General features: G+C 46.7%; 2 protein-coding genes and 1 long non-coding RNA gene across 3 annotated transcripts in view; 1 reads left to right on the top strand and 2 right to left on the bottom strand.

Moving 5' to 3' along the window:
- PLP2 (proteolipid protein 2) overlaps positions 1-9853 on the bottom strand; it is a 19052-nt gene extending 9199 nt beyond the window's left edge. The window contains exons 1-2 of the mRNA XM_083158808.1: positions 9561-9853; positions 3010-3165 (exon numbers count right to left, since the gene is read on the bottom strand). Coding sequence (XP_083014934.1) covers positions 3010-3165; positions 9561-9659 — 255 coding nt within the window. The 5' untranslated portion in view covers positions 9660-9853. The remainder of the gene's footprint in view (positions 1-3009; positions 3166-9560) is intronic.
- Positions 9854-24160: 14307 nt separating this feature from the next.
- Positions 24161-59605, top strand: GPKOW (G-patch domain and KOW motifs). Its single transcript, XM_083158807.1, has 11 exons — positions 24161-24397; positions 35047-35204; positions 38978-39108; positions 40155-40261; positions 42561-42762; positions 42852-42984; positions 53518-53740; positions 54985-55057; positions 56469-56538; positions 58210-58295; positions 59375-59605. Exons 1-11 carry the CDS (start codon positions 24249-24251, stop codon positions 59501-59503), a joined length of 1461 nt encoding a protein of 486 aa, XP_083014933.1. The 5' UTR covers positions 24161-24248; the 3' UTR covers positions 59504-59605.
- A 15548-nt stretch (positions 59606-75153) lies between these two features.
- LOC146036557 (uncharacterized) lies at positions 75154-87447 on the bottom strand. The gene is made up of 4 exons (XR_014460849.1): positions 87319-87447; positions 77796-77902; positions 76401-76479; positions 75154-75257 (listed from the first exon to the last, which is right to left on the bottom strand). It is a non-coding gene; the product is annotated as an uncharacterized LOC146036557 (long non-coding RNA).
- Positions 87448-138758: the final 51311 nt, after the last annotated feature.

The raw sequence follows: 138758 nt of genomic DNA, 5'->3' as shown, positions 1-138758 counted from the left end.
GCATTCCCATGAGAACGTTAGGCTTTCACATGCAAACCACCTGGTGACGCAGGTGCAGGGGGCGGGGCAGCTGACGTAAGTGGATGATAGCTGCCCCGCCCTGTCCTCACTAGGCGTGGAGGGAGAGGAGGGAGAATAAAATAGGGCGTGGAGGGAGAATAAAATAGTGTGCCGAGCGTAGCGAGGTACCGTGCCCGAAGCATTGCGAGCGATGCGAGGGGTTTGCTCACCCAGTGGGTGGGCAGCTGACGTAAGTGGATGATAGCTGCCCCGCCCTGTCCTCACACAGGATGCCCGCAGGTCTGAGACACCTCTATGGTTGCTGACCAGCGAATGATTTCTCCCTGCACCCAAGGATGCGAATGGATGATTATGCAAATCATGCGGGGGGGTCGTTCAACCCTTGAAATTTGCAGCCTTGCAAGTCAACAAGAATAAGGGCCATAGTGCTGAGATTTCCTCCGCATATATTTACAGTCAGATCTGCAGTCATATATATCCTATATATCTTCTGTCGCTTACCTGTGTCTCAGGAGTACAACCACCTGAATATATTGTTAATTGATGGTTCAGTTCAGTAGATAAATAAACCAATGCCATTTGAAAGAGACATTTTTGCAGTGCCTCATATCCCCCCACTGTTTGTTTGTGCAGCTTTTAGTCAGCAGCGAAACCACTTCCTACACCAGGCTATTGCTCGCTGCTGGAAGATATAATCATCTGCAATCAGTCATCCTGAAGACAAAGCAATTTAGGAAGTTTTTCGAGATTGATTCGTTAGCAAAGCAAAAAATTCTGCAAATGGTAAAAAAAAACAACCATGAGCCTGATTCAGACCTGATTGCTGCTGTGTGAATTTGCACGTCGAGCGATTACTGAATGACTGTTCGCAGTACGCACACGCGAAGACTACGTGCATTGCAATCCTGCTATTTCTGTTTATTGAGGGCCGTTGATTGACAGGAAGCTGCCGTTTCTGGGAGGATGTGTGACGTCACATCTGGCCTCGATCAGGCTGATTTTATCGCAGCCGTCGAGTAATTCCAAGGCTGCTCAGAGCCTGCATGCAGTGAGGAAATCTCTCAGTGGTGAGGGAACTGCGAATGGATATGCCGCTTTTCTCTGGGGTGTGGGATTACACTCTGGCGGGTAAATATTTGCATGGTGATCGCATGGCGAAATGTGCACCGCAGGTGAGGTGGATGCAATATGTGCAGAAAGAGTTAGATTTGTGTGGGATGTGTTCAAACTGAATTCTAAATTGCAAAAATAAAGCTAACATTTGGGGGCTGCGTGCAAAAGCTGCCAGTATTTACCCTGCAGAGAAACAATAGAAATGTATTTGCTACTCTTACAAAGCAACAAGGGGCCCGATTCAGGTCCACTCGGTCTTGAGCTAATTCAGTCCAGGGACCAATGTTGTGAGTCTGCGCATGTGCAGACCTATTGTGTGATACTCGCCGAAGGCGTTCGCACAGATGGGGGTGGGAATGGGGCAGATAGTGGACTGGAGCATGGGAACACCGACCGGGAAATTTTATTGGATGAGAGATTCAGAAAGTGAGAGATTTGGTAAGAAATCTCCAGGGTTTTTTAAAGCGGCAATCATTTACACTGCAAGACCAGTTTGATTCTGAAGTGTAAATGATTGCCGCTTTAAAAAAAAACCTGGAAATTTCTTACCAAATCTCTCACTTTCTGAATCTCTCATCCTATTAAATCTCACCTGCAGTGTTACCTAGGCGTGCCCAGAAAATGGTGGCGTGTCAAAGCCTGCTTTGGGCGTGTGGCTGACATCACATGACAGCTAAGCCCGCCTTAAATTCAGCCATATCTGTGGCAGAAAAAAGACAGTCCAGTCCTTTTATTTGCAAACCGGTAAAAAAATAATTAGATTTTAGCCCACATGCACTTCGGCCGCATGCACTTGAATGTGTAAGCGTGCACATCCATTTGCCTGACAACACAGACATTCTCTCGGAGAAGGGGGTAGGGCGTTTGCTCACCCAGTGGGTGGCATTTAGCTGTTCTCTCGGCTGCAAGTGAACGCAGCCTAGCAAACAGGTATGAAGGTTTGTTCCATACAGTAAATGACATGCTTTTTTGCTTTACTGAATCTGGTCCAGTAAATCTCATGTAAGACCCATTGTATTATCTGTTCTGTAGCAATATGTATTTGTGAGACAAGGGAGGTACCACAGAATATTGCGTGACCATGCTCTGTATAGATAGAATGGGAGAAGGGAGGTGTAACAGGATATTGCATCACTTGCCTTCCGTCTACCACAGAATTGTGAATCAAAACCCGGTATACAGTTCCTAGTTCAGTTTCACATATGACAAAATTCTAACTAGTTGCCATGGTAACATGAGGTTTTCAGTCAACAAATTAATAAAGTATTATAACCTTACTATCAAATATTCCAGACATAGTAAGATAACAGTCACTTACTGACCACAACTCCCTGTCAGTAAGTTAATGCTGATCCTAATTAGGTGCCTCTTAGGCTGGGTACGCACTTCGGGGTTTATTTACTAAGATAAGGTATGTCTGCAATGCTGTCCACAGGAAACAAAGGGGATTATTCAGACCTGAGCGCTGCTCTGCAAAATTGCAGCGGCCTGCGATCAGATAGCCTACTCACCGCCAGAGTGAAATCCCGCCCTGTGCAAGGCTGCGAATGGCTTCCAAAAATCAGACCAATCGGTGAATAGCTGCAAATCTATTTGCTGCTCACTCACCATCAAATGATTTTTCCGGTGTGTGCAGTCTGTTGGTAGCGCAGTGTGCGATAGAAACAGGCCGATCAAGGCCGGAGCTGACGTCACACGACTTTCCTAAAAACGCCTACGTATGCCTATGTTTTCCCTGATACTCCCAAAACTGTCCGGCTACCACCAACAAATGTCGGCTTCCTGTCAATCAACTTGCCAATGGCTTATCGCCTTTATCACCAATTGGCCTCGCACATGCGCGCTACTATCCGTGACAGTGCAGCTAATACTCACCGTCCAGCCCCAGTGAATGAAAGCGATCTGCTGGTCGTATTTAAGGGCAAAGAGGAAAAAAAAGATGACACAAAATATGAGTTCTGTGATCGCAACTCCGAGGTATCCAGGAGTCCGAGAGGCAGCGTAACAGACCAGGATGACGATGCAGAAAGCCTGCGGGAAGACAGATACACAGGATTATGTTCTGTTCATTGTTCTGGCATCCAAATAGTTATCTAAAATGCTGATTGGCCAATCAGTGCTCTCCTAGCCTCCAACTATTAGTCTTCAGTCAGCTTATTGTATTGTTATATGCACAGACACAGAACGCATCTGTAGTTGAATTTAATATGTTGTGTGTCATTATCTCGGGTTGGTTACAGGATTTCTACAGGGAAAATACAGACATTGGCATCCCTACACATTTTGGTAAGTACTGAAACCCTTACCCTTCGCCTATCCACACTCCCGCAGCCTTGCCCTGACCCACGCCTCCCACAACCTAACCCGAACTTCCTGCAGTCTAGCCCTAACCTCCCACAGCCTAACCCTAATCTCCCCCTCCCGCAGCCTAAAGGTGCCCATACACTGCCTGCGACGTCTCGCAGCAGTGTAAGGACACCCTGCGAGCCGTCGGGACCTTCCCGGGGGCAGCGACACATGCAATCCGTTGTGATGGATCGCATGTGTCCCTGCGTACCGCCCACCTCAACGCCTGGAGGAACGGGTGGTCGGACGACCTGCCGGTCCGACCACCTGGTCGGGTCCGATGCGCACGAGAGCGTGCGTTGGACCCGACGGCATGTCAGGGAGAGGCGATTTGGTCCAATTTAACGGGCCGATTGGTCGCAATCGGCCGAAATCGCCTCGATGTATGGGGGCCTTAAACTCTAACCTCCTGTAACTAACCCTAATCTCTCCCTCCTACAGCCTAACCCTAACTTCCTGCAGCCTAACCCTAATCTCTCCCTCCCACATCCTAACCCTAACTTCCTGCAGCCTAACCCTAATCTCTCCCTCCCACATCCTAACCCTAACTTCCTGCAGCCTAACCCTAACCTCTTGAAAACTAATCCTAACTTCCTGCAGTCTAACCTCCTGCAAACTAACCCTAACACTACCCTTCCACAACCTAAACCTAATCTTCCCTTCCCGCTGCCTGACCCTAACCTCCTGCAGTCTAACCCTAATCTCCCCCTCCCGCACCTTAACCCTCCCTCCCGCACCTTAACCCTCCATTCCTGCACCATAACCTCCCCCTCACAACCTAACCCCCATATCCTTACCCTTATCTCCCCCACATCACACCATAACCCTCCCCGCAGCCTAACCCCCCCTCCCACAGCCTAAAGGTGCCCATACACTTGTCCGACTGGGCCGATTTCACCCGATCCCGATGATCCAAATCGGAGGTGTTTGATTTCCCCATCGGGTCCGGTGCGCAGCCCCATGTGCATCGCACCTGAGCCGGAGGTCGGACCTGCTGACTTGACCCCCCTCCCAGCGGCGGGGAGCATATGAAACATCAAGCATGTGGTACATCAATGCGATCCTGCCGCCTGGGAAGGTCCAGGGCAGCTAAAGGGAGTCTGGTGGCCCACACACTGTTGCGATACATCGCAGTAGTGTGTGGCCACCTTAACCTCCCCCCACAGCCTAACCCCCATACCTTAACCCTAATCTCCTCCTCCCACAGTTTAAGACTGCAGTAAGGGGGGGGGGGGGGGGGGGCAGGGGGACAGTAAATATACTTATCGGACCCCTTTTGGGATTCCCTCCGTTAGGATGCCGGTGTTGGTCATCCCTATGTAACCCTGTGGGTTATATACGCCCTATTAATACGCCTCCTCAGTAGTCCTTTAGTGCAGCAATCCCATATACTGTATACGCTTTTGTTTTTAGACCCTGGAGCACCTATGAGCTGGCCACATTCCAACGTCAATATCATTAATGTTTTATCCACACGTAGGCCCTAGTTTGTATTTACAGAATACATACAATTATCATACAGTTATTGCACCTCTTTCAAAACAGTTTTTTCACCAGCAGGCAACATTTGTTACTAAAAGAAAGCAAAAATGTGTATTTCTTTGTAAATGCTATGAAGATATACTGTGTGATTCTTTCTTTGGCAACAATCTATCCAAATCAGCAAAAAGAACTACATTAGCATTTATCATAACCCTAACCACCCCTTCTGCAGCCTAACCCTGCCAGACGTGCCTAAACCTCAGCTTCACCCTAAACATGGACAATAATGACAAACCATGTGTCTGCCTTTTGAACCTGTCAACCTGAGCCCATGTAAACCATTTAATCGATGAACTTTTGACCCGGCTGATATTTCAACCCTGTCGATCTGATTGTCAACAGTCTGGTGTCGACTTAAAGACTATCTGGATTAACAAAAATATACAGGTAGGTTATTTGGTTCCTAACAAAAATGAACCCTAGAATGTCTGTGTGTGCGTGTACATGTGGTAGGGAATGTAGATTGTAAGCTCCACTGGGGCAGGGACTGATGTGAATGTTTAAATATTCTCTGTAAAGCGCTGCGGAATATGTATGCGCTATATAAGAAACTGCTAATAAATAAAATAAATAAATATCAGCTGCTTCAAGGTCTCATGGAGTAGAAGGAGCTGCTGAGTTTAATGCAAGCTGTTTAGTGGGTGGATTTTGGGGTATGGATCATTAGGTCTACAAGAGAATGGTCGACAAGCATGGTCGACAGGTCATTAGGCGGATACAAGCATTACGTCGACAGTCAAAAGGTCGACATGGGGTTTCCACAGTTTTTTGACCCACAGTCAACATGGACACTGAAACGTAGACCGCATCCCCTCGCATGCGGGCATGGTGCCTCACTACGCTTGGAACACCACCACGCCCTAGTGGATGGTAGGGCATGAAATAGCGGCTGTCGGCACATGTCGACCTTACCTTAAAAAACTTTGTCAGCAGACAACGAAACGCGTCAGAACTAGGGTGGCCAATCCCGGGATTCTCCTGCCCTTTCCTTCTCCTGGCCGCCCGCCCTCCACCTCTTATCCTGTGCCTGCCCGCCCCTTCACCTGCACCCGCCCGCCCCTTCACCTGCGCATGCCCACACCTTCACCTGCGCCCGGCTGCTTCTTCTCCGGCTGCTGAGAAGGAGGTTCACGCGCCCAGAGTCACCGTGCACCTCTGAACCCACTCCACTCCCGGCCACCTGCCTGCCAATGTAAGTAAATTTGCGGGTCGGCCGGATTGGGGGTGGGTATGGGACAAATATCTGCGAACTAGGGATGCCAATCCCGGGATTGAGCATTTTTCAATCCCAGGATTGAAAAAATGCCCCAGGATTGGCATCCCTAGTCAGAACACACTATTTTTTGGTCGGACTCTGCCTTGGACCAGTTCCCCACCTTTTCCACCCTAATATTTCCATGCTATTTCTGGATCAAATTACACTGGGACACCACCACCTGCTCAATCTTTGGAACCGTTCCTCTGGCGCCATATCTGTCTGCCTTTGGAATAAAAACACAAGCAAAGACCCTGTCAGCTATATTCACACCCATCAATTCCAGAACAGTATTGCTATGGATTCTATAATTGTGGATTACTAGTCATCATAGGAACAAGCAGGACTGCAATAAGCATACTACTATTTCATATATTTTAATTTTTTAATGCTTCTTTTCCCATTGCCTTCCACTGTTTAAAAACCTTATCAGAGTCATATTGACCTAATTGTATATGTTGCCCCATTACAATTGTCTAGAATGTACTAATGTTTACCATTTTGATCATTTTCATTCATTATAATAAATATCGTAATTTTACTGTAAACTCAATTGATCACCTTTTCCATTTATTACCTATATTTATTATTACATTTGACTATTATTGTACTAGCGCTCCACCCCCTTCTTTTTTTTCCTATTTTCATCATTTTTTTGGGAACTGACATTCCCTTTGTGTGAGCAGCTGGCCCAGCACCCCAATTGCAGGCTCCCACCTTCCCCTTTCTGTATCTGAGGGGAAGAAAAAACGAAAAACCCCATGTCAACCTTTTGACTGTTGACCGAATGTGTGTGTCGACCTAGACCCATGTTGACATTCCAGCATGTCGACCCAATGGTGTTGACCCAATGGTTGTCAACCTAATAACTGTATCCCAGATTTTGTGTGTTTGTGCACTGCGCAGGCTCTGTAGCCAAGCTCGTGTGAATTGCGCGCAGCTCAGTTGCAATTTGGAAAAGTTATGTAAATTTGTGGTTGCAAAATTTTGTACGCCATTATGAGAGCAAATGACAGAGTTTTGTGGATCACTTTGCACCAAGAGTAGAGCTGATAGATAGATTTGGGCAACGATTCAATGTCTTTAACAATTTCTCCTGAACTCCTGCACAAACGATTTGGTGTCAAATGATGAACGATTATCAAACGATTACACATGAACGAATGATCTTTAACGATGGTGGAGGGAGAGGGAGCCAGTCAATCAGCCTTACCAAATCGTTCATCATGCATACACATAAAACGATTGGTACACATCGCTAATGATTGGTCGCTGATCTTTCTGCATGCAGGAAAGATCAGAGACATCTACCAACGACTGGCGGGTACGCGCATCGTCCGATATATCGTTCATACACACGGAACGATTTGATCGATTGGTTGTTTCAAACTGTCGGGAACGCCCAGATCTTTTGCCAAATCTTTCCGTGTGTACGCACCATAATACTGCTGGATCTGGATTTATACAAGTGCATGTAATGCAATGCAATAGCAGCCAACTTGTATGCAACGCTGAATCAGTCCCCAATGGCAACCATAGATGCCGGCGTCGGTATTCTGACCGTCGGCATCCTCAACATATATATCTATATATCTCCCCTATTCAATTGCGCCTTTTATAAATGCCTCTATTTTTTCTCTTAACTGCACAGTACAGAAGCAGTGTATAAATGAGTGATGCGACAGTGGCTAATGTGACTCAGATTACTTTGGTTACACAGAAGTACACTGACCCACATGCCGCTCGGCAATAGTACAGTTAGGTGGTGAAGTCAGAGCACATTTCTAGCTGTCTACTTTCTTCCTGTCAGGTTACACAGTCACTGACTGTACAGGCCTGGGTGTGTCCGCAGGGCAATGCCATGTATATGTATTACTCATTCCTTCCTGAGATGGAGCAGTGTGCACTATGGATGTGAGAGGGCTGTGTGTCTGTGTGTGCTGGCAGGAATAAAAGAAGCTGTGATGCTGCAGTTAGTGAAGTATTCCCTGTAAATAGGAAACCAGGCAGTGTAGGATATGGAATCAGGGCTGAAATAACAGATGGGGAGAGACAGGGCTGCAGCTTCCCACCAGCTCATTTGCCTGTGTGCTACTCAAAGTTCTCGAACACCTATCTCTGGAACCTCTTCACTGGTTCTACTTACATTTACTTATAAAGCAGCAGCATACAGTACTCCCTTGTGCTTTACAGTTGGAGCTGCTGCGGAACATCTCCTTATGCAGAAATGCTTTGACCTGGATTGTGTCTCGCCCCAGACTAATATCCATCATGTTACGCAACATATGTATGTTTCATCTACTTGTTTTACTGGCTTTGTTCAAAGTGAGAATGTGTTTTATTAGTGGCAGGATTACACAAGCAGGCGGCAAGCCTAGCCTTACTACACTGGCCCTGCACAGTGACAGCAACAGATGTCCCACAGCCTGCTAACAAAAGCTACAGTGTGCTGCTCACCCTACATTGTGTGCTGCTGGCCCTACATTGTGTGCTGCTGGCCCTACAGTGTGTGCTGATCCCCCAGCAGTGTGTGCTGGTCACTCACAATACAGTATGTGCTGGTCGCCCTACAGTGTGTGCTTCTCTCCCTACAGTATGTGCTGAACCCTCTGCAGTGTGTGCTGATCACAATACAGGATGCGCTGGTCGCCGGCCTAGCCTACAGTGTGTGCTTCTCTCCCAAGAGTAAGTGCTGCACCCCCTGCAGTGCCTGTGCTTCTCTCCCTACAGCGTGTGTTGCTCTTCCTACAGTGTGTACTTCTCTCCCTACAGTATGTGTTGCTTGCCCTGCAGTATGTGCTGGTCACCCTACAGTGTGAGGCTACCCTTGCAGCTTATGCTGGTCACCCCACAGTTGTGCTACTCTCCCTTCCGTATGTGCTGCTTGCCCTCCCGTATGTGCTGGTCCGTGGTCATCCTACAGTATGTGCACAGCTACTGGGGCTCCTAGTTCCAGTGCTACTGTACAGTTACTCATTCCAAGTGTGCAAACCCAGTCCATGTAATGCAAAAAGGCAACTCCAACACACACACACACACACACACACACACAACACTATATATATATATATATATATATATATATATATATATATATATAATATACACACATACATACACACCAAAAAAAAACAATACACACACACACACACACACACAATATAGACAGAGTAGAATTGTGTATGAGAAAGAAGAGGCTAGAATTTGGGAGATAAGATGGCAGGTAGGGAGAGAAGGGAGTGTGCCAGGCAGGGGGGTGCTGTGTGGGCACTGCCACTCTTACTATCTCCGCTGCTAGGATGATCCCTTTCCTTGTGCGCACATAGGCTGAGACCAGGCTCATGCAGCTGGCGCCCTGCTGCTCGGTCCCCGGGTCGGACATGCTGGCACAGGCGGGTGCTGGGCTGTGTGTGAGCGGGGAGCTGGCAGGCTGCGTGCGGCGCTCTCCTGCCTGTGGGCTGGTAGATGGGTGTGAACAGTCTCAGTGACTCCCAGCTGCTGTAACTGCTGCTGCTGCTGCCGCCGCCGCCGCTGTGTAGTAGTGGGAGAGGGGAGGCTGCTGCCGGCGTGCAGGGGGAGAGGAGATGCTGCTGCCCCCAGCCAGGAATGGGTCGGACACTCCTGTGCTTTCTAGGACGAAGTTTCCCCGTGTTCTCCGCGCTGCTCTATGTACATACTGCGTGACATCTCTCGTCATATATACAGATCTACAATTTATCTCTCTTTAGTTCTATATGCATATATATCCCTTTATCTCTCTCTCGCGGTCCTATATACATATTATCTATCTGTTATCTTTCTTATCCTATATACAGGACTTAAAGTGGTCATGCAGAGGTGTGGGCACTCCTATCTCTATGCCACCTATTTACCCAAATGCCCTACCCCCCATTAGGCAGACATAGGACCAGTGGTAGGGTTTTTTTCATCCCCCTGCTAACTAGAATGTTTTTCTATGAGAACTCAGTTCCACCTCGTTTCCCCCTCACTTTAACCCGTGCCTTTAGGGACTATGTAAAAACCGGACCGGACTAGACTCCGGACCACCGGACAGGACATCAAAATCTGCAGTCCGGAGCTTATAGGGTCCGGTCCGGGGGGTGTCCTGTTCGGGGGGTGTCTTGTCCGGGGGGTCCCTGTGATAGCTATCATCAGGGACATGGGGAAGGGGAGATTACAGCCTCCCCCTGTGGTCCGGACCGTCCGGTTTTTGCTACATGCCCGGACCATACAGGGAGACTTTATTCTACCCCTCCTCCTCTACCTGGTGACAGGTGTCACAGGCAGAACCCCCAGACAGGACACCCCCGGACAGGACATCCCCCGGACCGGACGCTACAAGCTCCAAAATGCAGAGTTTGATGTCTGGTCCGGCGGTCCGGGGGTTTTGTCCTGGTCCGGTTTTTACCCATACCCGTGCCTTTATACATTCGTATACTTTATCGCTCTTTCTAGCCCTATATACATATCTATTCTATAGCGCTATCTGATCCAAAATGCATAAATATCCTGTTATCTCTCTCTGATCTTATATAGATACTATAGTTATCCTATCTCTCTCTCTCTTGTCCTTTATACAGATCTATTCTTTATCTTTCTCTAGTCCTATATACATCTATCTATCCGTTCTTTCTCGCTGTATATACAGAATATGCATTTATATTCCTTTATCTCTCTCTCTCTGGTCCTATATAGATATGTATCCTTTATCTCTCTCTCTCTGGTCCTATATTTATTTATTAATTCATTCATTTATTCATTAACCGTTTCTTATTTAGTGCCCCTTTCAGACCGCACTTTTTACCCGTTATTTTACCGGGGGTTTTTTTGTAACGTTTTAAACCGGTAATTTGTGCAGTCTGAAAGGTGCAGAGTGATTTTACCGGTTCTATTGAACTGGTATTTCTAAACGGTAATAAAGCAGGGTCCTACCCGTTTCAGACCCGTTTTTTTTTCATCCACTGTTTTCTATGGGTTAAAACGGGTTCAGTGTTGTGAAGGAACAAAAACTGCATTGAAATACCGTTTAAAGACATGTGGTGTGAAAGGGGTTTTAGCTGGCAGACCCGTTTTTAGAAACGTTTTAAAATACCTTGTCAAAGCCAGTTTTGCGGTCTGAAAACAGCATTATACATATTCCACAGTGCACCATTGGCGCTTGCAATCTAGGGGCCTTATTCTAGTTCACTGTTATGCTGCTTTCAGACCGCATAACTGGCTTTGACCCTGTATTTGAAAATGTTTCCAAAAATGGGTCTGCCAGGTAAAACCCCTTTCCCACCGCATCTCCTAAATGGTATTTCAATGCAGTTTTTGTTCCTTTATAACACTGAACCCGTTTTAACCCATAGAAAACAGTGGATGAAAAAAAAACAGGTCTGAAACGGGTGGGACCCTGCTTTACTACCAGTCAAAGCCAGTGCAGTCTTCAGCGCCCCCCCCCCCGCGGGTTAACATCCCCCCCCCCTCAGGGTTAACATCAAACCCCCCCCCCCAGAGTCATTTTCGCACCCCCCCCCCTGCCCAAGGGTTAACATCACCGCCCCCCCCCCCCCCCCGGTTAACATTTCCCCCCCTAGGGTTAACATCACACATCCCCCCCCCCCCCAATGTGTTTAAGAACCCCCCCTCTGTGCAGCCAGTACCTCCCGTTGCAGATCCCGGCAGTACTGTATGCTGCTTATAAGCGTATCCGTCCATACAGTAACTTCCATGTGAGGAAGGAGGGCTGTGGCTTCGGATTTGCGTGAAAGTCCAAATGGTCCGGACCGACTGCGACCGTTCACGTTTGCACTCGCCTTGCGGTGTCTCTGTGTGGCAGCTGTCACCGGCCGGACGGGGAGCTTCTCCTACGAGCGCAGCGGCGGGAAGCGTTGGTGATGACTTTGAAAAGACTTGCCGGACGCTGATTGGCTGAATTCGGCAAGTCTTTTCAAAGTCATCACCAACGATTCCCGCCGCCGCGCTTGTAGGAGAGAGTAGAGACGGACGGAGTCAAGCTGCCGCTACAGCGGCTACCCGGAACCCCGCTGCCTGTCACCGGACCCTGCTGGCTGCACACAGGAGGTAATTTATGTTGTCAGCGGGGCGGTGAAGGAGCAAAAATTCATGTTATCCCACACGGAAGGAGCCTAAATTCACGTTATCCCACGCGGAAGGAGCCAAAATTCAGGTTATCCCACATGGAAGTAGACAACATTCACGTTATCCCACACGGAAGGAGACAATATTCACATTATCTTCGGGCTCGGTGGCTCGCTGCACTCGCCACACTAACTAAAGTCAGCTCCACGCCGACGTGGATAGTGGGGGTATAAAAAGGTCGGAGGACGCGTACCACCGCCGCTCGCCATGCTTCGGGTTCGCGTTGATAGTGGGGGTGGCTTTAACAATTTTAAGCACCCATCAGGGTGCTTGTACAATTAAAAATCACATTGCATGCCATTTGCTGGCATGCAATGCTATGCGATATTTTATTGTACAAGCACTCCTGTTAATTTAACATGAATATTGCATCGCACACCACTAAGTATGGTATGCGATGGGCGCCGTGCTAGGAAACAAGTACCCTCTCTGGTCCTATATACATCTCTCTCTCTGGTCCTATATACATATCTATCATCTCTCGCCCTATATATATCTCTCTCTCTCTTCCCATATACATCTCTCTCTCTCTCTCGGAAGGAAGGAAGGAAGGAATGAATGTGTAAGTAGGGCAGTGGCAGGGGTAACACCCACGTGTTCTATGTAACAGGTAATTGAGGAAAGGTCTCTGGTCACTTCCCATCAGCTGGAGGAATGCTGTGGGTGCCGCTGTTGGAGGCTGATCTGTAGAACTCTGGTTATTTAGGGAGTCCCTCTTGTTAGCCACTCCCTATTGCCATGGCCACAGAGGACAGAGTCTGACAAGAAGCAGCTCGCTCACAGTTTCATGGGAAAATATTAGCAGACACTTCTCCCTCCCTCCTTCCCTCTTCCCTGAGGAATGAGAGCAACACATGTCCTGCAGTTTATAGGTTCTACTAGATAGCAATGCCTGCATGATGCAAGCCTGGCAACAGGAAAAGCCGAATACCTTTCTCACACAGCATTACTGATTTTATTTTCCACATCGTATTGATATTCTGCAGTTCTTGTAAATAACCAGGGGCGGATCCAGGATAAAATGGCAGGGGGGGCACCGTGATAAAAGAGGGTTTAGGTGGGGGAGGGGCAGTGTTAGTGGTGCCAGTGTACATGAAAAGAGAGCGGCAGAGAGAGGGTGGGAATGGGATTAAAAATAGGCCCTGGCATTTAAAGTACACAGGCCCACCATGGCGACAAAAGTGAAGGATGTAGTTGTGCACACACCGAAGGCGTGCTCCGGAAGGGTGTGTGGCCACTCAACAGGGGGCGTGTCCTTGAGTGTAGTGTACAACACCATATACAACTTCTACACATTATGCAACAAAATACTAGACCCCATTATACTTGCCCCTTACACATGATGCCAAATGGAATGAGCCAAAATTCACATAATGCCACATGGATTGAGCCAAAATTCACATAATGCCGCATGGATTGTGTCAAAATTCACATAATGCCACACAGATTGAGCCAAAGTCATAAATTGCCACATGGATTGAGCCAAAATTCACATAATGCCATACGGATTGAGCTAAAATTCACATAATGCCACACGGATTGAGCTAAAATTCACATAATGCCACATGGATTGAGCCAAAATTCACATAATGCCACACGGATTGAGCCAGAATTCACATAATGCCACACAGATTAAGCCAAAATTCACAATACGCTTCATAAACAGGGACATTGTCCACCAAAGGCACGCATTAAACATTTACACCATAATGTCCATTACACGTTGTTACACGCCATTATGTATTATGCCAAACACCATAATGTCTATTAAAAATTATGCTACATAAGTGCTGCTTATCTACATGCTCATTGCCAAGGGTTCCATGCTCATTGTCAGAGGTTCCATGCTCGTTGCCATGTGGGATTACATGCTCATTGCCAAGGGGGAATACATGTCCACGGTAAATGGGGGACAGCCGCCGCCAGGCAGAAGTGATAGCCACTGACAGTGGCAGAGCCTGGCTGTATTCCGAGCACTGCAGGTCCCAGCTATTTGAAATAATACCCCTTTCACACCAGAAAATGCATTCACAGGTTGGCCCCTTTTACACCAGCCTAGTCCCTGCATTTTCTGGTGTGAGGGGGAGAGAAAAACACTCCTCCCCCCCCTTTAACAGCATACAGAAATGCAGTAAAAACCCCGATAACTGGGTTTTTACCGCATTTCTGTGATAGAGAATCGCCCCCTTAACCGGCTATATCTTCGGAACCAACTGATCCATTTACACAGAGACAAGTATCATATTGAAGAACTTTTGAGTGGGCTTTGAATGATTTTGGTCCAGTGAAACTGGAACGTTTGGTTCCAGAGTAATCTGCCCTCAAAGAACATGAACAGCCATGAAATTACATTTCAAAAATAAAGATATTACACGCAATATCTCTGGAACCAATTGACCGATATGGTATCATATTGAAGGCCCAGCGATTTGGAATTGAATGAGATCAACCACATGCTTCTGTGATGCCAGGGGTGGAACTGGCAGCCGTCGGAACCGGGTGGGGGTCGGAATTGACGGGTCCCATATTATCCTATGGGGAAAAAACGTTACAGCTTTGCCAGGCGATATCTCCGGTTCCCGAGGGGCCAGAGACACGGGGCTGGGCTCGTTGGAAAGCCCTGGTCCTCAGCTACAAAATGAATACAGAGGGGAACATGCCCCCCCCCCCCTGAATCCGCCACTGTAAATAACCAAATGAGTTATAAAATTATGTTAATGAATAAACTTTATTATTATTAACAGAATTCACTTATAAGATGCTGGAGATTTCTGGGGTGCCGTGCAGAGCAAATATTCAAAATAGGGTAACAATAGTAACAAAATAACGGATTATCACTTGTGAAGGTACAGCATATACTTATTGCCTGAGACAGGGAGGGAGGCAGGGATGTGCTTGCAAGTTATGGGGTAATTCAAACCTGCTGCCTAGGCTGCGTTTACTCGGAGCCTAGTGAGAAGGTTAACGCCGCCCCATCGAATGCAAACCCCGCCCCCCTGCCCGAATCCCCTCACTGCTCTGTGAATAGATGCTTACACATCTGCTCGCAAGTGCCCACACAGAGGACAAATCATTAGATGGTTGCTCTCATCATCGAATGACTTTTCCTTTGCTCACAGCAGAAAAGCAGCCCAGAACTTACTTTTCTGCTGCACTGTGTTCTCTGAATTGGGGGAGGGTGCTGATCATGTGACGTCAGCCGCCCGCTCCGAGCAGGCAGGGGAACGCCTGTGTTCCCTGGGGCCCACCCATCATGCAGCGAGCGCCCTGGTGGTTGTGGGGGTTTGTACATGCGCATTAGCGTCTTTGCGCATGCGCAGTTCCCCACCATCCGGACAGGGCCAAATTCGGACCTGTGCGAGCAAGTCTGAATCCTCCCCTTAGAGCTTACATTCTAAAACATGGCATCAGGTGAGGCAAGCCAATGAGATGTAGCTACATTTATATATTTATTAACAGTTTCTTATATAGCGCACACATATTCCGCAGCGCTGTACAGAGAATATTTGAACTTTCTAAGTCCCTGCCCCAGTGGAGCTTTCAATTTATGGGGGTTATTCACGTTTGTTCGGTCCTGCATGCAGTCGCATGCAGGACCGATGTTGCGCATCTCCGCATGCGCAGACAGGTTTCTGCGCATGTGCAGACGTATGGTGCGTGCACAAACGGCAAACTTTCGGTTCGCCGGGTGCACGCACCCATGGCGGCGTGCAGGGGGGTGGAGATGGGCGGAAGGTACCCATTACCATATGGGAACGCCCAACGTTCCATGGGCGTTCCCATGAGAACGCTGGGCGTTCTCATGGTAACGAGGCAGTGACGCTGGTGCGGGGGGTGTGTAGCTAACATCACCGGATGTCAGCCGGCCGGCCATATCTGTGCCAGCGTGCACGCATATGTAAGTAACTTAAAAGTTACTTATATATGCGTGCACGCAACACATCATTCGATGGTCGGAGATGTGGGCGGTTACCCAAGCCATGCAAATGGATGTTTATGCAAAACATCCATTCGCAGCCTGTGCAGGCGAACCTGCACTTCGAAGGAGGTGGCGGATGGGCGTCCATTCGCCGGGCGGGGTTTGGTGGACTCGCAAGGCTGCCAAATCGCAGCCTTGCGAATCAACCAGAATAACCCCCTATATTCCCTACCACATATACACGTACACACAGACATTCCAGGGTTAATTTGTTGGGAGCATATTAGCCTACCTGTATATTTGGGAAGTAAACCCTGAGGAAATCCACGCAAGCACGGGGAGAATATACAAACTCCACACAGTTAGGGCCAAGGTGGGAATATACAATTATTACACAAATAGATTCTAGATTAGTTTGGGTTTATAATCCTAAAATATGTTTGTTTATCCAAATTCAGAGGGATTACATGTACTTGGAATACACCCCTTCATACAGGCAGACACATATATCAGGGTATATGGCCTATATTTCGACATGTCGACGTGCCACTAGTCTATGTATGAAAAGGTCGACATGAGTTTTTCATTTAGTTTTTAACGCAGTGCAACGAAGTGGTACGCTAATTTGGTTGTCCATGTGCCTCATTCAGACCTGACCACTAATGCGACGAGAAAGCCGCCACCCAGACAGAAAGACAAAACATCCCTTGCTCAGCGGCGTAACTAGATTTCCTGCGCCCCCCTGCCGTCAATGCAGGAGGCGCCCCCCGTAAAAAAAAAACGGAGCGGAGCCGGGGTACGGCGGGGGGCGGGGTTGTGTTTCTGTGTGTGTGTGTGTTTGTATGTATGTATGTGTGACGTGTTTGTGTGTATGTGTGTATGTGTGTGTTACCTCTGGCCGGCGTGGCCGCATCCGTCTGCGCCGGGTCCCAGGCGGCTCTCCCGTTACTGCTGCTAATGAAAAAGGTGACACTTGGAAATTGGCTGCCCCCATACGGCAGACGAAAAACTGTCTGCGGTATGGGGGCAGCCATTTTCCAAGTGACACCTTTTTGTATTAGAACAGCGCTGCGGCTGCCGGGACTCGGGAGAGCTGGGACCCGGTGCACTGCAAATAAAACCACCGGCGCCGCGGCAGAAGGCAACCAGTAACTATCGTCCCGCAGCCCCCCCGGCGCCCACATACCCTCAGCGCCTCCCCGCCACCGCGGGGGCTGCGGACGATAGTTACGCCACTGCCCTTGCTAAATTACAAGAGAACTGCGAATGGATCGCTAGCTGCAATACACTCACAAATCCATAGGCAATTCCCCAACCATCAAATAGTTTTTTGCCATATGCAAATATGGACCTTATTCTGGTTCATTTGCTCGGATGCAAATTCACACAAGGACTGATGTTTTGCATTTCTGTGCATGTGTATACGCTGGGTGGGTGAACCCAGCAAGAAGTCTGGTCGCCGAGTGCAAGCTCCCAGCCTTGCAAAAGGGGGGTGGAGAGGGGCATGTGGTGCTGGGCTGGGGCATTAGCTTATGTGTACGTCCTGAGTTTCATGGGTGTTCCCATTAAAACACTGTGCGTACATATGCTAATGTGGTCCTGACACATGTACAGGGGTCGGACAGTTGACATAGCCGGATGTCAGCTGCCCGCCCAATTCCATGCATTTCTTTGCTCATATGTACATATGCGGGCGCCTTCGCCATCATTCAATGGTTAGCGACCATCAAAAGATGGGGGAGGTTCCCACTTGCATGCGAATGGATGTTCATGTAAAACATCCGTTTGGAAGCCTTGCGAACAAATTCGGCGTGCAAATGGGTGGTGCGGGCTAACCATTCGCAAGGCGGGGTTTGATTTTCAAGGGTGCGTCCACGCATCCGAGCGAATGAACTAGAATAAGGCCCTTTGAGAGTAATACAGGGTGGAAGTGTCTTCGCTGACATCACCGATCCTCCTCATAAACGCCTAGGCACGCCTGCGGTATTTCAACCACACCAATGCAAATGGTACGCATGCGCAGTCGTTCAATAATTGCTCAATTGGTAAGGTCTGAATCAGACCCCATGTGCTAATATCTACAAATTGACATGGCAGCTTCCGGATACGTATGCGGCCCTTTGCATGCGGTGGATCATATTGTAGGCCCTGCAATCTCTGGCTCTGATCTGATGCGCATCAGATCTGAATCGGAGGTGAAACACATTTACAGTTTTCATTCGATTTATCGGACTGATCGGTCAAAATCGGATGAAAAGTGCCCATATCGCACTAGTGTATGGGCACCTTAAAGTCTCTGAAATAATGACTGCTAGCATTATTTTGCATATTTTTTGTGGAAACGGTTTAAATGCTGAGACAAAATGGTTCCTGGCAGAGGCATAACTCTGGGAGACAATGGAGTCATCTGCCTCCGGGCTCCTGCTCTCAAGGTGGCACCTTTCCTCCCCTACCAGTTTAAATCAGTTCTTTGAAAGCTGTCAATATCGCTTCTGTGGCTGTCTCCCCCTCCTATCAAATCATAGATGCCACAGTCTCTTTATTTTAAACATAATATAAATAACATACATATTCACACACATACTGGGGGTATGCAATGTGGGATCACGGCTGTCGATACCCGCCGACAGCCATGATCCAGGCCCGTTTGCAGTCAGATCGACCGCATAACGACAGACGGGATTCAATGTCCCGCCTGCCGATGGGCGCAAAGGGGGCGTGGCCACGAAAACGGCCATGGATTGTCGATCTGCGGCCTGGATAACGACAATCCACGGCTGTTATCGGCAGAACGGGCCCGACAGCTTCTGAAGTCGGGCCCGTTCTGCCGTGATCCTTTATCAATGCTGTCATTAATGACAGCAGTGAATAGGGAGCTGCCGCTATTTCCCACGTCGGAAATAGCGGCGGCAGAGTGCATACCCCCCTTACACACATACTGTACATATATTTATACAAGGTGCTGTGCGTGTGTGTGGGGAGGGCACCAATATTTATCTTGCCTCTGGCAACTGGGACAAACTTATACCACTGGTTCCTGGCATTTTTCAGATTTTGTTCAGTGTTGAGTGATGTCAGCAGTAGCCAGGAACGCTGCCAGGTCTCATGTCAGTATGTTTATTTTAGTTTATTGCCACCGAAGGTGATTAGGATTGCATACCTCCCAACTTCTGTCCTGATGAAATAGGGACACTCTCACGGCGAAGCCGCGCGAGCGTCCGAAAAGGGGGCGTATGCAAATGAGGTGTGGCTTATGCTAATTCGCCGCGACCTCATTTTCATACGAGAATAGATGCTGTGCGCATGCGCACAGCGTCTATTCTACTAGATTGGGGGGTCTCCCAACTGCCACCCCCCGCAGCGGGACAATGCCTGCCGCGGGTGGGACAGCGGGACAGGACCCGAAAATCGGGACTGTCCCGCTGTAATCGTGACAGTTGGGAGGTATGGGATTGAGTGCTGGCCGTGTGTCTGCAGAGACCTCATATTTTTTTAATCTCTGAAGTTCCATTTAGCACTCTTTCATAGGCCAGGATTCTGTTGCAGTTTACTTTTTTTCTTAAGCCCCGTACATACAAGGCGCCGCCACCTCCATGCTGAGCTAGGTGCTTAAGCACACATCTCGGCATACAAGCGATGCACCCGCGATCTGTGCTAGGCAAAACACTGCGATCTAGCAGGATAGACAGTGCATACATTGGGCGATGGCGATGTGCGGGACTGCGTTGGGGCATAAACATGGAGCGCTTAGAAATTGGGCTTAACTTGCCCTGTGTGTATACCCCATTAGTTTTGGCAATAATTTAACTATTTGATTTAGATACATTATAAATAAATATATACATTTAAACCACTTCTAGTAAAGGCCCCCTTGAGAAATGTATCTTTTTTATTAACAGTTTCTTTGAAAACGCACACATATTCCGCAGCGCTTCAACATGCAATTTGGTATAATTTCCTGTGATTGATCGCTGCAATCGCAGGAACACTACAATGCATACAGCCATTTCAGCTGAAAGGGATTACTGCTGCTATATACAGTTTACTTACCTACTTTAGTTGATTGTGTTCCGGGAGATCTGCAGAAGTACAGGCAGGGGTGGATTTAGGGGCCAGGCTGCCCCCCATAAAGATATATATATATATATATATATATATATAGATAGATAGATAGATAGATAGATAGATAGATAGAGAGAGAGAGAGAGAGAGAGAGAGAGAGAGAGAGAGAGAGAGAGAGAGAGAGAGAGAGAGAGAGAGACTTCTTTCCAATGGACGCGGCACTCCAGACCAATTTCAAAAATCCTGTAAAATTTATTGAGAACAAACAGCAACGTTTCAATAATGAAACGTTGCTGTTTGTTCTCAATAAATTTTACACGATTTTTAAAAAATTGGTCTGGAGTGCCATGTCCATTGGAAAGAAGTCTCTCTCTCTCTCTATATATATATATAGAGAGACTTCTTTCCAATGGACACGGCACTCCAGACCAATTTCAAAAATCGTGTAAAATTTATTGAGAACAAACAGCAACGTTTCAATAATGAAACGTTGCTGTTTGTTCTCAATAAATTTTACACGATTTTTGAAATTGGTCTGGAGTGCCACGTCCATTGGAAAGAATTCTGCATAATATTTGACGAAGGCACCCGACGAGTATCTCAATTTGGAGGTTGTGCCCCGCTCCACCACAAGTATATATATATATATATATATATATATATATATATATATATATATATATATATATATATAGGCCTGGCACTCTTCCCCCCAAGGCCGCGCTTTGAAAACGCTGCACAGCTGCTTATCTTGCGGAGGCGGGTGGAGGGAGCCATGCATGAAGGAGGGAGCCGTCACTCACACCCCGCAAAGGACCATGGGAGAGTCCGCATGTGCAGCAACCCTCCCGTGGCCATTTTGGTTTGGGGCAAAACGCTGCCGATCATGTCGACTGTCAGTTGGCGGCGATGTGTGGTGGTGAGTTGATGGGTCCAGCAGCTGCTGTCCATATCAGGTGCCGCCCCTTGGCCCGTGCTTCTCGGGCCTAGTGGGAAATCCAGCCCTGAGTACAGGTATTGTTTCAGGGTGGATGGAGCCATGTGATGTGATTCACAGTGAAACGTGTCATCAATCCGCTCCAGCATCCACTTTACAGGAGAAGTGGGTGAGATGCATCAAAGTCGTCTTCGCTCACAAACCCCCCAAAATACACATCCAAATTCAGGAGTCTCATGTACAAAAAAATCATTGCTGAACTGTAATTGCCTCAAATAGTAAGATGTAAATTTACTAAAGCTTCTGAAAATGAAAAACAAAAACAAAACATGTTGTTGCCTGTAGCACCCAATCAGATTATGTCTATTTTTTTCAAGGATGCAATAGGGAAATGATAGATGGAATCTGATTGGTGGCTATGGGCAAGGATGTAACTACCATGGGTTCAAGGGATGCAGCTGCTATGGGGCCCAGAGCTGAAGGGGGCCCATCTTACTGTATAAGTAATATGTTTTACATATATTTGTCATCATCGACTGCTAAATGGGGGCCCTTAAAAACTTCTGCTATGGGGCCTACAAATATCTAGTTACACCCCTGGCTATGGGCATCATTATTTTAATGTTTAGAACTTTTGGTAAATTGAGACCTAACAGTCCAGCAGTGGGATGAATCAAAGTTGATTATGCAGGTAAACCTCAGAAATGCAGTTTTGGATGATAACCGCATATGCACCAAGTTTCTGGGTAACAATGGCATGAACCAATATAGGCCAATCAGATCCCTCCCAGCAAAGTAAGCTTATAGAAACAGGGCCCTCTTCCCTCATATGCTTTTCTTTCTCTGATGGGGTATGAGGACCCTGGGTCAGCATGGCCAAATAGTAAAACTGATGCAGGGCATGCTGGGATGTGTAGTTCAACGACAGCTGGAGTGTCAAGGTTAGCCATCATTGGTCTAGGTCAACCACTAATGGTCGACAGTGACTAGGTTCACACCTAATAATGGTCGACATACTCTAGAAAAACCACCTTTAAAAAACACATGAAAAACTCATGTCGATCTTATTCATATGGACCATGTTCATGTCAAACTAAAGAATGTGTTGACCTTCTGTCAGTGTCAACCTAGAGTATGTCAACCATTCCGAGGTGTCAACCTAGTCACTTTGGACCATCAGTGGTCGACCGATTGACTCGGCCTAGACATTGTCTATCATTTATACTGTAACCCAGTCAAGGCCAAACTATGGCCCTCCAGCTGTTGTGAAACTACAAGTCCCATCATGCCTTGCCACATTTTTGCTATTAGGGAAAGCTAAAACGATGGCAAGGCATGCTGGGATGTGTAGTTTCACAACAGCTGGAGGGCCACAGTTTGGCCATGCCTGCTGTAACCGCTCGATGGCACCAAATCCTGCCACAATACTTAATAAAAGTAATGCTCAGACAGACTCTAAACACAGAAGTTTAGTGATCGCGAAGGACAGCTCTTATGAGTAGTTTTCTATGAATTAAACCCCACTTTTCACTATTTAGAATCTTCAGTAAATTTACCCCAATGGGGTTTATTCAATGTTCCGATTCTGCAGAAAACTTTGCAAAAAGCCTCCATTTTTACAGAGAATAGTTGAAATTCGCCTTCCATCTACTCAATGTTTGTTACCCTGATTTTTCTGCGGAAACGGACGCTAATTCGAAAATTTAGCATCCCTTTCAGCAAATTTAGATTTGGTTTTTCAAAGAGATGGATCTGTACTAATCCCAGATGTTTTCCTGGTGAATCAGAACATTGAGTACCCCCCTAAGTTGGCCAGCTAAAAATAAAATCCTGTGGATGATTACATAGTGTTAGAACATGTCTAAAATTAGGGTTATTCTTTTTTTCTACACAGTAATGTGATCTGGGCCCACTGAGAGTGGTAAAGATATAAATAAACCAAATATTTGAAGCTGAGCTATTTGTGCCTGGCAAAAATGGTATTACCATTTCCTCTGGAATAGATAGAAATGTTGCACATGATTTTACCTGCACTTAAGGGTTTATTAAGTAGTGATTTCTGAAAATAGACTGCGTTCCTGGCAGGTCTTTAAGCGGTAATATTGGGTTGCAAAATATGTATTGTATTATGCGTATATCAGCAATGGCAGTAATGTTGATCAGGCACTGTATATTTCATTATACAATTGTCCGAAGTAAACAATATGGGGGGAATTCAATTAGGGGCGATATTGTGACCACCTGATTCTGGTATAACAAGACTCACTTATTTTTGAATGTCGATGTAACGGCTTGAAAATGGCAAGGTTGTCATTTAAAAGGTCTACATGAGTTTCTCACATTTTTGTTGGCACAATATATTATTCTCTTAACACACCGTAGGTGGGAGGGCACATGTCGGCTCAATAAAACATGAAAAACTCAAGTCGACCTTGCCATTGTCAACCTAATGCTTGTGTCGACATTTCAACCCTGTCAACCTTAGCCATGTCTACCTATTTCATGTCTTGACCTTCAGTGGTCGACCCTATGCATGTCAACATAAATGGGGTTGACATAGAGCCGGAATCCCCCACAGTGGTTCCAGGTGCTAGTTTCCTCTCCAGCACAGGGTGGCAGGGCACGCTGAGACTTGTGGTTCCTCAATAAGTTGGGGTGCCACAGGATGCCTATAATGCAAGTTGAGTAGATTACATACAGGCATACAATGGCTTCACGTGAAGATAACACATGTACATCTATTACACACACAACAGCAGAGTTGTCAACTGGATAAAAGCCACATCACTCTCATTCACAGCTGCTGCAGACTAAAACTACAACTCCCGTCATGCCCCGCACCGGAGCTCACCTCCCAACATGCATTGCGCAGCGGTTTCCCCAGAATCTGTAGTGAAAGCTGGGAAACAATGGCGGCGCCCAGCTCATCATCAGCCCCCATATCATTCGGTTTCAGCCGCACTTCCAAGCAGAAACTCCTCGTACCCGGACATGCAGATGCCGAAGGCGGGGAGGAGAGGGAGTACCTGCTGGGAGCTGAGGGGAAGGAGCTACTGAGGTGAGCAAGGCAGACGCACAGGTGTATCCTGTGTCTCTGGCATGCTAGACGTAACCTGTTATTCTGGCGTGCTAGAGTATCCTGTGGGTAGGGACTAGATGCCACAGATTTATATCCCCCCTCCAGGTATGCGCGGACCCAGTGCATGATGGGAAAACTGAAGGGGATCTAGACACTACCGTATCCTGTGTCCCTGGGGTGCCAGGCGTGAGCTGTGTACCTGGTGCGTGCTGTGTCCCCAGGGATGCCAGGTGCCTGCTGCGCCCCAGGGATGCCAGGTGCCTGCTGCGCCCCAGGGATGCCAGGTGCCTGCTGCGCCCCAGGGATGCCAGGTGCCTGCTGCCCCCAAGGGATGCCAGGTGCCTGCTGCGCCCCAGGGATGCCAGGTGCCTGCTGCGCCCCCGGGATGCCAGGTGCCTGCTGCGCCCCCGGGATGCCAGGTGCCTGCTGCGCCCCCGGGATGCCAGGTGCCTGCTGCGCCCCCGGGATGCCAGGTGCCTGCTGCGCCCCCGGGATGCCAGGTGCCTGCTGCGCCCCCGGGATGCCAGGTGCCTGCTGCGCCCCCGGGATGCCAGGTGCCTGCTGCGCCCCCGGGATGCCAGGTGCCTGCTGCGTCCCCGGGATGCCAAGTGCCTGCTGCGCGCTGCGTCCCCGGGATGCCAGGTGCCTGCTGCGCGCTGCGTCCCCGGGATGCCAGGTGCCTGCTGCGCGCTGCGTCCCCGGGATGCCAGGTGCCTGCTGCGCGCTGCGTCCCCGGGATGCCAGGTGCCTGCTGCGGGATGCACTTGGGTCCCTTCCTACCCATTCACATGAATAAATAAAATAACTTACTCCTGCAGTCCGACATGCTTCCTTAAAGTGAATGACTGTAATCAGTCTGAAGGAGCCCATACATGCTTTTTGTACTGTACGATGAGATGCGCGGGAGCGCGCATCTCAGAGTACAAAATGGACGGAGCAGAACGGAGCGTGTATGGGCTCCTTGAATTGTTTTTTTTTTTTTTACTTTTTATTAGGGTTTTTCAAGTTATAAATAATGGGACAGTGTGGACAGCAAAAAATGGGGGTGATAGGGGCTGAAATCGCTGGCAATATGGTCGCTGAGCGACCATATTGCCAGTGATTGGAGTGTGCACCAGCGATAAATCGCCGGGTGCGTGCTCCCGTTTTCAGCCCCTGAATGGTCTCTGGTCGGAGGAGCATGCTCCTCCGACCAGCGACTTCCCCTGCCTCTTCACCCAGCAGTGTTTAAATTTTCATCTGCGACCATCTCTGGTCGCAGATGAAAACGGGACACGGGGCAATATGATTGCTGAGCAATATATTGCCAGCGATCATATTGCCCCGTGTGTACGCACCTTCAGCGATAAGAAGCTTTTCGAGCTTTACATATATTGTGGGTTAACGTTTCATGTTAATATATACTGCTAGCAACAGTTGGGAAATTAATATTAAGGTGGGATATTAGTCATTGTCAGCAATCTGTCGCAGAAGGGACCAAGAAGTGTTCTCAGAGTTTGTAGATGTATCTCTTAGTAGGTTCGTCTAAGGCCAAACTATGGCCCTCCAGCTGTTGTGAAACTACACATCCCAGCATGCCTTGCAATAGTTGTAGCATTCCCTAATAGCAAAACTGTGGCAAGGCATGCTGGGATGTGTAGTTTCACAACAGCTGGAGGGCCATAGTTTGGACATGCCTTAGACTCTAAGGATTCAATATATTTACCCCACTTCTTGTGGAATCTTTCTACTCCTTTTTCTATATAAGGAAGGGTTGCTTGCCTCTCATAATAAATCACTCTTAGAATCATAATGAAATTTAAACAACTTGTAAGGTGCTTGGATATAGTCAGGAGGAAAATTTTAAGACTAAAATTTTGTAACCTATTCACCACCTGTCCCTGAGCCCTCTGCGGCGGTCTGTGGAAACTCCTGTATAAGTTTCCTAATTGGAAGAAGAATAATGGAAAGATGACTGCGCGTGGGGACACAAGGCGGGAGGTAGGAGAATATATGTACAGTCTTCGCTGTATTGCGTTTTGTGTGATAATAAAAATATCAGTAAATATAAGCAAGAAAGAGATATAATTAATATAAATTTTACTTAATTAAAAATTCCTAACTAGACATACTTAATATATATACACCTTTAAGTATCGTTATACAGTGTTAAGGTCCCAATTTTTTGTTAAATATTCACCTGAGATTCTTCTGAGTTATTCTCCTGGTATGCTGGGCATCCCCAGCCTCGCAGGAAAAAAGGGATAAAGTCAATTTAGTTATATTTAAAAAGGTGAGCTCACCTGAGTTTAACTGTCTCTCAGGACTTAATATTGGCCCATATGTGGATAGATCTGTGTAATTCACACTGTAGTATGTGGGGGGAGTGGGTAGGACTACCGCTTAACTCCAACTGAGGGAGTTCTCTATCCCCTCTTTACGACAACACCGTAAAAAAAAAAAAAAGCCTAATGTAAGGAAATCCCTGGAATTATTCCACATTCTTGTAGCTTGTGTTTTTCATCTAAGTAATATGAACTAATGCAGTAAATCACGCACACACAACAAAGATATAGGAAGGTGAATCCGATGAGAGGTGCTAAATCTGCCTAGCATCAAGCTTCTTCCCCAACATTCCCATAGGACAGGTAAAAACCACAGTTAACACTCCGTCTTAAAGAGTAAACAACACCAACGCATTAAACAGGCAGTTCAAAGAAAAACACCTCATGGTTTAATCTTCATGTTTTCCCCCCCTCCCTCAGCCTAAGTGTGCTTGAATGCGCTCGCCCTCTGTCGTGCTCCTGACAGTCGGGATTCTGATGTCAGGGAAACGACCGTCGAAATCCCAACTATCAAACTCATACCATACCCATACTTGTCCTCTACTGTATTCAGCTGTAAGTCAGAGTTTTCTGGGTACTCTTTACCTAGAACGGCGCCCATCGCGGTGATCGCGACATCGCGGTCAGTACATAAACGGCCGCGACGCGATGCCCGCGATCACCGCGATTTTCCCATAGGGAACAATGTTAAAAAGCCTGATTGACCGCGATTTTGCATTCAATGCCTCAATGCCCGCGATTTTCACATAGGAATCAATGTTAAATGGGCTACAGAGCCCAAATAGGCAGAATTAACCCTTAAATGTCCCCCCAATTTTTGTACGCCACCCCACGATCCACGCCAACCCGAAGCGTGGCGAGCGCAGCGGTACGCGTCCTCAGACCTTTTCATGCCCTACTATCCACGTCGGCGTGGAGTTGAGAATAGAATAGTGTGGCGAGCGTAGCGAGCCACCGAGCCCGAAGCGTGGCGAGCGGACGCGGATACCTTCACAGGTAAACGCGTCCCCTCGCGGGCTTCACAGGTGTCCGCTTTTCGCCACGGATACCTGTGAAGCCCGCGAGGGGACGCGTATAACTGTGAAGGTATCCGCGTCCCCTCGCGGGGCTCGCCACGCTTCGGGCTCGGTGGCTCGCTGCGCTCGCCACACTATTCTATTCTCAACTCCACGCCGACGTGGATAGTAGGGCATGAAAAGGTCGTAGGACGCGTACCGCCGCCCCTCGCGGGCTCGCTGCGCTCGCCACGCTTCGGGTTGGCGTGGATCGTGGGGTGGCGTACAAAAATTGGGGTGACATTTAAGGGTTAATTGTGCCTATTTGGGCTCTGTAGCCCATTTAACATTGATTCCTATGTGAAAATCGCGGGCATTGAGGCATTTTAAAGTAAAATCGCGGTCAATCAGGCTTTTTAACATTGTTCCCTATGGGAAAATCGCGGTGATCGCGGGTAAACGATTTTTATGTACCCGCGATTTACCCGCGATGCCCGCGATGACCGCGATTTTTTACCCCCGACGCCCGCGATTCTAATCGCGGGCGCCGTTCTAGGTAAAGAGTACCGTTTTCTGTTTATGTGCTCTGTAATTGGGCGCTGCGGATCCATTGGGACGCCATAAATATATAAAGAAGCCCCAGAGGTTAGTATTTGTAGAATAGTTGGATATGCACGCATTAAATGTTAAGAAGGCAATTATGAGCAGTTCCTCAGTGATGGAAATGTTGATGGCGTTTTGGAAAAAACAAGTTTCTTGTTGATCCTGTGCTATAAATGCCTCGGGCTATCAGTTCATGATCTGACTTGTACCTGTGAATGATTTTCGGAGGTGACTCCTTTATCCTTCAAGTTTTAATTCCTACTTGAAATTACGCAACTTAATTTTCTCATTAGCAAGAGTCCGTAAAAACAAATCTTGAAAGTACATATATTTTGCACACAAACACAGAGTCAATCACAAGGTAGCAGACTAGCTTTGAAATCATTTGCTTTAAACGGGCTTACTAGTAGTTTAAATACAGTATGTAGGGTTTTTGCAGCAACAAAAGTTGGGCAGCATGGATGGTTTAATGTTTAGCATTACTGCCTCACACTGCTGAGGTCATGGGTTCGATTCCCACCATGGCCCAAACTGTGCTTGCGTGGGTTTCGTTGGGGTACTCTGGTTTCCTCCCACGATCCAAAAATATACTGGCATGTTAATTAGTTTCCAACAAAAATTAACCCAAGAGTGAATGTGTGTGCGTGCACATGTGGTAGGGAATATAGATTGTAAGATTGTTCAAATATTCTCTGTAAAGCGCTGCGGAATATGTGCACACTATAAATAAATAAATAAGTGAACCTTTTGTGGCATTAGTGAAGAAAGTGTGTGTGCCCTGGGGGTGGTGGGTGTTTTGTTAGTGCTGTCTTGTAGCTTTTGGTGTCCTCCATATGCACAGAATCATCAGTAAGTATTGTATTGCAGCTTACTTGTGAGGTTTGTGGGCGCAAACTGGTGAGTTTGATCCCAAGAGATTCTGTTTGCCTACGGTGCCCAGGAGGTGGTGGCTCGGAGTCTTGTAGTTAGGTAAAACCACTAATTATATGGTTAAAAGGATTAGAGAGTTGTTAGACAAATGGAGACAATATTGCCTAAAGCTTTGAACCTGTGACAAATGTTCACACCAGTGCAGGTGTTGAATTGAACAAACACATTCTGATCTTTTAGGTTTCCTGTGAAACATTAATACTAATGCTCATGTATTTGTCACTATGGAATTTATATTGCTTTATGTACTTTAGTTACTGTAGTAATACAAATTTATATTGCCAAACCACCCCCTACCAGGTACCTACTTTGTACGTCACTTGTATCATCTATACAAGTGTTGACTAGTGTTCATGCTAGGATCTCCATCTTTCAATACCCGTGCAGTTCCATTTCCAAGGCTGTGGTGTCGCTCACTGGTGCTTATAGCCCATGTCTGGTCTGTATATCAGTGCTGAAATACAGATCACACTGTGCTAGAAGCACCACAGCAGAGAGCGAAAACCCAGGCAGGCAAGAGGAACTGCATGGGTTTTGGAAGGTGCAGGATGCTAGGATGAACACTATAAGACTACTGTATGTTGCTGTAATGTTGTGTTGGTGCGTCATCATGCAGAGCTTTAAGTGTTTGGTACATTGCCGTACTGAGCTATGTGTAAGCTGTTTCTGTGCTTTGTAGGGAAAACATGTTCCCATTTTTCAGACCTGGAATCTTGGCTCTGTTGCTCATATCCATACGGAACTAGCTTATTGGTCCTTATCCTTGTTCAATATTTGAGTCACATTAGACTCTATTTGGGAAGATTTCTTTCTCTGTGTGGTACTCTCACCTGTAGTAAATGTCTGTGTCTGGGGTCCAGGTATCCTGCAGTATCCGGATGATGTGTCGATAATGTCTAAGTCGGCATGGCTATGGTTGATGCATTGAAAGGTTTTTTGTTTTTTTCGATTTGTTCCAGTTTTTTTTTCCTGTACTCTTTCATACTGAATCACCACCCACATGAACTCGTATTGGGAACGGTAAAGTGTGCTTAGCCCATCGAGCCACCTGACCCAAAGCATGGTGAGCGACGCACTACACTATTTAGGGGCCCACTGCTCTGGTGCCGACATTGGCAGGCATGTTGATCTTTACATGCATGTCGACCCTGGGTCACTGTTGACCTATAGAATGTCTATCTAGACAAGGTTGACCCTTTAATCCAGAAGCACATCCTGCCTATCTATTGGCACATGCCTCTGTGACACTTCTCCCTAGCATGCCCTGTACCTCTCAGTGTATGTATCCCCTGGAATATGTCACCTCTGACTTATTAATGACTGGTGTCTATCATAACAAAATAAGCGTCACTCCGGGTCAGGTGTCACACATCAAACCTTATCTACGCCGTTTCGGGCCAAGCCCGTCTTCAGGAGATATATATATATATATTCTCCACTCCAAGTCCAGGTATGGAAATACGAGCCAGCACACCATCAGTTTAAATGCAAATAACTTTTAGTGAATAAATTCAATAAGCACAGCCACAGATATCATTCCAAACAAGCAGTTACTTATCAGCTTAGGGGAGCTTAACCCTATATCTATCTATATCTCTATCTATATCTCTATCTATCTATCTATCTATCTATCTATCTATCTATCTATCTATCTATCTATCATAAAGCACACGGGATTGGCGGCACTCGCTGCAGGGTTTAAAAGAAGATGACGGACACGCTAGGTGTACTCAACATTTCAATTCTTGTATTATAGAATTTTGTATATGTGTGTGTGTGTGTGTGTGTGTGTGTGCACAGGCTTTTCAGGCTTTCCGCTGCTGCTGACACTCCGCTCCCGCCCAGTGGTACCAGGGCTGCTACCAAACTGAAGCAGCATCCATCATGCAGGGCGGCGGTGAGGGGGATAGCAGGGGTGGAGCTGGGGGCATTGTACCGGTAATTTAGTGAATGGACTCAGGCAATGGGGATTTCAATATTTTATTTGATTTCGAATTGTATTTTTGGGGTAGGGCTTATTTTGGACTGGTTTTTGAACTAAGGGTAGGGCTTATCATCAGAGAAACACAAATATATATATATATATATATATATATATATATATATATATATATATATATATATATATATATATATATATATATATATATATATATATAATTTTCCATATATGCCGGCACTCCAATAATAGGGAACAACTTGGTCGGTGCACTCCTAAACAATCTGTAGAATTCCAAGAATGAAGGCACACGACACAGGATCAACTTTTCACCGCAAGTGTATTTTCAGGCTAGTAACATCTAGCGCTTTCAGGGGATACAACCCCCGTCATCAGGATGGTAGCCACACAGGTACAATGGTGTACCTGACTGCACCATTGTACCTGTGTGGCTACCATCCTGATGACGGGGGTTGTATCCCCTGAAAGCGCTAGATGTTACTAGCCTGAAAATACACTTGCGGTGAAAAGTTGATCCTGTGTCGTGTGCCTTCATTCTTGGAATTCTCTATATATATATATATATATATATATATAGCAACTCCAGATGCGAGCACCCACGGTCTTAGAAATAACGGCAACCACAGACAAGGTATGTGCAGATACCTTGTCTGTGGTTGCCGTTATTTCTAAGACCGTGGGTGCTCGCATCTGGAGTTGCTGTAAGTTATTATTGCTGGAAGCACCGCGGCAGTTGCTGTGTTGAGGAGGGTGCCGGTCTATTGGACTTTGCTATATATATATATATATTTGCCACAAATAAGACAGCACACTCCTCCTTAACTTCACCTGCTGGGGTGTCTCACTCCAGAAGGCAAACCCAAACGGGAATTCCCACAGATCCAATGTATTTAGAAAATAGACGCACTCACCGGACTTCTTTTTTCATGCTTTGTGGATTTTAATATACATACCACATATATATATATATATATATATTTCTGTGCAAAGACCGCACTCACACTTAGTTTTTAAATAACACGGGGTGCCTAGACAAAGAATACATGTAGTGAACATGCATCCAATCATAGTCCAGGGGGTATCCACATCTATCAAGCTGCGGATTGTCAGGCACTCGCCTAATAATAAGTCCAAAAAAGATGTGTAGTAAAATCCAAATAGTGGTTTTTATTTTTCAATCCTTTTTCAAATTTTTCAAATATTCACGCAGGTTTTTATCACCAGTAGAAATAGGTTATGCCCCGACGTTTCGGTCCTACATGGACCTTTTTCAAGGAGCTTAATCAGCAAAGTTTCATCGTAATCATCGGTGAGAAGGAGGACAAACCCCATCATCGCTGGGGGGGAAAGCCGCTCAGTACATACACACGGAGCGGCTTTTCCCCTGCCCGGCGCCGTCAGCGGGGGGAGGATGGCTTTGCATAGCGCAAAGGAGAATCTATGCTGCCAAAGGTTGGAAATGACCAGCAGTATCGGGGAATAATGGATCCTACTGTCTGTATAGACTACTCCAGAAGTTGTGTTTTATGTAGAATACACATCATAAAACCTACGTCCGATTGCTGTACCAGAAATGTCCCAGTAATACAGTGCACAAATGATTAAACACAGATGATATACTCCCAATACTGCATTGGTTTTACAATGTAGCAATCACTAGTGGCCTCTGATGTAACTAATTATAATCTCTGTACAGTAGCTGTAACCCAGGGACTTCCCTCAGGGCCATTAATTGGGAAGCAAGTCTCAGCGTGTTACCGTACACCAGTTATTTTATTGATTTAATCATGGTCTACGTCATGGAGCAATAGTCAGATCTGGCGGGAGGCGCTGTATGTACACAGTTATTGCAGCGTGCCTGGATTGATTGCTTTCTGGTTGATTTATTCTGACTTTAACAGGTTTAGGAAGGGTTCCATCCCCAATGCATGTCATTAGGCCACATAATACCAACCATGAAGGTATGTGGCTACCACTATTACAGGACACATAGATTTGGAACGTGCTAATAATCATGTGGCAATTAATAACTTTTAGCGGTGCTATGTAGCTGTAGGCAAATGCAGGTTTCCCAGAGCCATCATTGTCATTGGGGACTGGTCTGGCCCTTAACCCTTTGAGTGCCAAGGGAATTTGTCAAAACAGGTGTGCATATTGCCAAGCAAACTGGTTTTTATTAACCCTTTGCGTGACAACGTTGCGGTGAGGTCCTCAAAATATCCGTTAAAAATGCCAGCGCCGTCCGCAGCGATGTTTTTTGGGGGGCTGGGTTTATTGGGTGCAATATTGAACTAAACTTCGATGAATTGGCTTTGGCTGTGTTTGAATTTTTATACTAAAAGAACAGTCGCAGCAACATTAGCACTCAAAGGGTTAAGTACCAAGCGCTACAAGTTTCCGTTTTCAAAGCTTGCTCCACAAGGCTTGGAAATAGGGCTGAGGGTTTCTAAAATCTGAAATTTGTCTCGTTTTGTGCTGACATGTCATTCACAGGGACGGTGTTTCCCCCCAACCACTGTCCCTGGAATTTATTTTTTTAAAATTGAAACACCGAGGAAACTTCAGATGCCAAAAGTGAAGTCGGTGCATGAGCCAAAGGGGGGCCAGTGCTCGTCCAACTCTCCTGGTATAGTTTCCTGTTTTTTTTTTTTTTAATATATAGCTGTGAAAATAATGTAAATAATAAAATAAAACTTAATGCACCACGTTGCAGGACAGGTAATCAGAGGCATCTATGCTGTTCCCCCTTCATCATACCACTAGTAAAAAAAACTTCAAAATGAAGGATTCTTTTATGCACTTTGAGCTGTGACAGATTTTATTTTCACTTTGGACTGTAACAGTTTTTAGGCCACAAACTCTCCACCCCAACCCCAGTCCCCATCTTCTCCTACCTCCAATCTATCTTTACAGCTCCCTCTCTCCATATCTAGCAAGTTTGAAACAGATCAGTGTCCCTGCAAACATTGCTTTCACTTTGGTCTATCGAGTGGCCTCTAGTGGTCACTGGCGGTACTCCACCTCATAGCGGTGATGAGTGGTTAGCTACTCTGCAGTGGTTCTTATCCAGGGGTGCTCGCTTGACGGGGGTATGCAACAGTTTTCCTGCAATGGATGTGGCTGACGGACCTGTTACATCTATAAGATTGTTAGACTTCTAGGGAATCTATACCCATGCATCACAGCCGAACATGGTGACATAGTCATTGGTGTTTCCTGCATAAGAGAGATTATCTGGATGTGGTGGAATCCAGAGAATCTGGCACCACGCCCCCTAATGTCAGAACTAGGGGCAATGACATCAGCCCATGTAGTTGTTTCAAAACAATAAAGTTTCAAAAGTTTATTCATTAAATGTAAAAAAAAAAAAAAAACTATCATAGCAGCTCTTGTCCAAAGCGTTGGGTGATGTTCAATTATTGGTATCCGGTCCCTGGTTCCACAATGTCTAGGTCGACCACTATTGGTTGACAGAGACCAGGTCGACACCTAAGAATGATTGACATACCATAGGTTGACAGTAACAGAAGGTTGGCAACAAGCTTAATGTCGACATGGTTCACACTCAAAATAGTGAACACATGTTTGTTGTGTTTGGAAACTTCTGTAGGTGGTAGTTCAGCTCCGGGTAGTGCTGCTTGTGGAAACAATGCTTTGCTTTCATGGATTACTCCAGCAATAACACATTTCCAACAGGGGATTTCTCATTTTATTCAAGAAAAGAGTTTTTTTTTTTTATTGTTTAATAAAGACATAAGCTCTGTACAATGTCTGTCTTGAGCTGTGACTTATTACATTTCCTATCTCTCCACACAGCGCTAACCCTGCTCCTGTCTCCAAGCCTCTGGTGATCCCCCTTATACACAAGAACCGATGGTCCCAAACAAGCTGGAATAAGGATAAAGCTGAAAGTGAGGGCCCTCAGACTGAGCAGGACGCTGTGCTCTCACAGGCTGTGCAGGAGCTCATTGCAGGTGCTGTCCAACCCCCCCTTTCCTAACGTGCTCTGTTTCATTTTATATTATGCAAATTATGGATGTTACTTCAGTGCTGATTGGTTGCCACGGGCCACTTCTCCTCTGGCTCACTTCTCCTCCCTGATCACTGCTTCATACATCTACCCCACAGTGTGTTAATTGTTAATGACATTACATTTTCACATGCAGCTAACGCTTCTGGTCATCAGCATTTGTGTAGGAACCGGCCAATCCTAATGCCGCCCTGATTTCCCTGCTCTTTTCTGTTCAGCCGCAGAGAATTCATCACAGTGAACGCCTTGCTGAATTCTGACTCTGTATGTACATAGATTAAATAGATAATGGAAGCATAGGATCCTAGAGTTCAGGAATTTCTGGACATGTAGGGACTAAGAAAAGACTAAGGAAAATTTACATTTATTAGCGCAAAAACGAAATCCCCCAGTCATTATTCTATACAGTGAAAGCCGTTAATGCAAAACAGCCCTAGTATTTGAAGAGAACAAATCTGGCTGTGTTTTAAGTGACGTCCTGTAAGAAGGTGTAAGGTCATGTAAAGAAGTACCGTATAAAGGCAGCTTCTATTAATACAGCTGCTGGTAAACTTCCCTTCAACCCTTAGCGTTCTCTGACAGCCATTGGTCGTGTTGGGGTTTTACAGAAGTGTTACAGTGCATTCAGCGCATCACATCAACTGCATGCTATTTGGAACAGTACAGATGTAGATATTTGCAGCTTCATGAAAACAGAACAATCAACCTGGTCAAATGAGAAATTCACACCCTTTGGGGGAAATTTACCAAAATCAAAGTACTTTTTGAAGATAGGATGTCGCCTATAGCAACCAGTCAGATCCTATTATTTTCTAGAGCAGCGCTTCTCAACCTAGGTCCTCAAGTACCCCCAACAGTGCACGTTTTTCCAGGTCACCCGGCAGGTGCACTCATTATTCTGACACATTTTAAAAGATCCACAGGTGGAGCTAATTATTTCACCTGTGATTCTGTGTCGAGACCTGGAAAACGGGCACTATTGGGGGGTACTTGAGGGCCAATGTTCTAAAGTTTGAAACAGATCAGTGTCACTAATTGCTTTTACTTTCTGTAATGACATCTGTTAGCACACAAAGGAGTAGTACTCCCCTTCCTACTAAGCTCCTCAGAGTAGGGCCCTCTTCCCTCCTGTTGTCAAAGCCCTCTTCTCTTCACATCTCACTCACAGCTCTCCTATACTCACTCAGTGACCATCTTCGTCCGCATACTCTTCTCCATCATTGGCCTCAAGCCTCTTATAGTATGTTGATTGAGTCCTCACTACTTATATTTAAGCTGTAATGTGTATTGAACTGTGGCGCTCTTTCCTTTTACTCTATTTTTGTTATTTATTCAATGTTATGCCAAGCTTTGTCTCCCTGTACTGTTCCTTTGTACGGTGCTGCGAAACACTTGTGGCGCCTTTATAAATAAAGTTATAATAATATAGTACCGCTACTGACTCTAGTGGTCAGAAATTGCTTACAAATAAAGGTTTTAATGTATTAAACTAGTCAATACGTCCCTGGCTCTTATACAGTGTGCAACGCGTTTTACCTGTAAGGTGACCGCTAGCACGGTGATATCTGCTACGTAATACAGAAATAAGTTACAAAGAAGAGATTTAGGAGGCTTTTCATGCCCATAAAAAACACTGCGCGTAACCCTGTAGACACTGGCGTGTCCATGCCCGCTTGGGCTGAGCGGCTGTTTTTGGGCATCTTTGTCCAGGATAAAAGAAAATCTAGACTTTTAGAGAAAAAAAAATCAATCGATGGTGGGCAACCATCAAATGATTCTTCCTCCATGCGGCACTATGCGAGCGGATGGGTAAGCCTACACCTCCAATCGCATGTTAGGGAGCGGAATTGGTTGCTGTGGAGGGGCATTTACTTTCTCACTAGGCTGTGAATGCACACAGCCTAGCGAACAGGTCTGAATGACCCCCTAAGTGTGCCAGGTCAGCAGCAACAAGCTGTGAGAATGACAGGATCGCATATAAACCCTGACTCCCATTGCAGGTGGTGACAGAGCAGTTAGACAGTGTCCTTACAGTCCTAACCTGCAGTAACCTAAAAGCCAGATTACTGTGTTTGGCCTAAGATGCATCCTCATGCTGAGCCCAGGGGACCTCATCCGGCAACGTCCTCTTCATGTGTGGTATTGCCATCAGTCAGAGGTTGCAGCAGTGTTTAGTGATTGCCTTTCTTTTGTAAGGTCTGCGCCATAAAATGGATTGGCCTGGGCATGTGCCATGCTTGGATAGGTTTGCTCTGGTGGATAAGTTGCAACATGCATCTTGTTCTTGGCACTAAGTCTTATCCCAGGAACAGCCCATCTGTATTCTGTTCTGCATGCACCTTGTATAGGGTGGCTGCTGACACCTGTTGTTTACAGTGGTAGCTAGGAGATGTGCTTAGAGCGTGTAGTGCTTGTATGCTGGTGGTATATTGCGTGTAGTCCTTGTATGCTGGTGGGTTATTGCGTGTAGTGCTTGTATGCTGGTTGGATATTGCGTGTAGTGCTTGTACGCTGGTGGGATATTGTGTGTAGTGCTTGTATGCTGGTGGGATATTGTGTGTAGTGCTTGTATGCTGGTGGGATATTGTGTGTAGTCCTTGTATGCTGGTGGGTTATTGCGTGTAGTGCTTGTACGCTGGTGGGATATTGCGTGTAGTGCTTGTACGCTGGTGGGATGTGGCGTGTAGTGCTTGTACGCTGGTGGGATGTTGCGTGTAGTGCTTGTATGCTGGTGGGATGTTGCGTGTAGTCCTTGTATGCTGGTGGGTTATTGCGTGTAGTGCTTGTACGCTGGTGGGATATTGCGTGTAGTGCTTGTATGCTGGTGGGATATTGCGTGTAGTCCTTGTATGCTGGTGGGATATTGTATGCTGGTGGGATACTTCGTGTAGTGCTTGTATGCTGGTGGGATGTTGCGTGTAGTGCTTGTATGCTGGTGGGATGTTGCGTGTAGTGCTTGTATGCTGGTGGGATGTTGCGTGTAGTGCTTGTATGCTGGTGGGATGTTGCGTGTAGTGCTTGTATGCTGGTGGGATGTTGCGTGTAGTCCTTGTATGCTGGTGGGATGTTGCGTGTAGTCCTTGTACGCTGGTGGGATGTTGTGTGTAGTCCTTGTTTGCGTGTTTTGAGTTGCCCGGATATTTGCCGGATCGGTAAGTCAGTGATTATAAGTGTTCTGAGGCGGACACTGTGCATCGACAATGCAAACACATGGAACTCTTCAATATTGTGGAAGTGTAGCTTGAGTTCTGCTCTATTCTGAGTTGTGCATACTGACGTCTAATGCACCTGTATCCGACGTATATCATCCGCCTAGTTGTGGATGGAAAAGCAGAGGGCGGAGCAGCTCGTTATTTCAAGCCACGTGGATCCTCGCATTATCCCTGTGGAAACATTCATTACCGTAAGGTGGTAAATCAGGCCTCCGTGGTATCGTGACCAGAGGAAACCAGGTCCAGCATGATTGCTTAGGTAGTCACAGTAGGGAATGACAACATATCGCTGTTCCAAAGGGAACACTATATGGCATGAGGAAAATAATTGAATAATAGAATGAAGCTTGCTAGCAATATAACATTCAGCATTATCACATTAAGGGGCTGATTCCAATTCGCCTGCAGGCGCTTCTGCTTCCCATTGGTAATGCTGTGAGGAATGCCCACCTTTTCCTTCATGTTCTTCATTGCTGTTTTCTTTTATCTTTTTATATAATGTTAGAATCCCGTAAATCGGAGCAGAATGAATCCGCGGTGGACCAATCCCTTGAAATCCCTCTCCTCATGCAGAACAAAGTGCCCACTGGGTATGAAGATGGGGATAAGGTGGATGTCAGCTTGAGACCAGAAGCTGTAAGTGTGTTATAGAAGTCTAACGCTGTTCTATGCTTACATTCAGCCCTGTGCTTGTTTCAGGCTAAGTTCCCCAACAATTTAGAGGCAGCGGTCTTTGATATATGGATGTTGGGGCATAGCTTGGCATTTTGCCCAGCAATGTCACCATGTAAATACCCCAAACATCTCACACCTCTTACTAAGCTTAACACTCTGCCATACTAAGCCAATTTCTCGTTGTAGGCATTTCTCTTGGCCCATACACACGCCTGACTTCTCTGAGGGACAATTTGGACCTGATTTCCCTTCAGCTTCCCAGGAGCGCTACATGCGATGTGGCTCGTGATGTGATTTTTTTTCATATGATTTATCACATGCGATTTATCGTATATAAATAGAACCCCAGGGAGCTGGAAGGGAATGCGCCTTCAAGACCCCCCCATTCTATCTCCTCCCCCGCTCCCCTCCCCCCCCCCCCCTGCCCATTGATTTCAATGGGAGTTTGAAATCTGGTAGCCCGATGCTACCAAAACTCCCATTCAAATCAATGGGCAGTTGCTGATTGGCTGGGAGAGCTCTAAGCCAATCAGCAGCCGCCCATTGATTTGAATAGGAGTTTTGAAATATCTTGCCCGACCGCTGTGACTCCGGCTGCCAGCGGTCGGGGAGGATTGGGGGGGGTCTTGCAGGTGCATAAACTGCACTGTTCCTCTAATAAAATCCTCACATGACTGGCTACGGGAACAGCGCATAGGGCCTGATTCAGCATGGATCTAAAAAGCAAAATCTTTCGCTAATGGGTGAAACCATGCTGCACTGCAGGTGGGGCAGATGTAACATGTGCAGAGAGTTAGTTTTGGGTGAGGTGTGTTCAAACTGAAATCTAAATTGCAGTGTGAAAAGAAATCTAAGCTGTATGGGCTACATGTAACAGCAGCCAGCATTTACCCTGCACAGGAACAAAATACCTCAAAATCTAATTTTATTTGTTTCTGGTTTGTTGGCTTTGGCCCTTGGGATTTGTCCATCATTGGTTATACTGTGTTCTGTTTCTGACTCCTCAGGCGGAGGCTGCAGACTATGAAGTGGTGCCCGTGGAACATTACGGGATGGCCATGCTTAGAGGGATGGGCTGGAAGGAGGGAGAAGGCATCGGAAAGACATTCAAACAGTGCGTGTGATATGTATAAGTGTTGTGGGAGAACGATGGCTTTCATGGAAAGGGTATGGGTCATACGGTCGACGCAATGAAGGTCGACATACATTGGGTCGACATCTGAAATAGGTCAAAATGGCTAAGGTGAGTTTTTCACTCCTGTGGTGGATGGTAGGGTATGAAATTCCGTCTGTCGGTACAAATCGGCTGCAAACAAAATGACAAAAAATTTGAAAAAAAACTCATGTTGAACCTTTTGACTGTTGACATTAGCCATGTCGACATAAGCCCTGTTGACCTGCAGTGATTGACCTAATATATGTCGACCTTCATAGGGACAGTGGGGCAGATGTATTAAGCCTGGCGAAGAGATAAACTGGAGATAAAGTGGAAGGAGATAATGCACCAGCCAATCAGATCCCAACTGTCATATTTCAAACACAGCTGATTGGCTGGTGCTTTATCTCCTTTCACTTTATCTCCAATTTATCTCTTCGCCAGGCTTAATACATCTGGCCCACTGTCCCCATAGAAATATAAAGTAATGGCTTGGAAGTGTGTTTTGTGTAGATATTCCCGGGCGTTGGCTGGAATTCCCAGTAACGTGTTGTGTTACAGACCGCTGTCAGTGAGATGCCATTTCCTTATTTCAGATTTAGATGAGTTGTGGGATTCCGTTGTAGATGCAACACTAGCCACAGGAGCTTACATCCTTAGCTAATATCATCTGCTTTATATTATTTACTTTTTTTTTTAAATATTTTATACATTTTTATTATTATAATGTTAAACTCTTTTATATTGAACCAACCTGACATGGTTCATAGCACTTTATCTGTGCAAAGTAAATCTTCATAGTTCTATCTACTACTCATAGTGGTACACGTTCAAAAGGCAATATTTTGTACCACAACTGTCCTCACAAGATATGTTTATCGAAATCTATTCTATCAAGGTGGTTCATTAAATAAGGTAATAAGACCTCTCCACACATAAATTTATTAAACGTACATATACGTATAACCAATAGTTGGTATAGATTAGTTTTCCACAGTCACATTACTTGTCTAAGCATTTGTTCCACCAAGTCACTTGGTACCAGGTCCAGGCTGTAGGGATGGTGGTACCATCCCTCCCGTTGGTACCATAGTCTCGTCCATCCTGCCGTGCACCGGCCTAAAAAGCACCCACAATATATTGCATCCGATGCGGGGGGACTTTAAGAGCCGGGTGGGCAGACGCCAGGCAGGGGGATGCAGAGAGCCAGGCGTAACAGAAAACAGAAAAAAAAAAAACATACAAATGAATAGGCAGCCGCTGATTCGGCCAATCAGTGGCTGCCTATTCATTGGCATGGTTTTTTTTTTTGTGTGTTTTTTATTCTCCAGCAGCCTGGCACACACTGCATCCCCCACCACCTGGCTCCTTCCTCCTGCAGCTCCCTGGGAGTTTTATATGTGATAAATCGCATCAAATGCCAAATCGTATGTGAGCCCTCCTGGGGAGATCAGGTCCGAAGGACAAGTCGGCCTAATGTATATGGGGTCTTTAGGTGCAGAAATCTGATCACACCACACACCGCCATGTTTCTGCCAGCCCTGTCCTCTTACAAGTGATGTTGGGACAGTGTGAATCAAATGAAACTCCGTCTAATGGCTGTGAGGGGAAGCAGTGTCCTATCTGCTCTGGCCTGGTGGGAAATTACTATGAATTAGATAACATTACTCACATGAGAAGTCTTGTTACCTTATTTATCGAACCACCCTTGTATATTTTTGTTACATTTTAATGATTTTATTTTCCTGAGTGACCATTGATAAAACTGTACCTTAACCCTTTGAGTCCCAAGGGAATTTGTCAAAATAGGTGTGAAAATTGTTAAGCAAACCTCTTGACTAACCCTTTGGGTGCCAACGGTGCTGTGAGATCCTCAAAATGCCTGTGTCACTCACAGCGACTGGTTTTTTTTTTTTGGGTGCAATATTTAAATAAACTTCACTTAATTGACTTGGCTGTCTGTATTTATTTATACTAAAAGAACAGTTGCTGTGAGCAGCGTTGGCATTTTTAGCAGATATTTTGCGGATCGCTCACAGCAACATTGGCACTCAAAGGGTTAATTGTAATATTAAACCATGCAGTGCCTATCCATCCTGCAACCAGCCCATGCTTGGAACCTTTCCTTTAGCTATAATAACCATTGGCCAGCTCTGCCACCAGCTAGCTGCAAAACATGGGTGATAGTCGCTCCTCTATATGACATGTGAGCCATGCAACTTATTATAAAAAAATCACCTTTTATTCTTATTTAAAGGGACGTTAAGCCATTGGACCAGAAGCTGCGCCCCAAGGGCCTGGGACTAGGCGCTGACCGTACAGCGCTCAAAGAGCTGGAGCCTCAGAAACGCCGCAGGCCCCTGAAACCAGGGGAGGAGCCTGAGGAAGAGGCGAAGGGCCTGGGTACAGGAAGCGCAGTGTTAATCCAGAGTGGCGCCCACAAAGAGCTGTATGGGAAGGTGCGGTTCCGTTGTCCTATCCTGCTATTGGAGAGCAGATGTGGAGTCTCCTTTTTAGGTCCACTGATCGCTTTATGTCACTGTTACAGGTGGAAGGTCTTGATGCTGACAATTGCCGGGCAATGGTGAAGCTTGCAATTGGTGGAAAAGTGGTCACCGTGTCCCAGTTCGCATTACGACTAGTCAACAGTGCAGAATACTTAAAGTATGCAAAGGATCTGAGTGAGTAGCGTGTGTGCAGTTCATTAACCGGGCAGAAGTATTGGGAATGACAAGGAACAACACACACCCAGTCGCTCCCCTTCTGTATCACTACATAGATAAGGCAGGAGTTAATTTAGCCATATAAATACTTCAGATCACGCTTCCCTAATATCCGGTCACATGTTGGGTGTGGCAGAGTTTAGTTGCTTACACTGTGTGTATTCAGCCCACTTCTGTAACCTCTCCACATCTGGATTGCTGCCTTTACCTCCCGGATGAGATAAGAGAGCAGATTTTGAAATGAATTAAAGCCAATCAGGCGCTTTGCAACTGCCATATCCTGCAAAGTATATAAGGGCACTCATTTGGTTACCTAGATACATATTTACATAAGGGTTACTGATTTAACCGCTGGGTCCCATCCAGCTATATTCTACACACAAAACATGCACAGCCGCTGTCAAAGGAAAGTCTGGTTTCTACAGTACCTGCGACCTACTGGCATGTGTATGCAATATTGGCATGGTTGCATTGCCTATCCGACGGTGCAGCTGGTCATATACCGGTTTCTGGTTCTAGTATTAACCCTTCGAGTGCTAACGTTGCTGTGAGAGATGTGCAGAATATCCGCTAGAAATGCCAGTTTCGCGCAAATTTTTTGTTTTTTTGTTGGGTTGTGCAATATTTAACTAAACTTCAATGAATTGACTTCAGATCATTTGCCACCAATAATTAAAGGGATTTATAGACCTCAACTACGGCCCTGGCATTTTTGGTGAATATTTTGCATCTTTCACAGCAGTGTTGGCACTCAAAGGGATAATTCGGGAGGTTGGTTTTTCTGCAGAAGATATTAGTGTGAATTACCCGTGTGTGCGGGCAGTCTCTCTCCCTCTCTCTCCCCCTCTCTCTCCCTCTCTCTCCCTCTCTCTCCCTCTCTCTCTCTCCCTCTCTCTCCCTCTCTCTCCCTCTCTCTCCCTCTCTCTCTCGTAACTCTCTCTCGTAACTCTCTCTCGTAACTCTCTCTCGTAACTCTCTCTCGTAACTCTCTCTCGTAACTCTCTCTCGTAACTCTCTCTCGTAACTCTCTCTCGTAACTCTCTCTCTCTCGTAACTCTCTCTCTCTCGTAACTCTTTCTCTCTCTCTCTCTCGTAACTCTCTCTCTCTCTCGTAACTCTCTCTCTCTCGTAACTCTTTCTCTCTCTCTCTCGTAACTCTTTCTCTCTCTCTCTCTCGTAACTCTTTCTCTCTCTCTCTCTCGTAACTCTCTCTCTCTCGTAACTCTCTCTCTCTCGTAACTCTCTCTCTCGCGTAACTCTCTCTCTCGCGTAACTCTCTCTCTCGCGTAACTCTCTCTCTCGCGTAACTCTCTCTCTCGCGTAACTCTCTCTCGCGTAACTCTCTCTCTATCGTAACTCTCTCTCTATCGTAACTCTCTCTCTATCGTAACTCTCTCTCTATCGTAACTCTCTCTCTATCGTAACTCTCTCTCTATCGTAACTCTCTCTCTCTCGTAACTCTCTCTCTCTCGTAACTCTCTCTCTCGTAACTCTCTCTCTCTCGTAACTCTCTCTCTCTCTCTCGTAACTCTCTCTCTCTCTCGTAACTCTCTCTCTCTCTCTCGTAACTCTCTCTCTCTCGTAACTCTTTCTCTCTCTCTCTCGTAACTCTTTCTCTCTCTCTCTCTCTCTCTCGTAACTCTCTCTCTCTCTCTCGTAACTCTCTCTCTCTCTCTCGTAACTCTCTCTCTCGTAACTCTCTCTCTCGTAACTCTCTCTCTCTCTCTCTCTCGTAACTCTTTCTCTCTCTCTCTCTCTCTCTCGTAACTCTCTCTCTCGTAACTCTCTCTCTCTCGTAACTCTCTCTCTCTCTCTCTCTCTCGTAACTCTCTCTCTCTCGTAACTCTCTCTCTCTCTCTCTCGTAACTCTCTCTCGTAACTCTCTCTCTCTCGTAACTCTCTCTCTCTCGTAACTCTCTCTCTCTCGTAACTCTCTCTCTCTCTCGTAACTCTCTCTCTCGTAACTCTCTCTCTCTCTCGTAACTCTCTCTCTCTCTCGTAACTCTCTCTCTCTCTCGTAACTCTCTCTCTCTCTCTCTCTCGTAACTCTCTCTCTCTCTCTCGTAACTCTCTCTCTCTCGTAACTCTCTCTCTCTCGTAACTCTCTCTCTCTCTCTCGTAACTCTCTCTCTCTCTCGTAACTCTCTCTCTCTCTCTCGTAACTCTCTCTCTCTCTCTCTCGTAACTCTCTCTCTCTCGTAACTCTCTCTCTCTCGTAACTCTCTCTCTCTCTCTCTCTCTCTCTCTCTCGTAACTCTCTCTCTCTCGTAACTCTCTCTCTCTCTCTCTCTCTCTCGTAACTCTCTCTCTCTCGTAACTCTCTCTCTCGTAACTCTCTCTCTCTCTCTCGTAACTCTCTCTCTCGTAACTCTCTCTCTCTCTCTCGTAACTCTCTCTCTCTCTCTCGTAACTCTCTCTCTCTCTCTCTCGTAACTCTCTCTCGTAACTCTCTCTCTCTCGTAACTCTCTCTCTCTCGTAACTCTCTCTCTCTCGTAACTCTCTCTCTCTCGTAACTCTCTCTCTCTCTCGTAACTCTCTCTCTCGTAACTCTCTCTCTCTCGTAACTCTCTCTCTCTCTCGTAACTCTCTCTCTCTCGTAACTCTCTCTCTCTCTCGTAACTCTCTCTCTCTCTCTCTCTCTCGTAATTCTCTCTCTCTCTCGTAACTCTCTCTCTCGTAACTCTCTCTCTCTCGTAACTCTCTCTCTCTCTCGTAACTCTCTCTCTCTCTCTCTCTCGTAACTCTCTCTCGTAACTCTCTCTCTCTCTCGTAACTCTCTCTCTCTCTCTCGTAACTCTCTCTCTCTCTCTCGTAACTCTCTCTCTCTCTCTCTCGTAACTCTCTCTCTCTCTCTCTCGTAACTCTCTCTCTCTCGTAACTCTCTCTCTCTCGTAACTCTCTCTCTCTCGTAACTCTCTCTCTCTCGTAACTCTCTCTCTCTCTCTCGTAACTCTCTCTCTCTCTCTCTCTCGTAACTCTCTCTCTCTCGTAACTCTCTCTCTCTCGTAACTCTCTCTCTCTCGTAACTCTCTCTCTCTCTCTCTCTCGTAACTCTCTCTCTCTCTCGTAACTCTCTCTCTCTCTCTCTCGTAACTCTCTCTCTCTCTCTCTCGTAACTCTCTCTCTCTCTCGTAACTCTCTCTCTCTCTCGTAACTCTCTCTCTCTCTCGTAACTCTCTCTCTCTCTCGTAACTCTCTCTCTCGTAACTCTCTCTCTCTCTCTCGTAACTCTCTCTCTCTCGTAACTCTCTCTCTCTCGTAACTCTCTCTCTCTCTCTCGTAACTCTCTCTCTCTCTCTCGTAACTCTCTCTCTCTCTCTCGTAACTCTCTCTCTCTCTCTCGTAACTCTCTCTCTCGTAACTCTCTCTCTCGTAACTCTCTCTCTCGTAACTCTCTCTCTCGTAACTCTCTCTCTCGTAACTCTCTCTCTCTCTCTCTCTCTCTCGTAACTCTCTCGTAACTCTCTCTCTCTCTCGTAACTCTCTCTCTCTCTCTCTCGTAACTCTCTCTCTCTCTCTCGTAACTCTCTCTCTCGTAACTCTCTCTCGTAACTCTCTCTCTCTCTCGTAACTCTCTCTCTCTCTCTCGTAACTCTCTCTCTCTCTCTCTCGTAACTCTCTCTCTCTCTCGTAACTCTCTCTCTCTCTCGTAACTTTCTCTCTCTCTCTCTCTCGTAACTCTCTCTCTCGTAACTCTCTCTCTCTCTCTCTCTCTCTCTCGTAACTCTCTCTCTCTCGTAACTCTCTCTCTCTCTCTCGTAACTCTCTCTCTCTCGTAACTCTCTCTCTCTCGTAACTCTCTCTCTCTCGTAACTCTCTCTCTCTCGTAACTCTCTCTCTCTCGTAACTCTCTCTCTCTCGTAACTCTCTCTCTCTCGTAACTCTCTCTCTCTCGTAACTCTCTCTCTCTCGTAACTCTCTCTCTCTCGTAACTCTCTCTCTCGTAACTCTCTCTCTCTCTCTCGTAACTCTCTCTCTCTCGTAACTCTCTCTCTCTCTCTCTCTCGTAACTCTCTCTCTCTCTCTCTCTCTCTCGTAACTCTCTCTCTCTCGTAACTCTCTCTCTCTCTCTCTCTCTCTCTCGTAACTCTCTCTCTCTCGTAACTCTCTCTCTCTCTCGTAACTCTCTCTCTCTCTCTCGTAACTCTCTCTCTCTCTCTCTCGTAACTCTCTCTCTCGTAACTCTCTCTCTCTCTCTCGTAACTCTCTCGTAACTCTCTCTCTCTCTCGTAACTCTCTCTCTCTCTCTCGTAACTCTCTCTCTCTCTCTCGTAACTCTCTCTCTCTCTCTCGTAACTCTCTCTCTCTCTCTCGTAACTCTCTCTCTCTCTCGTAACTCTCTCTCGTAACTCTCTCTCTCTCGTAACTCTCTCTCTCTCTCTCGTAACTCTCTCTCTCTCTCTCTCGTAACTCTCTCTCTCTCTCGTAACTCTCTCTCTCTCTCTCTCGTAACTCTCTCTCTCTCTCTCTCGTAACTCTCTCTCTCGTAACTCTCTCTCTCTCTCTCTCTCTCGTAACTCTCTCTCTCTCGTAACTCTCTCTCTCTCTCTCGTAACTCTCTCTCTCGTAACTCTCTCTCTCTCTCTCGTAACTCTCTCTCTCTCTCTCGTAACTCTCTCTCTCTCGTAACTCTCTCTCTCTCTCTCGTAACTCTCTCTCGAAACCTATATAGGATTTGTGTGTTTTATACCGCTTTCAGACCTACTACCCGGGGTTTTATACCATTCAGACATTCGCTAGTCCTAACATTATGCTCTTCCATTTGAAAAATCCCGGGATTTTTGCCTATGTCTGAAAGGGGTATTGGTAATTCCATATTTCAAGAACAAATGACAAAGTCCGTAGAAAATCCTCTTATCTGTGCAAACGCTCCCTTATCCAGGTGTCGGCTGTGTCCTAATTATACTCTGTTTAATCAGGTGCAGACAATCTACCAGGGTGCAAGAAGGTCACCTATGTGCTTTTTTCAGTATGTTCTGCACATAATATCTATTGAATTAAAGGAGCGATCACATGCGGTTTTTCACCACATGCAATTGCTCTAATGCAATCTGCGGGTAGGGGGGGGGGGGGGGCGGAGGGAGTGCTTTCGGCAACATCAGGTTTGGGGAGAGGGGGAAGAAGGGACCGCTTGTGGCATCCTTCTGAATAGCTTAGCGCAGTGAAGGAGCGCTAGCGGGTGGCGAGAGTCCGTGGTGGCGGCAGAATTAGAAAAAAAGTTTAAAACCGTGGGTGGCTCTCTGATTGACAGCTGTCTCAGCCAATCAGAGGGCCGCCCAGTGTTTTCATTTTCTGTTTACAAATTCTGCCGCTGTGCTGACCCTCACTGTTCGCTAGCGCTCCTTAAAAATGCCACGCTAATCCTCTGCCCTCCGCCCGCCCTCTTCAAGCACCCAATAAGCCATTGCAAGATGGCATGTAACATCTGCTGCTGGAAGAGGGCACTTTTTGCACCATAAAATGCGATCGGATGCGATGGATATTGCATTGCGATGTTGCAATGCATCCGATCGCATAAGTGTATGGGCAGCGTAAGATGTAACGCCCAATGTGTAATGATGGTGATTTCCCATGTAGCAAATATACATGGGATGTTATTCAGGGTTTTGGAACATTTTTTTTTCAGAAATCAAATTAATTCAGGACAAATTTTCTGCAGAGGCAAACAAATCCCAATAGTGTGTATTACAGCCTCTGATCTCCCCATTATAGAAGGGCCCGCATCCTGTAAATCGGCAAACAAATGATAATAATCTATTAAAGAATATAAACACGATAAAAATAAAGTGTATTTGGAGCTCCTACAAGATAACCCGGGATCCAGTACCACAGCCAAGTAATACAGTGATACACAGGACTACGTCCACACATTTGTATTCACTTTATCTTGTGACTGTCACATTTTATTATTCATGGTGTCATTTTTTTATTGAATATTAAAAGAAGTAACAGGAGCATCACACAGTGAAATATACGAATCGCCAACTTATCTCGACGCAGGGAGATGAATAGTTATCAACAGTAGGTAGCAATATAATCGCTGTTAATATGTTCCTCATAGGGTGGCCAATCCCGGGATCGGGATCGGCGGGATCCCGGGATTTGGCCCCAAAATGTCCGGGATTTCGGGATTAGACTGCGCATGCGCAGTCTAATGCCGGGCAGCTTCTGAGCACCCGCTCAGAAGCTGCCCGGCTGTTCCCGACCCCGGCGTGCGGCCTGCGCAGCGTGACCTCTGACCGTCACGCTGCGCAGGCCAGCATCCTGCTACAGAGGAGAGGACCGCTCCCGGCCGACTCCTAGCCTCCCCTCCTGCTTCTGGTGCCGCCGCTACCTGCCCGGAGGCAGGCAAGCATCACCGCAGCGCCGCTGTCTGCCCCGCTCCCGCCAGCCTGTAAGTAAATCTGCACCCCCGCAGCGCTGCTCTGCCCCGCTCCCGGCTGCCACGCACCTGCCCGCCCATATAGGGGTGGACAGGGTGTGTTTTTCTTTTAGGGATGCCAATCCCGGGATCCCGAGAATCCCGGGATTGAGCACTTTTCAATCCCGGAATCCGGGATTGAAAAAATGCCCCGGGATTGGCATCCCTAGTTCCTCATGAGTCTACAGAACCGTTTGAATATAATGAGATGAGGGGAAAAAAAGGGTGCGATGTGGGTATTCGCAATAGTGCCATCATACTGGGGTGTATAAGGTAAAGATGGGAGTGCAGAATAAGAAAAAGGGAAAGAAAAGAAGGAGAGAGGGGAGCTGACCTTTCCCTAGGTTAGGGCGATGAAGGCGATTAAAAGCTAAAATAATCTGGATCTGTATTCAGCTGGTTTACCTACAAAATAGAATCTTTGTAGTCCTGCGAGGACTAATGAGATTTTGTAGGAGGAAAGCGGGGTGGAGGAGAGGTTTAGCAACCAGAGGCGGAAGTTGTGGGAAGGGAGATGTGGAGTATGTTTTGTGACGTCTCGATAACATCAGTCCAAAAGGGTGCGATTAGTGGGCAATCCCACCATATGTGTAGGAGGGTCCCAGTGGCTATCTTGCATCTCTAGCAATTTGCTGAGATGCTCGGGTTCATGATGTGTAGAATAGATGGGTGTCTGTACCACCGCATAATTATTTTGTACTGTGTTTCCCTAGTTTGAATGCAAACAGAGCTGGTGTGGGCCTTTAGGAAAATAGATTCCCATTCTTTGTCAGAGATAGTTAAGTCTAAGTCCCATTCCCAAGCCCGGGTGAATGTTGAGGATATGTCATTATTTGAGTTTGGAAGAAGTTTGTATAACATCGAGATCGTGTGGGAGGGGTCACACGTGGCTACACAAAGTCTCTCAAACGAGGTTAGTTTGCGGGAAGATAATGAGTTTCTGGTATTTGTTTGCAAGAAGTGTCTAACCTGAAGAAACTTCCAAAAGTCTCTAGAGGGGACCTCCCATTTTGCTTGTATATCAGAGAACGAGCACATACCTGAGCTAGCTACCAGCTGACCCACTCTGAAAAGTCCCTCTAGTGCCCATTGGGAAAAATCGGGGATATTCTTACCTGGTTGGAAATCCGGGTTATACAGAAAGGAAGTCAGTGGGCAAAATTCGGAAGAGATGAGTGGGTTGCGTCGTTGTAGTTTCCATGCGGCTAGGGTAGGGGGGATAGTCGGTGGGAAGGAGGTAGTTTGGGGAGCCAGGGAAATATTTCGGGGTATTGTCGTACACATACGCCCTCTAGTTCTACCCATTGTATATTTCTCCGACTTCTAGTCCAATCCAATACCCTGTTTAAGTGTATAGCGTAATAGTAGTTTTTGCTGTCTGGCAATTGGACCCCCCTCCCCCCCTTTTGGGTAGTCCCTGTCCATGGTGTAACATTTGACATAAAAAATGACATACCGGTATTGACCTTTTCTATCTGTGCATAACCTATAGATATCTTTTACCCTTCATGAATAAGTTTTATTTATTATACATTTTATTTGACGCCCCAGCCCGAGTCTACTCTGCTCTTAATTTATTTGTTTAACCTTTTGAGTGCCAACGTCTCTGCACAAAATATCCACTAAAAATGTCAGTCTCTCTCACATTTGTTTATATAAATTCAAATAAAAAAAGAAAAGTAAAACATTATATTTCCTATATACAGTAAGGTAAACATTACAGGTCATTATGATGAATACAAACGTTTGCTTGACCATTTTCACACCTATTTTGACAAATTCACTTAAGGAGTAAATCAATTTGACTCTTGGGAGCACCGCCAACCATGCAATGACCCTTAGGCACCCACACACTAGAACGATTTTTTTTGTCCGATTTCCGACCGATCATCCGTTTTTTACCGAAAATCGGACAATCAGCAAAAAAATTGTTCTGTTGTGTGGGGGCCTTAGGGTACAGAACATACCAATGTATCTACATCTACACTAAGCTCTTATCCTTTTTGAGTTTATCTATTTAGATAACTCGCAGGGTAGAACTTCTGTACAAGGAAAAAATACCACTAAGGCGCCTTATGTACACTCCAGAGAACATTTAATAACAATTTAATAAATCACAATAAATAATAATAAAAACAATTAATTGCATGCATGCAGATTAAACCTAAAAATCAGGGATATATAATCCCAAAAGTGCAACAAATTAATTGATTTTGTAGCAAACAAAGTAACTTTCTGTTAAACCCTGGTATAGGGAAAATGTCCCATCAGTGCGCAATCAGATGGTATAGCATCACATTGGGATGATTTGTATTCCACTTTTGAAACCCCCAGTGAGGTAACTGAAGTGCTCAGCTGTTTTTATGTATAGCGTCCCAGGTCTGGGGAAAGCATAACAGTCACAGATGCGGTACTTACTGCTTCCCGCAGTTGATTTTGGTCCGTGGCTTTATGACAGTGTCCAGCAGGGCGCCTCCTGTATGTTCTGCGGGGTCCGATGACACCTCGCGGCACCCGCTTAATGCACGCCGGATTGAACTTCTGTACGGAAGCAACACCGCCTTGTGCATCTGTCTAGGTACAGATCATCTGTAACGGCACGGTTGTAACCTGCTTCAGCCGAGGTACTGTAGGGAGCAGTGAACTATCTGTTAAATAAAATAAGTTCTTCGCTATAGTCACTATAAGGAAAATGTTTATGCATTTTCCCTTGAATTTCATATTTTAACATCTTCACCTTAGAAAAAAAGTAAGTATTTACATTTTGGCATATACTGTGATAATTTGTACATATGGATCTAGCTTACGTTTAGTTAAGCACACCCCAAATCCTTCCTGCATCTCCAACCAGAACATACAGCCTTTTCAAGCCAGTGACACTGCCATAATTCACACTTATTCACAATTCTTGCACAACATGCAGGGTGTTTGTGAAAAAAAGGGCACTTTAGGAAAAGTACCTTTTGGGCAGTACGGATGGTGTAATGGTTAGCATTACTGCCTCATAGCACTGAGGTCATGGGTTCGATTCCCACCATGGTCCTAACTGTGCGGAGTTTGTATATTCTCCCCGTGCTTGCGTGGGTTTCCTCCCACAATCCAAAAATTTACTGGTAGGTCAATTGGCTTCCAACAAAATTAACCCTAGAATGTCTGTGCGTGCATGTACATGGGGTAGGGAATATAGATTGTAAGCTCCACTGGGGCAGGGACTGATGTGAATGTTCAACTATTCTCTGTACAGCACTGCGGAATATGTGTGCGCTATATAAGAAACTGTTAATAAATAAGTCTGGTTTGGCCGGTATGCTGCGAATCATGCAGATTACCGAGCACCAGAGACGCCTCCCCGCCAAATACCCTGCCCCCGATTCCCCTCGGTAATATGCGAGGAGATGCATAACGAAGACACATCTCCGGTGCAGGAGAAATCATTCGATGGTCGCCGACTATCGAATGATTTCTCCTGCCTTTGCAAATAGAAGTCTCAGTGGAAACTGAGTTTTATTTGCGTGCAGCCGGCCGAAGACGGGGTGGGCAGCTGAAATCCTGTGACCTCAGCTGCCCGCCACCGGCAGACATCGTCCCCTTCCGCGCAGCCATGGGGACGCCCATAAAATTCTGCGCGTTCCCACGGGCAACCCTCGCCCTCGTCCGGCCCTACCCGATGTGAATGGCTCGGCAACTATGCGAGTCGCCAAAGCCGTTCTCAAAGGAGGTTTGCACATGTGCATAATATGCCATGCGCAGAGCCACAAACATCGTAACGGGGACGAATTTTCCCCGATCAGATCAGAATACAAATTACACTTTGCCTGCTGTAGACCACTATCCTCTCATACATGACCAATGGCGTGTTCAGCATGTTTCCGAAATTCTTACTACTGTAGGTACTTGCTTTTGTTTGTTATTTTACTATAGAAATATATTATGTGGCCAACTAGATCCATCCTGCTTTTAGTGATAATCTAATATCACTATATTCACTGTCTCCAGACCTAAACGTGGCCAACAAGGCAAATCATTTTTTTTTTTTTTACCAAACTAAGCCCCTTATTCTTATCTTCAGGCCGATTAAGTAAACCAGAGCAACAAAAGAAGCAGCCAGAAACCAAGGAGGATCGGCATAAGGAATGTTCGCCAGAGAAAGCGCAACGTGGGAGGGGCGGCGGAGAGGAATCCAGAGAGCCAAGCAGGAACGGAGACTCCAGCAGCCGAGACAAGAGACATAGACCACGGAGTCCTGAGAAAGAAGAGAAGAAGAAGAAGAGACAAAAGCCAGAGCAACAAAAGTAGGGGTAACGCTACCTACAGAAGTTTTCTTGCTGTATTGGCAATTAATTACCGTAAGAGATTTATAAGGTAGAACGGTCACATTAAGATTTGTAAGTTTTGTCTTAAAGAACCCACACAGCAGATGATTTTTCCATCCCACCACTATTATTGTAGATGAGGTCTTATGATGATAGCATTCATTCTAGCACCCCCACACCTTTCAAAACCTATGCAGTTCCTCTTTCCTACCAGTGGTGTCACTCTCTGCTGTGGTGGTACGGAGCTGAAATGCTGTAATACCTTATATACCTCCCATCGAATTTACAGGCAGATGAATTTATGTAAAATAAAGCATATTAGGGGCGATTCAATCCGGGGTTCCGATGTTGGATTGTCGACAGCCGAAATCCCATCCATTTTCGTCAGATCTTATACTAAAGGTGCCCAGACACCGAGCCGATTTGGGCCAATTGCGATGAGTTGGGCTGTGAAATCGGCTCGGTTTGATGTCCCCTCAAGTCCAATGTGCGGTTCCGTGCGCATCGGACCCGAGCAGGTGGTCTGACCTGCTGGCCGTCTGACCACCCGTCCTGGGCAGCTGCTCAGGTGGACCCCGCTGCCCACCCCCCCTGGCACCACCACCAGCTGGCCGGACCCTGCTGCCCACCCCCCTGCCACCATCAGCTGGCCGGACCCGCTGCCCTTCCCCCGCCACCGCAGCAGCTTCCTGGGAGAACTACATGCAATAAATCACATGCAATTTATTGCGTGTAAAAATGGCGTATCAAGTGCCAGATCGCATGTGAGCCTCCCAGGGAGCTGCCGGGGGGCTCTGGGCAAACTGGTCCGACTTGTCCTCAGGACAAATCGGGGCCAGTGTATGGGGCCTTAACTCAACAGTCTGAATTCAATGTGTTGATTGTAGGATGCGAATTGTCAGAAAACGGACGTGAATCCGACACTCCGCGGCCATTTCCGACAAAACCTATGAGTCTGACAGTCTTCATTGCTGTGGTTAACAGCAGCATTGAATAGGTGAAGCCCTGACAGATGGCTCAGCACAGTCGCCCCTGGTGTAGGCCCCATTACATTGATCCCGTGATTCCATAGGGTATCTAACATAACAACAGCCTGTGGGGAGGGACCTGACCATATTAATATATTATTATCACTGAGGCCATAATCCTGACACCAACTCTGTTATTCACGTCTGTACTGTACATGAAAATAGATCAAATATCGGCTGTTTTCTTTTCCACAGCTGGTTATACCGGGACTTAAGAGTTCGATTTATTGACAAGCACTATAAAGGGGGAAAATACTACAACTCCAAGGTATTTGTATTATATATTGTGTGCATCTGTTCTTCATTTTCACCTTTTATTAGTTGTGTTCTTGTATGTATCAACAGACCGTGATCCTATATATATTTTTTTAAATTGAGTAGTTCTTATTGGTTTTGCATGTAGAAATAAACAAAAACCTCACACAACAATGCAAGCAGTGATATTACAAATGGCGCACATAGCACAAATGGGATATCCATAAACGTATACATACATCAATTACAGAAAAGTATTCATACAGAATCCCGCATATAGGTATAAGGATATAAAGGCAAATGTCGAGCCTCCAGAGCACCGATGTAAACATGTAAATACATTATTCCAACCACAGCCCTGTAGTCTGGCCCCGGGACATGCGTGGAGTGAAGGGTCTATGCTGGTCTCCCCTGTGCAGAGAAGCAGGAAGTGAGATTAGTTTTGTTATGTGTATTTTATAAGGAACATAAATGTGGTTGGCTGGCTACAAAGTGAAACGTTGCGCTTTAGATCCGCTCCGTCGTCATTCCTCCCAAAACCGATTTGAATGGATTTAGCAAAGGAATAAATCAGATTCTTGGGATCACAAAGGACTCAAAGGGGGAGATTTATTTTAGTGCAAGGTTCCATCAGGTATTTATTGGGCAATATAAAACTACACAAAATGCAAGTACCGTAAAATTCTACCTTGAGTTTTTCTTCCTTTATGACGGAAGAGAAAGTTTGGACATAGGGTACTTGTGTATTATCACGGCGCCCAATGCATACCACTAATTAAGGTATGCGATGGGACCGATTTGACGCTTTTCCCGGGCAGAGTGTACAATTTTAATATCGCGTACCGCCGCTGCTTGCCACACTTCGGGTTGGCGTTGATAGTGGGGTGGCGTTAACAATGGGGGGCATTTAACATAGTCATTACCCATCAGGGTGGATGTACAATCTAAAATTGGGTCTGGGGGGCATTTAACATAGGAATTAGGCATCTGGGTGCATGTGCGACTTAAAATTTTTGGTTGTACAATGACCTGCGATGGAAATCGGGGGCGCGGTGATAATACACAAGTACCGGACATAGTATTAAAATTTTTTATAAATTGAAGACGATTATGATAACTGGTGCAAAATGGTGCTGTAAGCCATAACAGCCAATCAGAGTCTTGCTTTCATCTTATTGTAGTACTTGCACCGGTTTTCTCTAGTGCTGTTCTTGGTTCGTACATCTGTATATTGCATATCTGGCCGTAGATTTTACATATGTTAATTAAGATGAATATATGTTAATGTGTAAGTTTCCCTGTGTTCATATGTTCAATGTTCTATTCAGCAGTGATAGTGAGCGAGGGGACTGACCATGAATTGTATTATTCTCCGAAGCAGCTTTGCTAGACACTAACTCTCCTCTCCTTCATCCCCCATACAGATGTTAATAGAAGACGTGTTGAGCCCCAGCACTTGCGTGTGCCGGACGGAGAGTGGACGCCTCCTAGAGGGTAAGCACCTACCCAAACATCACCAATAGTTTTGCTGCTTATGTTTATCAATTGGCCCTTCTTAACGTTCCACTCCTAAGGTACACCACCACCCCATAATAATAATAAGTATTTCTAGTGCCCTGCTACACTAGGGGCCTAAATCATCCGCATACGGAATGGGGTGAATTAGACCCCCTTGCTATGGTGGGGGTCTGCACATTTGCAGACCTTGGCAACAAGCGACTTCGGCGAGTTATACACTCGTCGCGTCGTTTACTGGGGGGGGGGTGGATGGGAACGGGGCTCATCCATGGGAACGCCCGTTGTTTTATGGGTGGCCGATGCCTGCTGGGGACGTCAGAGCCGCCCCGTCTTCGGAGCTTTGTGGAGGAATTAAGTCAGTTTCTACTTACTTTTATTTCATACAGTGTCAGGATAGCGGAGTCCTATGGCCATTTCCAGGTTAGCCAGGTTCAGAGGGTATTGGGTCACATTATGGGAGGGAGAAGCTGCAGTGATTTATTGGAGGGGAATACATACGATGACCCTAACCTTTCTGCCCTACGCACCCTAACTCAACCCCTCTAGTGCTTAAACCTAACACCTCCGCACCCTTGCTCGCCCCAACATACCTATATCGGGATGTCAGCAGCTGTGGTTCCTGTCGTCCTCTCCAGCAATGTGGTAATTCCGGCACCGGTTTTCTGGCAGCTAGTCGGGATGCTGGTGTTGGGATTTTGAATGCCGGCATCCTAACCTCTGTATTGGTTACTAGAGTCCCAAAATTCTGCATAAATCAGGTTTTGATGCAGATAAAGGTGGAAGTTCTGGATATAGACTCTGTGATCTCCCATTTGTCTAGGTACTGCGTGTGTTTGTAAATTGACATTATGCAAACGAACAGACTTTGGGGTGTGGACAGACAAGTTGGAAGGGCAAAATCTACTATTGTATAGGTTTAATCAGTGCACTAATTGCTGCCCCCTGCTGGTCGTTTGCATTAAGAGTTGCATTATGTCTGGCAGATGGATGTCTTGCTTTCCTTCTACCTCCTGGACATCTGGGGTGATTCTGGTTGACTTTGCTGGTTCTCTAAACGCCGCCTGCATGAATCCCCCCCCCATGCCAATTGTGCGGGGGCAAAATCATTTGATGGCCAACCATCGAATGATTTTGCAAGTGCTCGCGGATGTAGGACGCCAGAGAGGTGTCTTTCATCTGCGAGCGCCCTGTGCCGGAAGCGGGCGGGCAGCTGATATCCGCTAACTTCAGCTGCCCGCGACACGGGTGAATTTCCATGGGAACGGCCATCAAACAATGGGTGTGACATCGGCCCCACACCCCCCACCCACACTGCTGTTTGCGAGCGGATGGCAAATAATCAGTTCGCCATGCCCACTCACACAGAGGCTGCGCATGCGCCTTAGTACTTATGTGCATGTGCAAACTCTAAAAAAAACAACACACAGGGGGCGATTCAACTAGAATAACCCCGCAAGTGTGTGTGGACTTCTGTCTGATATGTATCTGCTTTTATAGAGACTGTATTGGATGTAGCCAGGAATCTGCAGCGTTTTTCCATCCTCACTCAATGGGAACAGTTGTTTCAGAACAAAATGAATACTGTCTGTATATGTTTCCAATGTGATCCATGTCTGATGCCTCTTATGGTTGTGTTTTCTCTCTCAGATATAAAGCAGGACATGCTGGAGACCCTGATCCCTAAGGAGGAGGGAGACCATGTTATGGTGGTACTGGGGGAACATAAAGGACAGGTACGGGCACATCTGAATAATCCTATTAGTGGATTTTAATGCTCGCTCTGAAATAAAATCCTGGTAGTGGAGTCCACGCGTGGTTCCGATTGATAGATGCAGTATTAAATTGGAGGCCTGCTCTATTATGTTTAATAGGTAACCTTAGGGATGGACATCGGTAGGTTAACCATCGTTGGTCACCATCTATGGTTTGGATATCATCGATGGACTGAAACCATTAGAAAGGGAACCATTGGTGGGCTGCGGCCCAATCAGAGCAGCTGCTTAATGGGGCGGAGCTAGGTGAAGTGTCATGGTACCTTTGATAGAAATATATATAATATATCAACTTGTCTGAGTGGAACTTTTTCCGATTTCTTATAAGCCATTTACCTTAAGAGGCAAAATGTTCTCCCAACACTTCAAATACCTAATTTTACATTATTCGTCAGGGGTTTCTGATGTAAAATAGAGCATTTGAAACATTGGAGAACATTACTGGGTACATTTACTAAAGCTTATAAAAAAGGAAGCGGTGATGTTACCCATAGCAACTAATCAGGTCCTATCATTTTCTAGCATGCAATAGAGAAATGCTAGCTAGAATCTGATTGGTTGCTATGGGCAAGATCATCTCATCCCTATTAACAGGGGTAGGGCAAAGCTGATGTGGCATGATGCCCCTGTTTTCCATGAAGGATGAGGCTAGGGTCTGCATGCAGGCAGAGTAAGCCCCAGCGTACACAGCCTGGCCAAACCTTCAACTATTGTAACCTATGATGATCTGAGGCAATGCAGGAGGTGTCCAGTTCATACAGACACCTTCTGTATTTTTATTATGGTGGACAGAATTGCAAAGCCAATTGTTGCAGCTCTGTTATACCGTCCATCTCTGAATCCATGAATCCAACCCTGAGTTTAGCACACCGCAGCAGCTAGTCTAATGGGCATCATGCACTGAGCATTTCCCTGAGGCGGCAGGTTCCACAGAAAGTGATTGGTTCTTTCCATTGGAGCTGGCAGGTTCTAAGTATTCCATTGACAGAACACTGTTCCTGATGGCCCCAGCAATAACCCCTGACTCTATTGTTCCTTAGGTGGGAAAGATCCTGTATAGGGACAAGCAGAAGAACAAAGCTCTGGTTCAGCTACAAGGCGAGCAGGATATAGCAGTAAACCTCAGCTATGATGTCATCTGTCACTATACAGCGGAGTACGAGGACTAGACCTGCTGGAACCACGGACAATAGGCGCTTTATACATTGCCGCACCTCCTCTTTGTGTTTTCTTGTATACCTGTAAATAAACCGAGCGTTTTGTACAAGGTCTCTGCTGTTCTCCGTTCGCACCATTTGAATGACATGTCCAGCACATGAAAGGACTGAGCCGGAGTTGAACATCGTTCCTGTTGCTGGAGGGAATCTTGCGTGTATTCACACTAAGCGTGTTCATGAGCAGAGCAGCAAATTTTGTGTATTCTGTGCTGTACTCAACCAAATGCTTCCACATATAGAGGGTAATTCAGACCTGCTTGCTGCATATATTTGCTGCCTAGCTAGAAGGCAAATGCATCGCCAAACGCACGCCCACCCCGCCATCTGCATCCCTGCGCTCACATGTCCCTGCACAGAGGAAAAATCATTTGATGGTTATCACCATCGAATGATTGGAGACCATGCACATGCGCAGACTAAAAACCTCAGGGACAGGGCCTAATTCGGACCTGTGCGAACAGGTCTGAATTGGCCCCTTAATATCTTGATTTTTTTTGTGTGCCAGTAATTTCAGGCTAAATAACAGACCAGACTTTCTCCCTTTACCATACAGTATTTTGGAGCCTTGTGTATCTTTTTTTCAAGGAAAGTTTTGGGCACACCCATATTACCAAAGTAAACATACCTGCTAAAGCCTGCACTAACCATAATATCAGCCAAGAGCAAACACTACAACACCTTCACACAGTGCAAGCGTGGCTGTGTCTGCTTACAGCTGGTCATATGTAAGGTAGACTTTTTGTGTTTGGGTCCCACACAGGAGACTCCACTATATAGACTTTAACTGTCAGAAGTTTTAGGTAAGTGGAGTAGCAATTTGAGATAGATCCAAATCCTGTTTCAAATTTACAAAGGTGTCCCTTCTTGAAGAAAAAGGGGGATCCTTTGGTATTTAAAGGTTGGAGGTGCACCCCAGAGTCAGTGGTAAATATGTTAAAAAACATGGAGAAAAAGAAGACTCTTTTTGGGGGCACTCTTAGGAAGTCATTTGCATAAATTTATATGCAAACAGAAAATATCCATATACTACCGAGGTTTGTGGAAAAAGTTAGTGTTTGAATACTTTAAAACTTAGCTTTTATTTTTATTACTTTTAATATAAGCGGTAATTCACATAATATATAACAATAAATTTTAAAAGATGCATTGTAGCCCATATGTCATTGTGACAGTACGAACAGAGCTCTTCATTCAGAACTTAAGTTAATGAGAGAATTTATTTTATGTCGTTAGAGCTAATCAGTATCACGACCACAGTGTTCACTTAAGAAGTTTTAATGGTACAAAAATAATGCAAAAATCCTGTGCCAAATGAGACAAGTCACGCTATTTGTATCACCGTCTATAAGTGCGGTACGTTTGCAATATAAAGAGAGGTAAAGTTTAAGAGAGAAAATCAGTTTGTCGGTGTCTATATCTCACCCAAATTTCTATATTCTCACCATCATACATTCAGAGGATGGCTGGTAAGAGAATTGGGGAGAGCCTCCGCAAATGAAAAAGAGAGAGTGAGAGATCTGGCCACAGTATCTTCTGCTGCTCATTAATTCGAAACGTGCACTCACTGTTGCTAAATTTTAGTATTGCAGTACAGATACACGGACGATCTTATGAGAGAGTATTAATTGTCCTTGAGTAGGGAAATTTTTAGAGTGATATATCAAGATCGGAGAGAGATAAAGTCAATTAGTTCAACGGTGTCTATATCTCACCCAATTTCTACTGTCCTACCATCACAGGTTTGTTGGATGGTGGATGAGAGAACCAGGGAGAGCCTCCGTATTGGAAAGATAGTAGGAGATCGGCCAGAAAGTGCTTTCTGCTGCTCACTGGGATCAGGTTGTTCAGTCACTGTTGCTCAAAGAGCATTGCAGTGTCTTGATATTGCCTATACCCAAGAGTGAGAGAAGCTGAAGGGAGATAGTAGTATTTAGACAGATGTAGATTGTTATATGAGGTATATTCCTTCATATGAGCTGTGATAATTTCCAAATTCTAGTGTATGCACCAGTTTAAATATTTATAGGGTGATTTCAAGGTGACTGTACAATTCCATTCAAAGGCCACTGGGCCGTGGCTGCAGTGAGGGGGCAGCTTGTTAATCAAAATAATACCATGCTGAACCGTATGTACAGAGACCATAAAACTAAGTCCTTTAAAGGAGACCCTCTATGTCAGTGGTTCCCAAACTTTTTAAAATCACGGCACCCTAGAGCATCAGAATTTTTTTCACGGCACCCCTAGTCCAAAAGTTTCTTATTCTGTAAATTGATTTGTATGGCATACATGGGTTTATTTATGGGTGAGGGACAGGATTAGCTTCTGTTTGTCCACATATTTTATTATTGGTAGCCCACCAGCAATGTTTTTGTCTTTTACAATGAACATAAATAATTTCAATTGCCTCTAGACCACTAATCCAAGGCACCCCTGCAAGTGTCCCGAGGCACCCCAGGGAGCCTAGGCACACAGTTTGGGAACCACTGCTCTATGTGATATAGTGGAGGGACGCAACTATAAATCACTATTGAGTAAAGCAGTGATGTATCCAGGCACACAGCGGGGAGCCAGTGGCTGTTTCTGCCTGCGCCGAGATCAATGAAAACAATTAAACCAAGTTAACAAGCTGACAATTATTTAAGCATATACATTATATGCAGCCTGTAGTTTACAACAAAAATAACGCTCTATTTGAGTAAAAGCGGTGATGTATCCAGGCATACAGCGGGAGCCACTAGCTGCTTCCGCTTGCGCCGGGATCAGACACCGTCAGTGCAAACTGGTAGGCAAATATGGTGTGCAAAAAGAAAACAAGTACTATTGCTCTAAGAAATACCACAGGGACGCGGTCTGAAGCCTCTTGGCTTAAAAATAGTAGAAGTGGAATAGTGGAAGTGGAGGTACTTATGTATTATCTGGGCTCCCATGTTAAATGCAACTCATTTTTTCATTACCCTACTATCCAACTACGCATGGAGTTGATTTTATATAGTGTGGCGAGTGCAGCGAGCCACCGTGCCCGAAGCGTGGCGAGCGGACGCGGTCTCATAAGAAAAACGGGAGCCCAGATATTACATAAGTACCGAAGTGGAATAGTTACGTCTCCAGAGAATCAGCGAGTCAGCGGGAGCCGGTGGTTGTAAGTTCGTGCTGGTAGTGGATTCTGCTACAGCATCAGTACGGGTAGGAAGATGCGTTTCGCCCCTCCCACGGGGCTTGTTCACATCCATATGTAAGGTAGTACAACCACTAGACATGGATTACGTTACCTAAGAGCCAGATGCACTAAGCTTCAAAAGTGATAAAATGGAGAGTGATAAACAGCCAGCCAATCAGCTCCTACCTACCATGTCACAGACCGTGTTTGAAAAATGTCAGGCAGTAGCTGATTGGTTGTTTATCACTCTCCATTTTATCACGTTTGAAGCTTGGCGCATCTGGCCCAAGGTGAGTGAAGCAGGCTAGCTGTGTGGGTGTGGTATATTTGCCCGACAGTCGGGATTCCGACAGTCATTACTCAGACGTCGGAATCCCGACTGCACAGCGGGGGAAGCGCAATGAAGCCCCTTGCAGGCTCGCCACGCTGCGGGCACGGTGGCGAGCTGGGCTCGCCACCTATTTTATTCTCCCTCTATGGGGGTCGTGAACCCCCATGAGGGAGCAGTAGGGATTCCGACGTCGGAGTAATGACTGTCGGAATCCTGACTGTCGAGGAGCCGTCCGGCACCCAGCTGTGTAATCCGTCACTAAATCCAGCTCTGCCATGATGCACTGTGGGGCCCATATTGGGCTTCCCTCTCACAATCAAAAAGGCTGCACATTGCTCTTAATCTCAGTAGAAAATGTAATTAGCCCATTGAATAAAACCTGGTCACTTTTATGTGGAAAAAAACAAAACCCCATCAATATGCCTCACGTGCCTCTACCTTTGTGTGCTAAAAGATGTCATAAAAGAGTAAAAGCAATTTTTGCAGGGACACTGTTCAGTTTCACTCTTGCTGGATATGGAGAGAGGAAGCTCTCAAGACTGAGATTGGTGGTAGGAGCAGATAGGGACCAGGGTGGAGAGTCTGTGGGCTAAAAAAGCTCAAAATGAAAGTAAAAATGGTACAAAAAAAAAAAGTAAAAAAGTACATTGCAGAAGCCGTCATTTTGACGAGTTTTTAACTAGTAGATACTACTGACAGTATTATCCCATAAAAGCTATATCTAGATACTACTACTGACCGTATTATCCCCTAAATGCTATATCTAGAAACTACTACTGACCGTATTATCCCCTAAATGCTATATCTAGATACTACTACTGACCGTATTATCCCCTAAATGCTATATCTAGATGCTACTACTGACCGTATTATCCCCTAAATGCTATATCTAGATACTACTACTGACCGTATTATCCCCTAAATGCTATATCTAGAAACTACTACTGACAGTATTATCCCATAAAGGCTATATCTAGATGCTACTACTGACAGTATTATCCCATAAAGGCTATATCTAGATACTACTACTGACAGTATTATCCCATAAATGCTATATCTAGATACTACTACTGACAGTATTATCCCATAAAGGCTATATCTAGATGCTACTACTGACAGTATTATCCCATAAAGGCTATATCTAGATACTACTACTGACAGTATTATCCCATAAATGCTATATCTAGATACTACTACTGACAGTATTATCCCATAAATGCTATATCTAGATGCTACTACTGACAGTATTATCCCATAAATGCTATATCTAGATGCTACTACTGACAGTATTATCCCATAAATGCTATATCTAGATACTACTACTGACAGTATTATCCCATAAATGCTATATCTAGACCCTACTACTGACAGTATTATCCCATAAATGCTATATCTAGACCCTACTACTGACAGTATTATCCCATAAAGGCTATATCTAGATGCTACTACTGACAGTATTATCCCATAAATGCTATATCTAGATGCTACTACTGACAGTATTATCCCATAAATGCTATATCTAGATACTACTACTGACAGTATTATCCCCTAAATGCTATATCTAGACCCTACTACTGACAGTATTATCCCCTAAATGCTATATCTAGAAACTACTACTGACAGTATTATCCCATAAAGGCTATATCTAGATACTACTACTGACAGTATTATCCCATAAATGCTATATCTAGATACTACTACTGACAGTATTATCCCATAAATGCTATATCTAGATACTACTACTGACAGTATTATCCCATAAATGCTATATCTAGATACTACTACTGACAGTATTATCCCATAAATGCTATATCTAGATACTACTACTGACAGTATTATCCCATAAAAGCTATATCTAGATGCTACTACTGACAGTATATCCCATAAAGGCTATATCTAGATGCTACTACTGACAGTATTATCCCATAAAGGCTATATCTTGATACTACTACTGACAGTATTATCCCATAAAGGCTATATCTTGATGCTACTACTGACAGTATTATCCCATAAAGGCTATATCTAGATGCTACTACTGACAGTATTATCCCATAAAAGCTATATCTAGATGCTACTACTGACAGTATTATCCCATAAAAGCTATATCTAGATGCTACTACTGACAGTATTATCCCATAAAAGCTATATCTAGATGCTACTACTGACAGTATTATCCCATAAAAGCTATATCTAGATGCTACTACTGACAGTATTATCCCATAAAAGCTATATCTAGATGCTACTACTGACAGTATTATCCCATACAAGCTATATCTAGATACTACTACTGACAGTATTATCCCATAAATGCTATATCTAGATCCTACTACTGACAGTATTATCCCATAAATGCTACAGTATATCTAGATCCTACTACTGACAGTATTATCCCATAAAGGCTATATCTAGATACTACTACTGACAGTATTATCCCATAAAGGCTATATCTAAATGCTACTACTGACAGTATTATCCCATAAAGGCTATATCTAGATACTACTACTGACAGTATTATCCCATAAAGGCTATATCTAGATACTACTACTGACAGTATTATCCCATAAAGGCTATATCTAAATGCTACTACTGACAGTATTATCCCATAAAGGCTATATCTAGATACTACTACTGACAGTATTATCCCATAAAAGCTATACCTGACCTGGTTTGCATTGTGTACTAGCTGGAAAGTGGCATCTGTTCAAAACTGATGATCTTTATTTTAAAGTTGCATAAAAGAGGTCGGTGAAGTAATAAATCCAGAGAAATACTCTACATCCTCCATTTCCAAGATGATCGGTCTCCTAGCAGGGCAGAGACAAAGAGCGCAGCAGAAGAGAAAGGTGCAGCAGAAGAGAGGAATAATGTGCACACAGATTCCACATATTTAATAGAGACTACCCAGCATCCTCTACTGCAGTGGTTCTCAACCTCAGTCCTCAAGGACCCCCCAACAGTGCATGTTTTCCAGGTCACCTGGCAGGTACACAAATTATGCACTAACACATTTTAAAACAGGTGGAGCTAATTATTTCACCTGTGACTGAGTAGAGACCTGGAAAACGTGCACTGTTGGGGGGTCCTTGAGGACCGAGGTTGAGAACCACTGGTGTACTGCATATAGAGAAGGAATATTATTGGCTGCAATGTTGTTGCCCCCACTCAGTTTGGTGAGTCTCCCCTTCCACTCTCTCCTGGCATTGACATAGCAGGGAGATGCAGAGGGGGAATTATACCTATGAGGGTGCCAGGGTAGTGAGGAGAATCACCATCTCCGGATAGTACCAGCATCAGCGGTAATCAGCCTACAAATAACCTTATTATAGCAAACCACAAGTCCTGCCCATAATGCAGTAGAAGAGCACAAGCTGTTACTGTCCAAACAAAATAAATCTAACATTTGCTGATACTGTATCTTGGACTTTTCAAATGATTTATTCCTGAGACATGTCGGTGGACCTGCTGACAGAGGCTGATTCAGGTAAGTTGATACACTAAAGGGGCACATGGATTTGACCACGTTGTTGTGATGTAAGACCCTGCAGCCTGTGTACAGGCGTTCCGCTGATATATCGGCAGTATAACCCAGAGCATCGCATCTGTCATGCGGTCCCGTGCATATCGAATGGGACTTGCTTGCAGGTCTGACCTCCGACTCGGGCAGCAGGGAATGGGATTGCATGCGATATATTGCGTGTCAATGTCATACATGGCATAACACACACAACACATGTATGTGATACAGGATGCAGAACTGCCCAACATATGCCGGCGGCAGCCACTCTCCCCCTTCCTGTCACCACCAGTGGCGGATTGGTCTACTGGGATACAGGGTGAGTTTGCTGGGGGGCCGGTCCCATATTGTCCTTGCTGGCCGGCTCTATATACAAGCTGGTTATGCGGTCTTGTAGAACGCTGCATAGATGAAAGTGCCCTGACCCGATCGCAACCAGCAGCATGTAGATTCAGGCGAGAGAGTGGCACGCGGCTAGCGGACAGACTGTGTCACTGTAACACATCTGCCTGCAAAGCGCCATAGTGTTTGGAGGAAGATGGGGTCTGTAGCTTCATCACTTAAGGCCCCCTTACACTTGGCCAACTTATAGTCCAACAAGTTGGACCTGATTGAGTCGAGATTTATCCTATCTCGAGTCTCTTGCGATCTCTTGGTTATACCCAATGGCACGGGATTGTGCATTCGGTCCTACACATCAGGCACATCAGATTTTGTCAGATAAATTGTCCCAATCCACCTGAATTGGGTCAAATCTGACAAAATCGGGCCCTTTACAATATGGGCGGGTACTGAGCTAGCCCATGTGACATCATGTTTCTCTGACAGTGCACTGTGATTGATGAGTTCGGATCTCAGGACTCTATCCTGAGCAGAGTGGAGACTGCAGCAGCACTGTCCCCCCTGGACAACCACACTACCCTGCCGGCAGTGCGCATACCCTCCAACATGACCCAAAATGCTCTGTTCCTGGACTTTCCTGCCAGTGGCAGTTACAGAGGTTGGACTCCAGCACAGTCCAAAAATCAAAGAGGGGGGGGGGGGGTCACATCAACTGCCAGTGAGTCCAGGACAGTGATGTTTGGAGTGGCATTAGGTGTGGCTTCCCTATTTGAATATTGGACTGTGCTGCAGCCTCACATCTGGCAGCTAGAGATGGGTCGTTCACGAACGAAGCAGGTCTTTTGAACGGATCCCATAAAAGACTGAGGGAGCCGCCGATCCCAAAAAGGTGATCCGTCGTTCTTTTACTTTCAGTTAGGGATGGCCATCGACCATCGATGATTCAAAATCATCGATGGTTCATGGCCGATGTCGAATACTTTTGCTATCGATGGGGGGGAACCAGATGGTTTTCTGCCATCGATGGAACAGAAAAACGATGTTTTGCTTTTATTTTTTCTCCAATGTGCCAGGACACGGAGCATAGCCTCGCCCCCGACACCCGCGAAGCCACGTCCCGTGTTTTGATTGGCCCACAGGCCAATCAATCAAACACAATGGATGACCATCGATATGTAAAAATATCGATGGTCATCCATTGCATAGTTTAGCACTATCGATGGCCAGTTGCCGAATTGCCATCGATGCCAACCATCGATGGCAATGGCAACGATGGCCATCCCTACTTTCAGTTTAATTTTTCATTACAATGCATTTGCCTATGCCCTGTGGCAGCTGAGATGTACTAACTCTGGAGACTGTTGAGTTCAGTGCTGCTATTGCAAGTAAAAGAAAGAATAATAAGGCTGCTGCTGCTAGGGATGGCCATCGGTGCAGATGCCATTGATGGTTACCATCGATGGTGATTCTGCACCCAGCCATCGATCAGTGTTTTACTCGGTTATATATGTTGTTATCTGTTCAGCTCACTGTTTTAAAAAAAAAAAAAGTAAAAAAAAAAATGGCAATAAATGATTGTATAACAAATTATGCTTCGCTATTCTCAAATTACCCCTTCTTTCAAAGTGAATCGCTGATCCGCCTAAAAGATACAGATCTTTTTACTGACTGATCTGCTGGATCCCGGCTCTCACTAGTGACCCGTTTTGCCCATCTCTACTCTGCTGGATCCTAGAGGTCTCTCTATCTCTCTCAGATTGTGATAACTCAGAGGACAAGCGAGACGTGACCTCTGTAAGCTGTACGGCCCAGAAAGGGGGATCCACAGGAGCTTGTGACACTTGTGAGTTTGTGATCAGGGAGCGCTATAGCCCTTAGTTTTATACAAAGCCCAACTATCTCTCTCTAAGCTCTCAACCCCCCACTGTAACTCACAGTACAGGAGAGCCTCGAGCAGTAAGCAGCGGCACCAATGTAAAAAAGATGGCCGCTGCGCATGTCTCAGAGCGCTGGGGATAGCCGGGGCTGCTGGGAGTACCACGCGGTAGCTCAGCCCCCCGCCCGGCAGCTCTAGCTTCTCTGGCGCCAGGTTTAAAAAACCCTCTGCCAGCCGCCTTTTTAAGAAACCCTGACCACCGCCGCTAACAGCGGTGGCAGGGAATACTCACTTACTGTCGCCTGCCATCGGCGGTGAGCCCGGGGGAGAACTGCGGCTTGCTTTGGTGGGCAGCGCCCGTTGCCTCCCTAGACGGTGGTCTCTGCAGCCAGGGAGCTGGGTGCAATACCTTGGCAGCGGCCGGCTTCCTCCGGCAGGCTCCCACGTAGCAGGCAGATAGTCTCGCACTATCTGCCTGTCCTCTGCGCAGAGAAAAAAAACTCAGCTGTATAAAAAAAATTTTATGTGCTCAGAGAGCAAAAGTGTGTGCCCGCTCCCTTTCGGGCACAAAATAAGACTGACCTGGAGGGGAAGTAGAAGGGGAGGAGTTAGCCACTAATTTTTTATTTAAAGTGCCCATGCTCCCTGTGTTCGCCTTCTATTCCCCAGTTTAACTCCAGTGACACCTAGTGGATGAAGGAGAAAAAACCCAGACTATCATACAACATTATTGTCTTTATCAAAACTCGATGGAGGGCTGGCGCTACCGGACCTACAATTTTATCAACACACCAGCCTGCTTTCCCAAGTAGCAGAATGGTTCAAAGAAAAAGATCCTACGCCTTGGGTCCTGCTAGAACGTAGCCTGGTAGGTCCTTTCCCCTTAACTGATGTCTTGTGGCTTCCGCCAGGAGTGAAGATACCCCCAATGTTTCAATCACCAGCAACTGCGGCAACATGCAAAGCATGGTTAGCGCTTATCTCAAGTTCCGGGGACATCCATCTTCCTTCTGTTAACTTTTTCCTTACAAGGCTTATCCCAATTCATTCCTAATCTGTATTTCATTACTTGGGTAATGAAAAATGTAATATCTTTGAAAGAAGCTACATCTGATGGCTTGTTGATGTCCTACACTCAGCTCAGAGAACAATACTCCCTACCCCACAGAGACTTCTATACATTTTTACAGTTGAGACACTGGCTATATAGCATAACACCCCCCCCCCCCCAATAAGGTATACGCATTACCCCAATTATATCCTCAACAAACTAATGACCTGTGACAGCAAGGGAAATATAACGTGGTGGTATATATTGTTGATCCGCACCCGCAAACCTTCCAAGATCCCCTCTTTAAATGGGAATCAGAACTGGCATGTTCCATATCAGAAAACGAGTGGAGTGTGGTGTTTTGGACATGCTTTAGTCTGTCCAGATGCATATCCCACTCGAAACACTGTTATAAGCTCCTGCATAGACTATACCTGACTCCAGTGCGACTCCACACCATATGGCCCTCTTCTCCCAACCTATGTTGGCGTAATTGTGGACATACAGGTTCCCTTCTCCACATATTTCGCTCCTGCCCTGCTCTGTCTGGTTTATGGTCCTCAGTGTTCAGGACCATCTCTAAAATAACCGACTCCCCAATAGCGCCAAACCCCTTATTAGCCTTATTTCATATCTATCGTGGACACATCAATTTCATATCTATCGTGGGCCCACCAATGATCGGTACGTGATGAGCCATATCTTAATAACCACAAAGCTCCTTCTTGCACGACATTGGCGCACACCTTATATCCCCACCATAGAAATTGTTGAATCAAATGTTGATTGTTGAATCAAATGTACAACTTCACTGTGAGTTTGAAATTGCAGGAACCAAGTATTCCTCATCCGCCTCTAACCCAATGATAAAATGGTTCCAATGGACAGAATATTGGTGTGCCCGAACTCATACTCACCTTCCAGGGTCCCAATCAACAATAGCAAATCCTGCTGACTTGTACAACTACTTCGGAAGCTGAAGTACTAGTTTTCAGTGATTGCCCCAGTACCCACGACAACCTTCCATTAGCTAGTTGTAGCCACCCCCCCCCCCCCCATGTAACAGTTCACATAATATGTTAGTTAGGTCATGACATCAGTGTATATTTTATATTTTAGGCTATTGACTGCATATGACTGGTGTACCCCCCCCCCCTTTTTTATTTTTCTCTTCTGTACCCATCCCCACCCCATCCTTATTTGTTTGAAATGTAAAAATTTCTTTGAATCGTTGTCATAAACGTTTATATGTTGCTTTGAAATACTCAATAAAATTTTAATTTGAAAATATATATATATAAGTAATATTCATTATTCTTTGTTATATAAATCTGCAGCACCTGACAATTAGGGAAAGTAAGTACAATAATGGCACCAAAAATTCTCATCATAAAACATCCAGACAGTAAGGGGCTTTTCTTACATAAAATATGGTTATATTATAGAGACAGTAGGTAGCAGGACATAGAGCAGCTGATGATGTCACAAAGCTGCATTGTGATGTCATAAGGGCTGCTGGCTCAGGGTCTCATCAGCATAAATTCCATTAGTGTATCTTCAACTGTTACAGTGTGAAGCTGCTCTTTTTCGTCCTTGGCGAATTTGTTTCAATTGTTCATAAAATATGATGTCAAATAAGAGAAAGCGACCAAAGAACAACGTGTCTGCTTCAAAGGAGATTGTGGTTCCTAGCAAGAGGAATAAGGAGGAAGATGTATGTGAGGGGAGAGGTGAGCTCTCCAAAATCAGAATAATGGGAGACATTCAGGTGAGAGAGGAGCACCAGACCACCGAGGTAGCTTCTAAGACTCTCCAAGAGAAAAGAAAACGGGAGCCTTCAGATGAGGCCTCAAATCTGAAGATGGTGCAGAAGACCAGCAGTGAAAGAACTGAGGAGAGGTCTGAGAGCGTGTCCTCTAAAACACCATCAGACAGGACAGGGGATAGCAAAAAGACCAGCATAGAGGTGTCTGGACAGAGAGGCATAAAAAGATCACATGCAAGCGAGGAAACAAGCAACAAAAAGTTGAGGTCAGCAGATGCAAGTGAGATACCCCAAGATAGCCCCGCAGAGACCACGGACCATCTGGCCAAGTTGACCTTCCACAGAATGCTTGGAGAAGGCGGTTTCGGGAAGGTGTTCCTAGCTTCCCATTCCATCAGCAAACAGCGTCTGGCAGTGAAAGTAATAAAAAAGAAGAAGGTAGCGGCCAACATTAGGAAAAACTCCATGTGTGTAGAGAAAGAGGTGATGAAAATAACTGGGGAGAGTGTGTTCTTCCCGCACACATATGCCGCGTTCCACACACCAGACCATGTCATCTTTGCAATGGAATACCTGCGCGGGGGAGACCTCGCTGATTTATTAGACAGCAGAGCCCCATTTGATGTTCCAACTATCAGACTTTTAGCAGCAGAAATACTCAGTGGGCTAGAGTTCCTGCACACAAGGGGCATTATCCACAGGGACATTAAACCTGAAAATATACTTCTGGATGCAGCTGGCCATGTGAAAATCGCAGATTTTGGCCTCTCGGCATTGAATGTCCATGGTGACGAGAAAATCAAAGGATTTGCCGGGACTCTGAATTACATGGCCCCAGAGGTTCTCTGTAACATCCCATATGACCGCATGGCAGACCTCTTTTCATTTGGGGTAGTATTATATGAAATGGTTACAGGACTGTACCCTTTTTATGACGTTGATGAGCCTGACAAGCTTGCGCAGTCCATCCTATATGATACTCCGCGGTATTCCAGCAGCCTTCATCCAGAGATTCGGGACCTCCTTAAAAGACTCTTATGCAAAGACCAAGATGAAAGGAGGGAACTCTGTTCGGACATCAGACGTCATCCGTTCTTCAGACCCTTAAACAGGAAGCAACTAGAAGCTGGCAGTATAACACCCCCATTTACTATGCATTGTACAACAGATACACTGGGTGATCCTATGCCAGTGGATGACCTGCTCTCAACTACAGACTCTGCATTATCTGAAGAGGAGGAGCGCCTGTTCATTGGATTCAACTTTACCAGTGACAGGTGGAAAATAATGAGTGCACCACCAGCGGCTGACTCCGAGCAGTAGCACCACCAGCTACCTCCTCCTGGCAGAAGCATCACCTGCTGTCTTATAGCTCCCGGAAAAAGCATCACCTGCTGTCTCATAGCTCCCGGCAGAAGCATCACCTGCTGTCTCATAGCTCCAGGCAGAAGCATCACCTGCTGTCTCATAGCTCCAGGCAGAAGCATCACCTGCTGTCTCATAGCTCCCGGCAGAAGCATCACCTGCTGCCTAACACCAATGTAATGGAGTACGGAGCATATCTGATTAGGGTTGGTAGGGTAGGGACTTGCAGAAATTTGGGGTCCCTTGACGTGGGCTGCAAGCTTAAATGTTTTGATCAAAATATAACAAGACCCCCTTTATTTTATTTGCTACATGCACACAGATGTGCAATATATTATAGTCAGCACCGATAGCTAAATTGATTCACCAGCCAGCCCTGTATACATGTTCTCCTCTGTAACTGGGAGAGGAGTACATGGAATGGGGTGCTGACCATATACGCTAGGCTAAGGACTTGCAGAAAGTTGGGGTCCACTTGACGTGGGTTTCAAGCCTAAATATTTTGATCAAAATATGACAAAATCCCCAATATTGTATTTGTTTCATACACACAGTTTTGCAGTATATTATTGTTGGCATGACAGCAAATGTCTTTCTACCTTTTCGGAGGATATTGCATTTGGCCATAGGTGTAACAATAGAATTTCTAATTAGGATATAATGTTATTGCTCGTATTACAATAAGTAATGATGACCTGAGAGCTGGGCGCAGAGCAAAAACAAACAAACTTTGCAGCTTGGCAAACCAGGTCCAAATTCAGATGTTGTCCTGTTTTTTCCACTGCGCAGGCGCATTTGCAGCAATGCACATGTGTGGGTCCCGGTTGCAAGTGCCATCAGCCAATTTCTCTGTTTGCAAGGCCTGAGTGACAGGGGGTGGGCGTGTCGGGCTGGTTCCCAGTGTTTCATGGGCGTGCTCACAAAAAAACAGTAAGTGCACCCAATTAAATGCTGGGAGTGGCCGGCAAAACGCAGGCGTGTTTCTGACTGCTAAGGGCGGGCACCTGACTATCTTATGTATTCCCATGTGTATAACTATTACCCCTCATCCTATGTATGAAGGCTATCCTTTAAACATTGGGCACTTCAAGAAAAAGGAATGTAGATGTGTTTAACATTATTAACCTTCAGTGGCTTTTAAAAAAATAAATAAAAAAACACCCCATAGGAGGGTGACTTTTCAAATTCCACGGGTGCCAGGGGGGAAATACAGGGAGGGATTGCCCGGGTGGGTGGGCTTATGTGTGTCATGCATTAGGCTGATACACCAGAACAACTGTTACATGTGTATCTACAATTTGTATAAATGTAATTTTAAAGTTCTACTATTTTTCTTTTATGGAACCCAAAGAGAGGCATCTGATTGTAATAGCTCCATCATGGTGCCAACACTGGCCAGTTGCTAGGCAAAAGTCTGCATAGCAACCAAGGCTGAGAAAGCTCTCGGCCAATCAGAGACCTCACATTCAGGTGACCACCGATTGGCTCAGAGGGCCGCCCGGTCTTTTGAAAAAATTTTTTTTTTTTTAAATTGTGCCACCTGCTCCACTACACCAACGCCCACCAGCCCTCCTGCCGCCCGACTCGCTGACTATCGCTGCGGCAGATCACATTGCGAGTGATCGCATGTGGTTAAAAACATGCAAAGTGATATTATTTGCAGCACATAATATCTATCAATGTGACACCGACCGGCCCGCCAGGTGGGAAAGCAGCCAGGTCTGGACCGGCCCACCAAAAAATGCCACGGTTTCCCGCCGGGCCAATCGGCCCCTGGCCGCGCATCACGTCGGGTGACACATGCGTTTCACTGCGATCCATGCGATTTGTCGCAGTGATTTATTGAAATTGCATGGATCGCATGCCATATCTCACATGTGTATGGGCAACATTAGTTGCAATGCAACAAAACCATCTAATGAGACTGCATTAATATTGTGACTCGTACATCTGTGTATAGCTGTCTGCGGTGGGGATAAGGAGCACATTCATTTAAAAAGTCAATATACTACACGACCCACCTGCCCCAGGCATCTCGCGCATTGAGGCTAGGTGTAATAGGACAGTATAGTGTATCTCCTGCCACCATTAATAGCCAAGGATATTATCGGCTGAACAGTTCCATGGTGGCAGTCATCAGGAACTCACCTTGGGGGACAGCCGAGAAGCCAGACCTTGACTTTTCCACTCTGCTTCCCACTCTTGCACAGCACTGAGGACTGACGCGTTTCGCTCCAGTAAAGATGCGGCCAGGACATGGGTGTGAGGCAGTTGTGCGCTAACAAAAGGCAGTACTCTCTCCTTTCTGTAGATAGTGGAACAACAAGTCAGGGAAGGCTTACGCCACGGCCAAACCATGCGGAGCCCAGACCCAGTAATTTATACGGTACTTGTTTCCTAGCACGGCCACAACGATCATGATCGTGGTCATCGGGTGTAAAATCGTGGGCATCGCGGCCATCGCATGCTCTAAAAAATCGGGTGCGATGGGCCAGACGCGATGCCCGCGATTTCCCCATAGAGAACAATGTTAAATGCCTCAATTTACCCGCGATGACCACGATTTCCCATAGGAAACAATGTGAAATGGCTCAATTTAACCAAATTATCATAGGAACAATGGTAAATGGCCCAAAAACACCCCTGAACATTTAAATGTCCCCCCAAAAGTAGTTTACGCCATCCCGCGATCAACGTGAACCCGAACCGTGGCGAGCGCAGCGAGCCCGCGAGGGGCGGCGGTACGCGTCCTCCGACCTTTTCATACCCCCACTATCCACGTCGGCGTGGAGTTGAGAATAGAATAGTGTGGCGAGCGCAGCGAGCCACCGAGCCCGAAGCGTGGCGAGCGCAGTGAGCCCCGCGAGGGGACGCGGATACCTGTGAAGCCCGCGAAGGGACGCATTTACCTGTGAAGGTATCCGCGTCCCCTCGCTGCGCTCGCCACACTATTCTATTCTCAACTCCACGCCGACGTGGATAGTGGGGGTATGAAAAGGTCGGAGGACGCGTACCGCCGCCCCTCGCGGGCTCGCCACGCTTCGGGTTCACGTTGATCGCGGGGTGGCGTGAAATACTTTTGGGGGGACATGTCAATGTTCAGGGGTGTTTTTTGGGGTTTCTGGCCCATTTACCATTGTTCCCTATGATGATTTGGGTAAATTGACCCATTTAACATTGTTTCCTATGGGAAATCGCGGTCATCGCGGGTAAATTGAGGCATTTAACATTGTTCCCTATGGGGAAATCGCGGCCATCGCGTGTGGACCATTTAAGCATTTTTGGCCGCATACGACCCGACCGACGCGATTTTCACTGTTTTCAATGCATTTCAATGGAAAAATCGGGGGCATCGTGTCGGTCGCGTCGCAGGCCACTAAAAATTACACCCGATGGCCGCGATTGTGGCCGTGCTAGGAAACAAGTACCATTTATACATATATCTTACCCACAGGGATGGACTTCACAGAAGAATCTCCAACTAGGGACAGGGGCTGCGCATGGAACCGATGCAACCAGCAAACACTCTGAAAGGAAACACATCTTATGCAGCATTCTACAGAGTATAACCCATGTTCACACCTAACATTGACCCAGGACACTAAACACAGGGTTGGAGCCAGGTTTTAGGTTACTCACATAGTTCACACTGACGGATGGACCTGGGTTATAGGTGTGACCTGGGTCAAGCCTTTCACATCAAATGCTACCAGGCCAGACCCATGTATTACCGTGGTAGCGACCAGGCTCGAGGCCCCAGCAATTTGGACTCTGGTGGACTTCCAGCAATATCCCGGGCTTTTCGCTCAGTGTGAGATAGGTATTGCAGGATCTTGGGCCTAATTCAGCACAAGTTGTAGTGCGAGAAATTGCAAAAGTACAACTCCTTCCACTAGCATTCAGGGGAGCCGCATAGAACAGGGCAATGCCACCCTGCATGCTGGTTCCCCCCACACCCCACAACACCCCTACTGCAAAGTGCTTGCATCTCAAGGGTAGTCCCCTGTCAACGCAGCCTAGCTGCGAAGGCAGTCAGCGGGCCGCCATTTTCCCATGTGACACTGTCAAGACGGTTCCATTCCCAACATCGCGTTGAAGCCCCCACAAACCAATTGTTATGCCTACCGAATGACCTATTTCATGCGTCAACCCATTGCTTGAAGACCTAGTGACCGCATCCCGTATAAGTTAGCGCTGGTGCGACGGGAAAAGCAGCTATGTGAAGACAAATACAGCTTGGAACCGACCAATTCAGAGGTTTATAATAAACAGGTGCTCAGAACAGCTAATGACATCAGCTTAAAGCGTCAAAGCTCTAGTGATCAGTCTGCGGTCTCCTAGGTAACATGATTTGCATGCAGACGTGGACTTTTCAAAATAGCGTGATCTGAAAACTCGCAGCATCGGCACAATTCTCAGACAATGAGATTACAGGATAGGAAGTCTTCTGAGCAGAAGGGAAATGAATAGAGGAGTGCTGTGAATCCTGTATAAGCAGCTGTGATAATTATCATGGTCATCAGAGATCTTCTCTGCCCCAAACCTTGTGCTCATGTATTATAAGGAGTAACGCACCCTCCTACTGCTGATCTAGAACGCTATCAGAAGTCACCTAGGTTCTCCCTGACCTGTATGAAAGCACTTGGCTGTCACAGAACGCCTTACTTCTAATATCCTTATATGTCACAGTATGTAGGGAACTATCTCATATCTTATCCCTTAAGACAGAACTTCAGATAAGTGCTTTATTTTGACTGTAATCAATGAATAATAGTGTAACACAACTAGTCCGCATGTGTTTCTCATAGCACTACTGTGTACTACAGTTACCAGGAACACACACTTGAGATCTTTGAGCAGCCAGCGTTCTACATGACGGCAGCAGCCACGGAAGGGGCAGTTGCTGCTTTATTTTGGTTGCAATCTCTCTCTGTAGGACCGCCGATTTACCTGCAGGCAAAATGAACAGAATTCTGTGTCAATGTCCTTCTTACACATGTCTCTCCGTTTTACTGGAGTTTACAGTATGTTAATTAAGTTACACCATTTGCTTTACCAGTGATCACACTGAACAATGGGGCCGATTCTGGTTCACACGCAGTGAACCGAGTTTGGGCTCTGCCCTGATGGTTGGAGTTTGCGCATGCGCATTTCTGCACATGTGCAAACCCCGACTGTGAAAAGGATTTACAGTGTCACCGGCCCATTCGCAGCAGGGAGGGAGGGAAAGGGGTGGACGGGGACAGTGGCGGAGATGGGACATGGGAATGCCCAGTATTTCATGGGCATCCCCATGAAAATGTTGGGCGTTCCAATGGGTACATAGGTAAGCCGATGCTTGCCAGGGGCGAGCAGCTGACCTCACATGACATCAGCCGAACAACCCCGTCTCCGCTGACTTATATTTGCGAAGGCAGGGGGCATCATTCTCTGGTCGCCCACCATCTAATGATTTCTCTGCTGTGGGCACATGCAAGAGGAAGTGTCTTCGTAACATATCCCCTTGCATGGATTTAGTGCCAGATTAAGGTCTAAATGGGCCTGGAGCTGAAAATTATCAATGGCCTATTATGCGCAATAATAGGGGTAGTGGCCAGCACATTATAATGTGGTGGGCGTGACCAGTGTTCTGGTTGGGTGGTCTGCTCATGGGTGTGTCTCTATTTGTGTAAATACTTTCAACTAATTATATACAGATGGAGCGGGCCTCAATCTTGCAAGGGATGGCGGAAGATTCGCCATCTGCCATCGCCTCCATCTGTTCTGTGAAAGGGGACGCGCGTGTAACCTTCCGACGGCACCTCCCAGCTTTCCCACCTAACCCTGTCCGTCTCCCTGGAGCGGAGACGGACAGGGTTCCCGCTGCCCGGAAACTGAGACGCGCGTGCGTGTGAGATGCACGCGTGTCTCAGTCAGATAGTCATATGGAGCGGATCGCCAGCGGAGACAATCTGGCGATTCGCCAGCAAGAGGGAGGCTAGCTCCATCTGTATGCCTGGAAAAGGCAGGGGGCTGGCATAGGAAAAATGGCACAGAAAAGAGGGAAAATAGAAGCTGTACATATACTTACAGGGTGCCCTTCAAAGGTGCACCCGCAGAACGCCAATGTCCTAAGATGCTTGCTGGTTGACGCAGCACTCCAGTCATAAAAAAATACTGAAAGACAAAACTTGGTAGACAATACTGTATTTCAGCACCTTTTATGTTGTCACCTAAGTTTACCACACCATATACCCCTTATACAAAACATGCAACACAGTAGTAACCCCCTTATACTGTACTTGCCTCTTACACATTATGCCACATGGAATGAGACAAAATTCACACTATGGCACATGGATTAAGGCAAAATTCACATTTTGCTACATGGATTGAGCCAAAATACACACTATACCAAATGGATTGAGCAAAAATCCACAATATGCTTCATAAAAATTTACACCATAATGCCCATTACATGTTAAGCCACACACCGTAATGTCCATTACGTATTATGCCAAACACCATAATGACTATTAACAATTATTCTACATAAGTGCTGCTTACCTACATGCTCATGTAAGGTAGGACTAGGTGTGTGGACCCAGTTGCCATGATTTCACAGTTCTGCTGGCCTCCTGCAGGCTAAGGCTTCACCAATAACAGCCACGTTTGTAGGGCTGAATTAGGTCCAGCCCCAGATGGTGCCGCTTGGTCTTGAGTGGGACAAGGTGGCCCGCAGGAAGTGGGACACACGGCAAGGTGGGGTGAGATGGCGTACACACCCAGCCTACCAATGCGTGGGAAAAGTAACCCCACCGGTGCAACAAATGCACTAAGGTGGTATATACACAACAAACCCCTTGACTGCTTCGCGCAGGGATGGAATGACCCCTAGAGGGCAAACCAGACCCCCAGTGCGAGCTGCTGCAACAATGCAGAGATGGTACAGTACAATTTCAATAAAAGAAAAGCTGCAGGCAGAACCCCTGACTTATCTGGGATGATGCTATCACAGCAGAAGGAACTCAGGGGACTGCAGCACAGGAATAGGCAGGAAGGAGCACTGATTGAGACCAGGAACACAGACCCTGTAGCACAAGCAAGGCTGGGCACAGGACGCTGGATACAAGGGCTGGGACCGGGCACGCTCTGGAGCAGGAACCAAGACAAACAGAACTGCACTGGGAACTATAACCGGCAGCGTCTGCATGCTGAGAACCTAACTATATAGCCTTGCATGCAGCCACACTCAAGAAGCAGGATATGCATAAAACCCAGGGAGATGGGTCAGCAAAACCCTGATCCAGGGGAAAACATACAAACTGCATACAGAATATATTAACTGCACATTTACACCGATCCACTAGAGGTAGATCGTAAAAGCTCATTGCCAGGGGTTCCATGCTCATTGCCATGTGGGTTTACATGCTCATTGCCATGTGGGTTTACATGCTCATTGCCAAGGGGGAATACATGTTCATTGCCCCTTGGCAATGAACATTTAATCCCATGTAGCAGCCGCCGGGCAGAAGTGACAGCCATTGACAGCAGCCTAGTCCCTGCATTTTCTGGTGTGAGGGGGAAAGAAAACCACCCCTCCCTCCCCCTTTTAATCAATTGGCTATATCTTCGGATCCAACTGATCCATTTACATGAGACCAGTATCATATTGAAGAACTTTTGAGTGGCTTCGAATGATTTCGGTCCTGTGAAACCATTTGGCTCCAGAGAAATCTGCCCTCAAACAACATGAACAGCCAGAAATTACATTTCAGAAATGAAAAACTGGTTTACCCACAATATCTCTGGAACCAATTAACCGATATGGACCGGCCTGGTATCAGATTGAAGGCCCAGCGATTTGGGTTCAACTGAGATGAACATCGAGCCGGAGGGGGAACTGGCAGCCGTTGGAACCGCGTGAGGGTCGGAATTAGCGGGTCCCATGTTATCCTAGGGGGAAACGTTCCAGCTTTGCCATGCAGTATCTTCGGTTCCTGGGGGGCTAGTGATTGGGGCCGGTCTCATTGGATAGCCCTGGCCCTCAACTAAAAAATGGACCTATTTTGAAAGTGGGCCTGGAGCTACAGCTCCATCAGGCCCATTTTTAATCCAGCCCTGGTAATAGGCATCATGGTGTGTGGGGTAATGGGCATTGCAGTGTGTCAAAATGTGGAAATGGCATCATGGTGTGTGGCAAGACGTGTAATGGGCATTGCAGTGTGTGGCAAAATGTGTAATTGGCATCGCGGTGTGTGAAAAAATGTGTAATGGACATCAGTGTGTGGCATAACATGTAATGGGCATCGCAGTTTGTTGCATAATTTGTAATAGGCATTTACTGTGAGTGGCATAACGTGTAAGTGGCATTACGATATGCAAAATCAAGAATAGAATTGGAGCAAAGGTTAAAAAAATCTCTCAACCAAAAGGTGGTAACCCTATATGTTGACCATTTTTAGGTGTCAACCTAGGCATTGTTGACCATAACCCTTGAAATTATGTAAAGTGTTCCCACTTAAAAAAGTCTTCTTTAGTAAATATTCTTTTATAATTAATGAAAATAAATTAAAATAAATGGAAGAGTCGCTGTAACAGCTGTTTGGTATTACTATAGAGGTGTCAAGGTTATTTTTTGCTAAGCAAAGTAATATTCGTAATGCATACCTCCCAACTTTTTGGATGAGGAAAATGGGGCAGCTGCGTGTGCCCAAAATTAGGAGTGTGGCTTCTCGACAAGGGGGCATGGCCTGCAAATTACATCATCCCCGCATGGCCATGTCTGTTTTCGCTGCTGTGGAGGCCTGACCAGCGGCGCTGTAAGCTGCTGGCCAGCCCCCAGCCTCTCTGCTGCGAGAATAGATTTACCAGATGAGAGAGGGCCTCCCAACTGCCCGCTCCCCCCCCCCCCACCGCTGGACAATGTCGGCGCCGGGTGGGATGCAGGAACATCCCCAAAAACCAGTAGGGAGGTATGGTTAATGTATAAAGCCTTCAAAGATGCTTATAGCTTCCAATGAGCTTCTATCATTTTATAGAATGTACTGTACTTGATAAATGATATCTAAACTCTAATGGGTAGGTATAGGCAACTTTTTCATCTGTTCGCTTAAGGCACAGGTTCTCAAAGTAGGTCCTCAGGACCCAACACAGTGCATGTTTTGCAGGTCTCCTCACAGAATAAGTGAAATAATTAGTTCCACCTGTGGATCTTTTAAAATGTGTCAGTCAGTAATGAGTGCACCTGGCTTAAGAATATAGTGTTGATTATTGATAGCTCCAACGTTGATGCGATAAGCCAGGCATTGATGGAGAACCATGGGTGAATTTTGTTTTGCAGATGAGCAGTCAGCTAATGCTATTACACCAACTAAACTAATGATAATCAATGGCAACCGTAATCTCCTATCACCGCTGTGACTATTTACAGTGTTGTAGAGAGCTGGCTGTGGCCTCAATAATTTTTTGGGGGACGTGCCGGTTATCATAGGAGGTTTGGCCAAGCCCAGGCTTGCCTACCCTCCCGGAATTGCCGGGAGGCTCCCAAAAATCATGCCCCCCTCCTGGCCCCCTGGGAAGGTGGGCAATCCTCCCGCATTGGCCAGGCAGCCCCCGCACCCCCTTCCATGCTGCACAAAATTACCGGTTTTCGCGGGTCCGCAGCAGGGCTAAAATGCAGTGAATTGCGTTGTTTGACTGCTATGTGGGCGGGACTTGATGACGCCTGCCCTGCCCCGCCCCCTGGCTTCTCCCGGAGAGGAGAAAACCAAAGTCGGCAAGTATGGCAAAGCCCCTTTAGGGAAAAAATTCGCAAAAAAAAAATATGGCTCACCACAAAGAAAAAGTCAGCATTGGGGTAGGAGCGATCAGTGTTATAGATTCCACCCTTTCACAAGTGGGCAGCAGACCCAGACTCCTCTAATACCACTTTTACACTAGCATCCCGGGTCGAACCCTGTATTTTGACCACAGGAATTTTCCAGGTCAGACCCTGCTTCAGACACCATTTACACTGCACTTCAACCACGTTATTCCCAGGTCAGTGCTCTTTTATGCTTTTCCCTGTTGATGTACTTTAATATTGCCTTTTTGGGCTGTTTAAGATGAGGTCACAGGTCACAGCAGCAAAATATTAGTTATCCATCTGTTCTTCAGTGATCCACTCGCTAACACTAACTAGTCCCTATACATGCACAGAGAGACTCCTAGGTCTCAGAAACTAGAGGATATATAGTAATTGCATGGTAATAAGAAAAACATATATATAGAGAGAGAGAGATTGTCAAAGATACACCTTCTTAAAGATACATAGGGCCTGATTCAGGTGGGGGTCTGTGAATGCGCATGCGTGGCTCTGCGCATGTACAGACTCCCTGTGCAAATGCCTTTGGTAAGTATCAGACTCTCCAAGGCGTTCGCATGGGCAGAGGAGGGCGGGGGAGGCAGCAGGCGAACACCCAGCGGCCCCATGAACTGACATTCCCATGGGATGCAGGTGATGTCACATGACGTCAGCGTCTGCCCCCAATTCAGTGATCAGCAGCCATCTGACAGGTAAGTAGTGACTTACTTTTCTGACTGAAAGCTGCAGAAAGTTGACGCTTGGTCTTTCCGATATATCTTTTTCCACATTTACAGTATATAGATCAGGTGTGTAGTGAGACGTCATGCAGCTTTTAATAACCCATGATTTTTTATGTCCCAAAATCTGTGCTATAATCTTCATCTACATATTGGCACGTTTTGCCTTCGCTGTTTGTAACCAATTTATTTTAACAGTTGACTTAAGGTGATGACAGATTTCAGAATGGCAGCTCACCTAAACACTAATTGAGGCTTGGGAGGAAGAAAAGTTAGTAGCAGGGGGGTGGACAGTTAGTACATCCCAATGTTTAGTTAACATTTCTCTTATATAAGAAAGTAGTAATGTAAGAGACATTTTAACTAAACATTGGGATGTACGTGGACCCCCTTCTACAATGTGGCTCTGTCCAGTGTATTGCTGGCAGCAGAGGATGATGTGGGGTATACAGAGGCAGATGTATTAAGCCTGGTGAAGAGATAAACTGGAGATAAAGTGGAAGGAGATAACGCTCCAGCCAATCAGATCCCAACTGTCATATTTCAAACACAGCTGATTGGCTGGTGCGTTAACTCTTTCAAGTTATCTCCACTTTATCTCCAGTTTATCTCTTCTCCAGGCTTAATACATCTGCCCCACTGTACATGTGAGTGCTGCATGGCCATAACCAACTGCCACCACCAACTGCCGCCCGCATGCCACATTGCAATCCTCAGTGCACAGCAATATCACTGGCATTTCCTGGGCAGAAGCTGATGTGGACACAAGAGAAAAGGCCTCTCAGGTGAGATCAATTTGTAGACTATTAATCGCTGCAAGTGATTCTCCAAGTGAGTTATCAGTGAGTAGAGCTCAGCGCACAATTACATCTGTGCTTTTTCTTTCTCTTTTTCCCCCCTTTTTTTTTTTTTTAACTTGATCACCTTCTGCCTCCGGTTACAATGAGCCGTCGAGAGTTATCCCAGCTGATTGGAAATGAAGGTCAGTAAATGTTTAGTAAATTAAATCTTAGACCAATGTCTCTTCTCTAGCAGTTGTCCTTTGTAATGGGAGGGATTATAGCAGTGGTGGCTGGCCAGTGTCCCTGTGTTACTGGCTGGCACCTCCCATGCTGTCAGTTACAGACCAGGAACCGCTAAGCATTGGGGCCTGCATCCATACACTCATACTGTTACAGCTCTGTTTTTCAGTAGTATAGTAATATAATATATAAATCATGTTACTGCTGCAAATCTTATTGTACACCAGCAATATCTGATCTTTACATGTCACATATGGCTATTTGTTATATCTGCAATATATGAAATATCATTTTAGATGGACCCAGCCAGAACACCAGAGAGCCATGGCTGAGGTCAGGACGCCGCAGACCATCCCGTGGGAGTCAGTCAGCAAGAAGATCTGGACCAACATCAGGAAGAGGAAGAACTGGACGAAGAGGAAGAGACCATCAGGCAGTTGCAGAGAGAGTAGATCACCTCCTGCTGGACAGCATCATGCGGCTCGTCCTGTCCCGTCTCCCCACCTACAGCAGGCGCACCATTGCAGACGGAGAGGAACCAGAGTACTGCTCCATCTGTATCTCTGACATTGGGGTAGGTACAGAAATGGCTGTATCGCACTGTCATCACACCTTCCATGTTCCCTGTCTGACAGAATGGCTGCAGGTTAACAACATCTGCCCTGTGTGCCGCTCGAGACTCTTGAACCCGGCTCATTTCTCCCACCTTTACTGACGGCTCCCCAGCAAAGCAGAACAACCAAACATAAGATCATGGTCTAAAGCGGTAAGTTCCTGTTTTAAAGTTCAAATGTTTTTACACTTTTACAGTGTTTTTTTCAATTTACAGTTTTTGTATTTTTCTAATTATTAATAAGACTTGTCACTGATCCCTCCAGTTCCAACAATTGTTGTTACAAGTTTACAGTGTTTTTCTCTATTTAAATTTTCTGTTTTGAAACTGGAGGGAATTGACGTGAACAAGCTGGGGATTAGGGCTACTGGCGACACCCCAAAAACAAAAACGACATTGAGCAGCCACCTCATGGGTGTGTTGGAAGAGCTGCTAAGCTGCTAATTATTTTTGAAATGGACAATTAAATCCAACTCATTGATTACTTAATACTTGAACATTTAACATTTAAACCATCGCCGATACTTCAGCTAGTAATTAGTAAACCTGACCCTTTTCATCGCCAATAAGTCTCCAAGTCATTACTTAAAATTTGTTTATTATTTATTTATTACCAGATTCTTATATAGCGCATACATATTCCGCAGCGCTTTACATAGAGTATTTGAATATTCACATAAGTCCCTGCCTCAGTGGAGCTTACATTCTATATTATATATCTTACATCTGTATTCCCTACCACATGTAAATGCACACACGGATATTGTAGGGTTAATTTTTAGCCTAAAAGAAAAAAGGGGGTATAATTGAGCACTTGGGTGGGCTCAAGAATGGAACAGGCGCCTAGTGGGGTGTTGTGACGAGCTGCTCCCACATAGGCGGCGCTTGTACTTTTAAAACCAGGTCCGGATTCTAAGGGTTGCACTGTTTTTTTCCTACTACAATTTATCTCCGTATCTCATTCCTGGGTTTAACTTTGGAACTTTCTCAGCAATATACCAACATATGGGACACCACCACCTGCATACTGTGGATTACAAATACCGCATACATTGTGAGGACACTCCCATGACTCAAGGATTGCATTCACCCTCCAGCGATATTTCAAGATCCTGCATGGTTTATGGACTCCCTTAATTCGATCATGGCCAAATCACCCAGTGGGAAAATGAGTTATTAATCTATATAAGAGATACACAAGAACAAGCAGGACTCCAGTACTACTAGGTTACATTGGGCCAGATGTATTAAGCCTTAACAAGAGATAAATGCACGGGTGATAGAGAGGATAAACATCCAGCCAATCAGCTCCTTACTGACTGTTTTCAAACACAGCCTGTAACATGGCAGTTAGCAGCTGATTGGCTGGACGTTTATCTCTCCTTTTCACCCTTGGATTTATCTCTTGTTAAAGCTTAATACATCTGCCCCATAGTTACATAGTAGGTGAGGCTGAATAAAGACTTGCATCCATCTAGTTCAACCTATGTTTATAATAGTTTATCCGATGGATTCACATGACCCCCAATATGCGTCTAGACATCAAAAACAACATTTGACTGCATGTTCAGATAATATGGGGGATTGTTACCCACCAGCAAAAACGCGCATCATTATCGTGGGTACACACTTAACTATAGGAACGATAATATCGTTAAAGATATTGTTATCATGCATATCGTTAGACATTCTCCAGGAATGATTGATAAACAGGCCGGATGTTCAGTTATTGTCAGACAATGGGGTCTATGTATTATTAATCACATACTCATTAAGGCAATATCCCGGAGGGAATGCCAGCAGTCAGAATTTGATGCTGGTATCCCAACTAGTAGTTAGAAGACCAGCACCAGATGCAGACATCAGATCATATAACATTTGGGCCTTATGGGGGGGGGGGATACCGTTCAGTAACGTCACCGGGACCCGCTGAACATGCAGGTCCTTTGGTTATATTGCCAAATTGACCTGCCAGCTCAGAAGACATCAATCATTGTTAACGACCAGCTGGAGCGCGCATTGTTAACGATAATGAGTGTCCACACTAGATGATATTGTGAACAATATCACTCAGAAGCAACTTTTTTGAATGGGGGGTGTATGGGGGGATTAAGCCCCACAAGAATCTTGTTGGATGCGGCAAAGCGTTCAGTTGCTCCTATCAGTACCTGCTGGCTGGTGGGCGTCATCCTGGGAGTGTCTGAGAAGTTTCTCAGCCAGGAAAATCAGCAGTGCCCGGATGTCTAGCTCGCTGCTATACAGGAATGTCTGGTAAACAACTTCTCCAGTGTAGCCCATGTTAAAGTCGAATTGCATACACGCCATTTTAGGATAGTATGGCCGCCATTTTGGTTCGCAGAGTTGCGCAAATAAAGTATAATACCCGAGTCTGTGTAACGAAGTAGACCATTAAGCGCAGCCATACTAATACACATAAATTCATAATATCATACTTACACCAAATAAAATATAGTTAATTAAAGGTTTAGTGCACTACACATAGTATAACCAACAATACACAATTATGTCTGTATAATGTTTAGTATCGTTATGTTCCGTTTCTCATGCGCAGCACTCCGGTCGTAGCGAAAACTTCGCAAATAATAAGGTCCGATAATTACGGACTAAATCCATATTCCATGTACTATTTCTGTTAGAACTGTATAAGACAAAGCAATCTAGTTATAACCGGTTCTTGTTGCTGATTTACGACCCCGACGACGACGCCAACAAACAAAGGACACCGAAGTACACTCCCCCTGCACCAATCCAAACCAAGTGTAGTACTTTGCTCCAATCCCTGACTACTTGACATTTGAACCCTTGACCAATGGAAATGGCCTTTGACCCCCCTCTTTAGACCCTATAAAGATAGCTATCCCTGAGCTGGCTCGGTCACTTCGGCACTGCATCTATCCCTTCATCACTGACCGGGCTAAAGTTCTTTTTGAACATAGCGAGCTCCGACCGGACTGCGCTGCGCATATTTGATGAGACGGTAAACGGTTGCATTCCTTGTGCTTACTTATATTGTTTATTGGCTGATTGTATTCTGTACCTGTTTTCTTTCCCCTAGTAGTGTCTCACTTGTATGTAGTATTGTTAAACGAACTGTATCACGTGTTATACTGTGTTTCTTCTTTCTGTACCCCCCTGTTGTCCGCTAGGGACTAATACATTATTTGGAGATTCAATCTCCTCACTTTGAGTTATATCCTTGTCTCGACTCTCATTCGCATCTAGCGATAATAGTGTACTACGGACATTGTCCTTAAAGGTATTCGCAGTTTAGGTACTAAGTACTGCGAAAGGATACTCAATTACTGGTATTGGTCTAGCAGTGTATAATCCGTACGGAAAGGGTCCGCTACACTGCGCTACGCTTTGTTCGCACGTAGCTAGGTTAAAAGGGTAAACAGATTACGGATAGAGTACGTAAGCTGCGCATTTCACTTATTGTCTTTCTGGTTATATTAATATCCACATTAACACCCAGGTCCTGAGTGGGGGAAATATTCCAAATATCATTTAAGTCTGGAAACAGAGGGGTTTATTTATAAGATGGGAGTTCTCATGAAGATTGGATGTGGCTATGAACGACCAATCAGAATCTACTTCTTATTTCTAAGATCATAGATAGAATCTGATTGGTTGCTATGGGCAACATAACCTTTTTTTTTTTTTAAAGGCTTTTGTAAATGTATCCCGTGAATTCCTTAATACCCAGAGACTGGAGGCTGATAGCAGTAATCTACCTCCCAGATCTACCACCATGGCAGACACAAATCCCATGACTTTCAATCAGTAAGGTAATGTGGGTTCCAGGCGGTTGATACTGTAGCTAGTACATTAATGTTATCATTATTGGAAATACTAACAGTGGAAATACTTTGTTTTTGGTTACATCTGCTTAGCTGCCATGTGCCCAAAGGATATACCAGTTGCCCCAATGGCAGCACAGGGCACTTTCAGTTACACACATCACTCTATAATTTATACTCACATACAATACAGCACAGGAATGACCTCATCCTAATCCAACTCCCATCAGATCATGAACATTTCTGCGAGTGTAGGAGCACAATGTCCTAATGTTCATTCTAGCACCCGCCATCTTTAAAAACCCATGCAGTTCCTGTTCCCTGCCTGGGGTGTCGCTGTCTGCTGTAGTGCTTCTAGCACAGTGTGGTCTTTATATCATCCCAGCATGCTCTGCTACAGTTTTGCTATTTGGCCATGCTAAAAATTATGTAGGGCTTGCTGGGATGTGTAGTTCAACAGCAGCTGGTGTGTCAAGGTTAGCCATCACTGTTCTAGAAGGTACTAAATAAATAAAAAGTAGAACCTGATTATTTGCTATGGGCAACTTCCCATCTTCAATAGAACTTCTATCTTATACCCCTTTTACACCGCTGAATAATCCGGGTCAGCTGCGGGTCTGGCCCGGATCTGCGGCGGTGTAAATGGGGTCAAGCCGTGTCCATTTACACGGGTAGAACATGGATAGGACTCGTGTAGAGGCCGGTGTAAATGGTCCCGCTGCGGGTTGAGGCAGCAGCAGTGGGGTCCGTGCGCAGCGTGCAGTGATGGAGAGGAAGCTGGGTCCCTGCGGCAGATGGGCAGTCAGTGGCGGGGTCCCTGGGAACTAGTGGCGCTTCCCATCCGCTGCAGGTACCATGCCGCTGACTTACCAAGGGTGTGGACAGTTTTCCATAGCGCAGCGCTATGCAAAGCAGTCTTCAAAGCCGCTCATCTGCTGGGTCGTGGGGCCGCAGTATGCCCACCCCTGCCCTAATAAATTTTTGGTTGGCCCACAAAATGGCTTTCACAGATACTCTTGTAAGTGGAACTGTAACATAATACCATACAGTGGTAGCAGCACTGCCGGAATCGCTGGAAAATGGGCACTTTGCCATTTTCCCCAGCGGTTGCACATGCGCAGTAGAGTCTGCACACACGAGTGTTTAGTCTCTACTGCGGCAATATAAAAACATGTTTAAAAAATGTTATTCCCAAAAATGTTCGGGATCAGCAAATCTGCTTTTTTAAAAGAAAGAATTTCTCCAATGGTTCTAATCAGAAGATCCTGTTGGGGAATCAGGTAAACAGCTGCCTGCCTATAACTGCCTATGCCTTGCAAAACAGGGCCCCCAATATTTACCTGTCAGTTATTACACAGTCATTTTATAAAGGTTCCCAATTGTGATGGCAACAGAATACGTTGATGCTATATAAATAATTGTTAATAATAAGTAATATTAACCGGGAGTGCCCCCAAAAATAATGTTGCCTTCTACCAGAAAACCCGGTTATGTGTATTAAGTTACAGAATCTGGTTAGGTTCCACTAAGTTTAGACGATCCCGCTGGTCGCTCAAGGGTTCTCTGTTATTGTTACTGTTCTCCTGTTTTATTAGAAGTGATGGAGGGGTAAGGTCATCACACGTACCCCAATGTGCCGCCATATTTGGTGGCCTACTATGACACCTTTATGGTGTTGCTTTGTGTCTTTTTGTCCCCCCCCCCTATCCCCCTTTACCCTCCTCCCTATACCTAATACACCTGTAATCGATAGAGACATTGCACATTTGCTAACCGAAATGCAGTTTATGGCCTGGCTTTGTTATATCTTTTCTTTACTATTCTATGGTTAAAGTTCTATGTATGAACGTTAGGAGCTTAAATTCACCGAACAAGAGAAGACTAGCACTGTGCTATTTTTTTCAAATCAGGAGCTCACATTGTGGCATTACAAGAGACTCATTTTATTAAAACTGCCCCTCCACTATTCTCTTGCGCTAAATTTCCTACCTGTTCAGGGGCAAACGCAGGATTTTCAGAAGGGGGTTTCCAGAGGGGCGGAGCAAAGCACGGAGATGGACACTTAGGTGACCCAGTATATGCCGGGTCAGTTAAAGTATTATAGATAGACCAAATGTAGTATAATAATAATAATAATATACATACAGGGGCGTCAACAGCAGTGTAGACCCCTGGGCATAGCAATGTATTGGGGCACCTACCAATCCTCCAGCGGTAGGGGTGGGGGAAGCTTTGATGTCCCACGGGTGGTAGGGGATATTATATCAACCACTCAGCATGTAGGGCCTGGATCAGTAATTTCCACTAATTACCCCTTTACTGCACAGATGGTGGGAGATGGGGTGGGAGAAGGGGGCATTGGGCTAATTGAAGGGGCCCTGATACATAACTTCCAGGGTGGTAGAGGATGTTTAATATGCAGAGGAGGGGTGTATAGTGGAGTGGGCTTATTATTCATAATTTTCTGGTGGGAGTACAGCTTGCTTGACTGCAGATATCTCCAGTTCCTGGAAATAGATTTCTTAGATTTTAATGGAATAAAAAACTAGAGAATCCCACCTACCAAATGGTATTGGGGACTAGTGGATCAGAGTTCAGGAGGCAGAGCAATCTGCCAATGAGGATATAAAACTACATACCAGGTGTGTGGAGCTGGAGCAGTAACCAGCTGCTTGAAGGCTGATATCTCTGGTTCTCGGAAAGGTAGAGACAAGCTTCTAGTGTCGTTCAAAGGGGGAGAGTCCCAGCTTTTGGAATATAACCTTTAGAAAAACTCTAAGTCAGACAGAATGTGAAATATCTGACTAGAAAGAGCAATTAACAGGCTTGGATGGGGACCACTGCTTTGAAGTCAGATATCTCCGGTTCCCAAGGGACGATTTTTAAAATTTGTGTACCCATTTAAAGAGGGGACCCTCAGCTTTCAGCCTGTGGGGTTTCTGGGTACTCAGAAACCCCCCCTGCGTGCGCTACTGCTGTTTCACATGTAATGGTCCCAAGAAAAAAGCTGGGGTTGCTATCTTAATATCGAGTACATGCGACTTTGTTTTGGATAAACAAATATCAGACCCTGAGGCTAGATACCTAATATTACTTGGGAAATTGCAAAACAAGCGAGTTATGATTGTCACGGTTTATACCCCAAACTCCAAACAATGCTCATTCATTAGGAAAATTAGTAAACTGGTTCAATCCCATCGACAGGGATCAGTATTGATTGTGGGAGATTTCAATATGGTCTTAGACCAGAATATGGATAGGTCCTCCAGGCCCCATGACCCACGCCTTCCACCTCAACGAGATCAATCTAATCTCTTCAGACGCATCCTCCTAGAATATGATCTGTATGAGGTCTGGCAGGCAAGGAACCCATCCATAAGAGACTACACTTTCTTCAGTTCACCACACTTACTCTCGCATTGGTTTAGCTTTATCGGATAAATGGATTGAAGGCTTCTATCCCGCCCATAACGTGGTCTGACCACTTTGCCATTAAACTTAGTTGGGACTGCTCTGAGAATAGACCCCCACCTAGTCCATGGTGTTTATCTGAACATCTACTTACCGACCCTGAAGCCAAACGCACCATCTCGGAATCCCTATCTCTCTATTTCGAAACCAATCAAATCAGTGACACATCTATCTCCACATTCTGGTGCGCTCTTAAAGCTGTAGTCCGAGGCTCCGCAATTCAGGCAGTGGCCCATATCCGCAAAAATTCCCAACAAACCCAGGCAGAATTGGAAGCCCGCCTAGTGGAACTAGAATCCAAACATAAAGGTGCCCCAGATGACAAAACGCTGTATCGTACACTACTACAGACACACAAAGCTTGGAATGTTCATGCCCTGAAAGAGGTACATAAAAACCTCTTTTAACTGAAACAAAGATATTATGTACAAGGGGACAGGGCTGGTAGAATGCTAGCTAGGAAACTACGTGGGAAACAGGCAAAAGACCGCATAAGAACTATTTCAAATATTCATGGGGTCAAACTCACAGACCCCTCCGAGATAGCTGCCACATTTCCAAAGTATTATTCAACTCTATATAATTTAGAAAATGACACCGCCACTCATCAGCCTTCCCCAATGGGTATTCAGAATTTTTTAAACAAAATCACTTTGCCATCTCTCTCAGTGTCCTCAGCTAATGCTCTTTGAAGCCCATGGACGGTGGAAGAGATACCCAGGGTGATAGACTAACTTCCCCTAGAAAAAGCCCCAGGCCCGGATGGGTACGTCAATAGGTTCTACAAAACTTTTAAGAATAATCTGTCACCAATCCTAGCCCAAGTATTCAACGATGCCTCAGAATCCGGCGACTACCCAAAAGAGATGTTGGAATCCCGTATAGTGGCTTTTCCCAAACCAGGGAAAAACCCAATAGTTACTGCTCATTACCGACCAATAGCGTTACTTAACACTGATGTTAAAATCTACGCCAAACTTATAGCTAATAGATTAAACCCCTTTTTGCCCTCCCTCATTCACCAAGATCAAGTTGGATTTGTACAAGGCCGACAATCTCCGGACAACACTAGATGAGTTATTAATTTGTTAGACTCCTTCTCGACTTCCCAAGACCCCCTACTTTTATTATCTTTAGATGCTAATAAAGCCTTTGACAGGCTTCATTGGGGATACCTTCAGGCCACGCTTTTAAAATTTTGAATCACGGGACTTCCGGGTTCATGCAGGCAGCAGCTTGAACACACTGCTCCGCTCCACACCCAACTCACCCGCAATTCGGAGCCCTCCCTGGCCTCCCACACACCCGCAATCCGTGTAAGACACAGCGGTGGACTCATGGACAGACACCTGGCACCGGGGAACGCCAACAAGCTGCAGCAGCAGAGGAACGAAAAACGGCGTGCCGAATCCAACATGGCACCCGATGAAGATCCCTCACCCTTGTCTCCTGCTTCAAAAAAGGCTGCAGCCCCCCAGGACCATGCTGATCTCCCCCAGGTATGCCGTAACCCTGACTCCCCCGCATCCTATGGAGACATAGTGGAAGCTATTAAAGCCACTATGCCCTCCCTGCTCTCTAAAGCAGTTTCAGAAATCTCTACACAAATACAGCAACTGCAGGTTAGAGTAACAGACACTGAAAACAGGGTGGGTGCACTGCATCATGATATGGCTAATGTCCAAAGAGATGTTATAAAGCTACAGAGAGAAAACTACCAAGTTTGGAACAAGCTGGATGCAATGGAAAACCACACTAGAAGGAATAATATAAGAATAGTGGGTCTCCCCGAAAGTGTGAAGGGGCCAACATTATCCTCCTTTGTAATGCTGGCCACACATCAGACCAACTTTCCTCCAACCATCCAACTAGTTGGTTGTATGGAATAAAAACCTGCTACTGGATAGGAGCAAATGTAATTTGTAATTCAGTCTTTTGTTTCCCAAATCTGAAAATGGACAACAACTGTCACTCAGACAATGTACTGCAGTTGGACCTATTCAATTTAAACACTTCCACTGAATGTTTTCTCCCGAGTTTGTGAGCAAATCGCTTATTGGCATTTGCCCCCATTCAGTACTAGATTTTCAGTCCAACCAACCAACTAGTTGCATGGTTGGAGGAAAGTTGGTCTGATGTGTGGCCAGCGTTACTATATATCTCCCACAATTACTGGGTATAGTGGACGAGTGCAAAGACCTAGTAGTGGAAAGAGTTCATAGGGTGGGCCCACCACCCAGGCCTAACGACACAAGACCCAGAGTCGTCCTTTTCTGCTGTCTTAATTTTCTACACAAGATCGCTATCTGGAAAGCTTCCAGGAAATCCAGAACTTGATGTGGGAAGGTCATAAGATACGCTTGTTTCAGGACTTCTCAGTAGAACTTTCAAAGTCACGTAAGGCCTTTACACCGATCTGCTCAAAGCTAGTCGCTGAGAACACAAAGTTTGCCCTCATGTACCCGGCCCGTTTGAGGATTTTCATAGAAGACTCCCACTATGACTTTTCTAACCCTGACGATGCTCTGGCTTTTCTGCAAGACAGGCAAAATGCTGCATGTGCTGATATCACAGATTCTCCAGCCTGACAATATCCCTGACATGCTGACAGAATCCCACCATTTATTATCCCACAGAACCCCAGCTTATAGCCTTGCAGTCCAGACACAGCATTACAAACTCGCTTATGATGTGTGAATTGTGCTCCAGAGGACATTGATGCAGCAATACAATATCCCTGGCAGGCTGACAGCAACCCACCATTTATTATCCCTCAGAACCCCAGCTTACAGCCTTGGATTCTAAACACAGCTTTACAAAATGTCTTATAATATGTTAATAGTGCTTGTGCTCCAGAGGACATTGATGCAGCAATATATATAACATGTATCCTGAATGCAGTAGATGTCCCTTACTTCCCCTAATTCATGCTTTTCTCCTCCCCCCCCCCCCCCCCGTAACCAGTCGGTCATACATCCCCCTGCCTTTTACACCATATCCTAATATATGGTCCCCCCCCAGATTTGGGTCACTGGAGCACCTGTTATGTCCTGAACTTACATAGTTAAAAGCAGTGTGCTATTGTTAGCACACATAGTTACTTCTTTTTTATATATATATATATATATATATATTACCTTAAGCGGAAGTCTATTGTTCAAATTTACTACGTAGTATGTTGATCATGCAAAAATGTTGTATGTTTCTATCCCCCATGTCTTGTCTTGTACTTCTCTTCCTCCCCCTCTTCCCCCCATGTGTCTTAGCTATGGTGTCGAGATATTCTGTTCCTGATCGAGGTTGCTACAGATTCCAGGTCTTCTGTCGTCTCATCTTAGACACCAATTACTGATCTAAAGATAGGATAAATCAACGTGGGTGGTTTCCATTCTCCAGCCAAGCGGCGAAAGGTATTGTTGTACGCCCAGAAACTAGCAATAGACATCCTATGCATTCAAGAATCTCACCTTTTGCCCCCCGAAATCCTCAAGCTCCAAATGCTAAAATGGAGACTGATATCTTCGGCTCCTTACAATAGCAAAGCTAGAGGAATAGTGATTCTAGCATCGAGATCTTTAGCTATTGAGGTATTATCTTCACAAGTGGACCCTGAGGGTAGGTACCTAATAGTACACTTAAAAATAGCGAACACCACATATGTTCTGTGCTCTATCTACGCCCCAAACACATATTCCAGAACCTTCTACAAAAACATACATAACCTCCTTCTCCCACACTCCTCTTTACCCATGATATTATGTGGAGATTTCAATCTCACCACCCATCCAACCCTAGACAGATCCAATAATACCCTGACCCACAGGCACCCCCCCCCAAGATAGGTATCCCTTTCCTAATGAAATCCCTTCACTTAATAGACATATGGCGTAATCTTCACCCCACACAAAGGGAATATATGTGCCTTTCAGCCGCCTACCACACTTTATTCCCTTTAGACCCTACTTAGCTACCAACCCCCCCCCCCCCCCTATTCTGGATGGCAGCAAAATCCGTACTAAGGGGTACCATTATGAAATATGAAGCAAAACTTAAAAAAGACTGCTCACTCTCCTACCTAAAACAGCAGCAAACCCTGACTGACGCCTACGCAGTTTTTACAAGATCCCCAAACTCCCACAACAAATCCACATATCTCCAAGCAAAAACTCTCTTTGACACCACACTACAAACTATGGCCGCGAAAACCCAATTTAACTCAAATTATAAATTCCATAGATTCGGAAATAAATCAGGAAAACTACTCTCAAATATTCTAAACTCATCCCGCCCCCCTATGCTAATCAACCCCTTATCACTACCGGAAGGCTCCCTTACTACAACCATTGCCCAAATCTCTCGTCATGACTTCGTTTTACACAGAAATATACTGAGCACCCCCTGAAAACAGCCCTAACTACCACGCAATCACCCCTTCATTCGCCCCAACTTAACCAATCTATATGGTCTGATTTATCCTTCCCCCAGCTCCCTGGTGACCTGGCAGAGTCTCTGATCTCCCCTGTTACCCTAGAGGAAGTTCAGAAAGCCATAGCTTCTCTGAAACTGGCTAAGGCCCCTGGTCCTGATGGATTCTCAGGTGACTTTTACCGTATGTTTCCAGATATCGCAGCCCCCACTCTAGTCTCAGTTTTCAACCACATACTAATTAATGCCACAATACCCAGAGCCGGATTTGTGCCTAGGCCCGTGAGGCACCGGCCTCAGGGCGGCACCAATTAAGGGCGGCAGGCAGGCTGACATTCTGTTACATGGCACAGCGGGTGAGCATCGGCGAGTGACGAGCACCGCCGCCGCAGACATGAATAATCATATGTCGGTGGCAGTGCCGCTCATCACCCGCCACTGCCCACCCACTCTGCCATGCACATTACATCCCCGCTTAGTGGCTGGGTCTGACGGTCCCCCTGTGTGTCCGGAAATGGTTCAGGCTCACTGCTGCCGGCTCCCGCCCATTGGCTACTCTACACATACACAGTCTATTGGCTGCTGTGTATCCAGCATCTGAGCTGAGCGGTGCGCAGATCCTCCCTGCACTCAGTCAGTCACAGTGTGTGAGCCGGAGAGAGACTGACAGAGACACTGTGCTAATCACTGTACTAATAAGTGCCTCCCTCCCTCCAGGTCCTCCGTACAGTGAGCAGTCCAGAGTGCTTAAAAAAATATGGGGCTACAGTTACATTTTTATGAAATATATAAATAACAATGTATATACATATATGATTACATTAAAATAGGGGGGGGGGGCACAAAAATGTTGTGCCTAGGGGCGGCCTGACCCCTAAATTCGCCCCTGACAATACCTCCTCACTTTAACTCAGCAATAATCAAGGTCCTGCCCAAACCTGGTAGAGATCTATCTAAACCAGGCTCCTACAGCCCAATATCATTACTGAATAATGACTACAAACTTCTTACAAAAATATTAGCCGACCGTTTAAACGCTATTCTCCCATTCATTATCCATCAGGACCAGTCAGGCTTTATCAAAGGCAGGCACTCAGTCAGAAACATCAGGAAAGTGCTGGCAGCAACTCACAGTTCTGATAACAGAAACAACACGGATAACCCCAACATGATTCTAGCACTGGATGCGGAAAAAGCTTTCGATCTAGTGCTCTGGCCCCACCTTTACGCTACCATGACTAAATTCGGTATCCCAGATCAATTCACATCCTTTCTGAAAACTCTATATCATTCCTCTTCTTCCCAAATAGCGTGTAATGGCTTCCTCCCCCCCCCCCCTTCTTTATATTAAGGGGAACCAGACTGGGATGCTCCCTCTCCCCTCTATTATTTGCCCTGGCCATCGAACCCCTTGCAATTGCCCTTAGAACTTCATCAAACTTCACAGGCCTCTCAATCCGCGGAGAGGAGCTAAAAGTTGCCCTCTTCGCGGATGACATGCTCCTTTTTGTTTCCAAACCCCCTACATCTATCCCGGCCATAATGGATATTATACAGTCATTTGGCCCTATATAAGGCTATAGAATAAATATAAACAAGTCAGAACTCCTTCCAATCTTTCCTCTGACCCCGAACATAACCTCCTACACATTATTATCTCAATTTAAAATCCAAGCATCCCATATCAAATACTTAGGTATTAACATCATGAGAGACCCCCATAAACTTTTCGCGGAAAATTTTGATCCACTTATCGCCAAAATATCATCACAATTAGAATGCTGGAACAAACTCCCGATATCTTTGCTAGGAAGAGCTGCAGTACTCAAAAGCTGCATCTTCCCAAAAATATTCTATATCCTTCAGTCCATCCCCTGCATCATAACTAACTCAACTAACAATAACATAAATAAGCTGATGTCCAAATTTCTCTGGTGCGGCAAGAAACCCAGGATGGCAATAGCCAAACTGTCCCAACCCAAACCACACGGAGGCTTAAAAATTCCAAATATACAACACTATTCATGGTCGGTCCACTACAAAATCATTTCAGATTGGTTCCAAGACACTTCTTCCTACACAGATGTAGCACTTGATAAAGCTATTTTCTCCCCATATTCTCCCAGTGCACTTCTCCACTCCCAGATAAGAATCATCCCTAATTATATCACTAACCACATACTGTTCAAAGGCACTTATGATGCATGGTTACAAATTAACAATAAATTGAAGAGAAATCCCCACAACTCACCATATATACCTACCTGGGGCAACCCAAACTTCCCTCCCTCTCTACACAACACCATTTTCCTATCCTGGAAACGCAAAGGTCTGGATCTTGCATCCAAATTTTTTGACCCGGGAGGCCAAATTTTTTCATTTGAGACCCTCAAATGCAAATATAATCTCCCAAATGCACATATTTTTATGTATCTCCAGATCAGACAATAAATTACCCCTATCATCCCATCAATTGTATCTTCACTCACTTCCGATCCTCTAAGACCTATCTGGAACATCCCAGACCCAAGATTTTATAAGTCCTCGCACCTTTACAATATCTTGCTAACCCCGACAGACCCTACTCCCCATACACACCTCATAACTAAATGGTCAGAAGACATCCCAAACATCACATCCACAAACTTGATTCTTTCTAACTATATTCCTATCATGAAAATACTGCACTCTACCTACCTTCAGGAAGTCCACTTTAAAACTATACACCGTTTATATTATGCCCCAGCTCAAACAAAACACATGAATAGGGAGGCAACGGGTGAATGCCACAAGTGCGGGATATCAAATGCCAAATTTTATCACTGCTTCTGGTCGTGCAACAAGATACTCAGGTTCTGGAGAAAGGTTTTGAATATGTTAAAGAGTATTACAGATATAGAATTCACTCCAGACCCAGCGGCTTGTCTATGCTTGAACTTCCAAAACTGGAACTTAGGTCCCAGACCTAACCAAATCTCACCATTACTCTATACTGTACTGACTATGGCAAAAAAGGTGATACTCATCCATTGGATCCAATCCTCAACCCCAACCATTGCTGAACTCAAGGACAAACTATTCCAGCTCCTACTATATGATATCCGCACAGTGTCTCTAGATACAACATACTGTATCCTCAAACTAAACTATTCCAGAAATGGAACATATATGTCGAATAACTAGATCAAGCCCTCAGATCACAGATATCCTTTCCAGATTCCTCCACCTCATTGCTTAACTATAAATATTAAAAACTTCTAATAAATAAACAAACCCACGTTGAACCTTAATATCTTAAAATATTCTGCTATATCAATAGTATATAAACTTGTATCAGTAAAACTAAGTCCTCCTGGGAAGACTTTAGCAGACCTGAGACGAAAAGCTGTTTACGAAATGCTGACCCCAACAGATTTATCCCAACACTAAGCCCCTACAGTCCCCCCCCCCCCCCCCCCAACCCTATTCCTACACCCAAATACCTTTCTAATCCTCTGATACACCAAAAGTGCCTGGAAACTTATAGTCTAAGGTTAACACATCCCCATGCAATCTTCCCCTTACCCCTCTGTCTTGTCTTGTCAGATGTTCCATTCGTTTATATCCATAAGATACTAGATACATATCTAAGATACACGAATAGTATTGTTTCAAGGAATGAATGTTAACGAAATATCTCATAATGTTTTAGAGGTTTAATATTATGTTCCACATTGTTCATGTTTCCGGAACCCATTACACCCTCCAGACCACTCCTAAATTACATGTATAGAGGTGGAGGTCTTGCCTTGTTTCTTTTCTATTCAAAATGTAGACACTGAACACCTTCCTACTTGTAACTCCACTAAGATTATATCCTTGTTGTATTATATTTTGTATTCATTGGAAAAACAATAAAATTGTTGAAACCAAAAATTTGGAATCACAAGCAGAGCATTATCCTATATCATGGCTCTACACTCAAACCCCTCGGCCAGAGTGTTCATAAATGGGGTTTTATTCCCAGCGTTCTCTATATCCAATGGAACCCGCCAGGGGTGTCCCCTATTCCCCTTGATTTTTGCATTGGCAATTGAACCCCTAGCCGAAACTATTCGATCCCACCCTGAAATCACTGGCACACTGCTAGGGACTCCTTATAATATTTGTCTCTTCGCGGACGATGTTTCATTAACCTTAACTAACCCATCCTCCTCATTACCTCCACTTCATGAAGTACTAAATGACTACTCAAAAGTCTCATACTATAAATTAAACAGTACTAAGACAGAGGCCCTACCTATCAATTATACCCCAGGGCTCCTTAAACTGCATAAATAATTATATTCCTATATCTGATAGAATAGAAGTCTCAAATATCTGGGGGTCACATTCCCTCGCATTCATCTGACTTAATCTCCTGTAATTACCCCCCTCTCCTAGCTAAAATCTCTCTTTTGATGTCTGACTGGATGCTTAACTCAGTCTCTTGGATGGGTCCAATTGCAGCCTTGAAAATGGTTATCCTCTCTAAAACCTGTTTAGGACCATTGCTGTATTAGTCCCCAACTCCCTGTTATGTAAATTTCGCTCCCTTTGTCTCAAATACATTTGGAAGGGGAAAAAACCCAGACTATCATACAACATATTGTCTTTATCAAAACTCGATGGAGGTCTGGCGCTACCGGACCTACAATTTTATCAACACGCCAGCCTGCTTTCCCAAGTAGGAGAATGGTTCGTAGAAAAAGATCCTACGCCTTGGGTCCTGCTAGAACGTAGCCTGGTAGGTCCTTTCCCCTTAACCGATGTGTTGTGGCTTCCGCCAGGAGTGAAGATACCCCCAATGTTTCAATCACCAGCAATTGCGGCAACACGCAAAGCATGGTTAGCGCTTATCTCAAGTTCGGGGGACATCCATCTTCCTTCTGTTAACTTTTCCTTACAAGGCTTATCCCAATTCATTCCTAATCTGAATTTCATTACTTGGATAATGAAAAATGTCATATCTTTGAAAGAAGTTACATCTGATGGCTTGTTGATGTCCTACACTCAGCTCAGATAACAATACTCCCTACCCCACAGAGACTTCTATAAATTTTTACAGTTGAGACACTGGCTATATAGCATAACACCCCACCCCCCCCAATAAGGTATACGCTTTACCCCAATTATATCCTCAACAAACTAATGACCTGTGACAGCAAGGGAAATATAACGTGGTGGTATACATTGTTGGTCCTAAATGGGAATGAGAACTGGCATGTTCCATATCAGAAAACGAGTGGAGTGTGGTGTTTCGGACATGCTTTAGTCTGTCCAGATGCATATCCCACCCGGAACACTTTTATAAGCTCCTGCATAGACTATACCTGACTCCAGTGCGACTCCACACCATATGGCCCTCTTCTCCCAACCTATGTTGGCGTAATTGTGGACATACAGGTACCCTTCTCCACATATTCTGCTCCTGCCCTGCTCTGTCTGGTCTATGGTCCTCAGTGTTCAGGACCATCTCTAAAATAACGGACTCCCCAATAGCACCAAACCCCTTATTAGCCTTATTTCATATTTATCGTGGACACAGGCCCACCAATGATAGGTACGTGATGGGCCATATCTTAATAACCACAAAGCTCCTTATCGCACGACATTGGCGCACACCCTATATCAACACAATAGAAATGGTTGAATCAAATGTACAACTTCACTGTGAGTTTGAAATTATTCCTCATCCGTCTCTAACCCAATGATAAAATGGTTCCAATGGTCAGAATATTGGTGTTCCCGAACTCATACTCACCTCCCAGGGTCTCAATCAACAATAGCAGCTGCTGACTTGTACAACTACTTTGGAAGCGGAAGTACTAGTTTTCAGTGATTACCCCAGTACCCACGACAACCCTCGGTAGCTAGATGAAGCCCCCTCCCCCCCCTCCCCATGTAACAGTTCATATAATATGTTAGTTACGTCATGACCTCAGTGTATATTTTATATTTTAGGCTATTGACTGCAAATAAGTGGTGTACCCCCGCCCCCCCTTTTTATTTTTCTCTTCTGTACCCATCCCCACCCCATCCTTATTTGTTTGAAATGTAAAAATGTCTTTAAATTGTTGTCATAAACGTTTATATGTTGCTTTGAAATATTCAATAAAAATTTAATTTGAAAAAATATATATATATAAGTAATATTCATTATTCTTTCGTTATATAAATCTGCAGCACCCGACAATTAGGGGAAATAAGTACAATAATGGCACCAAAAATTATTATCATAAAACATCCAGACAGTTAGGGGCTTTTCTTACATAAAATATGGTTATATTATAGAGACAGTAGGTAGCAGGACATACAGCAACTGATGATGTCACAAAGCTGCATTGTGATGTCATAAGGGCTGCTGGCTCAGGGTCTCATCAGCATAAATTCCATTAGTGTATCTTCAACTGTTACAGTGTGAAGCTGCTCTTTTTAGTCCTTGGCGAATTTGTTTCAATTGTTCATAAAATATGATGTCAAATAAGAGAAAGCGACCAAAGAACAACGGGTCTGCTTCAAAGGAGATTGTGGTTCCTAGCAAGAGGAATAAGGAGGAAGATGTATGTGAGGGGAGAGGTGAGCTCTCCAAAATCAGAATGATAGGAGACATTCAGGTGAGAGAGGAGCGGTCTAAGAGCGTGTCCTCTAAAATACCATCAGACCGGACAGGGGATAGCAAAAAGACCAGCATAGAGGTTTCTGGACAGAGAGGCATAAAAAGATCACATGCAAGCGAGGAAACAAGCAACAAAAAGTTGAGGTCAGCAGATGCAAGTGAGATACCCCCAGATAGCCCCGCAGAGACCACGGACCATCTGGCCAAGTTGACCTTCCACAGAATGCTTGGAGAAGGCGGTTTCGGGAAGGTGTTCCTAGCTTCCCATTCCATCAGCAAACAGCGTCTGGCAGTGAAAGTAGTAAAAAAGAATAAGGTAGCGGCCAACATTAGGAAAAACTCCATGTGTGTAGAGAAAGAGGTGATGAAAATAACTGGGGAGAGTGTGTTCTTCCCGCACACATATGCCGCGTTCCACACACCAGACCATGTCATCTTTGCAATGGAATACCTGCGCGGGGGAGACCTCGCTGATTTATTAGACAGCAGAGCCCCATTTGATGTTCCAACTATCAGACTTTTAGCAGCAGAAATACTCAGTGGGCTAGAGTTCCTGCACACAAGGGGCATTATCCACAGGGACATTAAACCTGAAAATATACTTCTGGATGCAGCTGGCCATGTGAAAATCGCAGATTTTGGCCTCTCAGCATTGAATGTCCATGGTGACGAGAAAATCAAAGGATTTGCCGGGACTCTGAATTACATGGCCCCAGAGGTTCTCTGTAACATCCCATATGACCGCATGGCAGACCTCTTTTCATTTGGGGTAGTATTATATGAAATGGTTACAGGACTGTACCCTTTTTATGACGTCGATGAGCCTGACAAGCTTGCGCAGTCCATCCTATATGATACTCCACGGTATTCCAGCAGCCTTCATCCAGAGATTCGGGACCTCCTTAAAAGACTCTTATGCAAAGACCAAGATGAAAGGAGGGAACTCTGTTCGGACATCAGATGTCATCCGTTCTTCAGACCCTTAAACAGGAAGCAACTAGAAGCTGGCAAGATAACACCCCCATTTACTATGCATTGTACAACAGATACACTGGGTGATCCTATGCCAGTGGATGACCTGCTCTCAACTACAGACTCTGCATTATCTGAAGAGGAGGAGCGCCTGTTCATTGGATTCAACTTTACCAGTGACAGCTGAAAACAATGAGCGCACCACCAGCGGCTGACTCCAAGCAGTAGCACCACCAGCTACCTCCTCCTGGCAGAAGCATCACCTGCTGTCTTATAGCTCCCGGAAAAAGCATCACCTGCTGTCTCATAGCTCCCGGCAGAAGCATCACCTGCTGTCTCATAACTCCAGGCAGAAGCATCACCTGCTGTCTCATAGCTCCAGGCAGAAGCATCACCTGCTGTCTCATAGCTCCAGGCAGAAGCATCACCTGCTGCCTAACACCAATGTAATGGAGTACGGAGCATATCTGATTAGGGTTGGTAGGGTAGGGACTTGCAGAAAATTGGGGTCCCTTGACGTGGGCTGCAAGCTTAAATGTTTTGATCAAAATATAACAAGACCCCCTTTATTTTATTTGCTACATGCACACAGATGTGCAATATATTATAGTCCGCACCGACAGGGCCGGCGCCACCACTAGGCAAGTCTAGGCATTTGCCTAGGGCGCCGGCCACTGGAGGGCGGCATTTCGCCCCCCATGCCACGGGGTACCTGTTGTGCCATCTGGGGAGGAAGGGGTGTCTATTCCGGGATCTGACAGGAGCCTGCGCGGGTACATGTCCTGCGACGCTTTGTGTATAAACCTGGCGGCGGCGGCGGGGGTCCCTGCAGTGAATAATAAATGACTAGCTCTATCCGGATTCCGGCAGCGCGGGAAGCGCTTCTATTTTGAAAACACTTGCCGCACGCTGATTCAGCCAATCGGCGTGCGGCAAGTGTTTTCAAAATAGAAGCGCTTCCCGCGCCGCCGGAATCCGGATAGAGCTAGTCATTTGTTATTCACTGCAGGGACCCCCGCCGCCGCCAGGTTTATACACAAAGCGTCGCAGGACAGGTACCCGCGCAGGCTCCTGTCAGATCCCAGAATAGACACCCCTTCCTCCCCAGACAGCACAACAGGTACCCCCCCCCCCCCCACACACACACACCATGGCACCGGGGCGCCCCTACCCCGACTCGCCTTGCACCGGCCCTGCGCACCGATAGCTAAATTGACTCACCAGCCCTGTATACATGTTCTCCTCTGTAACTGGGAGAGGAGTACATGGAATGGGGTGCTGACCATATACGCTAGGTTAAGGACTTGCAGAAAGTTGGGGTCCACTTGACGTGGGTTTCATGCCTAAATATTTTGATCAAAATATGACAAAATCCCCAATATTGTATTTGTTTCATACACATAGTTTTGCAGGATATTATTGTTGGCATGACAGCAAATGTCTTTCTACCTTTTCGGAGGATATTGCATTTGGCCATAGGTGTAACAATAGAATTTCTAATTAGGATATAATGTTATTGCTCGTATTACAATAAGTAATGATGACCTGAGAGCTGGGCGCAGAGCAAAAACAAACAAACTTTGCAGCTTGGCAAACCAGGTCCAAATTCAGATGTTGTCCTGTTTTTTCCACTGCGCAGGCGCATTTGCAGCAATGCACATGTGTGGGTCCCGGTTGCGAGCGCCATCAGCAAATTTCTCTGTTTGCAAGGCCTGAGTGACAGGGGGTGGGCGTGTCGGGCTGGTTCCCAGTGTTTCATGGGCGTGCTCACAAAAAAACAGTAGGTGCACCCAATGAAATGCTGGGAGTTATTTATATACCCATTTGGCCTCCATCTGTAAGACAACACCTATGCCAACATCACTGGCGTAAGTTCGTTCCAGTTGCCCGGAGGCAAGATATATATTGGTGCCCCCCCCCCCCCCCCCCACACACACACACGCAACCCTATATAACCTTATATAAAATATATGTTTCTGTTCAGAAATTTAGATAGATAAATAATACATATATATATTTCAGAACTCAAAATCAAACACAGAATGAAATATCCTTGGCTTTTAAATAACTTATTTAAACTTGCAGAGGGAGGAGAGGTGCCCCCTTGGGAGAAAGAGCCCGGCGGCAGATGACTCCATTGCCTCCCAGAGTTCTGCCTCTGGCCAACATATACAGAGTTATTTCTAAAGATTTATCATAGGGCTTACTTATCTCCAAATAGGAGGAAGAAGATTGGGTTATCCAATGACAGTAAATGCCTGAAGTGTGGTTTGGGTGGAGCAAATTTGGTCAATTGCCTTTGGAGCTGTCCAGAGGTTCTCTACTTTTGGAAGAATGTAGAAAGGTTTATTAGAACATATACACAGAGCGACTTCCAAATAACAGCACAATGGGCCATTTTAAGCATATAATCTTATGATAGGGCTAGAAGGGCTAAGGATAAAGTGAGGTTGGCCATATCCGCAGCGGCGAAGAAAACTATTTTGCAGATGTGGATTCAGCCACTGCCCCCCGTCTATGAAACGGTTTTTGGAGAAACTGTATAATATATTTTTGATGGACTGGGTAGAGGCTCCCTCACAAAAAGAGAAAAATCAGGATAAATTTCTTGAGAGCTGGGGAGATTTTATACAAACTCTTTCTCCCCAAGTCCAAGAAAAAATTAAGATCTGTTTCTCCCTTGTGGAATGGAAGCAAAGTAGGAGGGATTAGTGCAGAGGTTCCCAAACTTTTTCGGTCCATGGCACCCTTTGGGTCTCCATAACTTTTTCAAGGCACCCTTAAGCCAAAATCAATTATTATGAGTAACCAGGAGGCCTGGTCAAAAATTTCATGAATAAAATACGATCAATTTTATAGCGAGGTTAATGGTTTGTAGGAAGATGAAAGAAGAACCGGTTCGTTGTTATTTTGAGTAGCCAAGCAAATATGATCATTTTAAGGGGCGGGGCCTACACACGGGGAAATGCTAGATTGCTCAGTACACAGCAATGTGTCAGTGCTGTGTGCTGAGCAATCTGCCAGGGCCAGTGTTCTCTGGTGAGACTGATTAATATCCAGCATGGTGGATATTAATTGCCGGGCAATAGCGACTAGCAGGGCCATGCCTCACTATTGCTATGGCCCCTACACACGTAGCGATGTCCCAACCCTTGCATCTCTCTATCCCTACCCCTGTACCTCTTCATCCCTTTGTCACTGCTGCATCTCTCTGTCTCCCGTCATCCTTACACCTCTGTCCCCCCCATCACAGCTACACCTCACTGTTGCCCATAATATTAAAATATAAAGCATAAACCTGCATATTTTCTATCCTAGACAGCAGGTGGGCAGCAGTCAATGGTCAAACGTGCGGGCGGCAAGGCGATGGCCATGGCGGGAGGCAGGATCCTGTCTCCTTCCCTGCAGTCTCCAGGTTCACATATCGCAGATGCCAGCCGTGGCTCTGCAGCACTGCGTCTGTGATCACTGACAGTGGCAGCGTGCGGAAAAGACTGCTGACAGATTTCATCTGCGGATGGAGCGGGGCCCCATCAGAGAGGGGGGCCTAGGGTTGCTGACCCTTAGAGCCCCCCGTAGCTCCCTACTACTATGCAACAGTTTCCCCCTGTCAGGAGGACACTTGTTTGCTGTTCACACTCTCACAGCCACCACTGTCTGAGCCCAAGCACGGTAAGCACCATAAATCACCTGGTGAACCGTCCCCCGCTGCGGCAGGCTGATTACTATGACAGGTCACTGACTGGACTCATCCCACAGTCCGCACCTCCAGCCCAGCGCTCACCCCCAGTCCCTGTTCCCCTCGCGGCACTTACACCTTGCACCTCCAGCCCGGCGCTTATTCCCAGTCCCCGCCTCCCTCTCTGTGCGCACTCCCTGCACCCGCCCCCGGTGCTCACTCCCGCACTTGTCCTCCGCTAGTTTCACATGAGGCTGCCTGCCTCTAGACAGGGACACTGGCGCCGCGGCACCCCTGTCACGGTGCTGCGGCACCCCAGGGAGCCGCGGCGCACAGTTTGGGAACCACTGGATTAGTGGAAAGATATCTCGCCATGCCCTGTCTTTAGGGATATAATTATGCTTAGTTTCAATTTGTAATTTTGTTTTTGTTTAGATATCAAGGCCCCTAACAGAATATTCTAAGGAGTCAGACTGATGAGTGTGTATTGATAATTATTGTTGAGATGGTTCTCTGATGGCTTTCTCATGATGAATTTAAAGGTGAATATGTCTGCCTATTTCTAAATATATTGTCTTTTTATATAACGTGTTTATGCATATAAAATATTATAAAAAAAAAAATGCTGGGAGTGGCCGGCAAAACGCAGGCGTGTTTCTGACTGCTAAGGGCGGGCACCTGACTATCTTATGTATTCCCATGTGTATAACTATTAACCCAGTGGCGTAACTAAGTTTTGGGCGCCCCCCCGCCGTTAGGGGGGGGCGCGCCGCTGCCCCGCTAAGCACCCCCAATCCCCGCCGCCCATGCAAACCCCCCCCCCCCAATCCCCCGCAGACTTACCTATCTCGCTGGTCCCGGCGGCTCCGTTCTTCTTCTGCTGAGGACCACCACAAAATGGCCGCCCCCATACAGCAGACAGTTTCAGAATTGGGGTGGGGGGTGTAACTAAAGCACCGCAGCCCCCGGCGCCCCCACATGCACAGCGCCCCCCCGCGGTGGCTGCGGTGCTATAGTTACGCCGCTGTATTACCCCCTCATCCTATGTATGATGAAGGCTATCCATCAAACATTTGGCACTTCCAAGAAAAAGGAATGTAGATGTGTTTAACATTATTAACCTTCAGTGGCTTGAAAAAAACAAAACACCCCATAGGAGGGTGACTTTTCAAATTCCACGGGTGCCAGGGGGGAAATACAGGGAGGGATTGCCCGGGTGGGTGGGCTTATGTGTGTCATGCATTAGGCTGATACACCAGAACAACTGTTACATGTGTATCTACAATTTGTATAAATGTCATTTTAAAGTTCTACTATTTTTCTTTTTATGGAACCCAAAAAGAGGCATCTGATTGTAATAGCTCCATCATGGTGCCAACACTGACCGGTTGCTAGGCAGAAGTGTGCATAGCAACATAGGCTGAGAGAGCTCTCGGCCAATCAGAGGCCTCACATTCAGGTGACCACCGATTGGCTTAGAGGGCCACCCGGTTTTAAAAATGTTTTATTTTTTTTCAAATTGTGCCGCCTGCTCCACTACACCAACGCTCACCAGCCCTCCTGCCGCCCGCCTCACTGATTATCGCTGCCGCAGATCACATTGCGAGCGATCGCATGTGGTTAAAAACCCCATGCGATCACACATGCAATGCGATATTATTTGCAGCACATATCTATCAATGTGACACCGACAGGCGGGGCCCCGCCAGGGGGGAAAGCGGCCAGGTCTGGACCGGCCCACTGGAAAATGCCCCGGTTTCCCACAGGGCGAATCCGCCCCTGGCCCCGCATCACGCCGGGTGACACATGCGATTCCCTGCGATCCATGAGATTTGTCGCAGTGATTTATTGAAATTGCATGAATCGCATGCCATATCTCACATGTGTATGGGCAACATTAGTTGCGATGCAACGAAACCATCTAATGAGACTGCATTAATACTGTGACTCGTACATCTGTGTATCGCTGTCTGCGGTGGGGATAAGGAGCACATTAATTTAGAAAGTCAATATACTACACGACTCACCTGCCCCAGGCATCTCGCGCATTGAGGCTAGGTGTAATAGGACAGTATAGTGTATCTCCTGCCACCATTAATAGCCAAGGATATTATCGGCTGAACAGTTCCATGGTGGCAGTCATCAGGAACTCACCTCGGGGGACAGCCGAGAAGCCAGACCCTGACTTTTCCACTCTGCTTCCCACTCTTGCACAGCACTGAGGACTGACGCGTTTCGCTCCAGTAAAGATGCGGCCAGGATGTGGGTGTGAGGCAGCTGTGCGCTAACAAAAGGCAGGTATCGCTCCCAGTACTCTCTCCTTTCTGTAGACAGTGGAACAACAAGTCAGGGAAGGCTTACGCCACGACCAAACCATGCCGAGCCCAGAACCAGTAATATATACATATATCTTACCCACAGGGACGGACTTCAATCTCCAACTAGGGACAGGGGCTGCGCATGGAACCGATGCAACCAGCAAACACTCCTGAAAGGAAACACACCTTATGCAGCATTCTACAGAGTATAACCCACGTACACGCCTAACATTGACCCAGGACACTAAACACAGGGTTGGAGCCAGGTTTTAGGTTACTCACATAGTTCACACTGACGGATGGACCTGGGTTATAGGTGTGACCTGGGTCAAGCTTTCACATCAAATGCTATAAGGCCAGACCCATGTATTACCGTGGTAGCGACCAGGCTCGAGGCCCCAGCAATTTGGACCCTGGGGACTTCCAGCAATATCCTGGGCTTTTCGCTCAGCGTGAGATAGGTAGTGCAGGATCTTGGGCCTAATTCAGCACAAGTTGTAGTGCGAGGAATTGCAAAAGTACAACTCCTTCCACTAGCATTCAGGGAGCCGCCTAGAACAGGGCAATGCCACCCTGCATGCCGGTTTCCCCCACCCCACACCACCCCCACTGCAAAGTGCTTGCATCGCAAGGGTAGTCCCCTGTCAACGCAGCCTAGCTGCGAAGGCAGTCAGCGGGCCGCCATTTTCCCATGTGACACTGTCAAGACCGTTCCATTTCCAACATCGCATTGAAGCCCCCACAAACCAATTGTTATGCCTACAGAATGACCTATTTCATGCGTCAACCCATTGCTTGAAGACCTAGTGACCGCATCCCATATAAGTTAGCGCTAGTGCGACAGGAAAGCAGCTATGTGAAGACAAATACAGCTTGGAACCGACCAATTCAGAGGTTTATAATAAACAGGTGCTCAGAACAGCTAATGACATCAGCTTAAAAAGCGTCAAAGCTCTAGTGATCAGTCTGCGGTCTCCTAGGTAACATGATTTGCATGCAGACGTGGACTTTTCAAAATAGCGTGATCTGAAAATTCGCAGCATCTGCACAATTCTCTGACAATGAGATTACAGGATAGGAAGTCTTCTGAGCAGAAGGGAAATGAATAGAGGAGTGCTGTGAATCCTGTATAAGCAGCTGTGATAATTATCATGGTCATCAGAGATCTTCTCTGCCCCAAACCTTGTGCTCATGTATTATAAGGAGTAACGCACCCTCATACTGCTGATCTAGAACGCTATCAGAAGTCACCTAGGTTCTCCCTGACCTGTATGAAAGCACTTGGCTGTCACAGAACGCCTTACTTCTAATATCCTTATATGTCACAGTATGTAGGGAACTATCTCTTATCTTATCCCTTAAGACAGAACTTCAGATAAGTGCTTTATTTTGACTGTAATCAAGGAATAATAGTGTAACACAACTAGTCCGCATGTGTTTCGCATAGCACTACTGTGTACTACAGTTAACGGGAACACACACTTGAGATCTTTGAGCAGCCAGCGTTCTACATGATGGCAGCAGCCACGGAAGGGACAGTTGCTGCTTTATTTTGGTTGCAATCTCTCTCTGTAGGACCACTGATTTACCTGCAGGCAAAATGAACAGAACTCTGTGTCAATGTCCTTCTTACACATGTCTCTCTGTTTTACTGGAGTTTACAGTATGTTAATTAAGTTACACCATTTGCTTTACCAGTGATCACACTGAACAATGGGGCCGATTCTGGTTCACACGCAGTGAACCAAGTTTGGGCTCTGCCCTGATGGTTGGAGTTTGTGCAAACCCCGACTGTGAAAAGGATTTACAGTGTCACCGGCCCATTCGCAGCAGGGAGGGAGGGAAAGGGGTGGACGGGGACAGTGGCGGAGTTGGGACATGGGAACGCCCAGTATTTCATGGGCATCCCCATGAAAATGTTGGGCGTTCCAATGGGTACATAGGTAAGCCGATGCTTGCCAGGGGCGAGCAGCTGACCTCACATGACGTCAGCCGAACAACCCCGTCTCCGATAACTTATATTTGCGAAGGCAGGGGGCATCATGCTCTGGTCGCCCACCATCTAATGATTTCTCTGCTGTGGGCACATGCAAGAGGAAGTGTCTTCGTAACATATCCCCTTGCATGGATTCAGTGCCAGATTAAGGTCTAAATGGGCCTGGAGCTGAAAATTATCAATGGCCTATTATGCGCAATAATAGGGGTAGTGGCCAGCACATTATAATTTGGTGGGCGTGACCAGTGTTCTGGTTGGGTGGTCTGCTCATGGGTGTGTCTCTATTTGTGTAAATACTTTCAACTAATTATATACAGATGGAGCGGGCCTCGCTCTTGCAGGGGATGGCGGAAGATTCGCCATCTGCCATCGCCTCCATCTGTTCTGCGAAAGGGGACGCGCGTGTCCCCTTCCGACGGCACCTCCCAGCTTTCCCACCTAACCCTGTCCATCTCCCTGGAGCGGAGACGGACAGGGATCCCGCTGCCCGGAAACTGAGACGCGCGTGCTTGTGAGATGCACGCGTGTCTCAGTCAGATAGTCATATGGAGCGGATCGCCAGCAGAGACAATCTGGCGATTCGCCAGCAAGAGGGAGGCTAGCTCCATCTGTATGCCTGGAAAAGGCAGGGGGCTGGCATAGGAAAAATGGCACAGAAAAGAGGGAAAATAGAAGCTGTACATATACTTACAGGGTGCCCTTCAAAGGTGCACCCGCAGAACGCCAATGTCCTAAGATGCTTGCGGGTTGACGCAGCACTCCAGTCATAAAAAAATACTGAAAGACAAAACTTGGTAGACAATATTTCAGCACCTTTTATGTGGTCACCTAAGTTTACCACACCATATACCCCTTATACAAAACATGCAACACAGTAGTAACCCCCTTATACTGTACTTGCCTCTTACACATTATGCCACATGGAATGAGACAAAATACACACAATGGCACATGGATTAAGGCAAAATTCACATTTTGCTACATGGATTGAGCCAAAATACACACTATACCAAATGGATTGAGCAAAAATCCACAATATGCTTCATAAAAATTTACACCATAATGCCCATTACATGTTAAGCCACACACCGTAATGTCCATTACGTATTATGCCAAACACCATAATGACTGTTAAAAATTATTCTACATAAGTGCTGCTTACCTACATGCTCATGTAAGGTAGGACTAGGTGTGTGGACCCAGTTGCCATGATTTCACAGTTCTGCTGGCCTCCTGCAGGCTAAGGCTTCACCAATAACAGCCACGTTTGTAGGGTTGAATTAGGTCCAGCCCCAGATGGTGCCGCTTGGTCTTGAGTGGGACAAGGTGGCCCGCAGGAAGTGGGACACACGGCAAGGTGGGGTGAGATGGCGTACACACCCAGCCTACCAATGCGTGGATAAAGTAACCCCACAGGTGCAACAATGCACTAAGGTGGTATATACACAACAAACCCCTTCACTACTTCGCGCAGGGAAGGAATGACCCCTAGAGGGCAAACCAGACCCCCAGTGCGAGCTGCTGCAACAATGCAGAGATGGTACAGTACAATTTTAATAAAAGAAAAGCTGCAGGCAGAACCCCTGACTTATCTGGGATTGTCACAAACCTGACTTGATTCACATTTATTTCCTGATGCTGGCCTGGTTCCTAGCTGCTGCTGTTGCAGCTGCTTTCCATTCCTCAGTGATTAACTCCAATGAAGCTTCCTGAGTTCTGCACTAGTCACATGTTCCAGGTACTCAAGGTATAATTCTTAGTTCTGGCTGCTGCTGCTGCTGCAGCTGCAGACAATTAGCAATCACCTGGAGGAATATAAGCCAGCTTCCCAGAGTCCTCCTTGCCTTGAACAACTGTTCATTCTGCTTCCTGAGTGGTTACCCCAGAGACAGAGAGTTCCAAGGCTCCTGGTTATCCAGTCTCCAGTGATCACATCTCCAAGTGTCCTGCTGCTTCTGCTGCTACTTACCTGGTTCCGGTCATCTCCAGAGACTCCTGCTAATTCCATCCTGCGGTTGAGTGAGCAAGCTATTCCCTGCAGAGGATACCACTGGCACTGGCTAGCAATCTCCACTAGCTCTCAGGCTAGACCCCTTGGCTCCCAGGCCAAACTACCTTCAAAACCTATCAGTGACTTTCTTCCATCTCAGTCCTGATCTGCCGACAGGCACTGTCTACCTCAGTCGACACTCAGCTTCTGCCGTCTATTCCTGACTAACAACATCTGCGTCATCCCTGACGTCCATCAGTTGCAGCATCTGAGTATTGTCACGTTATCATCTATTGTCGACATTGTGTCAACTGTTTCCCAAAGGGCCTCCAGAGACTCTGTGCTTCCGTCATCTCCTGGTGACTAACAACATCCGTGTCATCTCCGACGTCCACCAGTTGCCGCATTCAAGCATTGTCACACCTACATCTGTTGTCGACATCCTGTGTCAACTGTTTTCCCAAGTGTCTCCAGAGGTTCTGTCACTCTCTCCAGGTTATCTACATCATGTACTGACGACGCCCAGGTCATCACCACTGGCTCCCAGGCCATCCCGCAGCTCCCAGGCTGCGAACTGTCATCACCGGCTTCCAGGCCGTCTCGCAGCTTCCAGGCTGCCAACTACAACTCCGGCTCCCAGGCCATCCCGCAGCTCCCAGGCTGCCAACTGTCATCTCCGGCTCCCAGGCCGTCTCGCAGCTTCCAGGCTGCCAACTACAACTCCAGCTCCCAGGCCATCCCGCAGCTCCCAGGCTGCCAACTGTCATCTCCGGCTCCCAGGCCGTCTCGCAGCTTCCAGGCTGCCAACTACAACTCCAGCTCCCAGGCCATCCCGCAGCTCCCAGGCTGCCAACTGTCATCTCTGGCTCCCAGGCTGTCTCACAGCTTCCAGGCTGTCAACTATCTTCCCTGGATCTCAGGCCGTCTCCAAAGACATTTCCTCATTTCTCCAGTGTCCTCACTCCCAGCCCGCGTCCAGAGGACCAGGACAGGGGGCCGCGACCTGCTTGCCAGACGCAGCCAAGCCCATAGTTCCTTGCGGGACTCCCTGGTGAACACCGCTGGTAAGTTAGACTCCGCGCCCCTGCTTCTGGTCTCCGCCAACCCTCTGGTTCGCTCTGCTCGGGTTCCCAGTGTATGTCAGATATAAAGTCTCTTGCTCAAATCTACTCCCAGAGTTCCTCCTGTGTCAGCGAGGCTCCCAAGACTCCAGGCTTCCCAGTCTCATCTGAGAATCCATCCAGTTGCTATACCTGTGCCTCCAGTCGTCTCCCATCTGACTGTCGACATCCTACGTCGACAACTCCCGCAGCTTCCAGACTGTTCACTGTCAGTAGCCAACACTGAGTTACTGTGCCCTGCTTTCCCTGTGTAGGTCATACCAAACCTTCTATATCCTGCTACCCAGCGCCCTCCACTGGCCCACCACGGTCACAGCCGAGTACACAAGAACCCTCGGTGCTGACAGATTGTTCAAGGCTGATGTACTTGGCTCACGACCCAAGTGTGGGACCAGCGGCTCTTCCAGATGTCTCCGGCTGTATGAAGATCCAAGAAGCCACTCAGCAAGGGATAATGAAGAGTCTCCAGGGAGTATCCACCCGATTGGATACTATACAGCAGTCGTTGGCACCTCTTGCGTCGACTGCCAAAAAATTTTTTGCGTCACCTATTGCCACTTCTAGTTTGGATGATCTCCAGCAATTTCTGGGTACTTCTAGTCCATATTCCAATTCAACACCGGTTGTTCCAGTATCCTGTCCCCGGTCCCCTATGGATTGTCCACGGATTTCCCAGTCCCCTTGTCCAAGGGATTCTGAGCCTCTGAGCGTTCTTCATAGATTGTTGGAACAGCTACAAAGTCTTCTGTCCACTATAATTCTGCTAATACCAGAGATTCTTCAGAGTACACAAGTTACCGCAAGAAGTTCCGTGCGAACCACTGCTACGAAACAATCTCCTGTTACAAACTCTCTTAGAAATAATCTATTCTCTCCCATGCAGTGTGAAGACAAAGTCAGGAGGTCCTCGCATTCCAAATGCTCGGAAGCTGAACGTCAGCGTCGCAGACAGCTCCACCTATGCTTCTATTGTGGTAGTGCTAGTCACCTTATTAGAGACTGTAACCTCTGTACATCCAGGAGGGGTGACAAGTCCCAATACCGCACTGCTCTTTTGCATAATACTTCTGAAACATCTGCTCCCGCCATCTCTGCCTCAGTCACGCATATTCCTAGTTCCAAGTCTGAGAACCAGAAGAGGATGTACAAGTCTCGCGTCACTCAAAGGGTCTCCGATTCCTTAGTCCCAAATAAAACATCTGTGTCCGTAGCCTCGGATGAGGTACCTGATCCTGTAGCTTGTGCTGGGACATCTGTAGCTACAGTCCAAGGAAGTGTTTTGAAAATATCAGCCTCCAGCGAGGCATCTGATGCTCTGACCCCAGAAGAGGTTTCTGTTTCTCCAGTTCCAGAAATGGCACCCAAGCCATTTACTCCAGGTCAGCCTTCTTCCTGTGCTATTATGTCTACACCCTGTGTAGTCCAGGTCCAAGACGGACCATCTGTATACCCGGATTCTGTCCGTTCCGGGTCCAGCCCGGACTCCGCCTTTCCCAGTGTCGAACTTCAGTCTGATTCTCTTAGTAATGGTCTTCCCAATAACCTCCCGGCATTTCTAAAAACAGTTCAAAGAGAATTCCCTCCAAAACCAGCTCCTTTGGGACCTTTGAAAGGTTCCACCAGGGTCACCAAGAGCTTATCCACTACTGCACCATCACTTTCCGAACAAGATCAAGTTATATTGAATCAAGACATTTCTCAATTAAAAAATTGGAATGCCTCCACGGTATATCAGCAGTCTCAAATTTCTGGAGTGTCCAAACTTGAACAAGACCAGACACTACAAGATCCATATATTAACAGTCATCATATCTCCAGAAATAAAGATGTTTCTATACCCCATTCTCCTGACTTAAGGTTGGGTGTAGTTTCACTCTGTTCTTCGACAGGTCCTTTTAGGAATTCTAGCCCCATGGATGTACCAGCTAACATCACTTCGGTCCCTAAAGAGAAGAATACTGATCATTCAGAGTCTGCAATCTGTATTGGGTTTTCTACTTTACATTATTCACATGACTCTCTAACTGATATCTCCAAGAGAAAGGATCATATATGTCCACTAGAATTGGACTCAGATTCCGATTATGACCCAGTTTATGATGAAACTCCCTATCCAGGAGGTTTTATTCTTCCCGACCATGTTTTTCTCCAGGACGATACTCCAATAAATTCAGTTTTTTTTGATGATGGATGGTCCACCTGTTCCGAAGATGAAGACTAAGAAGATATGTGAAAAACTCAGTTTGTGAGTTCTTTAGTTCTCCTGCCAAGTTCATTGGGGTGTCCGGAGTCCACCCTAAAAAGGGGGGGTACTGTCACAAACCTGACTTGATTCACATTTATTTCCTGATGCTGGCCTGGTTCCTAGCTGCTGCTGTTGCAGCTGCTTTCCATTCCTCAGTGATTAACTCCAATGAAGCTTCCTGAGTTCTGCACTAGTCACATGTTCCAGGTACTCAAGGTATAATTCTTAGTTCTGGCTGCTGCTGCTGCTGCAGCTGCAGACAATTAGCAATCACCTGGAGGAATATAAGCCAGCTTCCCAGAGTCCTCCTTGCCTTGAACAACTGTTCATTCTGCTTCCTGAGTGGTTACCCCAGAGACAGAGAGTTCCAAGGCTCCTGGTTATCCAGTCTCCAGTGATCCCATCTCCAAGTGTCCTGCTGCTTCTGCTGCTACTTACCTGGTTCCGGTCATCTCCAGAGACTCCTGCTAATTCCATCCTGCGGTTGAGTGAGCAAGCTATTCCCTGCAGAGGATACCACTGGCACTGGCTAGCAATCTCCACTAGCTCTCAGGCTAGACCCCTTGGCTCCCAGGCCAAACTACCTTCAAAACCTATCAGTGACTTTCTTCCATCTCAGTCCTGATCTGCCGACAGGCACTGTCTACCTCAGTCGACACTCAGCTTCTGCCGTCTATTCCTGACTAACAACATCTGCGTCATCCCTGACGTCCATCAGTTGCAGCATCTGAGTATTGTCACGTTATCATCTATTGTCGACATTGTGTCAACTGTTTCCCAAAGGGCCTCCAGAGACTCTGTGCTTCCGTCATCTCCTGGTGACTAACAACATCCGTGTCATCTCCGACGTCCACCAGTTGCCGCATTCAAGCATTGTCACACCTACATCTGTTGTCGACATCCTGTGTCAACTGTTTTCCCAAGTGTCTCCAGAGGTTCTGTCACTCTCTCCAGGTTATCTACATCATGTACTGACGACGCCCAGGTCATCACCACTGGCTCCCAGGCCATCCCGCAGCTCCCAGGCTGCGAACTGTCATCACCGGCTTCCAGGCCGTCTCGCAGCTTCCAGGCTGCCAACTACAACTCCGGCTCCCAGGCCATCCCGCAGCTCCCAGGCTGCCAACTGTCATCTCCGGCTCCCAGGCCGTCTCGCAGCTTCCAGGCTGCCAACTACAACTCCAGCTCCCAGGCCATCCCGCAGCTCCCAGGCTGCCAACTGTCATCTCCGGCTCCCAGGCCGTCTCGCAGCTTCCAGGCTGCCAACTACAACTCCAGCTCCCAGGCCATCCCGCAGCTCCCAGGCTGCCAACTGTCATCTCTGGCTCCCAGGCTGTCTCACAGCTTCCAGGCTGTCAACTATCTTCCCTGGATCTCAGGCCGTCTCCAAAGACATTTCCTCATTTCTCCAGTGTCCTCACTCCCAGCCCGCGTCCAGAGGACCAGGACAGGGGGCCGCGACCTGCTTGCCAGACGCAGCCAAGCCCATAGTTCCTTGCGGGACTCCCTGGTGAACACCGCTGGTAAGTTAGACTCCGCGCCCCTGCTTCTGGTCTCCGCCAACCCTCTGGTTCGCTCTGCTCGGGTTCCCAGTGTATGTCAGATATAAAGTCTCTTGCTCAAATCTACTCCCAGAGTTCCTCCTGTGTCAGCGAGGCTCCCAAGACTCCAGGCTTCCCAGTCTCATCTGAGAATCCATCCAGTTGCTATACCTGTGCCTCCAGTCGTCTCCCATCTGACTGTCGACATCCTACGTCGACAACTCCCGCAGCTTCCAGACTGTTCACTGTCAGTAGCCAACACTGAGTTACTGTGCCCTGCTTTCCCTGTGTAGGTCATACCAAACCTTCTATATCCTGCTACCCAGCGCCCTCCACTGGCCCACCACGGTCACAGCCAAGTACACAAGAACCCTCGGTGCTGACAGGGATGATGCTATCACAGCAGAAGGAACTCAGGGGACTGCAGCACAGGAATAGGCAGGAAGGAGCACTGATTGGGACCAGGAACACAGACCCTGTAGCACAAGCAAGGCTGGGCACAGGACGCTGGATACAAGGGCTGGGACCGGGCACGCTCTGGAGCAGGAACCAAGACAAACAGAACTGCACTGGGAACTATAACCGGCAGCGTCTGCATGCTGAGAACCTAACTATATAGCCTTGCATGCAGCCACACTCAAGAAGCAGGATATGCATGAAACCCAGGGAGCTGGATCAGCAAAACCCTGATCCAGGGGAAAACATACAAACTGCAAACAGAATATATTAACTGCACATTTACACCGATCCACTAGAGGTAGTTCGTAAAAGCTCATTGCCAGGGGTTCCATGCTCATTGCCATGTGGGTTTACATGCTCATTGCCATGTGGGTTTACATGCTCATTGCCAAGGGGGAATACATGTTCATTGCCCCTTGGCAATGAACATTTAATCCCATGTAGCAGCCGCCGGGCAGAAGTGACAGCCATTGACAGCAGCCTAGTCCCTGCATTTTCTGGTGTGAGGGGGAAAGAAAACCACCCCTCCCTCCCCCTTTTAATAAATTGGCTATATCTTCGGATCCAACTGATCCATTTACATGAGACCAGTATCATATTGAAGAACTTTTGAGTGGCTTCGAATGATTTCGATCCTGTGAAACCATTTGGCTCCAGAGAAATCTGCCCTCAAACAACATGAACAGCCAGAAATTACATTTCAGAAATGAAAAACTGGTTTACCCACAATATCTCTGGAACCAATTAATGGACATGGACCAGCCTGGTATCAGATTGAAGGCCCAGCGATTTGGGTTCAACTGAGATGAACATCGAGCCGGAGGGGGAACTGGCAGCCGTTGGAACTGGGTGAGGGTCGGAATTAGCGGGTCCCATGTTATCCTAGGGGAAACGTTCCAGCTTTGCCATGCAGTATCTTCGGTTCCTGGGGGGCTAGTGATTGGGGCTGGTCTCATTGGATAGCCCTGGCCCTCAACTAAAAAATGGACCTATTTTGAAAGTGGGCCTGGAGCTACAGCTCCATCAGGCCCATTTTTAATCCAGCCCTGGTAATAGGCATCACGGTGTGTGGGGTAATGGGCATTGCAGTGTGTCAAATTGTGGAAATGGCATCATGGTGTGTGGCAAGACGTGTAATGGGCATTGCAGTGTGTGGCAAAATGTGTAATTGGCATCGCGGTGTGTGAAAAAATGTGTAATGGACATCGGTGTGTGGCATAACATGTAATGGGCATCGCAGTTTGTTGCATAATTTGTAATAGGCATTTACTGTGAGTGGCATAACGTGTAAGTGGCATTACGATATGCAAAATCAAGAAAAGAATTGTAACAAAGGTTAAAAAAATATAAGGCGTGTCAAGGGACAGGACTGGAGGCAGGTCAATGGGTGGGATGTGGGTGGATCAAGGGACGGGCCACTGTCCGGTAATCTCTCAACCAAAAGGTGGTAACCCTATATGTTGACCATTTTTAGGTGTCAACCTAGGCATTGTTGACTATAACCCTTGAAATGATGTAAAGTGTTCCCACTTAAAAAAGTCTTCTTTAGTAAATATTATTTTATAATTAATAAAAAAATAAAAAAAATAAATGGAAGAGTCGCTGTAACAGCTGTTTGGTATTACTATAGAGGTGTCAAGGTTATTTTTTGCTAAGCAAAGTAATATTTGTAATGCATACCTCCCAACTTTTTGGATGAGGAAAATGGGGCAGCTGCGTGTGCCCAAAATTAGGAGTGTGGCTTCTCGACAAGGGGGCATGGCCTGCAAATTACATCATCCCCGCATGGCCATGTCTGTTTTCGCCGCTGTGGAGGCCTGACCAGCGGCGCTGTAAGCTGCTGGCCAGCCCCCAGCCTCTCTGCTGCGAGAATAGATTCACCAGATGAGAGAGGGCCTCCCAACTGCCCGCTCCCCCCCCCCCCCCACCGCTGGACAATGTCGGCGCCGGGTGGGATGCAGGAACATCCCCAAAAACCAGTAGGGAGGTATGGTTAATGTATAAAGCCTTCAAAGATGCTTATAGCTTCCAATGAGCTTCTATCATTTTATAGAATGTACTTGATAAATGATATCTAAACTCTAATGGGTAGGTATAGGCAACTTTTCCATCTGTTCGCTTAAGGCACAGGTTCTCAAAGTAGGTCCTCGGGACCCAACACAGTGCATGTTTTGCAGGTCTCCTCACAGAATAAGTGAAATAATTAGTTCCACCTGTGGATCTTTTAAAATGTGTCAGTCAGTAATGAGTGCACCTGGCTTAAGAATATAGTGTTGATTATTGATAGCTCCAACGTTGATGCGATAAGCCAGGCATTGATGGAGAACCATGGGTGAATTTTGTTTTGCAGATGAGCAGTCAGCTGATGCTATTACACCAACTAAACTAATGATAATCAATGGCAACCGTAATCTCCTTTCACCGCTGTGACTATTTACAGTGTTGTAGAGAGCTGGCTGTGGCCGCAATAATTTTTTGGGGGACGTGCCGGTTATCATAGGAGGTTTGGCCAAGCCCAGGCTTGCCTACCCTCCGGGAATTGCCGGGAGGCTCCCAAAAATCATGCCCCCCTCCTCAGCGATGTAGCTAGGTGCCATGGTGCCCGGAGCAAGGTCATATTTTGCTCTCCCCCCCCCCCCCCCCCCCCGGTAATGAATTGGGGGCGTGGCTAACATGTGTTGGCATGTTACATTTGAAATATATGACACTGTGGCAGAATCTGCTGCGCTATATAAGACGCTGTAACGCTGTGCTATATAAGACACTGTAACGGAATCTGCTGCGCTATATAAGACACTGTAACGGAATCTGCTGCGCTATATAAGACGCTGTAACGGAATCTGCTGCGCTATATAAGACGCTGTAACGGAATCTGCTGCGCTATATAAGACGCTGTAACGGAATCTGCTGCGCTATATAAGACGCTGTAACGGAATCTGCTGCGCTATATAAGACGCTGTAACGGAATCTGCTGCGCTATATAAGACGCTGTAACGGAATCTGCTGCTCTATATAAGACGCTGTAACGGACTCTGCTGCTCTATATAAGACGCTGTAACGGAATCTGCTGCTCTATATAAGACGCTGTAACGGAATCTGCTGCGCTATATAAGACACTGTAACGGAATCTGCTGCGCTATATAAGATACTGTAACGGAATCTGCTGCACTATATAAGACACTAACGGAATCTGCTGCGCTATATAAGACGCTGTAACGGAATCTGCTGCGCTATATAAGACACTGTAAAGGAATCTGCTGCGCTATATAAGATACTGTAACAGAATCTGCTGCGCTACATAAGACACATATGAGAGGCACATATGAGAGATTCACCCCCCCCCCCTCCCCCATGATTATTCCCATAATTATTTATCTTTAGTAAAAAACTAAAATCCACCTTGAGAAGAGCAGGGTGGCAGCAGAATCCAGAGAGATCCCTCCCCCCCCCCCCCCCCCACCCCCGGACCCCACCAAACCCCCAGACACCATGATTATTTCCTTAATTCTTTATCTTTATAAAAAAAAAAAAATCTACCTTGAGGAGCACAGCCATTCTGTGTCGAGGCAGGGGACTGGGAGTCTTCCTTATTTTTGCTGCTCAGCGCTGCCCGGGAGCCGGCCCGAGCAGCAGCAGCTTGGTTAGGGACTGGAGCAGGGAATCCCGTGACGTGACCCCATCATTTTCGCGGCGCAGGGGGCAGGCGCCGGACATGGCAGCCAGGGGCAGGCGCCGGACAGGTGAGCAGGTCAGCCAGGGGCAGGCGCCGGACATGGCAGCCAGGGGCTTGCGCCGGACATGGCAGCCGCCGGCGCACGCTGCCCTGCGTGTGTGAAATAAATGATTGCAGGGCAGCAGGACTCCATTTCATTTGCGGAGGGGGGCCGGCGCCCTGCGCCCAAACTGCGCCCGGAGCGTGTGCTCCGGTGGCTCCGCCCTCCCTACGCCTCTGCCCCTCCTGGCCCCCTGGGAAGGTGGGCAATCCTCCCACATGGCCAGGCAGCCCCCGCACCCCCTTCCATGCTGCACAAAATTACCGGTTTTCGGGGGTCCGCAGCGGGGCTAAAATGCAGTGAATTGCGTTGTTTGACTGCTATGTGGGCGGGACTTGATGACGCCTGCCCTGCCCCGCCCCCTGGCTTCTCCCGGAGAGGAGAAAACAAAATTCGGCAGGTATGGCAAAGCCCCTTTAGGGAAAAAATTCGCAAAAAAAAAAAAATAGCTCACCACAATGAAAAAAGTCAGCATTGGGGGAGGAGCGATCAGTGTTATAGATTCCACCCTTTCACAAGTGGGCAGCAGACCCAGACTCCTCTAATACCATTTTTACACTAGAATCCCGGGTCGAACCCTGTATTTTGACTACAGGATTTTTCCAGGTCAGACCCTGCTTTAGACACCATTTACACTGCACTTCAACCATGTTATTCCCAGGTCAGTGCTCTTTTATACTTAAAACGGGTCAGCCCTGCTTTTCCCTGTTGATGTACTTTAATATTGCCTTTTTGGGCTGTTTAAGATGAGGTCACAGGTTACAGCAGCAAAATATTAGTTATCCATCTGTTCTTCAGTGATCCACTCGCTAACACTAACTAGTCCCTATACATGCACAGAGAGACTCCTAGGTCTCAGAAACTAGAGGATATATAGTAATTGCATGGTAATAAGAAAAACATATATATAGAGAGAGAGATTGTCAAAGATACACTTCTTACAGATACATAGGGCCTGATTCAGGTGGGGGTCTGTGAATACGCATGTGTGGATCTGCGCATGTACAGACTCCCTGTGCAAATGGCTTTGGTAAGTATCAGACTCTCCAAGGCGTTCGCATGGGCAGAGGAGGGCGGGGAGGCAGCAGGCGAACACCCAGCAGCCCCATGAACTGACATTCCCATGGGATGCAGGTGATGTCACATGACGTCAGCGTCTGCCCCCATTCAGTGATCAGCAGCCATCTGACAGGTAAGTATTGACTTACTTTTCTGACTGAAAGCTGCAGAAAGTTGACGCTTGGTCTTTCCGATATATCTTTTTCCACATTTACAGTATATAGATCAGGTGTGTAGTGAGACGTCATGCAGCTTTTAATAACCCATGATTTTTTATGTCCCAAAATCTGGGCTATAATCTTCATCTACATATTGGCACGTTTGGCACTTGTTGCATTGGAAAACACCTTCGCTGTTTGTAACCAATTTATTTTAACAGTTGACTTAAGGTGATGACAGATTTCAGAATGGCAGCTCACCTAAACACTTATTGAGGCTTGGGAGGAAGAAAGGTTTGTAGCAGGGGGTGGACAGTTAGAACATCCCAATGTTTAGTTAACATTTCTCTTATATAAGAAAGTAGTAATGTAAGAGACATTTTAACTAAACATTGGGATGTACGTGGACCCCCTGCTACAATGTGGCTCTGTCCAGTATATTGCTGGCAGCAGAGGATGATGTGGGGTATACTGTACATGTGAGTGCTGCATGGCCATAACCAACTGCCACCACCAACTGCCGCCCGCATGCCACATTGCTATCCTCAGTGCACAGCAATATCACTGGCATTTCCTGGGCAGCAGCTGATGTGGACACAGGAGAAAAGGCGTCTCAGGTGAGATCAATTTGCAGACTATTTATCGCTGCCAGTGATTCTCCGAGTGAGTTATCAGTGAGTGGAGCTCAGCGCACAATTACATCTGTGCTTTTTCTTTCTCTTTTCCCCCCCCTTTTTTTTTTTACTTGATCACCTTCTGCCTCCGGTTACAATGAGCCGTCGAGAGTTATCCCAGCTGATTGGAAATGAAGGTCAGTAAATGTTTAGTAAATTAAATCTTAGACCAATGTCTCTTCTCTAGCAGTTGTCCTTTGTAGTGGGAGGGATTATAGCAGTGGTGGCTGGCCAGTGTCCCTGTGTTACTGGCTGGCACCTCCCATGCTGTCAGTTACAGACCAGGAACCGCTAAGCATTGGGGCCTGCATCCATACACTCATACTGTTACAGCTCTGTTTTTCAGTTGTATAGTAATCTCTTATATATTTAGCCAGATCTGTCACTCAACCCCTGTGGAGAACGTTCCTGTGTAGAACAGTTTCACTTTCATGTGTATGACGTTCCACCCCCTTGACATCACCTCCCCCCCGCCCAGCCAGGGCTACAGTACACGCCCACCATCCACCATTACTCCACAGCCACCATCCACCATTACTCCTGCACATCCCTACCCTCTGCCAGGACCCCCGCGACCCCCCTCCCGCGATTCGCGGGACCCCCTGCGACCCCCCCCCCGCGATTTGCGGGACCCCCCCGCGACCCCCCCTCCCGCGATTCGCGGGACCCCCCGCGACCCCTCCTCCCGCGAATCGCGGGACCCCCGCGCCCCCCCCTCCCGTGAATCGCGGGACCCCCGCGACCCCCCTCCCGCGAATCGCGGGACCCCCGCGACCCCCCTCCCGCGATTCACGGGACCCCCGCGACCCCCCCTCCCGCGACTCGCGGGACCCCCGCGACCCCCCTCCCGCGATTCGCGGGACCCCCGCGACCCCCCCTCCCGCGACTCGCGGGACCCCCCCTCCCGCGATTTGCGGGACCCCCCCTCCCGCCATTCGCGGGACCCCGCACCCCCCCTCCCGCGAGTCGCGGGACCCCCGCTTTCCACCCTCCCGTGAGTCGCGGGACCCCCGCGACCCCCCCTCCCGTGATCCGCGGGACCCCCGCGAACCCCCCCCCCCGCGATTCGCGGGACCCCCGCGACCCCCCTCCCGCAATTCGCGGGACCCCCGCGACCCCCCTCCCGCGATTCGCGGGACCCCCGCGACAACCCCGGTATCCGGACTATTGTTAGACAGCACTTACATCGACAGCCATTACATCGACACCATTAGTTCGACAGCTCAATAGGACGGCATGGTTTTAGGTCGACATACCATTAGGTCGACATGTCATTATGTCGACAGCTCATTAGGTCGACAGCTCATTAGGTCGACATGTTTTTAGGTCGACTCTGCCATTAGGTCGACAGTGTCTATGTCGACAGTCAAAAGGTCGACATGGGTTTTTTCACTGTTTATTGAGCCGACATGTGCCGACAGGCGGTATTTCACGCCCTACTATCCACTAGGGCGTGGTGGGAGAATAAAATAGTGTGCCGAGCGCAGCGAGGCACCGTGCCCGAAGCATAGCGAGCGGCTGCGGTACACTTCAAACTGTGTCCATGTCGACTGTGTCGACATTTCGGTCAAAAAAACAGTGAAAAAACCCATGTCGACCTTTTCACTGGCGACATAGACTCTGTCGACCTAATGGCAGTGTCGACCTAAAAACATGTCGACCTAATGAGCTGTCGACCTAATGAGCTGTCGACCTAATGAGCTGTCGACATAATGACATGTCGACCTAATAGTATGTCGACCTAAAACCATGTCGACCTATTGAGCTGTCGAACTAATGGTGTCGATGTAATGCCTGTCGATGTAAGTGCTGTCTAATATCCGTCCCAGACCCGACCACCCCCTCCCGCGATTCGCTGGACCTCCGCGACCACCCCCTCCCGCTTAACGCGGGACCCCCGCGACCCTCCCGCAAATCGCGGGACCCCAGCGACCCCTCCCTCCCGCGAGCCCCCTCCCGCGATTCGCAGGACCCCTGCATCCTCCCCTCCCGCGATTCGCCGGACCCCTGCGACCCCCCCTCCCAGCATTAAAAGGGCCCCCCGCGACCCCCCCTCCCGCGATTCACGGCACCCCCCGTAGCGGCCCCCTCCCGCGATTTGCGGGCCCCCTCGGCACTTCTCGCGATTTGCGACCGCCCCCTAATTCACACATTCGGGGACCCCACCTCCCGCGATTCATGCCCCCCTCACGCAATTCACGGCACCCCCCACACCCCCCTTCCTGCGATTCGCAACCCCCCACGACCCCCCTCCCGCGATTCACGAAACCCCCCGTAGCGCCCCCCCCCTCCCGCGATTTGCGGGCCCCCTCGGCACCTCTCGCGATTTGCCACCGCCCCGTAATTCACACATTCGGGGACCCCCCCTCCCGCGAATCATGCCCCCCTCACGCAATTCACGGCACACCCCATACCCCCCTTCCTGCGATTCGGAACCCCCCAACGACCCCCCCTCCCGCGATTCATGCCCCCTCCCGCGATTCACGGACCCCCGCACCACCCCCCTGCGCCCACCCTCCCTTGATTCACGCCCCCCTCATGCAATTCACGGCAACCCCCCACACCCCCCCTCCTGCGATTCGCAGCCCCTCCACGACCACCTCCTCCTGCGATTCATGACCCCTCCCGTGATTCACGGACCCCCGCACCACCCCCCCTTGACTCACGGCACCCCACGCGCCCCTCCCGCAATTCACGGACCTCCGCAACCCCCCCTCCCGCAATTCACTAACCCCGACAACCCCCCTCCCGCAATTTGCGGACCCCCCTTCCCACGATTCAAGCCCCCCCGCGCCCCTGTCCACGATTTGCGGACCCCCGCCCCCTCCCGCTAACCGCGGATCCCCACACACCACCCCCCCTCCCGCAATTTGCAAATCCCCCAGACCCCCTTCCGGCAATTCCACCCCCCAGCGGACCACCCCGGCACCCGCATTTCACGTACCCCCGTGACAATGGGGGATCCTGTACCACCACAAGCAGGTACCGCCCCTAGGTGGGAAATCCGGCCCTGGCTGCCGCACTGCAGGTTTCCCCACTGCCCTCTGCACCAGCGCCACAACTTTTATCAATGTCTTGCCCACATACCACTATTATACAGCCTCCTGCTCTCATGCACGCTCACTCCCTCCCAGTGGGAGGAGACGCTCACCCACTGCCGGGAGCTGCATACTGTCCCCCACCCTCCTCCAGTTCTAGGGATGCCCATCGACCATCAATGATTTTCAAATAATCGATGGTTTATGGCCGATGTTGAATACTTTTGCCATCAATGTGGGAGGACACTGCCCTGCCTCCTGTTCTCCTGCCCCGTAACTTCCGCCAGTGGAGACCCGCTCACCCTGTGTTGCCCACATTCCCCTATCATGCTTTACCGCCCAGCCTCCTGCTCTCATGCACCCTAACTCCCACCCAGTCGGAGGAGACACTGACTCCTGTATTTCTGTGCTGCCACGCTGGACCCTCACCCACTGGCAGAAGCTGCACAGTGTCCACCACCCTCTTTAGTCCCCCGTATGCCCACACACCCCTATCACTACCCAGCTTCCTGCTCTCCTGAACCGTAACTTCCACCACTGGGTAATCGCTGACGCTGTGTTGCCCACATACCCCTATCATGCCTCATATCCCAGCCTCCTGCTCTCATGCACCCTAACTCCCACCCAGTAGGAGGAGACACTGACTCAGGGCCACCGTCCGGTACTCCTGTGCTGCCATGCTGAACCCTCACCCACTGCCAGAAGCTGCAATACAGGGCATCTTTCATACAATTCTAACCGTATTTCTCACAATACAAATGTTCACAAATTAAGGGGCGTAGCCCCTTACGCCGGTGTGAAGAGCGCCCGTAGGGCGCGATGAATCACCTAGTATAATATATAAATCATGTTACTGCTGCAAATCTTATTGTACACCAGCAATATCTGATCTTTACATGTCACATATGGCTATTTGTTATATCTGCAATATATGAAATATCATTTTAGATGGACCCAGCCAGAACACCAGAGAGCCATGGCTGAGGTCAGGACGCCGCAGACCATCCCGTGGGAGTCAGTCAGCAAGAAGATCTGGACCAACATCGGGAAGAGGAAGAACTGGACGAAGAGGAAGAGACCATCAGGCAGTTGCAGAGAGAGTAGATCACCTCCTGCTGGACAGCATCATGCGGCTCGTCCTGTCCCATCTCCCCACCTACAGCAGGCGCACCATTGCAGACGGAGAGGAACCAGAGTACTGCTCCATCTGCATCTCTGACATTGGGGTAGGTACAGAAATTGCTGTATCGCACTGTCATCACACCTTCCATGTTCCCTGTCTGACAGAATGGCTGCAGGTTAACAACATCTGCCCTGTGTGCCGCACGAGACTCTTGAACCCGGCTCATTTCTCCCACCTTTACTGACGGCTCCCCAGCAAAGCAGAACAACCAAACATAAGATCATGGTCTAAAGCGGTAAGTTCCTGTTCTAAAGTTCAAAAGTTTTTACACTTTTACAGTGTTTTTTTTTCAATTTACAGTTTTTGTATTTTTCTAATTATTAATAAGACTTGTCACTGATCCCTCCAGTTCCAACAATTGTTGTTACACGTTTACAGTGTTTTTCTCTATTTAAATTTTCTGTTTTGAAACTGGAGGGAATTGACGTGAACAAGCTGGGGATTAGGGCTACTGGCGACACCCCAAAAACAAAAACGACATTGAGCAGCCACCTCATGGGTGTGTTGGAAGAGCTGCTAAGCTGCTAATTATTTTTGAAATGGACAATTAAATCCAACTCATTGATTACTTAATACTTGAACATTTAACATTTAAACCATCGCCGATACTTCAGCTAGTAATTAGTAAACCTGACCCTTTTCATCGCCAATAAGTCTCCAAGTCATTACTTAAAATTTGTTTATTATTTATTTATTACCAGATTCTTATATAGCGCATACATATTCCGCAGCGCTTTACATAGAGTATTTGAATATTCACATAAGTCCCTGCCTCAGTGGAGCTTACATTCTATATTATATATCTTACATCTATATTCCCTACCACATGTAAATGCACACACGGATATTGTAGGGTTAATTTTTAGCCTAAAAGAAAAAAGGGGGTATATTGAGCACTTGGGTGGGCTCAAGAATGGAACAGGCGCCTAGTGGGGTGTTGTGACGAGCTGCTCCCACATAGGCGGCGCTTGTACTTTTAAAACCAGGTCCGGATTCTAAGGGTTGCACTGTTTTTTTCCTACTACAATTTATCTCCGTATCTCATCCCTGGGTTTAACTTTGGAACTTTCTCAGCAATATACCAACATATGGGACACCACCACCTGCATACTGTGGATTACAAATACCGCATACTTTGTGAGGACACTCCCTTGACTCAAGGATTGCATTCACCCTCCAGCGATATTTCAAGATCCTGCATGGTTTATGGACTCCCTTAAGTCGATCATGGCAAAATCACCCAGTGGGAAAATGAGTTATTAATCTATATAAGAGATACACAAGAACAAGCAGGACTCCAGTACTACTAAGTTACATTGGGCCAGATGTATTAAGCCTTAACAAGAGATAAATGCACGGGTGATAGAGAGAGATAAACATCCAGCCAATCAGCTCCTTACTGACTGTTTTCAAACACAGCCTGTAACATGGCAGTTAGCAGCTGATTGGATGGACGTTTATCTCTCCTTTTCACCCTTGGATTTATCTCTTGTTAAAGCTTAATACATCTGCCCCATAGTTACATAGTAGGTGAGGCTGAATAAAGACTTGCATCCATCTAATTCAACCTATGTTTATAATAGTTTATCCCTTGTTGTCAGAGCCAGATTAAGGTCTAAATGGGCCTGGAGCTGAAAATGATCAAGGACCTATTATGCGCAATAATAGGGGTTGCGGCCAGCACCTAATAATGTGGGGGCGTGACCAGTGTTCTGATTGGGTGGTCTGCTCATGGGTATGTCTCTATTTGTGTAAATACTTTCAAATAATTATATTTACCTGGAAAATGCAGGGGGCTGGCATAAGAAAAATGCCGGGAGATATATTGGCTGGTGCACTCCAAAGGTGCACCCGCAGGACGCCGATGTCCTAAGATACTTGCGGGGTGAGGCGGCACTCCAGTCATAAAAAATACTGAAAACCGAAACTTGGTAGACAGTATGTCAGCACCTTTTATGTGGTAACCTAAGTTTACCACACCATATACCCCTTATACAAATCATGCAACACAATAGTAACCCCTTATACTGTACTTGCTTCTTACACATTATGCCACATGGAATGAGACACAATTCACACAGATTTAGCAAACATTCACACTATGGCACACAGATTGAGTCAAAATTCACGTTATGCCACACAGATTAAGGAAAATTTCACATTTTGCCGCATGGATTGAGCCAAAATAAACATTATACCAGGCATGTCAAAACAGTGGCCCTCCAGCTGTTGTGAAACTACACGTCCCAGCATGCCTTGACATAGTTTTAGCATTCCCTAATTGCAAAACTGTGGCAATGTATGATGGGACTTGTAGTTTCACAGCTGGAGGGCCATAGTTTGGACATGCCTGCACTATAACAAACAGATTGAGCAATAATGCACAATATGCAATATAGGGGCATTGGCGCACATTAAAAATTTACACCATAATGCCCATTACATGTTAAGCCTCACACCATAATCTCCATTACGTATTATGCCAAACACCATAATGCCTATTAAAAATGATACTACATAAGTGTTGCTTACCTACATGTTCATTGCCAGGGGTTCCATGCTCAGTGCCAGGGGTTCCATGCTCGTTGCCATGTGGGATTACATGCTCATTGCCAAGAGGTAACTGGGGGACTGGGTCGCCGCCGGGCAGAAATGTCAGCCATTAACAGCCGGGCAGAGAGCAGGGGGCTGCCCGGCTGTATTCAAAGCACTGCATGTCCCGGCTATTTTAAATAATACCTCTTTCATACCAGAAAATGCAGGGAATATGGTCCCAGGATCATGCAGGGACATTCTCTGACTGCATGGGTCCCTGCATTTTCTGGTGTGAGGGGGAGAAAAAACCACCCCTTCCCCCCTTTAAACAACCAGCTATATCTTCGGAACCAACTGACCCATTTACATGTAGCCTTCAATTTATTTTGGTCCCGTGAAACTGGGCCGTTTGGTTCCAGAGAAATCTGTCCTCAAACAACATGAACAGCCATGAAATTACATTTCAGAAATGAAAAAAAAAAATTTGTTTTACCTGCAATATCTCTAGAACCAATGAACCCATATGGGCCAGGTATCAGATTGAAGGCCCAGTGATTTGGGTTAGACTGAGATCAACCTCGAGTTTCTGTGAGGGGGAACTGGCAGCCGTTGGAACTGGGTGGAGGTCGGAATGAGCGGGTCCCATGTTATCCTATGGGGAAAAAGTTCCAGGTTTGCCTGGCGGTATCTCCGGTTCCCGGGGGGCTAGCGACACGGGGCTGATCTCGTTGGAAAGCCCTGACCCTCAGCCTATTTGGAGAGTGGGCCTAGAGCTATAGCTCCATCAGGCCCATTGTTAATCCGGCTCTGCATGGATTCACATGACCCCCAATATGCGTCTAGACATCAAAAACAACATTTGACTGCATGTTCAGATAATATGGGGGATTGTTACCCACCAGCAAAAACGTGCATCATTATCGTGGGTACACACTTAACTATAGGAACGATAATATCGTTAAAGATATTGTTATCATGCATATTGTTAGACATTCTCCAGGAATGATTGATAAACAGGCCGGATGTTCAGTTATTGTCAGACAATGGGGTCTATGTATTATTAATCACATACTCATTAAGGCAATATCCCGGAGGGAATGCCAGCAGTCAGAATTTGATGCTGGTATACCAACTAGTAGTTAGAAGACCAGCACCAGATGCAGACACCAGATCATATTACATTTGGGCCTTATTGGGGGGGGGGGGGGGGGGGATACCGCTCAGTAACGTCACCGGGACCCGCTGAACATGCAGGTCCTTTGGTTATATTGCCAAATTGACCTGCCAGCTCAGAAGACATCAATCATTGTTAACGACCAGCTGGAGCGCGCATTGTTAATGATAATGAGTGTCCACACTAGATGATATTGTGAACAATATCACTCAGAAGCAACTTTTTTGAATGGGGGGTGTATGGGGGGATTAAGCCCCACAAGAATCTGGTTGGATGCGGCAAAGCGTTCAGTGGCTCCTATCAGTACCTGCTGGCTGGTGGGCGTCATCCTGGGAGTGTCTGGGAAGTTTCTCAGCCAGGAAAATCAGCAGTGCCCGGATGTCTGGCTCGCTGCTATACAGGAATGTCTGGTAAACAACTTCTCCAGTGTAGCCCATGTTAAAGTCGAATTGCATACACGCCATTTTAGGATAGTATGGCCGCCATTTTGGTTCGCAGAGTTGCGCAAATAAAGTATAATATCCGAGTCTGTGTAACGAAGTGGACCATAAGCGCAGCCATACTAATACACATAAATTCCTAATATCATACTTACAACAAATAAAATATAGTTAATTAAAGGTTTAGTGCACTACACATAGTCTAACCAACAATACACAATTATGTCTGTATAATGTTTAGTATCATTATGTTCCATTTCACATGCGCAGCACTCCGGTCGTAGCGAAAACTTCGCAAATCATAAGGTCCGATAATATATAAGACAAAGGAATCTAGTTAGAACCGGTTCTTGTTGCTGATTTACGACCCCGACGACGATGCCAACAAACAAAGTACACTCCCCCTGCACCAATCCAAACCAAGTGTAGTACTTTGCTCCAATCCCTGAGGACTTGACATTTGAACCCTTGACCAATGGAAATGGCCTTTGACCACCCTCTTTAGACCCTATAAAGATAGCTATCCCTGAGCCAGCTCAGTCACTTCACTGCATCTATCCCTTCATCACTGACCGGGCTAAAGTTCTATTTGAACATAGCGAGCTCCGACCGGACTGCGCTGCGCATATTTGATGAGACGGTAAACGGTTGCATTCCTTGTGCTTACTTATATTGTTTATTGGCTGATTGTATTCTGTACCTGTTTTCTTTCCCCTAGTAGTGTCTCACTTGTACATAGTATTGGTAAGCGAACTGTAAGACTGTAGAAGCCAGCTTGTCTGGCTGAAAACAGCATAAACTCACCTGGCTATTGGCAGGAATCCTTAGCTCGCACACTTGATCTGGGTCCGGGGGTTCGGCTTATCTTGATTGACGGGTTGGCTGATTTGAATGACGGTTCAGGATAGGCTGGTTGAGGTCAGAGGTGGAGATTGATGGGGTGATGTTCTTGCTTCCAGAAGATTCTGTCTCTTGCTTCAGGAAACGTTGAGAGGACTGTTGAGTACAGAGACATTTGTTAAATAAATCTGTCATTGCATTCTTTATTTCCTAACCTTTCTCTCATTAATCTTTCCCTTACTCCTTAAGCATATAAAGCTTTTTCTCTTTTCCTATTATTTCCTATTCTATCTTTCTAAATTATCTGGAATGGCATCCAGGCCCAATAGATTTGTGGGGGCTCCCACCAGATACGGGGGTCGTTTAGGCCTAGGGCCTGGCCCCTGGTTTGCGGGGAAGACAGGGGGCTCTCCCCCTCACCGCGCAGGAGGATTGGGTCATATGCGGGCTTAATAGCTCCCGCGACGGGCGTCTTGGCCCCCAGAGTCCCCGGGCGCCGTGGAGCTAAATCCACGGCGCCTCCCACCGTGAGGGCTGCAGCTTCGCCCGTTCTCGGCGCTCCCGAGGACGGACGTCAGAGAAGGGGGGGCGCAGAGGCGCCCGCCTGCGATAGACAGGCGGGCGTACAGGTGTCACCCGCCCGCGATGGACAAGCAGGCGGGTGACGGAAGGGCAGAGGCCGCAGGAGCCGCTCTGCGGTATATGTGGCGCCCGCCGAGCGCGTCGTTGCCGGGCGGCAAGGGGACAAACCCGCATCAGCCAGAGCAAGGCTGCCTGGGAAATGTAGTTTCAGCCTGGCAGCCGCCATCGATCAGCCCGGGGCTCCCACAGCGCGGGGGAGAAGGAGGCGGGCTGCTAGGCAAAGCAGCCTGCCTTGCAGCAGGGAGCAAGTTCGGTCAGGGCTGCATATGATAGGCAGCCCAGCCCTGACCAGCAAATTTTATGTTTGAAAGTGAGGGGGGTGATTTACCATTAGACCACCAGGCCAATAAACATTACAATAAAAGAAAAATATGAGGGGGTGTCAGGCTGAAGTGCCTGTGGCTACAAGTAAGGAGACAATATATAAGAGAAAAGGGAGAGGCTGCCAGGGAAATCAGGTAGCCAGGGGAGCTGGTGTAAGGCCAGCTAAGTATGTAGCTCCATCTGGTGGGGGAAGGAAGAATGCCATCCCTGAGGGACATTTTTATTAATGAAATGGGGCATAAACGGACGGATGCGGAATATGCCATGCTCAAGGCTGCAATAGGGTTGGGCCAGGACACCAGTGAGGATTCGGATGAATCCTTATAATCGGGGTCTGAGTCAGGGGAGGAGTCTGATAGGGGCAGCGAAATTGGATTACAGGTTAGTGGGCCCGTATCCAGCGTAAGGGGTCGCCAAGCAAGAGGGGGAAGCGAGAGTGGCTGTGCTGGCCCATCGCAAACAGGCCAGGTTAGCAGTGGCAATAGCAATAACGCTAAGGCCAGGCGCCGTGAGCGTAGGAGATTAGCAGCAGAAAGGGAGCCCGAGGTTATCAGAGTTTCGCCTGCGGTGGGGTTACAACCTGGCCGCACTTATGCGGATGCAGTGAGGGGAACTAATGCGTCAGGGAATATAGTGTCGCTAGACGCATCCGCGCTAACTTCAATTTGTGCAGCAGTGGTGTCGGCAGTGGCTCCTTTGATGACCGCCAGTCCAGGCGGGCAGGGGAGTGCTGCCACGGTGTCTCCGGTGTCCGACATTATAGCCAGAGCCATAGCGCCAACCATTACTGCGGCAAGGGGCGAGCAAGCGGTTTTTCCATATTGGGAGGCCATCGCCCGCCAATGCGTCTGTTGTGGGGTTTGTTACTGAACCTCTATTGGCAGTTAGGGGATCGGAGCAGGAAGTTAGGGAAAGGCCGTTAGCAAGCCGCAGCGACGATGGGGGAGCAAGACGAAGAGCAGCGGCATCTGATACGGTTGAGTCACCAAATGACCCTGACTTGACAGGTGAGGGTAATGCTGTGGCGACTGACGAGGGGTCAGGGAGCTTCTCTTCAAGAGGTGCGTCTAAACATAAGAGGTCTGCCAAGTCTCGTAAGAGACGACGCAGACACCAAACTTCCGACTCCTCACTAGCATCAACATCTGACGAGGGTGGTTCATCCTCGGACGGCGGTGTGCGGAGTAGCAAAAAGAAGAGGCGTCGAACCTATCGGTCACATAGCTTGGGTTCATTAAAGGTAGCGGTGGAATCAGACACTGTGCAATGTGCAAACACCGCTGTAAAGCGGGGTTTGCGCCCTAGGGATAGGATTAGGAAGGGCCGGTATGTGGACATTTTTGCTTTAGCAATCAAAGATAGGCGGGCCCTCTTAGCAGCCAGAAAGAAGGGAGCCTACAGCGAGGAGGCGTTTCGTTCATATAGCAACTTGGTTAGAGGCATGCTCATATTTGCGGCCTGTTATCTGGAAAACCATCCAGATGAATATATGAACCTGGTAAGATACCAGTTTCTAATTCATAAACTACACACCTCGTACGTGGGTCCCGGGTGACGGAACCACTATGAGGAGTTTAGACGCAAGCAGCAGGGGTGTGAAGTTTTCGACTTTGGTAAGGAAGACGTAGAACTGTACGTTGAGGTTACTGAATCGGCTACGCCCATCAAGGCTGTGGAAGGAAAAGGGTGGTTCCGTCAGTACGGAAATAGAGCCTACAATAGCGGCAGTAGGGGAGATAATGTTAAGCCTGGCCATAAAAAATGCTTCGCATTTAACAACGGCCAATGCAACCTGGGAAACCGGTGTCGTTTTCGGCATCTTTGTCTCAAGATGCGGTGGTTCCCATGCAATCAAAGATTGCACAAAACCATGCAAAAGGGAGGCCGAGGTTAAATTAGGTCGCATGGCAGGCCCATTCTCAACACCACCAGTGGAGGGACTATTTTTGTCCCCCATTGGGGTGGTACCCAAAAAGGTTCAGGGGAAGTTTAGGTTGATCCAACATCTTCAATGATGCCATTGATGAGACTTATGCACAGTTAATAATCTTTTATGTGAAGACGCTATAGGGATAGTTTCGAAGGCTTGGTCCTAGTGCCCTCATGTGCAAGCTAGATGTTGAATCGGCTTTTAGATTTTTGCCATTGAATAAAGAGGCATTTAAATATATGGGATTCAAATTGAATGGGGTTTTTCTATGCGGATAAAGGTTTGCCCATGGGTTGCTCTATTTCATGTGCCTATTTTGAGCATTTTAGCACCTCTTTGCAGTGGTGCTTACAGGAAGTGACGGGAGCTGACAGCATTACTCACTATTTGGATGACTTCCTTTTGTTAGGTCCTCCGGATTCTGATTTATGCTTTAAGTTATTAGAAGCCGCTGTTAAATTGTTTCGGGACTTTGGATTTCCCGTGGCAGGGAGAAAAAAACCGAGGGCCCGGCCACATGCCTAGTGTATCTCGGAATAGAAATTGATTCTGATCAGGGGTTGCGCAGACTGCCATTTGATAAAGTGCGTCGTTTGCATGACAAAATATGTTATGGCATGGCTGCTGCTAAGTTCACGCTTAGGCAGGCACAATCTTTATTAGGTCTGTTTAATTTCGCATGCAGAGTGGTACCCATGGGCAAAATATTTTTGTAGAAAACTTCAGCGAGCGACCGTCGGGATTCGCAAACCCCACCATTTTCTACGTCTATCTTCAGAAATGAAGAGGGATCTGAAAGTGTGGGAAATGTTTCTGGATAATTTCAACGGCATATGCATATGGCAAGCTCCAGCCGTTGCAAATGCGGAGTTGGATTTATATACGGATGCTGCAGGATCTTACGGATTCGGCGCATTTTATGCGGGACGTTGGTGCGCAGAGGCCTGCCCCGAATCTTGGGCACGAGACGGCATGAGCAAGAATATGCTATTATTGAAAATATTTCCAATAATGGTCGCCTTAGAGCTATGGGGCGCATAATTGGGAAACAGGGAGGTTGTCTTTTGGTGTGATAACCTAGGGATGGTCCAATCCATTACACAACTAAGGTCAACCTCTCTCCCATTTTTGCGTATTTTAGCACGGATAGTGATGATGTGCTT

Source organism: Crinia signifera, chromosome 9 (genome assembly GCF_055691185.1).
Source record: "Crinia signifera chromosome 9, ASM5569118v1, whole genome shotgun sequence".
Taxonomy (NCBI): Eukaryota; Metazoa; Chordata; class Amphibia; order Anura; family Myobatrachidae; genus Crinia; species Crinia signifera.
This window is presented reverse-complemented; position numbering and strand designations above follow the sequence as displayed.

What these genes read in the sequence shown, in the direction of transcription:
- GPKOW (XM_083158807.1), top strand. Translation starts at nt 24,249, where the DNA reads ATGGCGGCGCCCAGCTCATCATCAGCCCCCATATCATTCGGTTTCAGC. An exon ending in GAGGGGAAGGAGCTACTGAG is followed by an intron (nt 24,398 to 35,046) that starts GTGAGCAAGGCA and finishes CTCTCCACACAG; the next exon opens with CGCTAACCCTGCTCCTGTCT. An exon ending in GAGTGGACGCCTCCTAGAGG is followed by an intron (nt 56,539 to 58,209) that starts GTAAGCACCTAC and finishes TTTCTCTCTCAG; the next exon opens with ATATAAAGCAGGACATGCTG.